Source organism: Leptosomus discolor, chromosome 25 (genome assembly GCF_034619465.1).
Source record: "Leptosomus discolor isolate bLepDis1 chromosome 25, bLepDis1.hap2, whole genome shotgun sequence".
NCBI classification, from domain to species: domain Eukaryota; kingdom Metazoa; phylum Chordata; class Aves; order Leptosomiformes; family Leptosomidae; genus Leptosomus; species Leptosomus discolor.
The window spans coordinates 7,337,877-7,471,431 of NC_141415.1; the positions used below are offsets into that span (position 1 = coordinate 7,337,877).

Here is a 133,555-nt window from a genome sequence, read left to right on the forward strand (position 1 = left end):
CGCCTCTGGCCTGCAGGAGAGGGGTGGCAAAAGGGACCAGAGCTGGGTGTCTCTGTCCTCAGCTTCCCTGAAAGCTCCCTCAGCAGGGGAATGTCACCAACGCCTGGCAGGAGGTGGGAGAGACCCCAGTGCCGGGCGCGGGGAGGGGGTTGTCCCTCCTGGAGGCTTCTGGCCGGGGCAGGGGAGACCCACGCAGGCCTGGGTGCTGCCTCGCTGAGCAGGAGGGCGGCTGCCGCAGGGGTGCAGCGGGGTCTCGGGGGTGTTTAAACACAGGCGGAGGCTGGTACGGGGGTTGAGGCTGGAGCCGGTCCTGCGGAGCTTTAAAGCCCAGCCCTTCTCTGTCCAGGCTCCTGAGAGCAGCGGACCTCCAGGCAGCGTGTGGGTGCGGAGCTCGTGGCTTTTCACCGGGATTTTCTTTCACAGTTGTAACCAAACTCTCTGGGTGGGGGCCTGGGCACCGGTTTTTCTCCTAAAACACCGGCACTGCCCGTTCGCCCTCGTGGCACAGCGACCCGTTGCGGAGACGCTGCCTGCTGGGGCAGGGCCGCTTCTGCAGGGGGCCAGAGGAGGAAGACCCAGAAATGTCAGAGCTTCAGCGCTGGCCTGGCCTCCTTTCTGCCCAGAGGGTGGGTCGGCTTGTCACCAACCACTCCGATATTGGGGTGAGTCTGGGAGAACAGCTTGGTGCAGGGGTTTGGTTTGAAAGCGTGCCCTTCGGCAGGGGCTCCCCTCCAATTCGTGTGCTGGTTTTTGCTTGGCCGAGAGTCCCACCTGGGCGTTTTGCTGTCCCTGCCTTGTGACTCAGCCCCGCGTTGGCAGACGCTGCGGTAGCTGACGGCGTCAACTCAGGGTGGCAGGCTGGAGCTGGAGACTCGTCCTGCTCCCGCGTAAGGTGCCGTAAGCTCCGCGCCGGGGAGCGTCTGGTGCCGTTTCGCAGATAACCGGGCGCGCTGTCGGGTTTGAGTGACGGTCGCAGGAGCTGCGGGTTCCTTCGGCGCTCGTTGCTCTTTGCTGGCGGCGTCTCGGCCGCAGCCTGGCGGAGACCAAAGACTGAGCCGCGTTCGCCGTGCGGAGCCTTCGGCGCAGCTCGTCAGCGCCAGCCTCTGAATGCGTGAGCGGGCCCCGGCGCTGCTGGGGGGGCTTTAAGAGGCTCTCGAAGGTGACTGGAGCCCTCTGCTCCCCACCCTGCTCAGCGCAGCCTGAGGCCACCAATATTTCCCTTGCTCCCCTTCACCTCGAGCAGCTCCCAGCTCCGTCGGCTCCGGCGTGCAGGCTTGGTTTGTCCTAAACGCGCAGACGGTGCCGGAGCCCACGGTGGAGGGGACGGCGCGTTGTTGGCAGGGGATAAAACGGTGTTTTTATCTGAACGCTGACACCGCCGGGCTCGGGGCTCGGGAGCCGCTTTCCATCCCTCGGTGTATTGTTCTCGGCGAGGCGTGGGCCGCGCAGCACGTTCTCCCCAGCTGTGGGTCACCGTGGAAGCAGCCGGGAAGTCCCTGTGTCTCCCGCCGCTTCCTCCCGCTGGAACAATCCGAGATGGACGTCGGAGAGAGCGGCGGTTCAGAGCGGTTCCTGCCCGGTCCCCTTGTGTGCCACTTCTCCCTCCCCGGCTTCCTTTCCCTTCTCGCCTGGCACAGGGGACGGGGAGAGGCAGGGAAGTCCGCGGGCCCTCCTGGGATGGGCTTTTCCTGCTCCCCCCTTTGCTGCAGCCTAATGTCAGGACACGATTCCTCGCTCATGATTAAAGGTTTCCTCTGCCAAGCGCACCGAGCTGAGCGTGGCGGGAAGCCGCTAAAGGACAGCCTGGCTCTGGGGTCCCACCACCGCTCGGGCCGAGGGCTGTGGAATTCGGCCCCGAGGCACTAGAAACTTTTGTGTTCAGGGTTTTGTTAAAAACGCATTGTCAGTGACCGTGGGTTGTTAATAATTCACAGTGAACGTCTGAGTCCCGCGGGGCTGGAGTGTGTCTGTCTGTCTGCACGCAGAGATGCACCGGCTCTTTGAGACGCTCCAAATCGAGATGGCAGCTCGCTCTCTGAAAGCATGCTGATACGATTTTAAAAGCTCGAATGACCTTAAATCCTGCGACGGCTGTCTTTCAGGATAAATAATTTATGTCGCATCTTCAGCGCCGCCGAAGCCCTCGCTCCGAAGGAGCGGGCAGAAATGTCAGGCTTCGGAGGACAGGCTCTGAATTCGGAAGGGCTGCGCTCAGGGTAACGAGGCACCGAGGGCTTGGATGGGAAGAGGTGGAAGATAAAGGCGCCCTGCGAAGGCGGGGGCGGGAGGGGAGGGTGTTTGAGAGGTCCGGCCTTGGAAGTCGTCCCCAAACCGGTGCAGCCGCATTCTGCAGCCGACATCAGAGGGCTGGAAATTCCTCTTGATCTGCAGTTCAAAGCCGCTGCCTCCCTGAGGATGAAGCGCTTCATCTCGGGTTTGCAAATGCGGCCTCGCCGCAGCGGCGGGAGCGGAGCTGTGAAATACAAATCCGCCGCAGCGCCCAAATCCCCCTGAAAAGCGAGGAAACGCGCTGACGGCGTCTGAAGGTCACTGCTGCCCGGCCTGCTAAAAAAGCAACCCCCACCCCGAGGGATGAGCAGAATCCAGGGCTGCTCGATGTTGAAGGCATTTCATTTCCCTTCACGGCAAACGGGGGCTTGAAAAAGGCCTGGAAAACGTGGCGTGCAGTCCCGGCCGGGCCAGATCGGCCTCGTTCAGCTGTTTTACGGGAGAGGGGGGCTGCTGAATGTCACGTTCTTGGGTTTTAATAGCGTTCTGCACCCAGGGGTGGCGGGGGAGTGCTGATTCGGCTGCCCTGCAGTCGGTGTTGCCGTGGGGTGAGGGACGCTGCGGTGATGGTGGGGTCCGGTGCGGCTGCTGAGCAGCAGCTTTCTGCAGGGTCACCTCGATTTCGGTGAACTCTCTCTCCTCCAAAGTGACAGCTTTTCACACGTCGTCTTTCCTCCCAGTTTTCTCACAGCTTTCTTGGGCTTTGTGGGGTTTTTTTTTATTTTAAAAAGGAAAGCTAACGTGCCAACCTGCCCCTCCTGGCTTCGCTGAAGACAGGCTCTCCTCTGCGCTTTGATCTCGCGGGTGTCTCTCTCGCCGCCCCGATTCAGGTCTTTCAAACCACTTTCCCTGCGAGCGCAGGGAGCTGCCGCCGCGGCATATGGAGCTCTCAAAGGCTCAGATCTGGCTTGGGGAAAGGATCCCTGGTAACGAAGAACAAAGGGGGAGAAATGCGGAGAAGTCGGCTGTCGGAGCGGCATTGTTTCAAAGGGCATGGTTTCCGTAAGGCGTACGCCAGACATGAAGGGGTGGTGAGCAGTGCTGGGAGAACCCTCCTTTGGGGTTTTTTTTTCTCTCTTTTTTTTTTTTTTTTTTTTTTTCCTCCTGGAGGATTTAGCTTGTGTCTCCCTAATCTTTCTCAGCTGTGTCTGTCTTCATGAACATTAAAGATCTAGGCTTTATTTGAAAGACAGACAGACACAGATCACTCCAGCATTCCCACCCAGAGGTCTTGGCTTTTCTCGTGCTCTGAAATAATCAGCAGCCGCCATGTGCTGAGTTCGGTGCCTCTTGATTTTGGTTTTTCAATGTGACCTTTGCTGTTAATCCACAACCTGAACGGGGCCATGTGCTGAAACGAAATGACCTGTTTCTGGGGAATTCAGCTCCAGTTTATCCTCGAGCTGCTTTAGCTTAGACTCTTCTCTCCCCTCCTCTCGCTCTTCTAGGTCAGAGCCTTTATCTGAATGCAGGTTTCGGTGCAGCACTAGTTTTAAGGGCATGTTAGATATGGGGAGATAATGACTCATGGTTTTCTTTGTAGAAATACCCCTCTCCTCCCTGGCTGTGCTTACAGGAGGTAATGGCACTGCAGGATCGTCCCTAGCCGTCCTGCCTGGTGCAGGGCTTACGTGGGGGGCGGCAGGGCGAACGGGGGGACCCGAGCGGCGTGCTCCCCTTGCAGACGTGGCACTGACTTGTTTTGACAGCCGACAAACCCCCGTCCGTCCGCCTGCGTCCGGCGAGGCTGTGCCTCTCCCTGTCGTGGGAGTAGCTGAAGGGGCTCCTGTGACCCCAAGATGCAGAGCTGGGTGGGAAGCGTCACCCCGTGAGTAACGAGCTGGAGCGGGAGCGTAACGGGGAGGCGATACGGGCGTTCCTGTTCCCGTGGCTCGGGAGCAGAGGTGACGGCCTGCAGCACTGGCACCGCTCCGGCCTGTGACACACGAGACCGAGTCAGGAGTCTCATTACCTGGCGTGTTTCTCGGCTGTAGCTCTGCTAATTACCTCCAGCTCCTGGTGTTCAAACAAGGCCGGGGCTTTCCTGCCCGTCCCCTCCTGCCGGTTCTGCCGCGCCGCCGTCCCCCCGCCGTCACGCTCTGCCCTGGCAGCGGCTTGCGCCGTCCCGGCCCCGCGATCCCGCTGCGGGGTGGGAAGGAGCGCAGGGGAAAGGGCTCTTGTTGCAACACGTCCCGGCAGCGCCGGCAGGTCCCGGACGAGCACGTTAGGAGCTGTCTCTGATCTCGCTTCGGTGGGAAAGGTACAGGCTGAATGGGTTTGCCGGGCTTTGTTCCCAGTCTGCGGAGCGTCCCGGCCTGGTGGGGCTGAAGGAGGAATCGCCAGACGTTGGCTCTCCAGCTCGGTCTGGGGCACAGTAGCACCGCACGTGTCAGGAGAGGGTGCGTTTCCGAGAGGCAGGAGTGAGGTGGCTGCCCTGGAGAGGTGGACGAGGACCCGCTGAGTCACAGGAGGTTTGAGCTCGCGCCGTTCCCGGCTCCACAGAGGTGTGGTCGGTGCCGCCGGAGAACGTGAGATCTCAAGTGACTTAGAAAACGCCAGAAGTTAGAGGGAGGAACGTCTTCCTAACGAGGGTGTCTGTAGTTGAGGAGTTTCTCACTTGGTAGAAGAGCTGCTTTTAATTAAAAGGCAGTTTATTTATTTATTTTCCTGAACCACAGAGAGCTCGTGGTTTGCTCGAGGGCAGGCGAGCCCCTGGCATCGCAGCGATGCTGCTGGTCCATTTTTCCTGTTCTCACACCTCTGCTGTGACGGGGGGTGGGAGTGTCTGACACGTGAGGATGGACCTGGTCTTATTCTGGCCTCTGGGTACCGCAGCATCAACAGATTGTAGTTTATCTAGTAGCAGGTGAGTCTCAGAAGGGATCTGGATTTTAATACCCAATACAAACCATTTCAAAGGTTGTGGGCACCTGGGTTTCGGTGCCTGGGTCGTAAAGAAACTTTCGCTGTTGTGCTGGCAGTGTCTGTGACCTCTCTGGTGGCGTGCCCTGGAGGTCAGGGATCGGAAGCTTCAGGTGTGAAACTGTCCTGTCCTTACCTCATGTTGGTATTGTGGTCCCCTTCAGTGGTTAAGGAACAGGTTTTCCTGGGGGAAAGACATCTGCAGCCCGGAGAGGGGCATTTATCCCCTGCCTCTCGGTCTGCCCCGAGCACCCGAAACTCCCGGGGTGGCGAGCGAGGCCTCCAGTCATCACATTCCTATTCCCTGAGCCGGTCCTGCCGGGACGGCCCTACCTGAGCGCTGCTGTCAGAGGCACGAGCGTGCCAGGGGCCCGTCCTGTGATGTCCCGGTGATTCAGGCTCCTCTTCCTGTCCCCGGCTTCCTCCGTGCCCAGTCTCCAGTGCCAACCAGAGCTGCTGGGCCGTGCGGGCTGGGAGCCGTTCCGGGTAAGCCCTAGCGCGGGGCAGGTTCGTTTGGGGCTTGTGATGAGATGGATTGAAATAGAATCGGATCGATGTTGGGGAAGCTCGTTTCACTGCCTGCTTGGATGGCTTCGGGGGGGGCTTTGGGGTTGTGGAGATGGAGTGGGGCGCAGGCAGCCTTCGGAGCGTCGGGAGGTTGTCAACGTAGCATCCGAGTAGCTGGGAAAATCTGCCTCATCTGTCAGGGCTGCGTGGGGACAGGAGCGTCTCTCCTTGTGCGAGCCACAGGACGGCACCGCCTCGCCTCGTCCGCCTTCTGCTCGGCGATCCGTCTGGCAGATTGTTCGGCGGTCGTGGCTGGAGGGGCCGTGCGCCAGGGCTGGCCGCGGTGCTTCTGACGGACTCGGGCTCGGGGCTCCTGTCGCACTTCCACGTGAGCGGCCTCCGGCTGCGGATAAAGGCGCGGGATTGATGGCGCAGGATGAGCTCGGCCGGGTTTTCTCCGCCGAGCGAGGCGGTCGCGTGGAGAACGTCCTGGGTTTCAGCTGCAGGCTCTGCGCTGGGGTGGGGGCCCTGGCGATTTGGGGTAGGGGGTCGTGTCGGCTCCCACCTCTGGTACCTGCTGCCCGGGGTTTTTTGGGAGAACCTGGCGGCCCTTCCGAGCCAGCCGGGAGAGGGCAGCCCCATGCGAGGAGCTCCAGGCACAGGGCACTAGCACGCTAGCCCGGGGCTGTGTTTCCCTGTGGCCGGCTCGCCAGCTTTCCCCTCCGGTCCCTGACCGCTTCCTCCCTGCCCGCAGGCATGAGTGACCAGGCTTGTCCCCAGCACTGAGCAGCCAGAGCCGCCGGGAGCCGGGCCAGGATGCCGATCCCTCCTCCCCCGCCGCCGCCGCCTGGCCCCCCACCGCCTCCCACCTTCAGTCAGGTAGGGTCTTCTCGCTGCCCGGTGGCCTGGCTGGTTGTAGGGTGGGGAGGTGGCCTGCCTTCACGTGGTGCTGCTGCTTGCCAGGGGCCCCTGTGTTGTCTCTGGACCTCCTCAAGTCCAGCCTGTGAGAGCTTCTGGTGACCCATGGGCTGTGCCTCAGTTTCCCTTGAAGCAGAGTCTGTACACGTGGCTTTTCTCTGCGTTAGTGTCTTCTGCTCCACCGTGGCTCGGGATGCGGGGGGGAGAGCAGGGGCTCTTGCACACGGCTGTAGCTGAGCTGCGCCTTGGGTCTAGGTAGGACGGGGTCTCAACCTCGCCCTGTAGAAGAGCAGCGTAACCTCCTGGGGCAGCCCTGTCTGGAAGAGCGCCCCTGGAGAAGGCTCATCTGTTGGCAGGGGTCGGGGGTGCCTCTGGGCTCAGCGGGGGACGAGTGGGAAGGTGGAGTTGGGCTGTGCCTGCTCTGCAGATCGGGGTGTCCTTGTGCACACGGGAGCTCCCGCTGAGCTGCTTCTTGTCTCCAGGCGAACACGGAGCTGCCGAAACTGAGCCGAGAGGAGCAGCGGGGCCGCGGGGCCCTCCTGCAGGACATCTGTAAAGGGACCAAGCTAAAGAAAGTGACCCAAATCAACGACCGGAGCGCGCCAATCCTCGAGAGTGAGTTACCCCCCTGGCCTGTCCCCGAGAGGCTCTCAGCCCTGTGCTGGGTGCTGCTGTGCCCTTCAGGGTGGCTTCTGGGCTCTCACCCATCTGGTTTCCAGTGGCTCCTCATTGGAGGAGCTGGTAATACCAGGCTTAACCTCTCTGCCTCCTTTCAGAGCCCAAGGGCAGTGGCAGCAGCGGCAGCTACGGCTCCAGCTCCGCTGCGATCCAGCCGAAGGGCGGCCTCTTCCAAGGCGGCGTGCCCAAGCTCAGACCCGTGGGAGGGAAGGACAGCTCAGGTAATGGCCGTCTGGCTGCGGTTGGCATGGGGGTTCCCCGGGGAGGTTCCCCGAGCAGGAGGCGGGTGGAGGACCTTGCCGCGTTTTCCTGGGGGGTTTCAGCTGGTGGGAGGCAGGAACCCCAAATCAACACCCCCCGTGTGGCCGCAGGCAAGCTGCCTTCTCCCCGTGCCACGGCGTCCCGCAACGCAAACCCCCTCGGAGGGCCCGGGAGTCGCGTGCGTTGCTGAACGTTTCTGCTATTTTCTGTGGCAACCTGCCTGCCAGCCAGCCAGGGAGCAAATAGCAGCGGTGAGAGAGGAGCCGTGTGGGGCTGAGCGCGGTGCCAGCTCCCTGCCTGTGCCAGACAGCCTTCCCTGCGGTCTGGCCCTCCTCGGCCGAGCGGGCAGGCTGCCCCGCGCTCCGCGCAGGCTCGGGGGGACGGAGCGCACGTCGCTCTCGCTGGCTCCCGTGCGGTGCCCGGCCGGTCACTCTGCCTTCCCTCCCCGCAGACCCCTCCGGTAAGCAAACCCTGCAAGTCCCCGGTGCCAGAGCAGCCGCCCCCAGGCCCCCGGTGCCGGCCACCAACAGCCGACCTCAAGATGATGCTGACAACAGCCGGGCCTCTCCGCCGGAGCTGCCGCGCACGCAGAGGCCCTCCCTGCCGGACCTCTCCCGCCCCAACGCCGCCGGCAGCACCGGCATGAAGCACAGCTCGTCCGCCCCGCCGCCTCCCCCGCCGGGACGCCGCTCCGCCGCGCCGCCCGCCCCACCTCCGGCACACAGCGCCAAGGGGGCTTCCTACAACCGGGAGAAGCCCCTGCCGCCCACCCCGGGACAGCGACTGCCCGTGAGCAGGGACGGACCCCCCGCCCCACCGCCCATCAAGCCCCCTCCCTCCCCAGTCAGTATACGAACGGGATCGGGGGCTCAGGGCCAGTCTCTCGCCCCCCCGCCGCCCCCTTATCGGCAACCCCCCGGTGTCCCCAACGGCCCTTCCAGCCCCATCAACGAGTCCGCCCCGGAGCTGCCGCAGAGACACAACTCCTTGCACAGGAAGACGCCGGGTCCCTTGCGGGGTCTGGCGCCGCCGCCGCCCGCTTCAGCCTCCCCGTCTCTCCAGAGCAGTCGCCCCCCTCCGCCGGCCAGAGAACCCCCCAGCCGGGGAGCAGGTAGGAACCGTTGGCTTTTGCTGCGCCCCTGGCTCCTTCCTCCCCGGGAGCAGCCGCGGTGGCTCCGGCTGCCTGCCCGTGGGGTGCTCGGGGGCTGACGGGAGGTGCCGGGGGAAGAGTCAGCACTGGGGCGCAGCGAGGCTCCTGCGTGTGGCAGCCAGCGTAGGGCTTGAGCCAGGGGCAGCAGCTGGACTGTCACCTTCCATACATGTCCCTGGTCCTGTCCTCTGTTTATCCAGCTCCTTTCAGGCCTGAGGTTGGCGGTGGGTTGTGGCTGGGCACCTCCTGCCCGTGGGGTTGGTGTGTCCTGGTGGGGTGGGAGGTGAGAACGTGGTGGAGCCGGAGCTGTGTACGCTGCGGCCGCTCCCTGTAGCTTCCTAAATGTCACTGGGGCCGTGACAAAAAGCTGTGGCAGAGCGAGGAGAAGCCTTTTCCTCGGCGGTGCAGCCAGACACCCTCGCTCAGCCCTGGGGAACTGTCCTGCCCCTTCTCCGGGCTGGTTTTGGCACTGGGTGGTTCAGAGCGCAGCTGGAGGTGAAGCCTCGGTCACCGCTGGCGCAGGGGTTTTGGTGTCGGGCACCCCTCGAAGGGGTGGCTCGTTGAAAACCGCTTGTCATTCCGCCCCCCCCCCCCCGTGCCCATGTGGCTGGGTGCAAGCGTGTCCTCGCTGCCGGGAGCGGTGATGGCTTCGCCCTGGTGCCCCCCCTTCCCCGCGCTCCTGGGCTCCGCGTCCAGACCGCAGCTCCCGCCTGGTCCCCTGCCAAGCCGCTCTGTCCTTCGGCCGTGCCAGAATCCCTCCTTCGAGTTTACGGCTGGGGATCTGCTCCGTTAGTCTGTGTGTAATTAGCCTAATGAAGAGCACGAACTGCCACTGTGCATCCGTGGGAGGCCGGGCAGGAGCGAGAGGTGGGTCGGAGGGGCCGTGGGTCCTGTCAGCCCCCCCGGTGGCAGCGCGGCCGTGGCTTCCCCGTCCCGGCAGGCAGCATCTTGCCTCCACGTGGAGCCGCTGCCCTCAACCCCTCGTGCGTTCGTAGCTGCTCCTCGGATCCCCTCTTGCGCGGAGGGTGACCCGGGTCTGGCCGTGGGCTGGGAGCGTGGCAGGGGCTGGAGCAGCCCCGCTGCGGGTGGGTGGGGAGCTGTGGGGGAGCGGGCTGGCCGGTCCCCTCCGCTGCAGCCGGCGGGAGGGATGCAGATGGGAGCAGGACAGCTCTGGGCGCGCGTAGGAGCATCCCTGGCGCGATCTGGCCCGGCAGCTGGCCTGGAAAGCTACCTCGGGGGGGGGGTGGGATGTCCTTGGCCCTGCTGCCGGAGGGAGGGTTTGCCCTGGGGATGCCGCCTTGGCAGGCTGCGGTGGGCTGCGGCGGTGCTGACCCAGCTCTCCTTGCAGCCCCGCCGCCCCCTCCGCCGATGCTGCGAAACGGGGGGCGTGATGCCCCCCCGCCCCCACCCCCTTACAGACTGCACGGTTCCGCCGAGCCCCCGAGCCGGGGGAAGCCGCCGCCGCCACCCACGAGGACGCCGGCCGGGCCGCCGCCGCCGCCTCCGCCGGTGCGGAACGGGCACCGGGACTCCATCTCCACCGTCAGAGCGTTCCTGGGTGAGTGGGGCCCCGGGCGTGGAGCTCCTCTGATGGGGGGGGCTGGAGCCGGGGGGAGCCCCGAGCCGGGGAGAGCCCCGGTGTGGAGCCGAGCCCTTCAGCTTTGGCTGTGCTCGTCCAGAGCCCCCCTCCCTGACCGCGCCGTTTTCCCCCCTTCTCTGCAGATGACTTTGAATCCAAATATTCCTTTCATCCTGTCGAAGACTTCCCAGCCCCAGAAGAATATAAATACTTCCAGAGAATCTACCCCAGCAAAACAAACAGAGGTAAGGCAGGAGGAGGCGTCCCCTGTGGCCTGGCTCCCGTCCTGCGTTCCCGAGGCTGGCAGGAGGTGACACCAGCGGGTTTGTCCCCGCTCAGGGTGGGTCCTGTAGCGCCCGTCGTGAGCCCGCCCCGAGCCCCAGGTTCTTGAGCCACGTCCTTCTCCTTGCAGCAGCGTAGCCCCGGGGTCTCCACACGCTCCCTGGGGGTGCTGAGCTGCTGCGCTCAGCGGGGAGCCCCCCCAAAGATTTGGGCTGTGCGGATGTCCCCGTCCCCCCCCTTTTTCCCTGCTGAGCCTGGGCGGAGAAATGCCGCAGGGCCTGTTCCCGCCTGCGCTGAGGGCCTTCGGCGCTGGAGCGGTTAAAACAGGACCCCGGTGGCTGGAGCTGGTCTTAGGCCGGGGCTGGGGGTGGTCAAGAGGCCCTGCTGGTCCCAAACCGAGCCGGGCTGCGGGGCCCTGAGCGGCGGCGCTCGGGCCCCGGCGCTGCGGGCGCGGCGCAAAGTGCCCTTGCTGCGCCGCTGCTGCTGCTGCTGCGCGTCAGCCCTGCGGCTCCCGGAGGAGACTCCGGGGAGAACGGGATGCTCGTTTATTTTTAGAGCGATGAATGTTTCATGTGGATATGAAAAGCCCTGAGCTCTCGGTGCGCGCTGCAGCGGCTGGTTCGAGTCGCAAATCCCAGGCTGCAGCTCTCTGCGGGGGGAGTACGAGGCGGAGGGGGGGGGTGGGCAGCTGGTGCAGGGTGTGGAGGAGGGAAAGCCGGCGTGCCAGAGTGCCAGAGCCCGCTCTGCCGAGCACCGGGGCGGCGAGCCGCCCCTCCGAACCGGTGCTGGTGGCCGGGGGGAGCAGCCGGCGCGGTGCGTGCCAGCAGCCCGTGTCTCCCGGCGGGTTCTGGTTTCAACACGGGCTTTCTTGTTCTTGCAGCTACGCGTGGGGCCCCCCCTCTGCCCCCCATCCCCAGGTGAAAGCGGGCTGCGCAGGAGGATTGTTCCTGAGCAGAGAGAGACGGACCTCCTTCTCCTTCCCCTTCCTCACACAGACCCTCCCCACCTCCCTGCCCCCCAGGACCCTGCATGAGCAACTCCCAGCGTCTTTGGTTTTCCCAGCTGCGCCAGGACGAGCGGACGCCCCCAGCCCAGCGCTCTCTGCCAGCCCACCCTCACCTATGCACCTCCCCCCGGGACTCGGTGACCTCGCTGGCAAGCCCAGATGAGGCTTCTCCTCCTGCTCGCTCGTCGCAGATCCCCCCCGGTTGGGCCGAGACCCCCGTGTCCACGAGGACTCGGGGCAGAGGCCGAGCCGCGGGTGGCTGTTGGGACCAGAGGTGGCTCAGTGCCCGGTTCCTCGGGGCTCGGAGCGGAGCTGGGGCAGGTCAGGAGACGGACACGCCGCGGGATCCCTGGCTGCGCCGGCGGCGGGCGAGGGGGAGCCGGGCCAGGCCGGCAGAGCCGCGTTACCCCATTGCTTTTTTTGCACAGGAGCCAGTGGAGGAGCCGGGGGGGGGGGGGGGGGAGCGGGACCAGCCAGGGGACCCCGGCAGCGCTGGGGGCTGGGGGGGGGGATGACACATCCCCAGTGCCACCCAGCAGCGCTCCCCAGAACCGATGGCTTTTCCCCCCGCTGGGTTTGGACGGAGCGAGGAGGTGCCCGGCGGTGGCAGCCTGGCTTTTAACGCTAAATTACCAAACTCGAGCATTTTAACGGGAAGACGCTGATTGTCCCTGGAGGAAGCCGGGGGTGGGGGGTGCCGTTACCGGGAGTGGGGGGGGGCGGGTGTCGTTCGTTCTGTTTCTGTGGCAGGGGGAGGGGAGGGACCTGGGGCCACGGTCCCCATGCCGGGGGGGGCTCCGGCTGACGTTTTGCCTTACACTACCCTGTCCGACTGTTGGTACCGGGCTGGTTTCGCTGTATTTACTCGCAGTACCGGGGTGGGCTGGGCATTAACTGTAGTTACTGATGTGTTTTGTAAAAAGCTTGTACCATAGGAGGAAGGCGGGCTCACTGCGGGTGACTAAACCCTCCCCTCTAACCGTTCTGGGGTTTGTTTTGGGGGTTTTGGTTTGGTTTATGTTTTTGGTTTTGTTTTTGTTTTCTACAACGGTGGAAACTTTCCCTGTTCGGGCTGCAGCGAGGCAGCGCGGGGGGTGAGGGGCGCTTGGGGTGGGTTTCTCTGGAGGATGAGCCCCCCACCCACCCCAGCGCTGCTGTTTGGGTTAAATAAAGGTTATTAAAAAAAAAAAAAAGGTTCTCCCCGAGCGCTGGTTGCCCCTCCCGGGCGAGCGAGGGGCTGTTTTAAGAGGGAAAAGAGTAAAAACTGAGGAGCTTGAAATTGCATTTAAATAAAAGTAATAAAGATCCGAGACTCTTCAAGGGTGCTGGCTGGGGGGGGGTGGCTGGGGCGGGGGGACCCTCTGCGCCTCCCTGGGGACCCTTCGCCTCTTGGGGTCTGGGGGGTGATGGCCCCAGGGGCTGGGGGCCGCGAGGCTGGTACTGGGAGCACTGGGAGGCGGCAGGATGGCAGGATGGGGGTTGCTGGGAGCAGGGCTGGCGCCACTGGGGAGGCGGGGTTGGGGGGGATGGGGGGCACTGGGAGCACGGGACAGGCAGGACTGGGCGGGGGGATGGGAACACTGTGGAAGCAGCACGAGGGTGATGGGAGCACTGGGGGGGATGGGAGCGCTGGGGAAGCAGCAGGGGCTCGCTCGGGACCGCCCGGCCTGACTACAGCTCCCAGCGTGCCTCGCGCACCACGCCTCCCGGCAGGCCCCGCGCGCCGCCGCCGATTGGCTGCTCGGCAGCGGCCCCCTCCTTCGACCGCCGCGCTTGGCGCGGGACCTTGCGATTGGCCGCACTGTCGGGCGACGCAGCCAATGAGGAAGCGGGGGAGGGGCCGGCTGGGCCTGGTGGCGGGAAGTGCGGAGCTGGGACTGAGTTGGCGCGAGAAGGTCGGTGGCGGCAGCGGCGGGTCCGGGGCGGGATGGGGGGACATGGGGGGGGGGGGGGAGCAGGGGGCTCGGGGGGTGGCAGGAGCGAAGACGTGGAATGGGGCTGGGGGGGCAGAGCAGGGCGATATGGCGGGGGCGGGAGGCAGGAGTGGCCGGGAGCCGCAGGGCTGGGGGTGTCCCCCCTCCTGACCGCTGTCCCCGCTCCTGACCGCTGTCCCCGCTCCTGACCGCTGTCCCCGCTCCTGACCGCTGTCCCCTCTCCGCTCGCAGACCCCCCCCGCACTCCATGGCCAGCAGCAGCAGCCCGCAGCGCCAGCCCACCATCGGCTTCCCCCGCAGGAGGAGCGCCCGCCGCCTCGCCACCCCCCCGGCCAAAAGCGGCCCCGACCCCACCGCCCTGCGCCTCTCGCCCTACCCCAAGGCCTCGGGCTCCGCGGAGACCGGCACACACTCAGTCTGGAACAAAGTGCTGCCCCTCAGCCCCTGCAAGCGCCTGGGTGAGCCCCCGCTGCTGCCCCCTCCTTGGGACCCCCCGGGAAAGGTGTGGGGGGAGCATCCCTTTCCCAAAAGCTGGTGTGGGGCTGGGGTAGGTCCATCCCATCCCTTGGGCAGCTGCATTTGTGGCTTCCCCTGGTTTTGGGAGGAAAAGATGCTCTTGTGGGGCCGGGGGGGGGAGCTGAAGCGTGAAGCCTTCCCCCGGGGAGAGCAACGCCGTGTTACCGGTGGCCTCTTGCCCGCACATGGGCTCACTGTGAGAGCACCAGGATCAGGCCCATGTGCTCGGCTGCTCCGCTGACCCATCTTCCTCTGCAGGTGACGACAACCTCTGCAATGTCCCCCGCTCCCTGTCCTGCTCCCCGGCCAAGCGCAGCAAGGAGAACCAGGGGCGCTGCTTGTTCTTTGGGGATCCCCCGGCCTCCCCCAAGAAGCCCAGCAGCCCGCGACCATCCCTGCAGCGCAGGGGGCAGGAGACCCCCCAGAGCTCGGGGCTCGGCAGGCAGCCTGCCCGCACCCAACTCTTCAGGCAGGAAGGTGAGCACGGTCGGGGTGGGGGACGGGGTGCTGGTGGCACCACAGCCCCCCCTGAGCTCTCTCCCTCCCCGGTACAGGCACCTCCTACCAGCAGGCGAAGCGGGTGCTGCATGCGGCCGTGCCTGACCGCCTCCACGCCAGGGAGAGGGAGACGGGCGTCATCCGGCAGTTCCTGCGGGAGCACGTCTGCGGGTGCCAGCCCGGCAGCCTCTACATCTCCGGAGCCCCCGGGACAGGGAAAACAGCCTGTCTGAGCCGCGTCCTCCTCGACTGCAAGGTGCGCCGCGGCCGGGGGGGGTCCTGTTCTGGGGGTGCTGGTGGAGCAGATTACCAGGGGAAGGTGGCGGGACTGGCAGGAGGAGCAAGAGCCGAAGGTGGCGGAGGGGGACAGTGGGTGGCCAGGGGTGTAACGCTCTTGTCCCCAGCAGGACGAACTCGCCAAGAGCAAAACCATCGTCCTGAACTGCATGTCGCTGAGCAGCCCGCAGGGCGTCTTCCCCGCCGTGGCGCAGCAGCTGGGCCTGCCCGTGGCCGCCGGCCGGGAGGGCCTGCGGAGGCTGGAGAAGCATCTGACGGCCCAGGGGCCCATGGTGTGAGTTCCCTGCCCCCGGGGGGGGGGTGGTGTGGGGTTCCCCCTCGGCACCCCGAGTGTGGCCAGCAGACTCCCTGCCCGTGGTGCTGTGAATGGGCTGCGGGGGCAGGGGGCAGAGCCGGGGCTGACCTGGGCTTCCCCCCTCCCCGCCACAGCTTGCTGGTGCTGGACGAGCTGGACCAGCTGGAGAGCAAGGGGCAGGACGTGCTCTACACCCTCTTCGAGTGGCCTCGGCTGCCCGGCTCCAGGCTCGTCCTCGTGGGTGAGTGCTTGGCACCCTATTTTGTCCCCCCTTTCTGCCCACCCGGTTCCTCCTCGGGGCACAGCCCTCCTCCTCTCTCCTCTCTGTGCCCGTAGGGTTGGCCAACGCGCTGGACCTGACGGACCGCAGCCTGGCCAGGCTCGGTGCCCGCCCGGCTGGTGGCCCCCGGCTGCTGCACTTCCCGCCCTACACCAAAGAGCAGCTCAGCACCATCCTGCAGGAGCGGCTGGGGCAGGTGGGGACGTGGCGCGGGGGACACGCGGTGGGGGGGACACGCGCGGAAGGGCAGCTCTGACGGCGCACGGTGCCTCGGCAGGTGCCTGGTGACCCTGTCCTGGATGCTGCCGCGCTCCAGTTCTGCGCCCGCAAGGTCTCTGCGGTCTCTGGTGATGCTCGCAAGGCCCTGGATGTCTGCAGGTCGGTGCCTACCTCAAAACCCGGCGGTGCCAGGGCCAGTGTGGCCCCCGCGAGCCCCGCACGGCTCCCCTGCACTGGGGGTGCCCACGGCAGGGGTGCCTGCGCTGCCATGGCCGCTCTGCCCGGCGCTCAGGGCTGTCTCTCCCCAGGCGTGCCGTGGAGGTGGTGGAGCTGGAGGTGCGGAGCCAAACCCTGCTCAAGCCTCTGCCCAGCGGTGAGTAGCTGCTGCCAGCCGCCACACCGGAGCCAAAACCCTGCTGGGGGACACACGGGTACCCCTGGGCTGCCTCGATGGGGGGGCCCGAGGTCCCTTTCTGGGGCATTTGGTCTGTGTTGCCACCCAACCCCCTTTCTTGCCCCTCCGAGGTCCCTTGCAGCCCTGTCTGTCCCACAGGTGACTCCCCGGTGTCCCCCGTCCCCAAGCGCGTGGGGCTCCTGCACATCTCCCGTGTGATCTCGGAGGTGTTTGGGGACCGGCTGGTGGCGAGCGGCCGGGGGGCCCAGGACACCTTCCCCCTGCAGCAGAAGGTGCTGCTCTGCTCACTGCTGCTGCTCACCCGGCATCTGCGCGCCCGGGAGGTGATGCTGGGGAAGGTGAGTGGCGGTGGGACCCTGCTGGGGCTGGATTTGGGGAGCGGGTGGGTGTCCCTGGGATCAGCCTTGGGTGCAGTGATGCGGCGTAACACCTCCTCCCGCCTTCCCTAGCTCCACGACGCCTACAGCCAGGTCTGCCGACGGCAGCAGCTGCCCGCCGTCGACCAGGCTGAGTGTCTGTCCCTTGTCACCCTCCTGGAGTCCCGCGGCGTCCTCGAGCTGAAGAGGGCCAAGGAGGCCCGGCTGGCCAAGGTACCGCGGGGGTCCTGCGGCGGGGCGGGGGTCCAGCAGCGGGGCAGGGGTCTGGCGGCAGGGCAGGGGTCCAGCAGCACGGTGCTGAGCAACTCTCATCTCTCTTCCCCCAGGTCTCCCTGAAGATGGAGGAGGCGGCGGTGGAGCACGCGCTGCAGGACGTGGCGCTGGTGGGCAGCATCCTGGCGCAGGGGCTGCACTAACCCCCCGGCAGCCCCCTCCCCACGGCCCCTGGGTGCGGGCTGGGCCCATGCTGCCCCGGCCGGGATTTTGGTGTGTGCATGGTTTGGCCAGGCCGTGGCCGGAGCAGCAAAATGGTTCCTGGAGGCCTCGGCCATTGTTTGTTGAGTCCTGCCCTGGGGCCCACGGTCTGGGGCGGTTTTATTAATTTTATAATTATTGTTATTGTTATTGTGGGGCTGGAGCCAAGGGGCCAGGCTGGCACCTGCCCCAGCCCCTTTGCAGCAGTGGCCATGAACGGGTGCCCCTGGCCCCCCTCCCACCCCAGCACGTGTGATCCTGGCCCCGGCGTCGCTCCCTGCTATGAGCCCGGGGACACGTTTGCTCCCAGCCCATCCTTGGCCCCCCCCAAGCTCCCAGCTGAAGGAAGGATGGTCCCGGTACGAGCCCCACTCTAGGTGCCGGCAGCAGCAGAGGGGGTCCCCGGAGCCAGAGGTTGGGGGGACAGCGGGGACCCCTCTATCTCCTGGCATTAATAAAGTCGTTCTGGTTCAGTGCTGGCTTCTGCTTCTGTCACCCCCCCCACGTTCCCTCCCTGCCCCAGGGCTGTGGGGGCCCAGCCCTGTCCCCCTCCAGCCCCTCTCCTCCCGGGCTGCAGACCCCCTGGTTCTCCCTGAGCTCCTGGCCCCAGCTCCTCCGCTTGTGTTAAATAATAGACGCTTTGACCTAATTTTGCAGCTTCCCCGGCTGGGGGGGGTGAGGGGGCCCCAGGCGCGCAGGGAAGTGGGGAGGGGCCGGGGCTTTGTTGGTGCCCTGTGTCTGGCCACGGCACCCCCCCTCCAGCCATCCCACCCCGTCCCCCAGGACCCTCGGCAGCTCCCAGACAGGGATGGGGTGCAGGGTGTTGGGGCACGGTGGGGTGCCTGGGTTCCTGGTGTGCCAAAGCAGAGCCTGGTGAGGCCGCTGGATGCCACCATTGAACTGGGTGTCCTGGTGCAGCCCCCCCCCCCCCCCTTCCATCCCTCATTTTGGCACGCTGTGGCACTGTCCTTCCCTGCTGGGCCAGGTGACACCTTGGGGACAGGGCAGGCAGGGGCCACTGGGTCTTTTCCCAGCAGCCATTTGACGTGGGCAGCGGTGGGGAAACTGAGGCAGGGGCAGCACGTCAGGGCTGGGGGCAGCCGGTGGCCCCAGCCGGGCCCCGAGCGCGGCTCAGCCGATTGCCGCCGCGGGGCTATTTATAGCCAGAGCTGCCATGTGTCGGACGTGTGCGGCGGCACGGGGCGGGGGGGCAGCGGGTTCAGGTCAGGCTGCGCCTGCTGGGCTCCATGTCCCTGTCCCCTCACTGTGCCGGGGGGCTGAGGGAGACCCCGTCCCTGCCCCTTCTCCACACCATGGGGCTGAGCGGGGACCGTGGCACTGCCAGCCGTCACCAGGCCGTGGGGCTGAGCGGGTACCGGATCCCTACAACCGTGGGCAGAGCCGGGCCGGGCTGCCAGGGAGCCCCCAGCTCCCCATGGGCGTCAGCGGTCGCATCCTGCCCAAACGCTCAGCCCCGTGGCCGTGACACAGCCCTACGGCGCAGAGCCTCGGCACGCGGTGACGGCGGCTGGAAGGAAGCGGCTGGCAGCGTCTGTGCGACCGCAGTGACGCCAGCGGTGATGCGGGCGAGCACCGCGGTGACCCCGCTCCCCACATCCCCCCGGCTCTGTCCCTGGCCCCTGCAGTGCCCACCCTGGTGCTGGGCGAGGTGGCGGCTGCACAAGCAGGCATGAGCAGGGTATGGGGGGGGCGCCCCCACACCTGGGTCAGACTGGCCATACTGGGCATCCCACAGTGAGGCTGGAGGGTCTCCAGCCCTGGCACTGTCCCCAGTGTGGCCCAGTTGTGCGGGTGGGGACAGGAACAGCGGGGCAGCGCGGCGGCTGTGGCCCCACAGTGTAGGAACACGATTCCCCTCGCTGTGCCAGCCCGCCGGGGTGCCCGCGGCCGCGCCGGCCCCAGCTCCGTTCTCTGCCGCAGTGGATGAAAAATCGATGGCGCAGACGGATCCAGCCGCGCGGGTGCCGGAGCTCCCGCTGGAGCCGTTCATCACCGCTCGGCAAGGGGCCGGCAGCGCTGCGGCGGGAGCACCGGCAGCTTGGGGACATCTCCGCTGGCCACAGGACACCCAGGCCCCACACCACCGCCGGGGCAGCAGCAGTACGGGGAGGCCGAGGGTCCGGTGGGACTCCATCCCCTGACTCTTGTCACACGTGGGCCCACGTCCCCTGGCTCCCGCGCACACGTGCGGTGCCCACGGGGCTGGGCAGGGGCCGGCTGTGCCGCGGGCGGCCCTCAGGCTGCGTGTCCGGCTGCGCACCCGCCTGCGTGTGCGCGGCGGGGGCCCGGTGTCCCCTCGGCGGTGTCCCCGGTGCCCCGGCCGTCTCCCTGTCCTCCCTTGCACTCTCCTTACATAAGCAGCCACGTGGCGGGCACGGCCCCCTCCCGCCGCGCCGTCACCGCCGGCACCCAGATTCCATCTGACAGCCCCTTTCCGCTCGGCTGCGCTCCTGCCGGGCACCGGGGCCCGGGGTGCGGGGCAGGACCCCACACAACCCCGCCGAGGGGACACCGGGCCCCACGCCGGCTGAGGGCTGGAGGGGCCTCGGCGGGATGGGGACACCGGGGACGCAGCCCTGCCCCGATGGCACCTTCCACCCGCGCCCCGGCACCCCGCCGTCCTGCCCGCGCCCTGCCGGACCTCGGCACCCCGACGCCGCGGGACCAGGCTGGGGCCAGGCAGGGTCCTGGGCCCCATGGCCAGGCGGGATCCAGCGGGTGATGGGTTTGGCCCCGTGGTGGGGTGGTGTGGGGTCCTTGGTGCCCAGCGGCCACCCCGGTGGGCCACGGAGGGGGTAGGGGGGGCCTGGCCGCCGCACACATCTGGGAGTGATTTGGCACATTCCTCTGGGCTGAGCACATGCCGGCTGCTGGGCCTCGCCGCGGCCGGCAGCCCCGGCGTGCTGGGGAGGGGGCCGGTGGCCTCACTGGGCTGTGGGTGCCCAGGCCTCGCTGCCCACGCCTGGCCCGGGGTGTCCCGCCTCGCTCTTCTGAACCCGCAGGGGGAAACTGAGGCACAGAAGCACTGCTCAGAGCAGCCCGCTGGGCACCCAGCCCTCCTGACATGGCACCCTGAGCAGCGCAGCGTGGACAAGGGTCCACCGGGACCCCCACGGGGGGGGGGGGGGGGGGGGGGCATGTGTTGTGGCTGCCCAGACTCCTCACACATGTGCCTTCCCAGGGCAGCTCCCACTCCGCTGCCCCGCCCCCCAAAGCGGGACGAGCTCCTTGAGTGTGTCCCTCCCACCCCCCCTCCACTGGACCTGCCCCAGTTTTCCCCGGGGGAAAAAGAGGGGGTGGGAGGAGGGGGGGAGAAGCAAGGAAGTTGCTGTTGCGCGGCCCCTTTAAGAGCCCCCCCCCCCCCCCCCCCCCCTCCGCGCACGGCGCGCGGCGCGCGCACCCACTTTCTCCCCTTCCGCCTTCTGGAGACTTCAAAGAGTTACAATGTAGCGCCGGCCCCGCCCTCGCCCCGCCCCTCCCGCCAATGGGGCACCGCCTCCGGCGGCGCCCCATTGGCGGGAGGGGCGGGGCGAGGGCGGGGCCGGCGGGAGGGGCGGGGCGTCCTCCCTCTCTCCCCCCCTCCGCCCTCCGCCACCGCCGCCGCCGCCGCCGCCCCGCCCGGCCCAGCCCCGGGTAAAGTTTCCCCGCGAGCACATGACTCGCAATGGCCGCGGCCGCCGCTCGTTAAGCCCCCCCCTCCCTGCCCCCGTTACCCCCTCTGCCCCCCCCCCCCCCCAACCCTCCCTTAGGCCGGGTCGCCCCGTGCCTCTGCCGCCATGCAACCACCCCCGGGAGCTTCCCGGTTTTAAGGAGCTCGGTGTGAAATCTCCGTGATCAGGTAACGAGTGGGCCCCGGCGGTGGGGAGGGAGGCTCTTGTCGCGGTACCGGGTATAGAGCGGGGGGGGGTGGTGGTGGGATCCGTTCAGCGTCGTGCCGGTGGCTATGGGGGAGGGGGGGGGGGTTGTTTGCCGCGTTCGCGGGGGTGCTGGGACCGGGAGAGGGTGGTGGGTACCGTCCCGCCGTACACCCGCGATCCCCCCCCACGATGGATTGGGGTGGCGGGATGTCCCCGCCCCGGGAGGGGCTGCTGGGTGGGGATCTTGGTCCGGGAGGGGCGTCTTGGGGGTCCCAGGGCGGTGGGTCGTCGTCGTGTGTCCCCCCCCCACCCCGGGAGGCGGCGCTGGGGATCCCCCTCTGATAAGGGAGGGATCCTGGGGATCCCCCTCGCTCCGTCTCGGCGGTGGGATCCTGGCGGGGGGGTGAGGGACCCGCCTGGCAGAGGCTGCCGTGAGCCCCGGAGGAGCAGCGTTGCCCCCCGGCCCAGTTCTGGATTGTGGCTTTGCCCCCCCCCACCCGCCTCGAGCTTGACGGTGCTGGGCCCCCTCCCCCGGTTACCGCCACGGGGGTCCCCCCTCCCGGGACCGGCTGGCTGGGCGCTCCTGAGCGGCACCGCTGCCCCCCGCCCCCCGCTGGGTGCTCGGGGCACCCCCGACGCGGGGGGCTGCGGTCCCCCACCGCCCTGGGGGGACCCGGGACACCGCCACAGAGCGCGGTGCTGAGGGGGGACCCTCCCGGGGTCGCCGGACCCCCCCCCCCCCTCCGGTACGAGCAGCCACGTACCCCCCCTTGCCCCCCCCCCCCACCGGCGGGGGCGTGTGGGAGCCGAGGCCGCTTCCCCTTTTCGGGGTGCGGGGGGGGAGCCGGGGCGCAGACGTCGGGGCCCGGCGGGTGAGCGGGGCCGGGAGCGCGGGGGGCGGCGGGGGCCGGGGCTGGGGTCTGGGGGGCGGGAGCGGCGTCTGCGCCGTTTCCTGGCCGGCGGGCGGAGGAAGCCATCGCTCTCCCCGGCTGACAGGGCGCTGGCGCGGCGGCGGGGCCGGGGGGGGGGGGGGGGGGGGGGGGCGGGCGGGCGGGGGGCGCCGGCCGCCGCCTCCCCCGCCTCAGCAGATGCCCGGGGGCGGCGGAGTCCCCGCGGGTACCTGGCAGCGGGGGGGAGGCGGGGGGCTGCCCCGCCGGGTGCTCCCCGGGCCGAGGCACCGTGGGTGGGGGGAGCGCGGCCCCCCCCCCCCCCCCCCCCCCCCGGGGACGGGCAGCAGCGCCCCAGGCCGGGGGAGGGGTGGTGGGGTGCGATGGGGCAGAGCCTCGCTGCCTGCTGGAGCCGGGGTGTCCCCAAATTTCTGCCGCTGACCTTTGACCTCGTTGGGTGGTGGGGGCCGTCCCGATGCCCTGGGGGCACTGGGGGGGACACGGGTGTTTCCCCCGCCGTGGGGGTGGCCGTCCCTGCTCAGGGGTGCCGGGCAGACGCCGGCCAGCGGCTCTGGGTGCGACGTCCTAACCGCCGGCCTCAGTGCCGGGATTAGCGGGTGACGGCTCGGTGGCTTATCGGCCCTGCGGATGCCGCTCCCAGGCCATATGTCACCCGTGGGCCCCGCGCCTTGCCCTTGGGGGTGACCTTGCTGCGGTGCAGGGACACGCGTGGCCCCGCGGGTGCTCGCACCAGAGATGCCGGTGGGTGCTTGGTTCCTTCATCCACCGCTCACGCCACCGCTCCCCCCCCCAGGTGACAGAGCTGCCACCAGCAGGCACCGGGACAGCGGGCAGGAGGGCAGGGCCCCGTGCCCCATCACCCGGTGCCCGTGGACACCCCATCCCAGCTGAGATGCTCGGCTTCGCCCGGCTGTCCTTGCGCACCCGCCGTGTCCCCGGCGCTCGGTCCCTGTGCCGGGAGTGGTGTGGCGTCTGCCGAGCCTGGGGAGGGCCCGTGGTGCCGCCTGCCCTGCGGCGCTGGGATTCACCAGCTCCGCGGCTCCGGCTCTATTTATAACCAGGAGGCTCTGGCGTGTCAACGTGCCACACTTGGCTGCGCCAGCTGCGGGCAGAGCGTGCCCTGGGCCACCCACTCCGGCGAGGGCCTGTGCTGATCCCGGTGCTGCCACTGAGAGGGAGGCTGAGCTCTGGGGTCCCCCGGCCCTCTTTGGGGTGCTGCTGCAGCACTGCAGGGGAGGCCCTCAGCTGGTGGAGCTGTGGCACCCTCGCAGCGCATGCTTGGAGTCCCACAGGCACCCCATGCTGTGGGACACCCCTGTGCTGCAGGGCCCCTGTGGTGGCAGTGCCAGCCTCGGGGCTTGGGGGGGTGGGGGGGGGAGGGCTGCGGTGCCGGCAGGCGCGTTTGAGGGGGGGCGGGGGGGCTGCGATCATATCTGCCGTGACACATGTGCTGATTACGGAAAATGGGTTAATCTCCCTGCGGCTGGAGGCGGCTTAGCGGGGGGTGGCTCGTGGCAGGGCCCGGCGAGGGGCCTCGTGCGCCAGCCCTGGCCTCCGCTGTCCCCTGGCTGAGCCACGGCTGCCAGGCTGTGCCAGGGGACATGGCAGTGGCACACGTCCGCGTGCCCTCCCCGCCGCCGGCCTGGTCGCAGCACCGTGGGTCGCGGTGCCCGCGTCTCAGCGTGGTTTGGCCGTTCCTCAGGTACGCCAAGTCCCAGCCCTCATCCTGGCCCCCCGCGAGCCTTGCCCAGGCTGGGGGCACGGTGCCACCAAATCCCAGTGTCCGAAGGGGTGTCGCACGGCCGCCTGCCCGCTGTGTCCACCCACGCCAGCCCCGGGCGTCGTGTCCCGAGCGGCCCCGTGCCGCGGGCCGGCGGCGCAGCCAGCTGCACTTGTCTGCCGGCTGTCGCCGAGCCAGCGAGGGCTGTCTGGGGCTGCGCTGTTCCCGGCACGCCGTTCCCAGGGCGCCGGCTGCTCGCCGCATCCAGGGCTAAAAACAACCAGGGGCTGCTGCGAGCGGCTGCCGCGGTGCAATCCCGCCGCTTCCCGGGAGGGAACTGGGATGGGGCACCCCTGGCAGCGGGCAGGGCTGGGGGACTTGCGGTTCACTGGGCTTTGTCTTGAGGGTTGGGGCTGCACCGCAGGGTGGGGGCCGTGCTGGGTCTGGGGGTGCCCCCTCTGTGGAGCAGGCAGTGCTGGCGTGTGGGTGGGTGTCCCCGGGGTGCTGCAGGGCTGTCCCCCAGCGTGAGGGGCTGGTGGGTAGGGCTGGCCTGGGCACTGCTGGGCTTTTGGGGCTGAGCCGGGCTGGCCCGCTCCATCCAGGATCTGGCCAGCCGGTACCGCTGGGGCAGCCAGGCCGGGGCAGTGCTGGCGCTGGTGGCAGCGTGGCACAGTCGTGCCCATCCCGGAGGCCGTGGCGGGGGCCGGGGCACCTGTTCCCGCAGAAGAATGGCGCGTCTGGCGGCGGGTGCGGGAGGTGTAACCGGAGCGGCGCGTTCCCGGAGTAACCGGAGCCGGCCCGGCCGCGACAGGTGGAATTTCAGTTGGTGGCTCCCACCCGGCAGCGGGATATGGGGGTGCCGGGGCGACGACCCAACGCCGTGGGGCTGGCGGCTGCTCCCTGGGGTGCCCGTGTGCCCCCACGGGGTGGGGAGACCAGCACAGATACCGTTCCCACCAGCAAGGACACCGTCCCCACTGGCCAGCGCAGTGTCCCTGGCCCCGTGTCCATACTGGGGGAAATGGCGGTGGCCGGGCGTGGGTCGCTGCTGGCCCGCAGGGTGGGGGGGGGCACTGGGGCTGCCCAGGGACCTGCGGTGGGGCTGGGTGTGCCGCTGGCCCTTGGGAGCAGCGTGCGGGTCCCGGAGTCCACACGGGCCCCGGCACCCCCAGGTGCCCATGAAGGGGGGCTGCGGGCAGCCCCGGCTCCAGTGTGTGCTGCCTGCGCCGAGCGTGTGCCGCCGGCTCCGGCCCTGCCGCCGGGCTGGGGCATGATTCACGCCTGCCCGGGGACGTGAGAAACGTGACGGTGACTCACGGTCGAGATGCTTCGGGGATACGGGGAGGGGGGTCTCGCTCGGCGGCCCTGCCAAGGGGGCGCCTCACACCCCCTGCTTGGCGCTGGTCGGCCCCGGGGGGAGCCGGGGGGGGGGGTGTTGGTGGTGGCAGGGGACACACACACACACACAGCCGGTCCTTGGCCTCGCGTGTGAGGCCGCCCCGGGCCGGGCGCTGACAACAGCGAGGAAACCGCAGGCTGCGACCGCAGAGCGGCTCCGCGGGTGCTTCCTGCCGTGCCCGGGAGGCTGCCAGCGGAGCGGGGCCACCCTGCTCCCCCCCGAGCTGGGGGGCACGGCACCCTGTCCCACTGCGCCGCCGGGGCAACCTGGCACTCCGAGATCACAGCAAATGAACCACCACGAGTCCACTGAGTGGACCGTGACACCCCGTGACCTGTCCCGGTGAGGATGGGGGACGCGGGCAGCAGCCACCCCTGCCAGATTTGGGGAGCAGAGCGGGCTGGCAGCGGGCTGGGGCAGTGGGCTCTGGGGTGGCAGCGGAGGCAAGGGACTGGGGTGACAGGGTATGGGGTGGCAGGGGAGCAGGGTGACGGGGTATGGGGTGGCGGGGGACTGTGGCAGCGAGGTCGAGGCTGAACTGAAACCTGGCTGCCCGGGAATCGAGAGCGGCAAAGGGGAAGCTGCGGCCGGGAGCGCGGTGCCCGCAGGCATGACAGGAAGGGCTCGGTCACTGCCCGCCCGCCCCGCCAGGCACCCCAGAGCCACCCTGGCCCTGCTTGCCCCCACGATGCTGGCGGGGGGGACAGGGCGGTGGCCCTGCTCACCGGCGTGTCACATCCGGGCGCTGGCGCTGCCGTCGCCGTGTGCCCCAGCAGGAAGCGCGTCTGGGTTTGGTGGTATGACATGGGCACCGGGGCTGGGGGTGCTGCCTGCACCGGGGGTTTGGGGAGCCCGTGGGGTTGTGTGTGATGGTGGGCAGGGCTGGGGACGGCTGGCGGGTGTCCCGGTGCTGCCGTCCCAGTGCCATCCCTGTCACTCTGCAGTTAGTGTTGGCCGTGCCAAGCGCAGGGGAGCAGGATGTGGCCCTGCCCGGGTGTGGGCAGTGAATCCAGCCTGGGGTCACAGCTGGGGTCTGCGTTTTTGGAAGGGGTCTCTTGGGAGGGGCTTGTGCCAGCACTGCCTGGCCTATCTGGGTGCGTGGGGTGAGTTTCACGTCCCAGTTTGGGGTCATGGGTGGCTTGGGCAGCCATGGTCCCCCCAGTCACACTGCTGGCGGCCCTGGGAATGGCTCCGGTCTGCGCATCCGTGTGTCTGTCCACTCCCGGGGGCCACCCCCGGCCTGGGCGGGAGGTTCCTCGTGGCTGGGATTTGGCCCGGGCCCCGTGGCCGTGTTTTCCGCGGGGCTGGAACGAGGCACTGGATTCCAGGAAGCTCCGGGCCTCGTCCAGCTCCTGCCGGGGACTGGAGGAAAAGGCGCCGGGGAGGGCGAGTGCGGGCCCCCGCCGAGGGGCTGCATGGCCCCTGGCCCCACACTGCTGGCCTGGGGTGCTCTGGGAGCAGGGCCTGTCCAAGATGCCCACGACCCCTGTTTTGAATGCCCAGGACCCCCCAGTTGGGGAGCAGCCATGTGCCAGGATCTGAGCCGGCACAGGGGCCCGTGGGGGCTCCTCTGGGCTGCAGCTCCTTCTGCCCACAGGGACCCACGGGAACGGGGCTGGCCAGGCTCCCCCGATCCTCCTGGCCACTGCTGGTGCCGTGGGGGTGCTGGGAAGGGGCCGGGGGGGGCTAGCAGCCACCTGCCAGCTTTGGGGTGCACAATGGCCAGGCCGGCGGTGCTGGCCTCACTCGGTCCCGGGCCGACGGCGTGCGGGGAGGGGGGAGCAGGAGTGGGTTGAGTAATTGGGCCCCAGCACGGCTGGCGTGGTGCCCGGCAAGCACTTGGCACCGGCAAACATAAACAGTTCTTCCCGCGCCTCCCTCCCTCCCCTCTGCTCCCCCCTGGCCAGCACAGCTCAGGGGCCACGGCCTGGCTGGGGGGCCAAGGGCAGCCCCCCCCCCTGTGGGGGGCCAGAGTCCCTATGGTGCCATGTGGGGACCCCATGCGAGGGCCATCAGTTCCCTGGGGCTGAGCCGTGGCCCCTGTGCCCGGGCGGATGCTGACCCGGCGTCCGGCCCCGTGCCCCGGCAGCGCCCGTGGGAATCCCGCCCGCGCTGCAGCGCCCGGCGGGGCACCCTGTGCCAGGGGGGACGTGACCCCACTCCAGCCACTGCTGGGTGCCCGCCCTGGGGGCAGCTGGACCATTAATCCCCCCCCCCGCCCCGTGGGTGCTCCGGTGGGTCCCAGGGGGTGGGGGGCATTGCTGGGGCTGCAGGTGCTGGTGTGAGCTGGGAGGATGGGGGTCTTGCCTGCAGTGGGTGCACCCAGATGGGTGCTGGGGTGGGGGGGGGGGGGGCGGGCAGGGCCATGCCCAGCCCGGCCTCTCCCCAGCGCCTCGCCGGGCGGCCCAGCCTTGTTCCTCTGGATCCTTTTCCGCCTCCGCGGGGCCGGGAGCCAGCACTCTCGGCAAATAAACAGCCCCCGCCGGGCCCCGAGCCAGCGCTTAAATAAACAGCCAGCCCGGGATTGTGAAAGCCCCGTGCCCCCCTTCCCACCGCCGCCCCCCAGCCTGGCCTGGGCCGTGGGGTCTGTGCCCCGCTGGGCTGGTGCGGGAGCTGCCGGCGTGGCCCGGCACATGGCACAGCCCCGGCACATGGCACAGGGCGGGGGCTGCTCCCCGACGGGCAGAGCCCAGCCCTGCGGCGGGCGGCCGGGCTGAGCCCCTGGGTGCTGGTCCTGGCGGGGGGTGAGCCCCCTCCTGCCCCCGGGCCGGGTGGCTGAGCCCCCTCGCGCTCGGTGCAGGCGTGGGGGGAGCGGAGCCGGCGGGGGCGCGCGGCTGTGACAGCAGAGCCAGGCTGGAGCAGAGCCGCTGTCCTCAGGGGACCCCGGTGTGCCCGGCCCCGTCCCCCCCCCTCCTTGCGCCTGCCTCGCAGGCCCCTGGGCTGGGGTAAGGGGTGCTGCCCCCTTGGGACCCCCCCCCTCCCTCCCCCCCCCCTGCAGCCTTGCTCCCAGGACAGGCCTGGGGGAGCAGGTTTGGGGCTGTCGTGTGGACCCTGGCCCAAGGGGGTGCCCCGTGGGGCCACCGTGTCCCCATGCCATCCCCCGTCCCCTGCCCCCTCGCCTGCTAAGCTGGGATTAGCGACCTGCGCCTGCCGGGCCCCGCCGGTCCCGGTGTCGTTAATCTGGGGGATTGTCGTTAATCTCGTGGGGAGCGCTGGGCCCGGCCGGCTGCGCCCTCCTGGGGCCGGGAGGGGATGCAGCCCCTGGAGGGGGTCTGGGGAAACTGAGGCACGGCTGGTGGGTACCCCATTGGGGTGGGGGCCAGGCATCCCAGCCCTTCCGCTAACCCCCTCCTCTGTTCCTCCCCCCCGCAGCATCGCAGGAGCCAGCGCCGCCAGCGAGGACAGCCACCGGGCAGCGTGTCGCCTGCGGGCCCCATGCTCTGCCCGGCCCCCGCGCCCCACGCCTGAGAGCCCCCCCCTCCCCCCCACGCCGGAGACCCCCGCCATGGCCAGCAACAGCAGCTCTTGCCCCACGCCCGGAGGGGGGCACCTCAATGGGTACCCTGTGCCCCCCTACGCCTTCTTCTTCCCCCACATGCTGGGGGGGCTCTCGCCGCCCAGCACGCTGGCCGGTATCCAGCACCAGCTGCCCGTCAGCGGATACAGCACCCCGTCGCCTGCCAGTGAGTTACCGCGGCCTCGCGGGGGGGCGGGGGGAACCCCAGCACCAGCGGGGGGCTGTGCAGGGACCCCTCTGTGCCGGGGTCTGTCTCCAGTGTGGGACGCAGGTGCTGACCCCAGGCTGCTGCTCGGGCACTGGTCCGTTACATGCCCTGGGGTGGTAGCACTGGTGGGGGGGGGGGTTGTCGCTGCTCTCAGCCGCTGCATCACCCACGTGTGGGGACATCTGGTCGGGAGACACCAGCTCCGTGCCCAGTGGGACGTGAGCGCTGGGCGCTTCTCCCCGTGTGTCCCCGTTAGTGCCGCCGCTGGGGAAACTGAGGCACGGAGAGGGCAGTGGCACCCGGCGGGATGTGTGTGTCAGTTAATTGCTGCTGTGTGGCCGCCTTCGTTAATGGCTGTGTTTATACCCTGGCTGTTAACGGCCCAGCTGGCCCTGGTTAGAGGGGCCCGTTGGCTGTCACCGTCCCCGGCACCCACCGTGGCCTGGCTGGGAGCTGGGGAGGCCGGTGCCGCGCTGCGTCCCCGTGGTGGCTCTTTGTTCACCGGCGGCGTGGGGGAGGCGATGAAGGCAATCATCGCGTCTGCTCCTGATTCAATTTCCCCCTGACAGGGTCGTCCATCACGGCCCTGGTAATCACCGCCCCGCCGCGCCGGCAGCTGGGAGCCGTGGGAGGTGGGCTCCTGGCCGGGGTCCTCCCCGAGCTGTGACTCCAGCCCTGGGCACACGATGTGCCTCAGTTTCCCCTGCACCCTCGCTGGGTGCCGTGGGGGCGGCTGTTGGACCCCCTGCCCGTCCCCGGCACCGCTGCGGTTGGTGCCCTTGGCCCGTTCCCGCACCGCGCTGGCATGGGTGCCCCGCGGCGCCCGCCGTCGGGGAGGCCCCCGTGGGTCGGGATGTGGTGGGGGCCCCCCCCCCCCCCCCGCCCGTCCCTGGCCCCGGGGAACGGTGCAGGCCCGGGCAGGGCCGGCCCCGGGCGCTGTCCCCCGCCGGAGCCGCCCCGACGGCGGTGGGACCCAGTGGGACCAGTTCAGCGACTGGGTGGCAGCGGGTGGGGCCCCTCCCCCGCTCTGGCTCTGGGGCCATTCCCGCCGCACGGCATTGTGGGAACGGGCTGGGGGGGGGGGCCCTGTGTCATGTCCGTGTGTCCGTTCCCCTTCTCTGACACTGGGGACGGGGGCCGCGGGCAGGGCTGGAGGGTGCCCTGGGGTTGATGGTAGATGGTTGGACTGTGCCTCAGTTTCCCCTTGTCCTTCCCCGCCAGGGTACCCGGGGGGCGCAGGGGGTGGGGGCACTGTGCCTGCCTGCCCCCCCCTGCATAGCACCCGTACAGCCTGGTGGGTGCCCTGTCTGTGTAGGTCCTGCAGAGTTTGGTGGGTGCCCGGGCGGGTACCCCTGCTCTCTCTCCTGGCAGTGGGGCTGGCAGGGAACTGCCACGAGGCTCAGGACTGGGGGGGGACACACGACGACTCAGGGCTGGGGGGGGGGGCCTTGGAGGGGCCCTGTGCAGCCCCCCCCTCCTCACGCACGTCCGGCCCCACCGCTGGCCCGCCCGCCCTCGCCAGATGTGCTGCAGCTGTGCAGCCCGGGGGCTGATCTGCCTGGGCCCTCCTGGGGGGGCAGATACCCCCTCCCCCCGGGGTTTGGCTGGGCGCCCCGCCGGGGCCGGGGGTGTCGGGACAGGGATCCGGTGGCGTTGGAGCTTCAGGGGAGCTTCTGGTGCCTGATCCGGCTCTCCGGGGTGCTGCGTGCTTTGCCCCCCGGCGTGGGGAAATGGGACTGGCCGTATCCTGTGCGTGGTGCTGGGAGCCGCCTCGCTTGCCGTGGGTGCTGGGGGGGCCGTTGCACCCCTTGGCCCGAAGCGGGTGTCCCTGGGAGTCACTGTCGCGGTGGGTCCAGCCCTGCCCTGCCAGAGCCCTTTGTGCCATGAGTCGAGAGCGCCTGGCAAAAGGGAAGAGAGCGGAGGTGCAGGGCACAGCCCCGGGGACCCCCGGCACGGCCCCCCCCCGGTGCAAGAGCTGCCCCTTCCTCTGTGGGGTGGGGACCAGAGCCCCCTGCCCCATGCTGGGCCCTGATATGGGGCACCCCAGGCACCCCAGGGCAGGCGGGGGTTGGTGGCAGGGGGCACCCGGGGCCGGAGCAGGGCCTCTCCACGCTCAGAGCTGCGTGTGGGCACGTGTGCGCTCGCAGGGTGGGTGTGCGTGTGTGTGTGCCCGTGTGTGCCCGCTGCAGGGGTGGAGGGAGTGTGCACGTCCGTGCATGCGTGGAGCTGGCTTCATGCGTGTGTGTGTGTGTGTGTGCGTGTGTGTGTGCATGTGTGTGTGTGTACCCATGGCGCTGTGCGCGTGCGCTGCCGGCTGTGCCTGCGCGTGTGCGTGCACGCCCGTGTGCGCGCAGCTGGGGCTGCGTGGGGGGGTGTGCATGCGTGGAGGAGCAAGCGTGCGCAGGGCTGAGCGACTGTGCGGGCTGGGGGGGGGGTGTGGGTGGGTGGGTGTGTGCTCAGTGCCCAGCCCACCGTGCGTGTGCCTGTGCCCGTGTGTGCACGCCGCACACGCCGCTGGGTCGCCCGCATCCCCGTGCCGGGTGTGTGTGCGTGTGGCGGTGCCAGGGCTGTGCCTGTGCCCTCCTTTCCCATCCCCAGGGGCTCCGCGGTGGCATCCTGCTGTGGGGCCTGGCTGTCCTTGGGGGTCCCCTCCCCTCACCCAGCGCTGGCTTTTGGAGGGGTGGGGGTGTCTCAGGGGGCCATGAGGGATTCCCGCCCGTCACCCCCGCCAGAGGCTCCCTGGGCTGCCGCCCCCACCGGGGACCCTCCCTCCGCCCTGGTTCCCAGGCTGCGAGAAATGGGACCCCGGTGCGGCCCCCTCCTCCTGCAGCCGGCCCCCCCCCCCCACCTCGGCCCCGCTCTCGGCTGCCGGGACGGGGGGCCCCATGGCCGGGTCCGGCCTGTCACCCTACCCGCTGGCTCTGGTTTCCTCCGCGCCACAGCCTCTCCCCCGCAGCGCCCCGTAATTAATTAATTTTTAAAAATTAATGAGCAAAACGTGCTCCCTGCAGGCCGGGGGCCGGGGGAGCGGGTGGCGGGGCTGGGGGGCCCCGCTCGGGGCAGGGGCCGGGGAGCTCTCGTGGGGTGCGATGCTGGGGACCCCCCCCCCATGCCCACCCGGGGAAGATTGATGAGGCCGGGCCGGGCGCTGGGCCCCCGCGCCTGGGAAAGCCCATTACGGCGGAGGTTTTCTATCACTGTCACGGGGGGCCGGGGGGAGCCGCCTGCGCCGGCCGGGAATTCGCCTGGCTCAAAAGCCGCTGAAGGGGATAAATGGGGTCTTTTGAAGTGGGCGGGCGGGAGGGGGGCTGCGGGGCCCCGAGGTGCCGGCGTGGGCATGGGGGGAAGGGGCCGGGGCCCAGCACCCCGTACCCCGGGCTGGGCTTGGGTGGGTTTGCGTGCATGTGGTGGGGTCCCTGCCCACGTGCCGTTGTCTGCTGGAGCCGTGACCCTGCGTTCCCTCAGCTGCCCGCTCTGGGGACAGCAGTGTCCCCCGTGGGGTCCCCACGGGCTCTTTGGCCACGTCTCCATCATGCTCTTGGGGGCATCTTGGTGTTCCCTGAAGCGCTGGCTGCCCCCTCCATGAGTGGGGCCAGGAGTAATCGGGGCTGGGGGGTGCTGCTGAGGGGTGGGGGCCCCATTCCGGTGTCTCCGGGCTGGTGGGACGTGGCGGTGGGACAGGGTGCCTGGCGGGGCATCCCCGTCCCCCTCGCGCCCCGGGGCTGCGTGCAGGGTGCTCCCCTCGCCCAGTTCCTCTTGGCTTCTGCACGAAGGCTTCGGGGTTTTGTTTGGTTTTTTGTTTTTTTAAAAAATCTCTGTTTCTTCCTGTTGCCGCCGGCGTGGGACGGGAAGCGCTGCCCGGCGGGGCGGCCTGCGTGTATGGCCCGGCCGTGCCCTGGCCGAGCCGTGCGGTGCCACCGGCCCGCGTCCCCTCCGTCCCCTCCGTCCCCTCCGCCGCAGCCCCATTCTTCCCGGCGCTGGTGAATGAGTCAAAGCAGACATTTGTCATGTTCGCTGCAGGAAGTTGGAGGAGCGCTGGGCTTTTGTTCAGAAACCTGCTGGCTAAGCAAAGCCTTTGACTTTCTATTATTATTTAAACAGGCGCTGCTGATCTGCTCGCACAGACACACACGCACACACACACACATGCACACACAGACACACGCACACGCCTCCCGGCCTTTTTCTTACTCTTTTTGTTGTTGTTGTGTTTTTCTCCCCTTTTCCCCCCACTCTCTTTGAGGGGCGGATTGGAGATAAAAGCGGGGTGGCCCTGGCTGCTCACTTTGGGGCCGAGGCTGGGGGCTGCTGGCGTGTGCGGGGCCGGGGTGCGGGGGTGTGCGGAGAGTGGTCGGGCCGGCGGAAGGGTGCCCTCGGCATCGGGGTGCGTGTGTGTGCGTAGTGCCGTGCGTGTGTGTGTGTGCGCACATGGCTGTGTGTGGTGCCATGTGTGTGTAGTGCCATCTGTGTGTAGTGCCATGTGTGTGTAGTGCTGTACATGTGTGTGCACATGGCTGTGTGTAGTGCCATGTGTGTGTAGTGCTGTACATGTGTGTGCACATGGCTGTGTGTAGTGCCGTACATGTGTGTGCACATGGCTGTGTGTAGTGCCATGTGTGTGTAGTGCTGTACATGTGTGTGCACATGGCTGTGTGTAGTGCCGTACATGTGTGTGCACATGGCTGTGTGTAGTGTCATGTGTATGTGTGCATAGCGCCGTACGTGTGTGTGTAGTGCTCTGTATGTGTGTATAGTGCTGTACATGTGTGTGCACACGGCCGTGTGTAGTGCCATGCATGTGCGTGCCCTGCCATGCGTGTGGGCATACTGCCATGTGTGCACACACGCATGCACACGCACACCTGCTCATGCACGCTCTCTGCTTGCTGCATGGGGCCGTGCAGGGCTGGCGTGTGCGGCAGCACCCGCCTCTGCCCACCGCTGGCCGGCGGTGCACACGCGTGTGTGCTCCTCCTGCCCCTCGCAGGACCCGGGCTGGGGTTCGTGTGGGCCCCGCAGCACCTTCGTCTCTCCCTCTGAGGGCACCCCTGCGGGGGGCAGAGCGGACCCCCGGGGCGTGGCAGGAGCCGTGTCCCCACCGCAGAGGGGACACACCAGGGCAGGGCCCCGTGGGGTGGCAGTGCCCCGTGGGGTGGCAGTGCCCCGTGGGGTGGCAGTGCCCCATGGGGTGGCTGTGCCGGTGGTGCCGTGCTGTGGGGAGCTGGGGTTGGGGAGGCAAGACCCCGCAGCGGGGAGGTTACCGGTGGGTCGGGAAGTGGCAGCACCAGGGCCCGTCCTGCCAGCCTGGCTGGTGGCTGCCGTCCTTGGCGTGGGTCCGTCCCCGCTTGGGTGTGGGCAGCCGGGCCGCACTGCGTGGGGTGATGCTGGTCTGTGCGGGCAGTGCTGTCACCACAGGAGGGGCCTCAGGTTTGGGCTGTCACCTCCCGTGGGGGCCTGTGTGCAAGGGCAGGGCAGTGGGGAGGGCTAGCGTGTGGTGCTCTGCTCTACACGGGCCACACGCAAGCACACACGTGTGCAGTGGGGGTGTGCACATGCACGCACGCACAGATACAGTGGGGACATACACACACACACACGTGTTCATGTGCTCAGCTGCTCCTGTGCTTGGTGGGGACACGGTGTCCCACACATGTACGTGTGTGCCGAAGGAATGTACACGCGTGTATGTGCACACGGGCTGCCCCATGTGCACACGCACACGCACCCCTCCATGCAGTGGGGATGCAAACAAGCACATACCCCGTCACGCAGCGGGAACACGCATGAACACACGCACACACACACACACACACCCCGCCCCGTCCGGTGGCACCCGCACCCCCGGGGGGGCGGCCGGGGGTCAGGCCGAGGTGAGCCCTTCCCCGCCGGGTTCACCCGCAGTTCACCCGCATCCCATTAGGCAAATGAGCCCCGGCCCCCGGGCAGCCCCCGGCCCCGGGCAGTCCCCGGCCCGCTCCCGCCTGGCGCTGGCCCCGCGGGGCCGTGGCCGGTGCCGGTGCCGGCCGTCCCGGGGAGGGGAGGAAGCGGCGGCGGCGGCGGTGGGGGAGGACGGACGGGGACGGCCCCGCGGCGCGGAGCGGGTTAAGGCTGTGGGGAGGCGGCTGGTGTCGGGAGGGACCGGGGCTGCCGGAGCCGCAGAGCCGGCGGGGCTGCGCCCTTCCTCCCCTCCCCCTTCTCTTCCTCCTCCTCCTCCTCCTCCTCCCGCCGCCGCCTGCCCAGGCGCGGAGCGGAGCGGCGGGGCCCCGCTCCCCGGCTGAGCCGCGGCGGGGCCATGGCAGCGCGGCGCGGGGCTCCCCGGGGCCCCGGTTGTCGCGGGGGGGGGGCACTGACCGCCCGGGGCCTCCCCCCCCCCCCGCCTCCCGCCCGCCGCCGGACCGGGGGAGCCGCCCCCGCGGGGCCCCGGGCCATGTACGAGGGCGCGGCGGTGGCGGCGGGGCTGCCCCCCGGCCCCTTCCTCCGGATGGATTTCTACGGGCCGGGCCGGGGCTGCCTGCTGCCGGAGCGCGGCCCCCCCGCGCCCCGCGGGGCCCCCCGCCGCCCCCCCCGCCCTGGAGCAGCTCCGGCCGCTGTAGGTACCTGCGCCCCGGGGGGCGGCCGGGCCCCTCACCGCCGCCTCGGGTCGGTGCTTGGAGCCCGCCCGGGTGGGAAGAGCGGCCTCAAAACCGGGCTCTGATCCGGGCGGGGGCGGGGGGGGGGGGGGGGGGAAGAGCTGCGGGAATGGGTGCGGAGTGCTGGGATGGGTGCAGAGCGATGGGTGCTGGGCGCGGGGATGGGTGCGGTGGTGGGTGCGGGGGGCGGGGATGGGCGCAGAGCCGTGGGTGCTGGGGGCTTGGCTGTGGGCGCGGAGCGGGGGGGGGGGGGGGGCGGTGCAGGGTGCTGGGTGCTGATCCCAGCGGGGGGGCCGGGCTCAGCCCCCGGCCCAGCGCCCTCCCCGCCGGGCCGAGCTCTGCGCAGATGCCGCCGGCCCGGCCATAAACAACCCTTGTCCTATTTCGGCGAGAGCTGGGACGGCCGGGCTGGGGCTGGGGCCGGGGCTGGGGCCGGGGCTGAGCCCGGCGGGGCACCCCCCGCACCCCCCCGCCCCCTGCCAGCAGGGTCCGCGGCCGCGCCAGCTCCGCCGGGAATTTCGCTCCCTCCTGATAAGGGCTCCGACAAAATCCAATTAACTACCGAGCCGCTGCGCCGGCGGCTGCTGCTGCTGCAGGGGCGGAGGGGGGGGGCGCCAGCGTGGGCCACCCCCTCAACCCCCCCCCGCCACGGCCCCGCTGGGAATCGCTGTCCCCCCCTGCGCCGGGGTCTCCCGGGTGCTGATGTGGGGCATCCACCCCCCACCCCCCGTGTCCCTGCAGGGGGGTCACAGCCCTGTGTCCCCCACGGGTCCCGCACTGTCCCTTGGGGACAGGCAGCCCCCCGGGAGGTGGGGGGCGGGGGGGGCACAGAGGGCGGGTGGGCACCTCTGTGTCAGGGTGGGCAGCAGGCAGTGGGCGCAGGCAGGGGTACAGGCAGCGCAGCCCGAGCTGCCGGCTGGCCTGGGGGCTGCCACCCCACGGGCGACACGGGGCCCAGCTGTGCTTTGTGCCAGCGGTGCGGGGCTGAGGGTGGTGTGGGAGGCAAGCAGGGGCTGGGGGGGGTCCCACGCCCCTCCAAGCGGGCAGCCGGCCTGCCTGGCCTGGGGCCCAGGGGCCACGGGCAGCGATAACGGCCCTGGGGAAAGTCCTACCGGGCTCTGTTAGACTTTCACCCCAACAGGAGCTGCGGGGCCTTTCTGGGGGGGCACAACGGGGCCGGGGGTGCTGCCTTGTCCCCGGGGGGGGGCTGGCGAGCCCCCTCTCGCTGCCACCGTTTCGCCCCTCCCGTGGGGATTGCCTGGTGCGGTGCCCATGGCCGGCGCAGCACGGGGGAGGGGGTGCGTGGCCATGGACCCCCCGTGGTCTCGCCCCCCCCCCCCCCCCCCATTGTCTTGGGGCTGCTCGACCTTTCCGCTGGCATCCAGCGCGGTGCGAGGGGCCTTTGTCTGCGGCTGGGGATGGCGAGGGGCTGCCGTGGGGGCTCCCCCCGCCTCTGCGAGTGGGTGCTGCCTTCAGAGCCCCGGAGCAGGCAGGGTGCAGGCAGGGCCTGGCAGGGGCCATGTGTCCTTGGCTCTAGGGCCAACCCCTTAGCACAGGGCCCCCCCCAGATCCCGCTGGGGCCATGCCATCCTGAGTGGGGTGACTGGGGGCCATTGTCCCCCATACCCCCAGTCCTGCAGGAGAGGGGCCTCCTGGCCAGAGCCCCTTTCCCGTGGGCTGCAGCTCTGGGTGGACACGTGGCCGTGGTGCCGTGCAGGGCCCTTGCCCAGGCCGGGGCACCTCCGTGCTCTGGTCATGGTGACCGTGACCCGGCGGACGTGTGGGCGGCGGGTGCTGGCGGGACTCCCTGGCAGGGTGCCCTGCTCCCTACGTCACACCGAGGTGCCGTGTCTCCCCGGCCCAGGGGTGCCAGCCCACGGCTCGGCTCGGCTCGGCGGTGCTGGTGGGGGAGATGGCGTGCCTCAGTTTCCCCAGAGTTGTCTGTGGCTTTGCCTGGTGGGGTGGGCCCCGAGGTGCTGGCTGCTGGCCCGGCGCTGGCACTGCCCTGCCCGGCGGGACGCCGTCTCGCTGGTGCAGGGGGAAGAGCCACTCCTCGGGGCGTGGGGATCCTGCCATGCCGCAGCTGGGGAAACTGAGGCACGAGGCGGTTCCCGAGAGCGGCAGCTGGGCTTGTGGGAGCCCACCGAGGCGGTGGGCGTCCCATGCCAATGTGGGTCCACGTGCTGCAGGGGGGGGGTTCTGGATTGCTGTGAGGGTCTCGGGGGGTACGTGGGGTTGGGTTGTGCACAAGCACCGCCCCATTGGGCACGGGGTGGCCCCCGCTGTCGCCTCACGTTAGCCACGCTCCGTCACCTCGGGCTGGCCGGTGGTGCGCAGCCAGCGCGGTGCTGCGGCATGGGGGGTGGCGGTGGCGGCGCGGCAGATGGGTGAGTTGGGGTGGTGGGGACCCCAGGCCCTGGTGCTGGTGGGGGGGCAGGACCCCCGAGTCCCCTGGGCGGGATGCCCCATGGGGACCAGGTGGGGTGGTGGTGCCTGGCGGGCTGAGCACCGTGCCCGGCGGTGTGTGGGCAGGACCGGGCACCCCACAGCTCAGGGGTCCTGGGACCCTCCTCCGCCCCCCCCCCCCCCCCCCCCTTGCTCCCGCAGAGGCACAGGAATTTGGGGCACATGGGATCCTCGTCCGCAGGAGAGCCCTGGGTGGGCACCCACCTTCCTGCCGGGTGCAGGCGTGGGGCTGTCCCGCCTGGCACGGCACCGCATGGCACTGCACTGGGCCCTGCGGCGAGCACCGGGGCAGCCCCGCTGCGGCCCCCACCCGGGCTTTGCTCCCCGTCCCCGGAGGCCTGGGTGCCATCCCCGGCGATGGCCTGGCAGCGATGGCCCCGTTGTTGGCGGGGGGTGGCGGCAGCTGGGACTCCTGGGTGTCGTCGTCCCCCCCCCAGGCCCTGGCGTGCGGTATGGCCCCACGGGTGTTTTCCCACGCCAGGGCGGGGGTGCCGGGTGTCGGGGTGCCCCGGGGTCCCTTGGCGCGGGCAGGAAGCGGCCGGCGGGGCCGCGGGCGGGGGCGGCGTGTTCGCCCGGGGATGCTGGCGGAGCCGCAGCATCTGGTCCGCAGCTGGGCTCCGCTTCCTCCGGCCGGGGGGGGCAGGAGGGCTGGGCCCCTCCTGTTCCAGGAGGAGATGGGGCTGGGGGAGGGAGCCCCGACACAGGGGGTCCCCCGGTGTCCCCAGCTGGCCCTTGCTGCACCCAGCGCCGCGGCCAGCAAGGGAGGTTTGCACCCATCCTGCCGGCTCAGCACCTTTGGGTGCTCCTCTGTGCCGTCCCGCGGGGGGGGGGGGGGGGGGGGGCGAGGGGTACCCAGGCCTGGTGCCACCACCAGCTTGGCCGGGCAGGCGGCTGTGCCCGTGGCCCCGGTCCCTTCGCCGGTGGCACAGCGGTCCCGTCGCCGGTGGCTGCGGTGGCAGGGGATTCCCGCAGCGCTGGCACAGCCGTGCCTGCCTGGGGACGCCGGTGTGCGCCGGCGCAGGGGGGGGGGGGGGGGGGGGGGGGAGCCGGGTCCCCTCCCCGCTCTGCGCCCAGCGCATCAAAATCCTGTCAAATCTGCATTTTGTGAGTGCAGCTCTCCACGAGGAAGTTCTTAAATTATATAAAAGAGGCGATAAATTATAGACGACGTTCGCTCAGTCACTTTAATGGCTCCGCTCCCTCGAGTGGCAGCGGTGATTTATTCAGTGCCGCCCGGGAAGCTCTGCCCGGCTCCCTCGCCTCCGCGCCCCGCACGCTCGGATCGGCCCCCGCACGCTCGGGTCGCCCCCCGCACGCTCGGGTCGCCCCCCCCCGCACGCTCGCCTCCGCACACCTCCATGCCGCCACGCTCACCCGTCCCCGCTGTGCTGGGGGACAAGCGCCATGGGTGGCTTTGTCCCCGTTGCCGTGTCCCCCCCGACCCCGTCTGCACCCCTGACCTGTGGCCAGTGGCACAGCCAGGCTGGGGACACCCCCCCCCCCCCCCCCATCCATCACACAAACCCCCCCCCCCCCCCAAGCCCCCCAACCCCCAGCTCCGGGGTGGGTGCCCCTGGCCCGGAACTCTCCCTGTGGCACCCCGGCGCCGGGGCGGTGGCAGGGCCCTTTTCGGGGGCCCTTTTTGGGGTGCAGGACGGGTGGGGCGGAGGGGGGGGCCGGTCTCCCCCGCCGGGCCCGGCCTTTAATATCCTGTTTGACTGGTTCGCTTGGCTCAGCTGCAGAAAAACATTCGCAAACATCCCGGAGGAGCCGGGGAGCACTTAACCCCTGCCTGGCTGCGCCCCGCGCCGGGGGCTGCTGCCCCGGCTGCACTGCGATCCCCCCCCCCGGCTGGGGCTGTGCTGAGGTGGAAGCTGGTGCTTGTCTTGGGGGGGCTCAGGCACTTGCCGGGCGGTCCTGGGGGGCAGGGGGGGACGGGAGCAGGCGTGTCCCATGGAATTTTGGGGTGCAGGAGCAGGGCAGGCACGTCCCATGGGATTTTGGGGTGCAGGAGCAAGACAGGCACATCTCATGAGGTTTTGGGGTGCGGGGGGCACTGGGTGCCTCCCCTGGGCTGGCAGCACTGTTGTAGCACGTGGTGGTCGGGGACTGCCCGTCGTGGGGACGAGGGCAGCGCCGCCTTCGGGGATGTCCCCCACCGGGGGCCTGCGGGGCACCGGCTGGGTGCCGCGGTGCTTGTCCCCTCCCAGGGAGGGATTCGTCCCTTCGGCTCTGGGGCGGTGGGCACAGCCAGTGGCCACCCCCCCCCCCCCCAGGCCGTTCACACGTGTGTGCCTGCACGTGTGAGCAACTGTGTGGCACCGGCCCCCCCGTGCCAGGACTGCACCACGCCGGCCTTGCAGACGCCATCAGCGCCGCCCGCGCGGGGGGCTCCTGGGATCCCGGCTTTTTTTCTTTTCTTCTTTTCTTTTTTTCTCTCTCTCTTTTTTTTTTTCTTTTTTTTTTTTTTTTTTTTTGTCTGCCTGAATTCCACATCGTCTCGGTGGCCTGGAAATGTCAAGTTGCATCTTCCCAGCTCGCGTCCTCTCCCCGCCAGCCCCGTGCGACCCGGCTCTGTGGCCGGGGTGGGCAGCGCAGGGGGAGCCTGGCGGGACCACCGGACCCAGGGATCAGCCCTGGCACTGTTGGGGGGTGGGGTGGTGGGGACAGAGCAGTGGAGGGGGGGGAGTGGTCCCCTTGGGGCCAGTCTGCCTGTGTGTGTGTGTGTGGGGGGGGGGGTGTCTCTGTGTCCTGAGCGCTGCCACCTTCCCCGCAGCCGTCGAGACGCAGAGCACCAGCTCGGAGGAGATCGTGCCCAGCCCGCCCTCGCCCCCGCCCCTGCCCCGCATCTACAAGCCCTGCTTCGTCTGCCAGGACAAGTCCTCGGGGTACCACTACGGGGTGAGCGCCTGCGAGGGCTGCAAGGTGAGCGCTGCCAGCGCCCCGCGCCGGGGCCGCCGTCCCCACGGGTCCTCGGGGTCCCTGAGCCAGGCGCTGACTGGGCTGTGTGGGGTCCCCAGGGCTTCTTCCGCCGCAGCATCCAGAAGAACATGGTGTACACGTGCCACCGGGACAAGAACTGCATCATCAACAAGGTGACGCGCAACCGGTGCCAGTACTGCCGCCTCCAGAAGTGCTTCGAAGTCGGCATGTCCAAGGAGTGTGAGTGCGGATGGGGATGGGATGGGGACACCCAGCCTGGGTGCAGCCGGCGCGGGGGGGGGGGGGGGGGGGGCGTGTCTGTTCATGGTGGGCCATCCCAGTAGCCCCCACAAGGCCCTGGGGGTGGGAGAGTGGGGGGGAATGGGGGGAGCCCTGGGTTTGTGTCACAGCCTGGCCGTTGCCCGGGCAACACGTGATTGATGATGTCAGAGATAAATGATGCTGAGGAGGCCTCCTGGTGTCTCCGTGCCAGTTGTCATGGTGCCCGGCTGTACCCCCCCCCCCCGCCAGCGCGGTGCGGCATCGCCGGGGTGGGTGACTGGGGTGGGGGCGCAGCTGCCTCCCCGAGTCCTGCCCCATCTGCCTGCCCCTGGGGGGGCCTGGGACCCCCAGGAGGGGGTGTTCAGCATCCCAGGGGCTGCAGCTCACCCTGCACTGAAGCAGGGGGGTGGTCCTGGAACACTCCCACCACCACCCCGGCCCACAGAGGCTGATCCCTTTGGGGTGCAGGGCAGAGCTGTGCCCGGCTGCTCCCCCCTCGCCGCCGCTGCCCCCTCGAGAGCCTCCCCCACACGCCCCCACGATGAGCGCGGTGGCTCAGCTGCCATTTTCTCTCCCTGGTGTTTTTCTCCGCTGTATCGGCTTCGCAGAGCAGAGCTGAGCACTGTCCCCGTGGCCAGGGGTGCGGTGTCCCCTCCCCATGGGTGCGGTGTCACCCCTGTTTCCCTCCTAATGACTTGGGAGCTTATTTAAAGGAAAGCTGTGCGGGGCTGGTGGCTCCGCTGGCCATTTCTCACCATGGCTGATCCCATCGCTGGCAGCAGGGGGGGTCCTCATCCTGCCCTGGGCCGGGGGGGGGGGGCACAGAGCACAGTGGGGCTGAACCCCCACCCTGGGCAGGGGCTGGGTGACGCTGACCCTGCCGTCCCCGCAGCCGTCCGCAACGACCGGAACAAGAAGAAGAAGGACGTGCCCAAGCCGGAGTGCTCGGAGAGCTACATCATCACGCCCGAGGTGGAGGAGCTCATCGAGAAGGTGCGCAAAGCCCACCAGGAGACCTTCCCCGCCCTCTGCCAGCTCGGCAAATACACTACGGTGAGTGTCGGGGGGTCCTGGGGGGCAGGGGGCTGGGGAGCACGGCAGCTCCCCCCCCGCCCCGTCCCCTCACCACCACCCCTCCCGCCGCAGAACAACAGCTCGGAGCAGCGGGTCTCCCTGGACATCGACCTGTGGGACAAGTTCAGCGAGCTGTCCACCAAGTGCATCATCAAGACGGTGGAGTTTGCCAAGCAGCTCCCTGGCTTCACCACGCTCACCATCGCCGACCAGATCACCCTCCTCAAAGCCGCCTGCCTCGACATCCTGGTGAGAGAGAGCAAGAGCGGGGACTGGGATGGGGACAGGGCTGGGGAGGGGACACCAAGCTGAGCCCCACCGCCGCCGTCGCTCTCGTCCCCGCCAGATCCTGCGGATCTGCACGCGCTACACGCCGGAGCAGGACACCATGACCTTCTCGGACGGGCTGACGCTGAACCGCACGCAGATGCACAACGCCGGCTTCGGGCCCCTCACCGACCTGGTCTTCGCCTTCGCCAACCAGCTGCTGCCGCTGGAGATGGACGATGCCGAGACGGGGCTGCTCAGTGCCATCTGCCTCATCTGCGGAGGTGGGTGCTGGGGCAGGGCGGGGGTGTGCAGGGGTGGGTACCCCTGCCCAGTGCCCCCAGTGCCTGCCCGGCTGTCCTCTCCAAATGGCTGGCCAAGAAGACACCCCCCCCCCCCAAAACGCTGCCCTTTGCTGCAGCACAGACACCTCAGCGCCCCCCTTTCTGGGCCCAGTACAGGGAGCTGGGCTGTATCCCTGCTCATGGGGGGGCAAGGGGGGGTGACAGGCTGTGTGCTGTCCCCCCGTAACCGCTGTGCGTGTGTCCCCCAGACCGCCAGGACCTGGAGCAGCCTGACAAAGTGGACAAGCTGCAGGAGCCGCTGCTGGAGGCGCTGAAGATCTACGTGAGGAAGAGGAGGCCCAACAAGCCCCACATGTTCCCCAAGATGCTCATGAAGATCACGGATCTCCGCAGCATCAGCGCCAAGGGTGAGCGCTGGGGAGGGGGCTCCTGCGGCTCCGTGTCCCGGGGGGAGCATCCCTTGGGCTCGGTATTGGGGGGGTTGGGGTGTGGGGGGATGCAGGAGGTTCCAGGTCGCTCTTCCTTCCCCAGGGCCCAGCGTCCTCCGAAGGGGACAGGGGAGGGGCTGCCCATAGCACCGTGTCCTCCAGGGGCGCTGGGGACGTGGCTGCGCCCCTTGTCCTGGGCACCCAGGGAGGAGCAGAGCTGGGGGTGCCCGTTTGGGGGGTGCCCGTTTGGGGGTGCTGGTTTGGGGGTGCCGGTTTGGGGATGCCGGCAGTGCCGTGCCCCGCTGACCCCAACCCTTCCTGCAGGCGCCGAGCGGGTGATCACGCTGAAGATGGAGATCCCGGGATCGATGCCGCCCCTCATCCAGGAGATGCTGGAGAACTCGGAGGGCATGGACACGCTGGGGGGGCAGCCGGGCGGCCCCCCGGGGAGCTGCAGCCCCAGCCTTTCGCCCAGCTCCAACCGCAGCAGCCCGGCCACCCACTCGCCGTGACCTGCGCCCGGCGCGCACCAGGACAGAGCCCGGCACGCCGGCACACGGCGGGGGGGGACCCTGCGCCTCGGCCCTGGCTGCAGCCCCCCCCCGGGGGTGGACTCCTCAGCAGCCCCCCCGCCGGCGCAGCCCCGGGACCCCCCTTCCCGCCGGAGCGGACCCTGCAGGGAGCCCCGCAGCCCCCCCAGCCCCGGGCGAAGCGCGTTGGTTGAGTCACATTTCAGGGGCGCGGGGACCCTCGGCCACGTCCCCGGGGACGCCCCCCGGCCCCACCAGCACCAGCACACACGGGATTGCGACCACCGAGCCACCCCACCCCCACCCCCCCCCCGCCCCGTCCTGGCCGTCCGGCGGGGAGGACCCGGCCAGACCCCGCACGCCGAGGAAGCAGAGTCATTTAAAAGAGAAAAGAAAGCAAAGTATATATATATAAATATCTATAAATATCTATAAATACGTTTTAAAACCTTTGTAAAAGTTTGGAGGGGTTTTTAGGCCTGTGCAGGTGGAGGGGGGCACAGCGGGCGCTGCCGGGGGGGGGTGGGGTGGGGGGTGGGGCACACGATTTATTATTATTAAATTTTTTTTTTTGTTGTTGTTGAGATTTTAGTGGTTTTAGAGTCGGGGGGGCGCCGGGCGGGCCCTGCCCTGGCCCCCCAGGCGGGGTGGGGGCTGTGGGGGCACATGGCGGTGCCAGCCCCAGCCTCGCGGGGAGGGGGGCCCGGCCCTGCCGGCACGGGGAGAACGGGGGGTTGGGGGGGGGGGATGGGATGGGTTGGGGGGGGGGCTGGCTCCAGAATAAAGTTTATTTATTCTAGTGCCTGGCTCGTTCTTGCTGCGGGGCACTGGGGTGGGGAGGGAGGGACGGACACACAGACACACAGGCACACACGCGATGTGTGGTCAGGGCTGTGGCACCCCCAAGTCCTGGGGGGGTTCTTTGCTGCAGGGGGAGCGCCCCAGGTGCGCCCCCACCACCCTCTGCCCTCCCTGGCTCTGGCCACCCCCAAAGGCTGGGCTGGGGCAGAACCCTTAGGGGTTGCATTCCTCCCTCCGCCGCACCCCCAAAGCTCTGCCTGTCCCAGCCCCAGCGCTGCAGTCGCGTGTGTCCCCATTTCCCCCCCCCCCCAGGGGCCAGCCCTGGCCTGCAGAGCCCTGATGCATTCGTGACATCCCTAGCACAGGGTTTGGGGGCAGTCCTGGTCCCTACCGCATGCCGGGCTGGGGGGCAGTGAGGGGTCAGGGGCGTCCCTTCCACTGCACAGGGATGGGACCTGTTTGTTTTCCTTTTGTCCATATTTTTTTTCCAGCAGCTGCCGGGTGAGGCCCATCCGCCGCCCACAACAGGAACCGGGGGCACCAGGGCACGGCACGGCACGGCACGGCACCGTCCTGCTGCCCCGACGCGGCGAGGGCTGGGGCAAGCCAAGCCGCAGCCACCCGCTGGGCACCAGCCGGGCTGAGAACGGCCACAGCTCGTGCCAGCAGTGGCAGCCCAGGGCTGGCTACACCGTCAGGTCCCCCCGTGGCGGCGAAGCGTTGGGGTGACACGGCTCCTCCGCGGCCCCCGCTGGCTGCCCGGGGGCCGGTGCCCGCTCCTGCGGCCGGTGGCAGCACCCAGCCCGGGGTGGGGGACCCTTGCGCAGGAGGTGGGCGAGCTCGGCCAGGCTGAGCAGCGCCGAGACCAGCCCCACCACGAAGTAGAAGTGGATGAAGACGGTTTTCTCGGTGGGGCGGGAGACGAAGCAGTCGACGCGGTGCGGGCAGGGCCGCCGGCGGCAGACGAAGAGCGGCTGCACCCTGAAGCCGTAGAGCAGCGCCTGCCCCAGCAGAAAGCCCAGCTCGGCCGCGATGCGGGCCACCACGCTGCCCACGTAGAAGGGCTGGAGGCGGCGAGCGCGCTGGCCGGGGGCCCCCCCGTGCCCTGGCTTGGCTGCCTGGTGCACGGCGAAGATGACGAAGAGGGCGGCGGGGGCTGAGAGCACGACGATGTGGAAGACGAGGAAGCGGTAGTGGGAGATGGGGAAGGCGGCGTCGTAGCACACGGGTTTGCAGCCTGGCTGCTGCGTGTTGCAGACGAATTCCTCCTGCTCGTCCTCGAAGACATCGCTGCCCACGGTGGCCAGGACGAGGATGCGGAAGAGGAGCATCACCACCAGCCAGAACCGCCCCACCATGGGCGAGTGCTCCTGCACCGCGTCCAGCAGCGAGCTCAGGAAGCCCCACTCGCCCATGGCCACGCCGTGGGAGCAGGGTCAGTGCTGAGGGACACACACCGTGCCCGTGAGGATGGACCCCAGTGGGCAGCACGGCTCTCCCCCTCCCCGCCCCCCCCCCCGGTCCCCATCCTCCATGCTGATCCCAAAAGCATCGCACCATCCCCGCTCACAGGAGGGCATCCAGCCCAGCTCTCACCCCTGTCACGAGTGTCTCCAGGCATCTGCACTCCCCCAGGACTCGCTCCCCCGGACATGGGTCCAAGGACATCAGCTGGGGCAGGACTAGCAGGTTCCCCACCCCTTGTACCCCCTAGATCCTCCCCCCAAAAGCCCCAGCCCGGCAGGGTTGGCCCCAGTACCTGCAGAGGCTGCGGTCCACGATGCGCCAGCACGGCTGGCACCGGCTGTCCAGGGCTGTCCGGGACTGCCCGGTCCCTTGTCCGGCTGGGATGGGATGACGGTCCCACAGCCACGCCTGGAGTCCTTTTAAAGAGACAGAGCAGCCGCAGGGGCACCCGGAGGGAAGGGAAGGGCTCAGCTCTGCTTGGGGGGGCTCAAGGGCAAACTCTGCCCCTGCCCCGGGGCCAGCAACTGCCCAGGGTGCAGGGTGGTGCAGGGGGCAGTGGCCCCCCCAATGCAGAAATGCCCCCCATGCCTTGGCCTCCCCAGACCCCCGTGGCCTCAGGGTATCAGGCCACAGCCCTCAGCCCCCAAATGGCCCCCCCAGCGCTGGCGTCGCCGCGCAGGCCCCGGCGGAGCCCGGCTGCATCGGCCACATTCAACCGTGCGGCGACAGCTCCGGCTCCGCGGCCTTTTCCAGGGCCCAGCCGTTCCCTGCGGGGCTGGGGTGCTGCGCCCGGGGGGTGCTCGGGGCTGGCACCAGCCCTCCCTGCTCCGTGACACTGTGCCCGGGCTGTCGGGGCCATGGAGGGTCCCATGGACCATCCCTGGCTGCCCCTGGCTCTGGCATGTGCTGGCAGATGGAGCCGTGCCGGCCGGCGGGAGGCCACGCTGGTGGGCAGCTGCTTTTCGACTGCGGGAACTCCTGGGTGGCACGGCCAGGGCTCCTGCCAGCCCCTGCCTGGCCAGGGCAAGAGCCCATGGCCTTTGCCTGTGCCTCGGATTCCCTTTCTGGGAGAGCACTGGCTGATGTGGGTGACCCTTGCACCCTCCTCGGCTCTCGGGGGCCGTGTGGTGCCCACGGTGGGGTGGTGCCCGCTGCCCCGCAGCTCAGCTCCCCCTCCAGCAGCGCCCAGTGTCCCCAAGGTCCCCAACAGGGAGATTTTCTGATGGAGAAAACCCTGGTACAGACACTGGGGTGGGCTCCGCGCGCGTGTCTGTGTGTTCACGCACCCACAGCTCTATCTGCACATTTGGGGTGGTGCCGGGGTTACGGGAGCAGCCGCCCAGCCAGCCCGGAGCAGCCCGTGCGGTGCGGCCGTGGCCTCGCCATTTGCTGTGCGAGTCGTGACAACTGATTCTCCGGGCGCGCTTGCAGCAAGGAGAGCCGTAAATAGCACGGCCTCTCGGCGGGGACGCGCCGGAGACGCTCTCCAGAGCCTGGCAGTGGAAAATCTGACAGGGCTTTCCACACTTGACTGGGTTCCAGCAAAGCACCTCGGTGGCACCGATAGTGCCCGCACCCAACTGCCGCGCCGCGGCTGGCGGGGGACGGGGGGGCCCCCAGGGTTTGCCAGTCAGTCCTGCAGCCACGTAGCACCCCGTGTGCGGTGAATCACCAGGTCGGGGGGTGGGGGGAGGCAGGTGTCGCAGCCGGGTCCTGCTCATCCCCCAGTGCCAGCCCAGGGGCCCCCGCCGGCTCCCCGTGCCTGCTGGCACAACGGCAGCCCTGCACCAACGCTGCGTGTTTCAGCCGTGTGCGTGACGCTCTGGGGGCCCCGGGGTGCTGAGCACCCAGATGGGGGGACGTGGGACATCACAGCTCATCCCCCGGGGCTCCATTAGTAACCCTGATCCCTCCCCGCTGCAGGGACCCCCCCACGCTCACCCCCCAATTCTGCTGGAGGCAGCACTGGCCGCACATCCAGCCCCTGCAGCCCCCCAGGGGTGCGACTCCAGCCCCGAGAGGCGGCTGAGCACAAACCCACCCCTCGAGAGCAAAAACTCCCCAGCCCAGGAGCACCGAGCGCCTCGGAAACTTCAGGCACTGCTCCCCTGCGGCCGCAGAAGCAGAAGCTGGGGCAGCCACCGGTGCCGCAGGGGCCTTCACAGGAATTTGGAAACCTCGGGCCGCAGGTGACCGTCTGCACCAGCCCAGAGCTCCTGCCAAGCCCCCTGCTCCACCACCGCCTCGCCCTGGCAGAGGGCTCGGCCCAAGCTCCGCAACGGTCATTTCCATAACAATGCCCAAATTGGCTAAATCAGCGCTGGAAACAACCTCCGAACTAACGAGCGTGGTGGGACAACGGAGATGACCCATTTAGGCCAATCTTGGCAGCAGAGGGTGGGAGCCGATGGCCTCTTGCTCCCGAGAGTCGGAGCTTCAAGTACCGGCCCTGAACAAAGACAACCCCTGGCTCCGGGGAGGCGGCGCACGGGAAAACCGAGAGAACAGGCAGCTGAGGACAACCCCTCCTTTTTGAAGAAAGCTTGAGTAAAAACACTTTTATTACATAAATATTAGAAAGGACAGAAACTTGGGACAACAAGAAAAACACAGAAAATGTTGACACAGACAGAGCAAGCAACGGCACTACAGAAAGGGCTCAGCGAAGAGCCAACCACGGCTGGGTAAATACCCCAGGGCAGCACTTCTGAGGGGAGGGGGAAGGCAACACTTCCTCCTTCTGCTGGGGAAGCCGAGCGCTGGCAGGTCTGAGCACCCGGCGGCACTGGGGTGACAAACTGGCCTCGCCTCGCAGGGGAACCACGCTCTCCAGCGCCGAGGGGAAGCGCTTTGTCCCCAGGAGCGAAGAGGCAGGAGGAGGCCGAGGCGGCCGCTCCGCACAAGGGCCTTCTCCAGCGCCGAGGACGGCAGCGGCGGAGCTCGGGACGGCGGGACCTGCCGCTGCCGAGGCGTGCGCCGGAGCAGCCGAGCGGCTCTCCCGCAGATCAAAGAGCCTCGGGTGGCAAACGTCCGTCCTGCCTCTGTCCTCCTCTCCCAGAGCGCGGCCGGCGCCGCAGCCACCCGTCGAGCTCCGCAGCAGCGCCGGGCCTCGGCAGCGCCGAGCGCCTCTTCCCTGAGGACGACCTGTGGGCCGGAGCGGCTGCCCGCAGGGTTTCTGGGCAGCCAGACAGGAGGAACCTGCCAGCGCCAAGCGCGGCCTGGAGACAAGTCTGCACAACCCCCCAGGACTGACTGCGGATTTAAAACAACAAAGGCTAAAACTCAACATGGCAGAGGTTGAGCAACAGGGGCCCGCACCCACCGACCGGGCTGCAGGAGGGAAAGGAAAACACCAGCCAGGAGCCCCAAATGCCTCCACCTCCCACCGTGTCTCTGGGGCTGTGGAGTTAAAACACTTCTACAGTTCATTACTTTTTAAGACCTGTAAAGAGGAAGGTATCTACATGAGAGGGTATCTTAAGAGATTCAAAACGTTCTAAAATCTACTTTAACCTTAAAATGGCCAAAAGATGCCAGCTAGCCCCGGGGTAAGAGAGAAGTGCATCAGCACTAGCTGGGCACACGGCTCCTGTGTTCAGCAGTAAAGGGGGGAGGCCTTCCTGTTTAAACAAATCAAAGTTATTTAAAACCAAGAAAAACAAAGCTGTGTTCACTTGTAACAAACATTTCTGGACTAGCTTAAATCCAGCAAAAAGAATTCCCAGTCCGAGATGTTGTTCTTTGGCGAGAGCTCGCCGAGAGCTCTGCTGCAGGGTGGCTTGTAGAGCGGTTTGGATCCGCAGTTTAAAATCTTCCTAAAATTTCAAAACATATCGTCCTCATCGGACTCCTCCACGTACTGGACGGGCTTTCGGAGACGTCCCGGCCTGGCGCGGGGCAGGGCTGCCACGGGGCTGTCCGCACGAGCGGTGGACTCCACGGTGAAGCTGTCGTCGTCTTCCAGCTTGCATTTCTGGGGGGGAAGCACAGTCAGGGCGTGAATCTGCCATCAAGGGGGAACGCTCCACCGGCATGGGACGCGCCGCGGTGTCACGGGCGAGGAGGAGGTCTGGGACCAAACCAGCCATCTGGGATAAGCACGGGCGCCCGCCCTCCCCCCTCCTCACCCACCCGCCCCACCCCCTGCAGGAGGCGCCACCTCCACCCCCCTTGTTCTGCCCCGGCGGCCGCCCCCCGCCCTGCGCTGCCCCTCGGCTCCCACGGGTGGCAGAGCACGAACCTTTGCCGCGACCGATTTGGAAGGCTTCAAGCCGAAATCCGAATCCGAATCCGAATCCAAAGGGCTCGGCTGCCTTTTGGTGACCTTCTGCCCCTTGGCCAGGCCGGGCTTCTTGCCACCCGCTGCTCCAGCCTCCGCCGCCAGGGACCCCTCCTTCGCCGCCGCCTTGCTGGGTTTGGGCGCAGCCTTTGTCTTGGTGAGGATGTCCACGATGGACGGCTGGTTGTCTGAAAGAGAACCCCGCCGTTCTACCCTCGCGCTGCTCCCCTCGCCTCCCTCGCCTCCCTCGAGCCCCTTCCAACACAAACACGGCGCGGCGCTGCGAGGTCAGCGCACGGGTCGCCTCGTTTGGAAGCGCGGTTTGCTAGAAAGATTGCTTTTTGCAACGAGGTTGTTTCCCCGCTTAGTTCCACCACGTTTAGAGGATCAAATTAAAACGCACCCAAAGCAATTTACGGGCTCTTTCAGATCGAGAAGACCTGAACTCTTGAGGCTGCGTAACCAATCTCAGACCGTCCCAACTTCTGCCCAGGGAAGGAATGAATTTACCGCCCGTACCCAGCGGTTGCTTCCTTACCTATATTTTGACATTTTTTTTACAGCACCTTGAAGCACGTCTCCGAGTTAAGCCGAAATGAGCAGGCCATTTCTGAACGAGAACAGGCTTTCTCACTTCAGAAGGGGAAGAAACAGCCATTTTGCTGTGAAGTAACGTACTATTGTGCTGCTGGGATCCAAACCAGCTACTGATGGAATATGCAAAACAGCTTTCACCGTTTGACAAAGACTCTGGGCAGTTAAGTTCAAAAAAAACCTGCGTCAAACGCCGTAGATTTATGAGGTCGAGCTAGCACTAAATAGATCGAGCTACCCCAAAGAAGCTTTTCTTCCTCCTGGGAAGCAAGCTACCAAGCTGCTTTCTTCCCCAAAAGACACGAAGCAGAACATTGACTGCAAGACACAAATTCCACTCAAATTATTTCTGCCAAGTATTACATAGCACTGTAGGAAGCATTCACTTTTCCTGTTCCCAAACGAAAATTCGCTCCCTTCAAGCATGTCTGAGATGAACTAGAACACGGGATGTTTGCCAACGGACTTCTTTAAAAATGACAACAACCAGGCAACCTTTGCCACAAACCTCCGGTCTTTCCTGAAATGAAAACTGAAGTTATTCAGGCCTCCCAACGCCTGGCGAAATCAGGCTCGTTTCCCACAGGAATAACAGTTGTGATCTCAAAATGATCTCGCCAAACTTCGCCTTACCCTTGGTGGCACTGGCCTTCTTAGCTGCGGCAGGTTTTTTAGGCACGGCCTTACCGCAAGGCACAGAGACAGCAGGAGCGGCAGGAGCTTGACTCACAGGGTTGTCAGCGACGTCTCGGGCTTGGACTGAACGAAGGGAGCAGAAAGTCAGTCTGAAACAGTCAGATTATCTACTCTGGCTAAAAACATCAGAGCAGAATAATGTTGATCCACTTTATAAAAAGAACAACTATTAAAACTGGATGAATCACAAATCCCAGTTAGCAGCAGACCTGGTGCACCAAAACCAGCTCGTGCCCCAGCACCAAAGCGTCTGTGCGGGACCTGGGGACTCGGTGAGCGCCGAGCAGCGCCCAGAGCGCCCCGTGCACTCTGCGGGGGCTGGGAAAACCAGCCAGGTTTAGAAGCTCCGGTACTCACCTGGGACAGCACTTTGCACCGGCTTTTGCTTGGAAGCTTTGGCTGCTTTCTCGGCGGTTTCCCTACAACACAAAGCCCCCAGGGTTTTTTTTTCAGCCGATGGTGGCTAAACGGGTGCTGAAGAGAAAGAGCTGCTGGTTGCTGGGGGGCACCGCGGATTCCCGGGACTGTGCGGAGCAATACTCACTTTGGGGCAGCTCTGGCCTTGGGAGAAGCTTTTCCTTTCGGGTCCGTATCCGATTCAGTGCGGCCTTCGCCACTGCCCTGGAACTCCTCATCTGAGCTGGAGAAATTGGTATCCGAGTCCGAGCTGATCACGGTCTTGACTTTGGCTGACGGAACGACACAGATGGATTATTTTACACATTTGGCAACACGCAGCTCAGTTTCTTTTTCGATGTTTTAGCTGCAGTCACTAAAAAAACCCCAAAGATCTGAATAAAAACAAGCAGATCTCGAGACTGCCAGAGCAGACTCCAAATCACCAGAGTGCTCTCCGCTCACTCACCAACAACGCATTTGATTTGCCAGGACAGTTGTGTAATTAAAACCGATAACCGTGTTTCTCTAGTTGCCCATTTCTGCTTTTCCTTGAAAAGCGCTGTGACAATCTGCTCCCCCGGCAGAAACGTTCCCTCGTCACACACAGCCAAACAAGAATTCCCTCCGACCGAGGTCTCGGACGCTGGAGCCCTCTGCAGAGCCCGTTCGAGTCTCCCTCGGCGGCTGGGCACCGCTCACCTGCTGCTCGGCGCACCACCCGCTCTCTTTGAGGAGGCGCTTCGAAATCAAACTCTGAATCAGACTCTGAGTCAGACCAAGGGTTTCGCTTCTTCATTTTCTTTAACGGCTTAAATGGGAGAGTGGCCTGTCTCTTGGCACCTGAAAAATATCGGGAGGCGGGATGAGCCAGCAAACTTCCGTGTGTTCCTCAGGCTCAGCTGTTCAAGCTCAGCTTAGAAATACATCACTAAATTCAGAGGATTCTGGCTGAAACATCGAAGAGAAATAGTAAACTATCCCGCTTGACTGTTCTCCAGGATCACTTTCTCTCTCACCTCGTTTTTCCAAAAATACTGATCCTGGATGTTACTCATCACCTTCAGGAAGAGGTCAGATAACCAAATTTACAACCCTTCCCCTCACTTTCCATTGATGGAATAACACATAAAAGCATTTACCAGGCTCGGTGTTAAGCTTCTGCACTAATCTCTGCTTAAGGCCTGAAGGCTCTTTGTCTCCTGATGTGTTTTCTTCTGGATTCTCATCAAATTCAGTTTTTTCGCTCTGAAGACACAAGCAGATATCAAACGGCGAGTCAGCTCACACCGTTAGAAGAGGCACGCAGAGGGATGTAGAAAGGAGATGCAGGAAACTTAAGAGATATAAGAAACCCGAGTTTGTGTGTAAAATTAATTACAGGCCAGTAAATCTGTCCCCAGATCAGGTGACTTAAAATGCAAAATCCAACGTTAACCAAAACAGGAACTTTGTCCCCACTCCTGAGGGCGCGTTGGTGCCGCCTTTGCGTGCCGCCAGCGCGGCTCTAGGGCGTGTGGAGGATGCAGAACTGAACAGGGTGGGTTAAAAACAACAGCGCGAGTTATTTGGAAAAACGGTTAGATGGAACCACCTGTAGGAAAGGAGCCACAGGTCTGGCCTGCAGGTCCAAACAGAGGAGGGGCTATTTTCATTTGCTGTGTTGCGAATGGCTGAGCGGCATCCTTTCAACTAGCCCTACAACGAGAGTTAAATCTTCCCCTATAACGACAGTTAAATCTTCTTTATCTCCTTGATATTGAGAACACCACTGGCTGAAGGCATTACTGGAAATGCCACGGCTGTTCTAGAGCAGTGAATTTACCAGCTATACTTCCCGCCTGCTGGAGGATTTATAAAATCCCCGGGACACCTAGAACAATCTCACCTGCCTTCTCATTTCTAAGCTACCCACCCGCCTCTGACATGGTGAGACAGGCTTTTGCCAAAAGATTTCCCTCTAAGCCACCTCCTGATCCGTTGCCAATCTGTTCTCCTTCAGACTGAGGAAGGTCCGAAGAGTCTGTGCCTCTCCCCGGACAGCGGCTTCGCTGGGACAAGGTCAGCTAACAAGAGCTTGCGCTTCTTCAGGACTGCATTGAAGAGGATGGAAAGGCAGAGCAAGCATTCAGAATGTTCCTTTTCACCTTTATTTTCTTTCTGGTCCTCTTCTCTGCCTCTGCCTTCATCTCTGCAGTTATCTGAGGAACAACCCTCGTGCCATGAGGCGACGGCATTACTTCTGGCAGTTGCGCCTTCTTCACCTTCGTTTTCCCTCCTTTCACCTTCAAAGGTTTTCCAACACAGCCTGCCATCTCGTCCTGAAGTTGCTTGGCTTCCACTGCCTGCAGAGGCAAGCAGAAAATAACGCAACCGTGAGAATACAAAAGAAACAACCTACCGCTGGAAACCCCTCCCGTCACAGCCCTTGCAGGAAAGCACTCCATACTGGCTGACCCGTTTCCCACCATCGGTCTAAACGCAGCTTCCCACTGCTACAGGTTTAATCCGTGTTTGCAAGGAATGATCAAAGCCAGAGCCATGGGTCGGGTACTTGGGGGGCAGGAGGAGACAGAGGCAGTGACCAGGCGTGATGGTGCACAGCCATCTGCCCACGATTTGGGGTCTGTTTGGTAACGTCCAGCTCCTCCCTCGCCTTTTCAAGAGCCCCAAAAGCCCTTTGAGCTACATCTCCTCAGACTATATCCTACTACTGGTTTGCTCTCAAGCCCCCTTAAAACTCCCCCTCACTACTCAAACTGGTAATCGACCACCTTCCAACGGCCACCTTGGTGTTCGGACTCCCTGGCCCAGAGCAGCGCCGCTCCCATCCAAGGTAGGGAGGTGAGGAAAGCTTCCCTCCTCCTCAGTGAGCGCAAGACATAGGAGGTACCGGGTTTAGTTTCTTCGTTATGACAAAAAAGGCAATAAAGAGCTGGCGGGTAAGACTACAAGGGAGTCAGTCATCTGCACTGAACACTGACGTACATCAAGTTCTTCAACAAAGACAGCGAGGTCTTCCTTCCACAGATCAGAGGCACTCTTGCACTTCAGGTTTTCCAGCTCCTTTTCCTAAAGGGAATCACAATCGATAATCATCAGTCACATATTTTAACCCACCAGCAAAAAAAATATATTATATAACACTGCTTTTATAAGAAAAGGAAGGAACATACTTTGTTGTCTCTCTGCTTACAGAGCTCATCCTTCTTCTCTTTAGTCAGATACCAAAGGGGCATGTTCAGCAGATAGTTGAAGTCTGGGCCGGTAGCTGCAGCCGATTCTTTGTCACTCTCCTCCTCCTCCTCCTCTTCTTCCTGAGCGTGGATTTAAAACAAACGTTGTCCACAAACACGTTGACATACGAGGGTAGGGCTATTGATCAAACCCGGACTGCAGCACAGGCACTCCTTGTGCTTATGGTGTCCTTAGACTCTTCTAGAACAATTCAGAAATGGATGAAGTTGATGCTTCTTAAAGCCCCAGCTGCTATTGTGCAGAGGAATCCATCTGCAAAACCAACTCTCCCAGTCCCTTTTCCTCTACTTTATTTGGCCTCTCTCTCTTGATAGTCCAGATTCTCTCCTCAGGCTGCTTAAAACTATCGTCTTCCCAAACCAAACGCAGCTTGGGCTTCTTCGTGCGAACTAGGGAGCTTCAGAGCTAGGGGCCACTTCGGATCCCTTCGGAGAGGATGACTGAGCATTACCTTGTTCTGCGATTCCTTCCAAGCCTTCACGGGATCAGATTCATACCCCCTCTGGACAAGAACTTGAATCAACTCTTTCTTGGGTTTGTTTTCTGTAAACAGAGACGTCAGGATTGTCAGTTAGTCACCACTACCAACCGCCACTAGGAAAGACAGATGAGCTTTACATTTTGGATCCCAGGCTGCAGCAGCTCAGCACCCCCTTGGGCTCTAAGTCGCCTTTCCTCACCAGGGGTGGGACGTGGGGAAGAGCCTGAGGTAACGCCTCAAGATCTCCCACTTAGCAGGTGATCTGTCGGGTCAGCATCGCTCCTGTACCTGTCAGGAGCACCTGCCAGAGGACTGCAACTACTCTCCTTCATTTCCATATATGCATCTCCCCTGCCCTAAGCAGGTACTGAACTTGGGGAAAAAAGGTACGATGGTATCAAAAGGTTTCAGGATAACTGGCAGGCAGGTGGAGGAAACCCCCCCCCAATAGCACTGAAAGGCTTTGGTATGGCCTGCACCCCACCAGACATCACCTGGGAAATTTAAGCTGTGATTGCCCCAACCAACGGAAACGCTTCAGCTGGAATTTGTTGCTTTTTAAGATGCCAGAAGCAATCAACCATGAGACACAAATACAACTGAAACCAGCCCTGTCAGCCTCCGAACTGCTTATGACAAAAACCCAAGAAAATGCCTTTCAAGGGAATTATTTCTCTTCCCGGGTCGAGTCAAACAGACACCGGCTGTTGGGATTATCGGGCTGCCTTCAGACAAACCGCAAAGCATCTTATGACACTTTGTCCAGCTGCATCCTCCACGAGCGCAGGCCAAATACAGGCTGCCTTTCAGAGCGAGGTGGAAAAGTTGATTGAAAAATTTGAGTGCTGGGAACAAAGGTCTGTTTCTTTTTCTAGCTCATGATTCTCAGATGCTGCCAACTTGAGTATCTCCTGCATCCACTGAGAACACGATTTGGAATATTTTTGCAGAGATTCACAGAGATAACGTTTAACAGAGAGACCCGGGTTCTTATGAAGTATGCGTTTGAACAGAAAACACTGCCCCTTTCTAACCCCACCACTGCTTAACTCTTACTCCTACTGAGTCAGAAAGAGGTAGGAGTTATTGCTAAACTATGAAAAAATAATTCTACTCTCAAAATAGTGTCAAACACCCAGCAGGAAGCTGTACGAGTATCCCATTTTAATTAATACGTGCATAGCGCTCTACAAACCACGGGTACTCTGTGAAGCATTTTCCTCTTGTGCGTTACTGGAACAGAAAGATAAGCTCTGGTGGAGTTTGTTAAGAGCCAGTCCGGGGCTGAGGGCGTGCTGACAGACCTCCAGGGAGCACCTAGTCCCTCACCCCTGTTTTGTAAACCGAGACCAACGCGTACCGATCACAATTTTGCCGTCTATCTTCTCCAGGATGAACCGAGCCTGGTTGCTCAGCTTTGCAGACTCGGCACCGAGCATCCCAATCAGCCATTCTTTTCTCAAATTGTAATATCGGAGCCTGAGCTCAAAGAACTCTTTAAGAATATCCTGGGGAGAGTCGTACTTCTTGAGAAAGCCGACATGGTCAAAAAGAACCTAGAGGAAAGGACAGAGGCATTATCATCATTACACTGGTTTCCAAAACCACTGAAAATTACCCGTAACGCAGGTGCGACAGCGCAGTTGAATTATTAGCCAACAAACTGCGAAACCTTAGTGTTGCTTTAGAAATTACGTCAGTTGGCAAGCACGGCAGCAGAGACAATTTCAGCATTTCAAAGTTCTTGAAAGCGCCCAGCAGGGTTAAGGTTACTGGAACCTTAAAGCTTTCTGTAGGATAAACATCTGGCATCGAGCTTCGCACACTGTCAGAAGCCAGGCAGTGCTGTTGTCACAACAAAGGTCTCTAAACTGTACGATTTCAGATCACTTTGGCTCCTTCAGGCAAAGCCAGACACCCGTGGCCCGTTCCCACGCCAGTCTCTTGACCTTTTGAAATGCATTTAGAAAGCCGACTCAAACTCAGCAGAAACCCCGAAGTGACCAGGTTACTGCAGCAGAGGATTGCTGTCACACGCAGCGACTGCAGCTGTCTGCACCGTTTCAGTTAAACCAAGAACTTTCTTTGGCAAAATCTGCTACGTACCATGGAGTTGCACGTTAAATTTGTCTGGAGTTTGAAGACCTTATGCAGCCCCGCTGCTTTAGCTTCCGCTAGTTTTTCTTCGGTCATCTTCACTATAAACTTCACTGTCGTGTCTGTGTGATACTCCTTATAGTCTGTGATCAGTGGGGGTGTCTTCTCGGTCCCATTTAACATCGGCTCCAGAACTTGCTCTTTATAAGTCTGAGAACAGAATCAAAGTCAGAGCCGTGTTTTCCAGGGAGATGGAAAGCTCCGAAACCCACTAATCACTTTTTGCTTTACGGGGCAAACCACACATTCCCAGGGCACCCCCGCTCGTTATTACCTGTGTCCATGTTCTGACAGGCAGCTCGGTGATCTCAATGGTTGTAGAATCAAGGATAGACACCTCCCCACTTATCACGTACTGGTTAGGCCCCAGCTCATCTATCGTGCCTTTGAAATTCTTGTAACTAGGGAGCTAAGCAGAAGAGAATACTGGATTCAGCTTTGGGCGGCTGCTGCTGTTTCTAAGCACTCGCACGAAATGCTCCAATAGGCGCTGAATAAACCAAGGAGCGAGACTTTGGTTTTGAACCACATTATTTACCATCGGCAGTGGCTCTTCTCCGTCCATCAGACGACGGATATTATTCACAACTTCCCTGGTATCGAAGTTGGGGATCTTGCAGGACCAGCCAGTACCAATCCCTTCCGCCCCGTTAATCAGCACCATTGGAATGATGGGCATATACCACTCGGGCTCCACACGCTGATTGTCATCATACAGGAACTTCAGGACGTTGTCATCCATCGGTGGGAACAGCAACCGCGCTAGGGGGCTAGGGTGGAAAAGAGAATTGAAGCCCAAATTCTTGTTACGTATCTGAATCTAGGATCCAAATCTCACTTCAACTGCTGCTACTCTGAGCATGCAGGTAGTCCAAAGTTTCAAAGGGAAAAAGTAAATTAATTTTTCATTTTAAGTGCTGTCAAACTGAGTCCTGTAACGTGCTAAGAATATTTAAGAGAGTAAGAAATCTTTAATGCTGACCTGAGCATCGTGAAGATGTATCGAGGGCTGGCAGAGTCTTTCCCACCATGCAGCCTTGTGCCAAACTGACCAATAGGCTGCAGCAAGTTGAGGTTGTTGCTGCCCACAAAGTTCTGAGCTAAGTTAATAATCGTCATCATCAGCGATGCCTGCAATAAAGGAAGGTTCAAAGCTAAAAAGGCAGAACTCTTCACTGAATGGACAGAGTTAAAGGCGAAATTCACACCAAGAACAGAAGCGATGCCAACTCAACTAACGAAGCACCAGAGGAAACTCTCACTGAAAGCGCATCCCAAGACCCTCAAGTCTGGATGACTGGGTATACACTGCAGTGACCCACCATATGATGCTGCCTACCTGTTCCTGAAACCTCCAATGAAAGATTCTATCAGTCTCCCAAGAGAAGCCTGTTTTAGTGCTTCACTCCCCCTTACCAAGGCAGACAGGCTATTAACACCTGCCTAAATCTGTCCCAAACAAAGCAGGTTTTACCATGTTCTAGGAAATAAAGTCCCATAAAGTCGAGGTAGGACAGGCAGTCGGACCGTTAAATTAACACTGAAGTAGTAATAGTGGTTAAAGAGCCACTTTGCTTTGGCTTTTATACTCAAACTTCTAATCCTGCTTTAGACATCTTAACCGCCAAGTCAACAGAAGGGCTTTTTTGCCTTTCATTTAAAAAGCATTTTGCACAACCAGGCCAGGCTCTTACTTCACCATGATGGTACGAGGACATCTCAGCTACAGAACCAGCCAGCTGAGCAACCTTCACCTCCCGCTTATCGTTTCGTTTGAAACACGTGAACAGAACTTTTCTTTGACCTGGCTTCAGACCTGTATAAAAGAGAAAAGGCCTTGTGGTTAGAAGGCACAGGGTGTTTCACTTCACTTCTGCTCTCTGGGGACCAAGAACTACTCAGACACTTCAAGATTCTGCACCAGGAGAGTAAGGTACTTACAGTGACGCACTACAAAATGGACAAAACATTTAATGCAAAGATTAAAAAACCTGGACAGCAGAAAATCGACTTCAGAACACTGACCCTGAAAACTCAGCAGGTTCCCTGATGCTGATGATAATGACACACAAACACCCATTTATTAACTTCTGGGGAACGCACTGTGTGGAGTCACTGCCTTGAAATAACTCACCATCAACCAGTGACGGGATTGATCTTTCATTATCCGAGTTCGAGAACAGCACTAACTCCTTGTTGATGAAGTCGTTGTACGTCAGGTAGTTCGTGTTCTTCCCATACAGGTATTCCTGAGGAAAACGGGTGCAAGATTGCCTTAATTTTAACAAGGTCTAATCTGTTTCTTAGCCCATACTTGGCAAGGTTCACTGAAGCGGAAGCTCCTTGTGAGACTAGCTAAGCACAGCTCAAGCGCTGGCATTCTTAGCGTGGCAAACGAAACACTGCTTCGCAGGCTGCAGGCCCGTTTTTTGAGAAACCAAGTGTTCGCAGAGCCTGCTGGAGTTATCCTCCCCTATTGATACAGGAACTTGAAAGATGAGAGCGTAAAATGAAATTAACCACTGGACAATTGCCAGGGGGGCTACACTGATAAGATGAGAGCAGAAGCTGCTCTGCAAAATCCTGAAACACTTTAACTTCCCGTAATCCGGTGGCTGACTCAGACGGAGCTGTGTGCGGCTCTAGCACCAAGCTGAGAACAGCCCCAGGGAGGGAGAGGAAACCAGTTTCCTTCGTACACGTAAACCTTTTACCTCTGGCAGACCGTGCAGCTTCCGTTGTCTTCTGTCCTCCATGAAATTCGTCAGCCACTCCTTTCGCTCTTCTACCTTCTTCTTGCTAAAGGCCTGCATGTTACAAAACGAAAGGTAACTCAGTTCTAGGACGTGCTGTGGTGTGCCCCATTGGATCACTTGAGGAAAAAGAAAAGCAGAGAGGAAGAGTTTCCCCAGGAGAATAAACAGGCTGAGTTAATAGCCCAAGGATGCAATAAAAGGTTCTTGTAGCTAAATACATTAAGAGCATGATTTCCACCAGTCTTTAGGAGACAGAGCGGTTAGGTTTAAACGTATGGATTTTTAACGTAGTAACAGAAAACTAAAGCAGACTTGGGGGGAAATTAATACTTGGGGGAAACACTTGGTTTTTTTGGCATTGCCTAAAGGCTCAGAATACTTAAGAGTCAATGGCTACTGAAGGCAAAGAAGTTCATGGAAGCGAGGACTGTTTGAAGTCACTGGTGAACCATTTTGCAAGGAGAAAATCTGGGGGAGAAAGGGAAGGTCTGACTTGGGAGAAAATTGCAGCAGAACATGCAGAAAAATGTTAAAGGAATATTTACTATTGTGTCTGAAAATGTCAATTGGTTTGTAGTGATTAGTTTGTTCTGAGCTATATTTAAAAGCCATCATTAAAAGGGTACTCTTGGCCTGAGGTCTGTGGACAGATTTGCTTCTGCTGGTTCGACTAAAGCCGTAGCCTTGGTAACAAAGAGATTGTCTCAAGCCCAAAGGCCTCTAAGAGCATGTTAAGAGAAAATACGCAGCACTCAAAGCAGCAGAATACCAAAGGTAGTAAGTTGGCAATTAAATCAAGTGTGAGTTACCAGGGTGATCGCAGCATCGTCTTCAGGCCCAGAGTATTTGAAGCCGATGCGATGTTTAGCCATATCTGCAAAGTATTCCTTAGCCTCCTTCGACGTGCTGGTACCCAAACCTGCAGAGACAGGACTAGTTAACCCTAGTAACCTCTTGCTTCAATTGAGCTGCAGTTCAGAGAAATATTTTGCTAAGCCTACTAGCTGTGATGCACCCTGTGAGTGTACAGCGGGAAAAACTCACCAAATGCTTACATTACTTTAAAATGAGAGGTGAGGTATCACAAAAACCACAAGAATTACTGACAAGCGAGCAGTTGCGTGTTGTAACTTTTGGATTTTGTCTGTAACTCCTGTAGATATCGGAAATGATTAACTGCAAATTGGAAAGGATTCCTCATCACCCAGCCATTGTTCTGCAGTTGGCAGCTTTCTTATTGGTATGAACCAATTCTGGAGTAAGTCCTCAGCTTACAGCGCTCACAGCGCGCGAGGATGTGCTATGGAAAATGGCACATAAAGCTGAGCACAATTGCCTAAGAGGGCTGAGAGAATGGTTACCTGCAATGTTGTAGTTCCATTTTGAGGTTTTACTGAGATTTTATCCAGTTAGAGGTTACTGTTTCCTTACTTTTGTGTTTTATGTTGCACGTACTTGTAATCAGAACGTCTTAGGAGGGAAGAGGCTTGGAGGACACCCAGTCCAAACCCTTTCCAAAAAAGCAGGGCTAACTGAATTTAATCATGAATGCTCTTACTTGGATCATTTGATTTCACCATATTCAGTTTTCTACAAACCTTTGTAGTACTTGATTTTCCATGAATTGTAGTTCTGTGTACTGTTTTTCCATTCTTCAAACTCAGGAATGCTGTAGAATGCAATTTCTTCTTTGTTTTTAGAGGCCTACAATGAACAAATATTTTAACTGTGACATGAGAGGCAGACTTGGATGGATCCTTACTCACTCGCCTGACCACCCGCTCAACCCTCACCTTTATGATAGGAGTAATAAATTCCTCCAAAAAGTTGTGTCTTAGAAGAGATGGCCAGTTGTGATGGATGAAGTTGATCAGCAAACCTTTGATATGCGATCCATCTTGGTCCTGATTTAAAAAGAAAAAGGACACGCTTTATCAAGGACGGGATGGACTTGACAATCGTTAGCTCAATAGCAAAGGATCACATAATTCCAGCTAACTGACCCGATTTGTCTAACCACTGAAAACTAAGGGAAACAGAAAAGGCACATTCTTGGTGAAAAAAGGTACCGAGGACCGGCCAAGGACCTTGAATCAGCAGACTGGAAAGACAGTATTTAGTTATTTGGTGACGCCACTCCCCCCTCTACTTTATCTGTTTTGTTTTGTGGTTGAAAAGACATTATGACCCACTAAAATACAGAACGATAAAGAGAAACAAATTCAGAGAACTGGGTACAACAGCAGCAGTGGGAGAAAGGTAGCATTTTCTTCTTTCCTCTGTATTCAAGTGCTGTTTTTTCCTCCTCTCCCACTTTTCAATTTTAGTGAACCTGACCTGATCTGTCATAATCATAATCTTTCCATAGCGAAGACTCTTTAAAGATTCTTGATCTTCATAGTTCTTTTTATACTGCAAACCCACAATCTTGATGATGTTGTTGATTTCAGCGTTCTCCATAATCTGCAAAAGAGAATAAAAACTTGTCTTTCAGACTTCAAAAGCAGCTCAAAAAAGTCTAAAATTATCCGTAAGTACGCTGTTGACTGAGCTTCGTCTTGTCAGTGTTTTTTCATTTAGAAACTTATCATTTCTAAACTGATGTCTAATGCTTAAATTATTCTAGACCATTCCGAACATTCTCTAGGCCACCACACAAACGCTGTCCCTTCAGGCCAAACACCAAACAGGACTTAATCAATATTCCCACTTAATGAGCAAGGTGGGCTGAAGAGGAGACCAGACTCCGGCAGTGAGGAGCCTGCTCCGGTGAGTCAGTGGCCCAGAGCTCGGCTGGGCTGGCTCAGTTAAAGCACCTGCTTGCACAGGGCACACGCGCCTTTAACACGGAGACTGACACGAGTGTCCGACTGACCTGCTTGTGAGAAGCTTCTCTGACGTTGAGGATTTTCCCACGAAGGGGAAATACTCCGTATTTGTCTCTACCAACCACTCCTAGACCAGAGACAGCCAGTGTTTTGGCTGAGTCTCCCTCGGTCAGGATAAGTGTACAATCTAAAGAATTCTTGCTGCCTAAAAAAATAAATAAATAAATCGAGTCAATTTTCTAATAGAGAAGTGAAATCAGAGCCTGCACACTCACAAACGGAGTAAGTGTAAATATATTCTAACCCCTACACGTGTTGTTGCACTGCACATGGTAAATGGGGAGAAACTGTAATTACAGGTTCTCACATTTTTCCTTGGGAGACAATTCTTTCCTTCGTCCAAGGAACAAGTTTGAACTGTTTTTGAATGAACTGGTTACCAAGGATGTAAAACACTCACCAGCATCATTGGCATCATCCAGCTTCGGAACACCCTTAATCTTGGTGTGTTTCACAGCTGAACATTTCTTATTCAGCTGGCTCTGAGCTTTAAATTTTACCCAGTTCAGGATACTTTCAACAATGCCACAGGCAACTGCCTGCAATACAGAAAATAACCCCGAACAATTGTGAGAAAAAAGCCTTAACGATGGCAGAATTTTAAGTTACATACTTTTTCTTTAGTTCATGGCATTACTTCAACAGTACGTATTTGCCACACTAAACATCAGATGCAGTTTCACAGACGCCTTGGTCATCTGTGTGTATCCATCAATACTTACACCCTTAATAAATTTTTCACTCAGCTTGCAGGTTGAGCCAAAGCTCTTTGCCTGCAGAGTCATGTTCTCCTTCGTCTGAGAGTCAAAGGTTGGGTTTTCGATCAAGGCGTTCACGAAAATCCACATGTGGTTCTTCACCTGTAGTTAAGCACAACAAGCACCAGGGGTTGCAGAGGCTCAGCTCAGTCACGGCTGGGCCTTCCGGCATTCGCCCGTCAGAATCCCAGTGAGGAGAAGCTCAGTTATCCCTGCACAGCTTGGGTTTTCCCTAGACGTCTCGAAAGATTCTGGGACAGGTAATGAACATCCATGGACAAGGTCATATGATTTGGGACGTCGGGGAATCGGTAAATATATAGGTATTATCTAACAGGTACCGAGTTCTGGTGCATCTACACTGACTCGTAGTGTTCTGATTACAAAGCACATCAGCCAAACAAAGAGAAGACCGTTAGTGGGCTTAAACAGGACAATATCAGACTTCTATAATTAGCAATTTTATATCTCTTGCCTGTACAACGGAAATACGTACTATTAATTAACGTAGTAACGCGTTAAGCTGTAGTTACAACTCCCAGTAACGCTAGAGTTGTGCTTCCCACTGTGGGAATTCTGACACTGTACCTGAAAAGGCTTCACTCCAACTCCGTTTTTGTTCTTCTTTTTCACAACATCAATGAGTTTAGTCACGAGCTGGTCAGCTACATAGTCAACGTGCCTGCCACCCTGCGGGAAAACGGGACCAAAGACCTGCTGGTGAGTCCAATGCCAGAAGAGGTACGCACCTCTGTGCAAAACCTTAAGCACAGGCTTTGCATCATTGACCAACTACGTGTTTTTCACTAACATACATACATTTGAAAATGGCTGAGCATATCAGGGATGAGGAGCACGGCATTGGCTTGACTCAACCAGCTAAAGAAGAGTTACCTTTGTAGTGGCAATGCTGTTGACAAAGCTGACTTGCTGGAAGCCTTTCTCACTCAAAGTCAAACACACTTCCCACCGAGAATTTACTTCCTCGTGGATAACCTTCAGCGCGTTACCAGTTTCATCAACTTTGTCCTTCAGGTAGAGGTCCACGTAACTGCGGAATCCCTTCACCTGCACACAGATGAAAGCAGACAGCTCGTTTAGAACGGCTCCCGCAAATACTTAATTCATATTCCTCTGAAAAGTGGGCAGGGAAGTCACTGACGCAAACTTTTGATGTGTAACGACACAAATTGCTTCAACAAGATCTCACTGTTGAAAGGGCACGAGAAATACAGACACTCCTGTTTCTGTTAAACGCTCACTTACAGGCAACCTCTGTCCGTTCAGGAAAACTTTGACATCCTTCGTGGATCCGGCAATATCGTACGCTCTTCGAGACATTAGTGCTACAATGTCTTTGTCAAGAATCGTCATTTTGAATTTTGACAGATCAGGTTGGAAGGTGACACACGTGTAATCGTCTCCATCGAAATATTTCAGCTTCATTTCACCAGCCTTTCCCATGTTGTTGGTCCAGGTCTGAGAAAAGGAGGTTTTGTGAGTTGCAAGTCTAACACACACCAGCAACTAGCTTAGCCTTTAAAAGCAGTAAGCTGATTTACGAGTTTTAAATACTTTCAAATGAAAAAACCTCGCTGGTTAGAAACTAGGTTCTGATTATGTCTGCTCATTTCACTAATCATTTGAATTCTATTTGTTGTACAGCAACCGTGGGGCAAATCTATTCTAATCATGGTGGACTAAACACAAATTACACCTCGATTTTTGTAATAAAAACTGAGGGTCTTGTTTGAAAATCTCAGGTATAACCTTACTGAAATGAGAAGCGTTCGTACCTGCTTGAATAACTTTTTGTATTCGCGACATCCCGTTTCCACAGTAAATTTCGTGCTAAATATGTTGCACAGTTTGGCCCCGTAACCATTTCGCCCACCTGGAATTAGAAGGAAAGCAGGCTGTGTTATTGCCTTTGTTCAAAACCATCTCAAAGAATTCCGGACTCACAGGAGTTCAGCCACTTCAGCACAGGCCAAGCACAACGGTCAATAAAGCAACAACATCCTACAAACGCCGTACGTGACCACAAACCCACACGTAATCAGGATTAGGGTTCAAGGAGAACTTCTCCTGTTCTCCATGGCTGCACCGTTATGACAACAAAACAGAGCGTGGAGCCTTCTCTCTGCAGACCCAGAATGCCGTTTTCACGCTGCACCAAGGACCCCCTTCCCGCCCTTTTATTTCAGTTCACACATCTAAGCCGATCAGGCTGCTCACAAATACTAGTGCACGTCTGAGAGCCTTCCCTACCTGTGACTTTCTTCTCATTGTCATCGTAGTTGCTGGATGTTAGTAGCTGTCCGAAGATGAGAGCAGGCACATAGACCTTCTCCACTTTGTGTTCAACAACTGGGATCCCTTTCCCATTGTTCCAGACACTGATTGTGTTGTTCTCTCTAGGGGGAAAAAAAAAAAGGTGTGTTTTTAAGGCTGCAGGTGACTGAGCTATGAAACAAGTATTATCCAGAAGCTCCAGGGAAAGGCCACCACTATATCCAGAGCAAATCTCTGTTCAGCAAGTACAGAAACAGCCAGCAGAGGGAGGACAAGTCAACGGAAAAATTCTCAGCTCTGTAGAAACTATTTTATCACAGGAAAATCATCTATCTATGCTCAATGACAGAATAAAGAAGTTGAGAGGAAGGAAAGAAGGAAATGGCCACAACGAAAACCAACAGCAGTGCAGCAGCCAGTTCACAAGTCAGCGAAGGAAAAGGCTCTCACAACGGGTGAACTACATGTGGGTCTGACAGACTTGAGTTGGGAAGGCAACGAACAAAAATGAAATAAAACTTACACATCGATTGTAACTTTAATGCATGACATGCTTTTATCCCTCTGCTTGTTGTCTGCAGCATTGACTGGAATGGAAAGATTATTATTATATTAGGTTCTCAATCAAGAGCAAACTATTAACTGTATAAAATCTCTTCAGCAGAATGAATGCAAAAATTCAACGCAACGTTGCTAATAATCACCTTTGCATGCAAATATTTTGCAAGTTACAGAGCGGAGCACTACAGACAAAAAGAAGAATTTTGGGCTGAATGAAATTCTTTTTGTAATAGGGTGTGCCATCGTCCCACGAATGGCTTATGGAAGCAGCGCTAATGGAAGGACTTTAGTGCCCAGTATTTCCAAGCATGATCAACGAACTCTGCCAGCACCATTCCTCAAATCGTGCAATAGACATTACTTGGTCAACACCATAACCAGATGAAAGTTCTCACATTTAGTTCCCGTTTTTTAATAGTTCGGTACCCCTTAATAACTCCTCAATCATTAACTCAACAGACAGGTCACCTTACCTAGAATCTCATCGAAGATTTTGTATAAGCCAGGCACAAAGGTCACGTCTCTGCAGTTAAGGCCCACGCCCTCATCAAAAACCCACATTTGCTGCAAAGAAGGCAAGAAACACCTAAGTCCCCCGGCACACCTCCTCTCCCGCGCCATCAGCTTGTAAAGCAGAGGTTTGGTGCTTAAACAGACGTTAATGACTTCTCGCCTGCACCGAGGAGCTCAGGCTTAGCCCCGCGGCCCTCCCCTGCCCCGGGCCCCCCCCCCCCCGCACCTGGGTGACCAGCTCCACGGAGCCGATGTAGGTGTCGGGCCGGAGCAGGATGTGCTCCAGCTGCGTCTTCTTCTGGTAGATGTGCTCCACCGAGAGCTGCTTCTTGGTGCCATCGCCCTTGGGCACCCGGAGGTTCTCGTCCGCGGGCTGCTCGGGGGAGAGAGAGCGGCAGTGAGGGGCAGCGGGATCCGGGGGGGATCGGGGGGGCCCGAAGGGGATCGAGTCCGGGGAGGGCGAGGGGGTTGGAGTGGGACCGGGCGGCGGGGGACCCCGACACGGTACCAGGGGAGAGGTGGAGGACCCCGGGGGGCCCCGAGGAGAACGTGGGTGGGGGAAATCTCAGAGGAACGGGAGATTTGAGAAGACCGGGGGGACGAGGCCGCGAGAGGGGCCCGAGGAGACCCTGAGGGGGCCTGGCGGGAGCCCCGGGGCGCCGAGGGGACGGGGCGGCGGGGGAACCCGGAACCGTGCGGGGACAGGGGGCCGCGGGGCGGGGCGGGAAAAAGTAGCGGGGGCACCGCACGCACTCGAAGGGGCGACGGGGAGTCCTGGAGCTCCATGGCGGCTGCGGGCGCTGCTGAGCGGCGGCAATGGCGGCCCCCAACTACCCGGAGCCTTTCAAACCTCCGCTCGGCCCGCCGAAACCCTCCGCCAATCCCCGCCCGCCGGTCCTCAGCGCGCAGCCAATCGCAGGGGCGGACGGGCACACGGGCGCGCCCCTGCCCTCTCCCTCTCGCCAGTCAGAAGGCGCTCGCGCGTTCAAACCAGCCACTCAGAAGGGAAAGTTGCGGGACGGGCAGCGAAATCAGCCAGTAGAAGGGCGAGGGCGCTGTGCGGCGGGGCCGAAGGCCTGCACGTTCACTAGTGGTGGCGCTGTGATGATGTACTGGGGCGCGCTGGGCAGGCCCTGGGGACACACTGGGGTACACTGGGCAGCTGCTGGGGACACGCAGGGACCCACTGGGCTGGGCGTCATGTCACACTGGGGCACACAGGGCAGGCCCTGGGGCCACACTAGGTGGGTCTGGGGGCTTACTGGGGCCCACTGGGGACACTGGGCACAGCACGGCCTCTTCAACAGGCAGCAGGCCCTGGAGCCCCGTGTACCTCCCCCAGAGCCCCCGACCGGGGGGCTGCCGCCGCGCACAGGCAGGGACTCCAACCTCCCTGCTGCTGCCCTCGCAATGGAACCCTGTAACTTCGCTGTCCCTGGGGTGTCCCCTGCCCCCTGCCACCCACCCCCAATTTGTGCTGAGCCCAACGGGGCTGAAGCCCACGTGTGACTCCAGACCCTCTCCCCATTCCTCAGGCTGGCTACAGCATGCCCCCCCGTGCCCCTTGCTGGAGCAGGCAATGTCTGGCGTAGCACATTCCCCCCCCCCCCCCCCCGATAATAGAGCGCTGGGTGTCATCCAAAACACCAACTTTTTGTGTCTTTATTTCTGAGGCAGTGACAGGATTCGCTTTGTTGGAGGTGCAGGGAGGCAGCTGGGGGCAGCCTGGCATCACCCTGCTGCCCCGCAGCACGGGGCTCTGCGGGGACAGCGCAGCCGGAGATGAGCATGGCGCAACCCGGCTGAGGGGTCGCCGTCCTCTCAGTGCTCTTCCACGCCGCAGTTCTCCTCCTGTGCTGCCCACGGGGCTCCTGGAGCTGCTTTCCCAGCCCTGCAGGATGGTGGGGGCTGCCTGGGGCACGTGGCTGGTGATCATTAGTGCCACAGTGCCGGGATCACCACATGTGCCGGTAGGGAAAGGCCACCTCCACGCAGAGCACCACCAACGCCTCGGAACAGTTGTGCCGCTGCCCGGCCAGCAGCCTGCCCTCACCCAGGGGGGTGGCCAGGCCCTCCCCAGGGCCGGAGCTGCGCCAGCCCTGGCAATCCCTCCTGCGGGCTTGGCCACCCCGCGGTGTGGATCCGTGCCAGGCCAGCCGTCGGGGCCTGCAGATGGGGACGGGGGTGAGAGGGGCTGGGGGACGCCCTCCGGGGCACCCCCGGCTCTTTGCACCAGCTCCTGCATCCGTGCAAGTGCCAGGGGTGGGGGGGGACCCACTGCAGCCCCCTCCCAGCCTGGTTCCCGGCGTTTGTTTGGGGACACCCTGCCGGCACCCGCCCCGCAGCCGTGCTCACCAGAGGGGGTCTGTCAGGACGTTGCGCCCGTTGAAGGAGTAGATGGGACCCCGCGGGGCGGCACCGGCCTGGCCCTCGAAGAGGGAGCTCCAGGACTTGGCCAGCAGCTGGCCCTGCGGGGGCAAGCGGCAGCGCTGAGCCGGGGACCGGGGTGCCAGGCTGATGCCCTTGTTCCAACCACGTGTGAGCAATAACTTGCTCTCGGTTCCTCCCAGCTCCCCAAAACACAAGTGCCGAGCGCGGCATGGACTGGGCCAGTATCCCCACACCAAGGTTCACCACGGGCTGCGGGGCTTTGCCGCCGGCAGCCCCCACGGGGGACAGGGGTACCTGCCTTCAGGTTGACGATGGGGAGGGTCCTGTCCGTCCTCTTGACAATGGAGACCAGATGCTGGGTGGGGGCTGACAGGAATGCCCGGAAAGTGCCGTAGAGCTGAGCCTCCTGGGACTGCCGGTAGCACTGTAGGTCAGCGCCCCGGATCCCGCTCATGTCGCCGGCGAGGGGCACGTTCAGGGCGACCAGGCGGAGCTGGGGAGGGCAGGCAGGGAGTCTCGGGCATGGCCAGGCATCGAGGTCTCTGCTCCCCCCCTTCCCAGGCGGGTGTGAGCCCCCAGCAGTGCTTACTGGGCATGGAGGGGTCCCCTGGGCACCTCTCCCCCCTCTCCCATGGCTGGATCACTCGTCTCCCACCCCCGGGGCTGGGCAGTGCTTACTGACGGGATCCGTGGGGCGACGGTGGTTGGCAGGATCTGGGGCAGCCCTTGTCCCTCTTCCTTCTGGACCTGGAACCACACAGCTCAGGTCAGCCCAGGGACACCCATCCCTGTGCCATGGGTGCCACGGGCGCAGCACCCTCCTCAGACCAACACGACCCCTGGCTCTGTGTGTGCCGGGCTGGTGCTGCTCTGCCAACAGCCCGTCTCCACGGCACGGCCCTCCCGGTGTGGCTGGACCCACAGCAGGGCTCACCAGCGAGTCCGTGGGGGCCAGCGCAGGCGGCCCCGTGCCAGGACCTCTTGTCTGCACCCGCTTCGCCTCCTGGATGGACAAGAGAGGACGGTCCCACAGGGGTCTGTCCCCCTCCGGCAGGCAAAGGAGGGCTTTGTCCCCTTGCTGGGACACGCGCGGACTCGGCGGCTGCCCGCACCCCTCACCTGGTACCGTGGGGTGGAGGCGGAGGGGTCGTCACCGGCGAAGAGCGACTCTGAATCCTCCAGCTGCTCAATGCAACGAGCAGAGGGACGGGTTAGGGGGGAACCGGCTCCTTCCCGGCCATCTGCTGCCCCAGCACCAAATCCAGCCTGGTGCCGGCTGCCAGGGCTGGAGCCCGGACCCCCCCTCCCTGCAAGAGCCCCCGAGGGGTGTCCTTGGTGCACGGTACCAGGAGGCGGCTCCAGCCGGTGGGGGTCCGGAGGAAGGCGCTGCTCCCTTCCCGCACGTAGACCAGGCTCCCCTCAGGCACCGCGCTGCCCGCCTTCAGCATCAGCTCCTTGGACCTGAACACCCACGTCTGGCGCTGGGGAGGACGGAGAGGTCACGGCCCGGCTGGGGTGCGCGGGGCAGCCGGACAGCTCGGGGGGACTCGCCCGTGGCCGCAGTCAGGACGTACCCGGGGATCAGCACGGGAGTCCGGTGGCTCCGTCCAAGGGATGTCAGCATCTGGAGAGCCCGGAGAGGGTGGGGGGTCACAGGGCGCCCCAGCGCGGGAGCTGGGTGCTCCCATGGGAGCCGGCCCCGCAGGGACACGGCGGCAGCGGGAGGCGGGTGGGAGAGCCGGCTGCGGTGCCGGGGACCCGTGCGGGGTGGCACAGCCCCGGCGCCCGGGAAGGGATGCGAGACTTTGCGAAAAGTGTTTCTGAGGAGGCTGGAGCCCCTGAAACACCCGAGAAACGCCCTTACCTGCTGCCCAGCCTGCGTCGGCATCTGCCTGCGAAGGCAAGCGGGGGCCATTACCGCTGCCGGACCCAGGGATGCCGTTCCTGGCGCATGGGGAGGGGACAGGGTCCCTCTCGGGGACAGCGAGGCCGCGGCTTACCGGCTGCTTGCAGGGCGGCTGGACACGGGTCGGGTAAACCCTCTGGAAGCAAAGACGGGCGGGTTTGTGGGGAGCCCCTCGTGCCGTGCACGCTCACATGCGTGTGTGCTCTGGCACAGGCGTGTGCACGGCCCGCGCTGGGCCTTACATTGAGGTAGAGGAGCCCTGGTGCTCCAGGGGGGCCGGGGGGCCCGGGGGGGCCGGGGTTCCCAGGGGGACCTCGAAGACCCTGCGGTAGAGCAGTGCGGAGATGGGACTGGGCGACTTTGGGGCTGCCTTGCAGGGGGGCAGCTATGAGACACCCCATTGTTGTCACCCATCCCTTCCGCTCCGCTCCCTCTCAGGGCTGAATCTCCCCGGGACCAGGGCAGCGGTGGACGGGAGCCCAGCGCTGTGTCTCACATGGGGGATGATGGCTCCATAAATCTCTGGCTCCTCTTTGCCGCCCTGCAGAGAAAGAGGGAGAAGATTGAGGCTGATCTTCATCCTCCCCCTCTCCATCCTTCATCCCAGCCAGGGCCACGAGCCCAGTGGAGGTGTCGGTGGGGTGAGCTGGGGTGTGGGGCACACAGAGACCACTGGGCTCTGGCAGCAGGGTCCCCACAGCCAGACTGGGGTCCCCGGGCACCCCTCGCTGTGATGTGGCCCTGTGAGCCCTGAGGACTCACCGTTTGGTACCCGCTGATGGGAACCCAGGAGCCGGACTGGCTGCTGGTGCTGGGGAGGTGGCCTGGTTTGCACCCGTGTTCCCCGTAGCAGCACCCCTGGGTGAGCGCAGAGAGAGGCACGATTAGAGCCTGTGCTGGGTGGTGGGCACGGGCGTGTGTGTGGCTGTGCACGGGTGTGCACTGTGTGCTTGCATGGGTGTGCCCGTGTGCGCGCGCTCCGCGTGTGCGTGGGTGTGCGCCCGTGTGCGCTTGCAGGTGCCGCAGGGGATGGTGTGGCTCACCACCCCCGCCCCGTGCCCCAGCCCATCTGGGGACTCCCCCAGTGCCACTGGGGCGAGGCGGAGGCTGGTGCTGCCCTGGCGTGGAGAGGGCAGCGGGGGAGCAGAGGCAGCACACGGGGCTCAGGGGTTCACACTCAGGGTGTGGGGATGGGACCACCCCAGCCAGTTTCCCCCGCGACCCTGCCCTCGGCTACAAACCCTCTCTCCGGGGTCACCCTTTTCTCCCTGGAAGGAAAGCAGAGAAGTCCCGTCAGTGCCCCGGCTCTGGGGGTCCCCGGGCACTCCCGGCCCCCCGGCACAGCGCTGTGCCTCGCTCCGCGGGGTAGCACCCGCCATGGAGCCGTTTGGTCTTGGCGCTGGCACCGGGGAGCGGCCACGGCCGACACCGTCCCCGTGCCCTTGCTGCCGCCGCTGGCAGTGCCCACTCCCCCGGCTCACCTTGGGGCCCGGCGGCCCGGCCGATCCGCGGTGCCCTGCGTGGCGCGAGTCACACTGGAAGGAGAGGACGTGCTGAGGGGAGCACGGGGGCTGCCCCCCACCCCCAAGCACCTGCAGCCCCAGGACCCCCTACTCACCCTGTAGTCCCCCGGTGGCCCTGGTGGTCCCATGGGACCAGGCATGCCTGGGGATCCCGTCTCTCCGGTCCGGCCAGGGCTCCCCGGCATGCCCGGCAGTCCGTGCTCACCCTTCTCACCCTGCCAGCACGCGGTGCGTGGGGTGGTGAGCGTGGGGGCTCAGCACCCCGTGTCCCCCTGCGCCCTGCGTGGCAGGGCTGGGGCAGCGCTGGAGCCCTCTGATGGACTTGGCTCTGCACCCCAGGGCCATGGACGTGCTGGGCTGGGACCCCCTCACCTTTAGTCCAGGGAATCCCGGCTCCCCTCGGAGCCCTGGTTTGCCAGGGAATGATGCAGGTCCTGCAGGACCGGGGGGTCCTTCGTGCCCAGGCACCCCAGGGGTACCCTGTGGCCCTGGGAGCCCTGGTGCCCCCGGGGGTCCGTCTGGCCCAGCTGAGCCTGGAGACCCCGGAGGTCCTTCAGCCCCAGGGAAACCGGGTGGTCCCACCCCCCCGGGTGGGCCAGGGGGTCCTGGCTTCCCCTCCCGCCCAGGGACCCCTGGGGGGCCTTCGTGGCCTGGGTAGCCAGGGGGGCCGGGCAGCCCAGGGGGGCCTGGGGGGCCTGGGTTTCCCGCAGGGGTGGACGCTCCCAGCTGGGTTGGAGGGAGAGAGGAAAGAAAGAGCAGAGTTGGTGAATGGTCGCGTCCCACCCCCTGGTCCCCCTCCCCTGGGCTGCCCGCTCCCATGGCCACGTGCCCCAGCCCTCCCCGTCCCTGCTGGTCCAGCTGGGCACGGACACTGCAGCCAGCACCAGCATCACCCACCGCCCCCCCAGCATCGCCCTCCCGTGCCCCCCACCCCGGTGCTCACCTCTTTCTCCGATCCCTCAGGGAGGGAAGCAGGCCCGGGTGGGCTCCTGGCTCCCCAGGCACCTGGTGGTCCTGGGGGCCCCGGTGGTCCTGGAGGACCCGGGGGGCCCCGGGGACCCTGGTGACCTGGCTGCCCTGGGCTGCCGGACTTCCCTCTCTCCCCAGAGAATCCGGGCTGGCCTCTCTCTCCTGGGGACCCTCGGTCTCCTTTCTCTCCCTGTCGGGGAAAGACAGAGCCTGGCTCCTGGCACGTTCCTCTGCCAGTGCCCACCATGGGGTGCTGCCCCCCTGCCAGGGGACACCCGAGTCATCCCCTGACCCAGACCCTGAAGCAAGAGTCCAAATCCTGAGCAGAAAAGTTTTTGCATGGCCAAAAGGGCTGTGCGTTTTCTTCCAGCGGGTCCCTTTGGGTCCCTGCACCCCCGTGCCCCTCCCCAGGGAGGACCACCGCACCTTTAGGCCGGGAGGGCCGGGAGGGCCGGGACGCACGGGGCAGACGCAGCTGGAGCCGTTGTGCATCTGGAGAGGGAGAAAGCGGTGAGCGACGGGACGGGAGCCCCGGCTGCAGGGTCTGGCACGGGTGCCCTGCACCCACCTCTCACCTGGAGGGCAGGGTCCATCTCTGCGGCCGGGGGCACCTGCTGGGGCAGACCCTTCGCTGTCGTCTGTGTGAAGGAGAGGAAGGTCTGAGTGTGAGACCCCAGAGCACCGTCCCCATCCCCTGCAGCACCATCCCCATCCCACCCTGCTGGTCCACGTCCCCCAGAACCCCTCGCCTGGGTGTTCATCTCTGCAGCCAACCCTCACAGCCCCCCCTTGGGGACCAGGACCCCTCCACCACCTTGATCTGCAGAAACTCTTCTTCCTCCGCGCTCCCCTCAAGGATCTCTGGGGCAGCCGTGGGTCGGTGCTGCTAGGATGGACAGGGAGAACTCAGTGCAGGGCTCGGGGGGATCCTGGGGATCAGGTGGGACCCTTCTGCAGCCGTGGCCGCCCACAGCCTGAGGTGGGGGCTGAGCCCCAGCGCTGCCGTGGGGCTGTGCCATGCGGGGGGACGTTGGGAGCTGCTGCGGCTCCTTTCCAAGGGGGCAGAGGTGGCTGAGCCATGGCTTGGGGCTGGAGCAGGGCACACTGCCCTGCCTGGGCTGCTGCGGCCGTGTGGGCAGGGCACAGATAAGGGGAAGGACATGGCAAGGGGCTCAGCAGTGGCTGGGGAGTTTGGGGAGGGCTGGGGGAGCAGGGAGGGGATGTTGCCCGGGGAAAGGCACCTGGCCTCGTGTGCGCAGCGAGGCATGGCCCGGGCCCTTCACCGCCCCTCTGGCGAGGGGCTCCCGGCGTCTGGGGGCCATCGCCAGCGGCGGTTTGCTCAGCAGCACCTTCCGTGTGGGCTCCACGCCGCCGGTGGCTCCGTCTGCAGGAGCAAAGGGGCGATGGGGTGAGAGGTGACAGGGCTGGAGGGGGACCGGAGTGGCACAGCACTCCCGGTTCCCAGCACTTGCCACAGCCACAGCGGTGCCACCAGCAGCCCTGGACCCCGGCACCCCACATCTCACCTTCCAGCCTTATGCTGGAGGTGCCCCCTCCTTGCTGGGACGCAGGAGCTGGGGGTGCCAGGGAAGCCGTACCCCCGTCCCACCATGCCTACCTTCCTCCCTGTGCAGGGCGGGTGCCATGGGGGCCGTGGGGCTGGTGCCTGGATCCGGTGTGGTGTTCTCCAAGCCCAGGGGGTAAAACCACTGGGCCGTGGCAGGGGGCAGGTGCCCGGTCAGCACCGAGAGGATGCAGAGGGCGCGGAGGAGGCGCTGGGGGCTGCCGGAGCCCATGCCGCTGTCTCGGGGCCAGGCTGCCCAGGATGGGGGAGCTTGGTTCATCCCGCTCGCCCGCGCTGTCTGCTCCCGTGGCCCCGGCACGGCTCCCGCTGTTATCACGGCGGCCCCCGCGCTGCCCGACACGCCCCTTGCCCGCCCCAGCACCCGCGCCCCACGGGCCGCATCCAGCGGGGGCTGAGCACCCATGTGGCTGACCAGGGGTGAGGAAGGCAGCTGGGAACCGTGGGGAAGGGAGCCAGCGACAGGAGGAGCTGCTGGAACTAAGGCGAGGGAGGGCCAGGGAGGAGATGCTGCCTGGAAATGGGGAGTAAAACCAGTGAGGAGGGGAGTGGAGGAAGGCGCTGGCTGAGAGCAAGGGGCATCGACCGCAGCAAGAGCAGCCGGGTGCTCCGGAGGGTCTGCCCGGCCACCAGTGCCTGGCGCCGGAGGGGACAGAGACCGGCTCATGGGTCAGCCGGGCTGAGCCCTGGGGATGGGGCTGTGAGAGCCCGGGAGGCATCGGGGTCCTGCAGTGGGTGCAATACCTGTGCCCTGTCACCGTGTCCCACAGCGGGTGCGAACAGCCCTGCATCTCCCTTGGTTCCCTTGGGGTTACCCTTGTCTGGGGGTCTCCTGCCCTCTCTGTCCCCCAGCCCCGCTTCTGCCCCAGCCCTGCGCTGACCTGCAGCCCCTCCCTGGGGCTGGGGTTGCTCCAGACCCTGCTTGGAGGAGCTTCAGGGAAGCAGCCTGAGCCCCCACACGGCCTTGGGAACCCCAAAGAGCCACCAAGGTTGGGAAGGACATACTGGGAGCCCACAGAACCCCGGGGCTGCCCCGTCACAGGTGGGGGAGCTGGGCTGCACTGAGCACCGTGCACTGAGCATCGAGCAGTGTGCACTGAGCACCCTCCTTGGCTGCAGGGCTGTGACTGGGGTGGGGGGCAGCACGGCTGTGGGGTGCACCAGCCCAGCCCCTCCATCTTACAGGGTGGTGCTGGGATGGGGACCTAGAGGAGGGGAACAGCCCCTGGGGCTGCACAGCGAGAGCGTCCTCGTCCCTGGGGCCCCGCTGCCTCTGCCCGCAGACACAACAGTCTCCCCAGCAGGCGCTCGGCGCTGCCAAGGCCTGATAAGGTGCCGCGGCTGGAGCGGGGCTGGGCACCTGTTTGGGTTTGGGCCCCGCTTGGACACTGTGTCAAGGCTGGCGCCTCTGCCCCGAGTCATGGCCGCCGTGCAGCAATGCCAGGCAGGGCAGGGGCTCCGGTGCAGCACCCGGTGCCAATGCCTTGCAGGGAGCCTGCGCTGGCTGGGAGGGGAGAAGGGGGGCTGGGGAGCGCTGGGGGGACAGACCCTGCCTGCCCACCTCTAAATCCCACCTGCCTGCCCGTGTCCTGCCTGCACACTTGGTGCTGCCCAGCTCACCTGCACAGGAAAGAGATGGTCGCGGGACCCCCCCACGGCCGGTGCCACCAGTGCTGGCACCCGAGCCTCAAAATGCCCGTTTGCACACTAGCTGCACTCACCCATGAGATGAGATTGGGGTTCTCAGCCCAGGGCCTGCATTACAGGCTGGCTCTGCTTCTCCTGTCCCACCCACTACACTGAGCCTCGCACCAGGGCTCTGCAATGGGGCCCCGTGTCTGAGCCTTTAAAGCAGCTCCCGCTGCTCAGCCAGGTCCTCGGCAGGGCCAGCGCAGCCCCTGCGGCGTGCAGTTGTTCCCTGCAAGCTGTGCTCACCCCACAGCGCCGCAGGGGGCTGGGCTGGCTCCCCATGTCCCACAGGGTGAGGGTCACCTTCCTGATGGGCTGCACCACCTCCCCGTTGGTGCTGGCGCTGGGGATGGAGGGGTCACCTCGTCAGTCTTTGTGCAGCACAGGGTGGCGGCTTTTTGCTGGCTTTGACCAGGGCCAGCGAGGTGACACAGCCAGCACCCGGCTGCTGCTGTGCCGGCGTGTCCCTGGGTGTGTGGGACAAAGCTCCCTGCAGTGCCCAGCCGCTCCTTGTCCCATGTCATGAGTTCAGCAAGGCTCTGCTTTACCCCTGGCCACAGCACATCCTATCCCCGGGACAGGGAGAGAGAGAGGGGGGCTCTCTGCCTCCTCACCACCCCCCACAGGGAGCCGGGTGCGTGCGGGACACCCCGCACAAGGCCTGCCCGGGCACCGCAGTGTCTCACGCAGGGCAGGGGCAGTGCTTGTGCCAGAGCTCACCCCACCCCGGGCCGTGTCCAGGACCCCCTTGCCTCATCCAGGTGGGTCCCCCCGGCTGCCCCGAGCCTGGCTCTGCCTAAGATGCCCCTGGGCGCAGCTCACGGATCACCGTGCCCCCGGGTGCTGCCCGGGGACCCGTCTCCCCGGGGCTCAGGGGCTGGTCCCTGCTGTCGCCCTGGCCCCCGCCTTCCCGTGGTGCTGCCCGGCCGCCCCTGCCCGGGCGCTGCGGGGACTGGCGGGGCCGGACCCGCCGGGAGGGATGAGATGCTCGGGCTCCCCGCCCGCCCGCCTCCCGGTTTTCCTAAATTGCCACTAGGTGCCGGCAGCTTTCAACTTATCATGGGCTGTGCGGGGCCGGGGGGGGGCGCGGGGGGCCGGCGGGTGCGGGGCCGGGGCGGGGGGGGGCGCGCGGGGAGCCGGCGGTGCCGCCCCGGGTCGTCCCTGGCGGCCCGCGATGCTCCGTTACCGGCAGCGCTTTTGCTCCCCCCCCGAGACCCCCACGGCCGAAGCCCGGAGCCCACCCCGGGCTGCCCCACGCTGGGGGGTCTTGGCCACAGCCCCTGCGATGCAGCCCCGTACGGTGTGTGGTACAACCCGCCCAGTTCATCCCAGTTGGTCTCAGGACCGGGCAGGCGGCGGCGGGCAGGGTGTCGGGGCTGCTGCCGGGGCCGGCACGGGGAGGGCGGGGGGAACACACGCAGGGCCGGGGGTCTCCGGGCTGGCTCTCCGGACCTGCCCCGCCGGTGGCCCCGGTGCTGAAGGCGCCCTCCCCGGTGCTGAAGTAGCCGCCGCCGTCGCGGCCGCCGCCGCCGCCCCCGCCGTCGGGGAGCGTCTCTCCCCGGTGGCTTCCCGGTGGCGGCGGGGGCGGCCCCGCCGGTGGCCCCGGTGGCGGCGGCGGGAGGTGTGGCCAGGGGCCGCATAAAGCCGCCGCCGCCGCCGCCCCGCGCCCGCCGCCAGCCGAGCGCCGCCAGCAGCGGAGCCCGGAGCGCGGGCGCGGAGCGGCGCGGAGCGGGGCCGCCATGCGCGGGGCCGCCGGGCGCTCTCCGCCGCCGCCGCCGCCGCCGCCGCTGCTGCTGCTGCTGGTGCTGCTGGCGGCGGCGGCGGGGCCGGGCGGCGGCGAGGAGGCGATCCAGTGCCCGCCGTGCTCGGAGGAACGGCTGGCGCGGTGCAAGGCGCCGCAGGGCTGCGCGGAGCTGGTGCGGGAACCGGGTTGCGGCTGCTGCGCGACCTGCGCCCTCGGCCGCGGCACCGCCTGCGGCGTCTACACCGCCCGCTGCGGCGCCGGGCTGCGGTGCTACCCGCCCCGGGGGGTGCCGCGGCCCCTGCACACCCTCATGCACGGCCAGGGCGTCTGCACGGACCTGGCCGACGTCGAGGCCATCCAGGAGAGCCTCCAGCCCCCAGGTAAGGTCGGCCCCGGAGCGGCAGAGGGGCGAGGGGGGTGTGGGTGCGTGGGGGGCTGTCGCCCCTCCTCGACAGGTTGGTGGCAACAGCCCAACCGAGCAGCCCCCCCCCCCCCCCCCCGAGACCTGCCGTCTGGGCGAGAGTTGAGGGGACGCACGGGTGGGAGGGCTCCGTGGGGACCCTGCGGCGGGACGGGACGGGACGGGACGGGACGGGACAGGACGGGACGGGACGGGACGGGACGGGACGGGGCCGGGCAGGCACGGAGCGTGTCCCCGGGAGGGAGCAGCGCTGCGCCGCCTGAGCCCCCTCGCGTTTGTGCCATCTGTATCCCCCGCGGGCACGGCAGGGCCACGGCCGGTGGCACCGCGTGTGCTGGAGCGGGGTGTTTCGCAGGGGCTCGTCGCCCGCTGTGCCCCTGGCTGCAGAGCGCCCCTGGACGGCGGGGCAGCTTGGGGTCCCGCAGGCACCTGTGGCCCCTGGGGACGGGTCCCAGATGCTGGGGAAGCCCCCAGTTGCATGGTGACCCCCCTGTGCTGCCCCTTCCCTGGGATGCTGCCGGCAGCTCTGCCTGCACCACCAGAGGAATCGGGCAAGAGGCCTTGGGGCACCTGCTGCGACTGGGCTCTGCGCTGGGGCTCCGAGCTGTGTCCTCCCCGCAGCCGGCTGGGGCAGAGGGGTGCAGGCAGGGCCAGGCCGGAGAAGCCTGTCTCTGCCCAGGACCCTCTTGCAGGTGTTGATCGTGGACCCCTGCCACCCGTCTGGTGCTTGGGCAGGGTCTGGGGGCCAGGAGCGGAGCCGGCTGAGGGAGCCCAGCCCCAGAGCTGGGCAGGTCACACTGCAGCTTTGACAGCGGGAATGGAGCCGCTCCTGGGGGGCTGAGTGTGGGGACCCGGCCCACAAGGCTGGCCCGTCGGTGGGTCTGGATGCTGCACTCCCCCTTCCCCGTCCTGTGGGCTGTGACCAGGACCACATCCCCTGGAGCTGCGGAGCAGCATCCCTTCCGTGGGACGGTCCATGAGCTGGCCTGTCCCTGTGTCCCCACATGGGGTCACCCGGAGGGGCAGAAGGGGCTGCAGCAGTGTCCATCCCTGTCCATCTTGAGGGACAGTTCCCAGCTCCATTCCCTCCTGGCATGGTGGGTCCGTGGCAGCTCTGCTGATGTCCCCGTGGCGAGGAGGGCCCTTTGCAGATGGGCCCCTCCGGCCGCCCCTCTCCGTGGGCAGGAGTTTGGCTGCGTGTGCTCAACATGGGGATCCGCTGCGGAGACCCCCTGCCCTGCCTGTCTGTCCTCATCCCACATCCTGCAGGAGCTGTCTGGGTTCCCTGGCTCGGGACTGCGTCGGGCTGCCAAGGCCTGTTGGTTTTGGCCGTGCCCCGTGTAACGCAGCATTTTTTCCCAGAGCCTTTAGGAAACAGACTTGCAATTTTTTTTTCCCTTCCTTCCTGTGGTGTTTTGGCCTTGCTGGGGATGGGTGGGTGGCCGTGGGAGCCAGGCTTGCCCACCGGGCACCGCGCCTGCCTGCAGCGTCGCAGCTGGCAGGGCAGGGGAGCGGGTAGCAGCAGCATTGAGCCCCTTCACCGGGACAGCCCAGCAGGACGCAGGCAGAAGACCCTGCAGCCCCTTGCTTGGCGCAGCCCCGGTGGGAAGGTCCCGGTGGGATGTCCAAACCATGGGTCCCTGTCCCGCTCCGGCAGCCTGGAGCCAGTGGGAGGGTGGGGCTGGGGGCTGCAGGCTCCATCGCTCCCACCGCAGCCCTGCCTGGCACAGCGAGGGCACCCTGGCACAGCCGGTGCGTCCGAGGGGTCCCCTCTCGGTAAGCAGGGGGGAATTAAATGCCTATTTAGGGGCAGGGGCTCGGAGCAGGTGCCCCCCGGGTGCACCCGGTGCTGAGGGGGTGCTGGGCGAGCGGCGGCTGCGGCGGGTGGGCGGCCGGGAAGCGGTTAACGTGCAGCTCGTACAGTGAACACTTTGTCTGGGGGCTCGGCCCGGGGGGCTCCGCATTCCAGGGAAGAGGCTGGGATCCGAGGGGGGCTGGGCTGCGGCTGGGCTTGCCGAGGGGCTGGGCGATGGCTCCCTGCTCCATGGCCAGGAAAGAGCCTCTCTGCTCGCCGGGCACCCGCGGGGACTGGGACGGGACGTTGGAGGAAGCGAGGGAGCGGGTGGTCACTCTCCTGACCCGAGACCCTCTCCCCTGGCTGCGGGTCTGGGCACCTTGTGCAGGACCCTGGTCCCTGCCTCCTGCTCCCCGTCCTGCCAGCTCCGGGCTGGCTCCTGGGCCATCCCGCTGCTCGCCCGGGAGGTTCCAGCTGTGTTTTTTTGGCACAGCCTGGCGAGGCGATGGCTGAACTCGTGCGTGGCAGCCGGGAAGAGGTGAGGACGTTTTCCCCAGCACACATGACGAGTGATTTAATGCTGGGTAAATAATTGTGTCTGGGAAAAACTGAGCCCATGGGAGCTGCGTTCATCCTGCGTGGTTGCTGTAAGCAGTGGCTGGGACGGATCCCGTTCCCTTCCCGTGTGCAGTGAGCAGGAGGGGCGGCCGTGGCTGAGCCCCTGCTGGACGGCACATGGGCAGCGAGGACAGGCTGGGTTCAGCCCCCAGCGGTGCCCACCCCACGTGCATCTGTCACTGCCCCTTTTCATCCGGCCAGGGGTCCAGGTGATGCTGTTGCCTTGTGCCCTCTGTCCCCTGGGATGGGTCTGGCCTTTGTCCATGCTCGGGTTTCTCCAGGCTGGGTGCTGCTCCCGGTGAGGCTGTGGTCCCTACGGGGCATCATCTGCACCTGCATCCCTCCCTCCCTCTCCTGCATCCCAACCTCTCCCCATTGGGCTCATGTTGGGCACCGAGCTGGGAGGTGCGGGTGTGCTCGGCCGTGTTTGAGTACGGCAAGGCTCATCAGCGTGTCCCCGCGGGATGGGGACGGGCCAGGCTTGCCGGCCGGTGTCCCTGGCCAAGGGGCAGTGGGTGCCTGGTGCCTGCACCCCAGCCACCCCCGTGCCCCAGCTCCCTGTGCTCTGCCAGGGCCAGTGCTCGGTGGGACAAGCAGAGACATCCCCGCGCTGGTGCCTGCCAAGTCGAGAGCCCTGGCAGCCAAGAGGTCCGGCGCTGCGCCGTGGCCCTGCCAGGACCACCCGCAGGCGACACCAGGGGTGCCAGGCGGGGACGCGGAGCGTGCTGGGACGCACTGCGGCTCATGTGCCGTGTCGGCCGCAGACACGTGGATGTGTCCCCTTTGGCCTGTGGGGCACGTGGGGTCCTTTGCGCCTGGGCTGGGGGAGCAGGAGGGAGCGGGGCCGAAGCTGTGGGGACCCGTGACACTTGTCCCTCTCCCACGGACACACACACGGCCCCGGGGCTTCGCTCGCTGCCCTGGGCTCTCCTCCCATGGGAGCCGCGTGGTGGAGCCCGGAGCCCTTCATTGCTCCTTCGGGCTCCGTGCGGTGAATCACAAGTTCAGCACGTGACCAACCTCATTTGCAGCTCCCGTTAATTGAAGGCGACGCTGAATGACTCGTTTGTGTCTCCTGTCCGTAGGGCGAGCAGAAGGCCGGGCAGAAACCCTCCTCCTGCCGGGACAGCACGGCCGGCGAGGGCAGCACCCACTCCCGTCCCCTTGGCACCCACCGCCATCCCAAGCTGAGCAGAGGGGCTTCCCCCAGCCCTTGGCCAAGCAGGCAACCCCCCCTCTGCTCTGCCTGCCCTCCCCTGCCGCTCAGAGACCTCCCTCAGCCGGCACAGCCCCAACTGCGACCGGCAGCACCAGGGGGGTGGTGGCCGGTGCATGGGCTGCCCTGCGCGGCCAAGGCTGCCAGATGGGGGAAGAGGTGCAGGAAGGCTCGGGGACACCCTGCAGGCATCAGCGCTGCCTGGACGGCATCTGGATGTTGCTTCCCAAGGGGTCGGGGCAGAGCGGGCTACACCGGGAGCTGTGCGGGGGGCTCACGGGTCGGGGGCCTCCGGGATCCGCAGAAGTTGTTTTTTCCCTGCCTTTGTGCACGAGTGCGAAGAGTTTCCTCGTCCGGCTGGTGCAGGAGGAGCCGAGGGAGGCGAGAGGCGCCTCAAGCTGCCACATGTCACTTAGTGGGTGGGAAAATCACCCCAAGGGCTGCAGCGATCCCTGTCGCGGGGAGGGATCCTGGAGCTGGCGTGTGAGTGGAGGGACCGCGGGTCCCACAGCTCTGTTCCCGGAGCCGAGTGCCGTCAAGAGCCTCCTCGCTGCCTGGAGGCACCGATGTTTCATGGGACCTTATGAAAATGTTCCTGGCATCTGGTTTTATTTAAGCTGAGGGATTTGACTCTGAAGGTGGCTGGCAGGGGGAGGAGGGGTGTTTGTCCGTGCAGGGTGGGTGAGGGCTTCCCCTGGGCAGAGCGGGCAGCGGCCAGTGCCTCCCAGTCCTGCCTTTCCGTGGCACGGGAGCAGCGCACGGAGGTGCTGGGACTGCGGCGTGGTGGTCCCCACCAGTGCCAGGTCTCCTGCCCGGCTCTTCCTTGTGTGTCTCCCTGGGGAGGTGCAGAGGGGAGGGAAGGAGCATCCCTGCCCGAGCACCCCGAGCCCCCGCATGGCGCCGCGGCCCCGTGGTTGGTGCTGCCGGGACTGGTGCGCGCCGGGGCTGGCATTGCTCTGTGCGGGTTCCTGGAGGCTTTGGGTTTGTGTTTCAAATTTCAAGGGCATGAGCCATTTCCTGGAAAAAAACTGACAGATTAAACAAAAAAGCAAATAACACGAACGAAGGAGAAGGCTTTGATCGGGGCTTCACTGTGAACTTTAACCGGGCTGCTGGGAGCCGGTCCAGGAGCCCTTCGCTGCCGGGGAGCTGCTGTGTGAGGTGCTGATGGGAGACCAGGGCCGGGATCCCGTGGGGATGTGGCGGGCAGGAGGCTGCGGCTCCGACCCTGCTGCCTGCCTGCTGCCTGCCTGCGGGAAGGGCTGGTGCCGGGCATCACCCCAGCAGCCTCCCTCCCTGGTGCTGTGCGCCCTTGGGTGCTCCCACCCATGTTGCACGGCCCGGTTTGGGAAGGTTTTTCCCGTTGCAGCGGCAATCTTGGTCGGTATAAGCCCAGCCCTGGGATAGACTCGGGCAGGGAGCCCTGCCCGCTTTCCTCCTGCAGCCCAGGCTGGTTGGGAGTCAAAACGCTGCTCAGGCTGTGCCTGCTGCGGCCCCAAGCACGGGCAGGACCCCGGCTCTCCCCCTCCGCAGAGCATTAACAGGCCCCAAACTGGAGGGACCGGCAGCTTTTCAAAAACCAAAGTCTCTCCGGGAGCTCGGGTCTCATGACGCTCCGTCCAGCTGCCAACATCTGGGATCGCAGTTTGGCTGCGCTCCTGGCGCAGGCGGGGATGCCAAGCGCCGCCTTTCGGGATTGGCCCCGCGGGAGATTAACTTTCTGATTCCAGGAATTTCTTCTTTCATGTCTTCGCGGGGGCTGTGCCCCGTGGCAGAGCACGGATCCGCTCCTGGCTGCGGCGCCTGGTGCCGCCCCAGGCCTGGTGGGTGCTCAGCACCGCCCCGATGCAGCCCCAGTACCCCCATTCCTGCTGCAGCTCCTCAGAGGCAGCTTTTTGGGAGCACCAGGGTCTTTCTGGGGCTCCGTGGCTGTGCATCCCGGGGTCACCTTCCAGCCCTGTGGGTCTGGGGCTGTGGGCGAGCACCTGGAGCCTGGTGGGGTGACTGCCTGGCTCTCTCGCAGTGTGTGTTTGCAGCCCTGCAGAAACAGACGTGTGGCCACGAGCACGGGAATCGTGGCTAATCGGCTGTAAAAGCTCCCAGGAGCCTTTCCCAGTGCTGCAGAGAGAGCTCAGCCCAGCGTGGTGGCAGGGGCAAGAGGGGACCCAGGGCTGGGGGTGACACCTGTGGGGACCGAGGAGGGCGGTGTGGGGTCTGGCAGCACCGGCTGCGCGTTGTGCTGGGGGGTGCAAGTTGCTCCGCGGGGGCTGGGGCACTGCGGGGGGCATCGCCATCCCCGGGCACCGAGCCCCCTCCGGTCTGTGTCCTTACAGAGAAGGAGGAGATCGACCACCCCAACAACAGCTTCAGCCCCTGCAGCCTCCACGACCGCAAGTGCCTGCAGAAGCAGCAGGCGAAGCGGGTCAACAACGGCAACAAGATGCGCAACAGCGGGAGCCCGTACCACCGCGAGGAGACCCGGCCCATCGTGAGCACCGCGTGGCACCGCGGCGGGCGGGCGGCACTGGGGCGGCGCTGGGCTGGGGAGGGCAGTGATGGGTGCTGAGCGCCCCTGGGCTGTGCTCCAGGGTCAGGGTCCCGGGGTGCTGGGGTAGGGGCACATACCAGCCCCGCTGCTGGCTCAGCCCCCCGCTTCCCGCAGGCACAGGGCTCGTGCCAGAGCGAGCTGCACCGGGCGCTGGAGCGGCTGGCGGCCTCGCAGACCCGCACGCACGAGGACCTGTACGTCATCCCCATCCCCAACTGCGACCGCAACGGCAACTTCCACCCCAAGCAGGTAGGACGGGCTCTCGGCCGTCACGGGGGGGCTGGGGGCGGCCGCTCCCCTGGGGACATTTTGCAGAGCCACGGCGAGGTGGGAGGGGGACACGGATGGATGGGCCAGTGCCACGGCTGCTGGCTGTGGTGGGAGTCACCCTTCGGGTGCTGTGGGGGCCTTTGTGAAAGCCCCGGCGTGGGATGGGGGTGGCAAAGCCCCCGCAAGAGCTCCTGGTTGCCCTGGCCAGGCAGCTCACGGGGATGGGGCTGCGGGGGCCAGGCTGGGCGCCCCTCACCGAAGCCGTCCCCTCAGTGTCACCCGGCGCTGGACGGGCAGCGAGGCAAGTGCTGGTGCGTGGACCGCAAGACGGGGGTGAAGCTGCCGGGCTTCCTGGAGCTGAAGGGGGACTTGGACTGTCACCAGCTGGCAGACAGCATGTGAGCGCCACCGCGGCGGCCCCACGCCGTGCCGTGGCCAGGACACCCACCGGGGCTGCGTAGGAGAGGAAGAGAGGGGACTTGACCGCCGAGCAGCTCCCCGGTGCCGAGGGACCCTGGCACGCGCCCCGGATTGCCGCCGTGCTCTGCGCCACGGGCTGCCCACGGCACGGGGCACGGCACCCCCGCCTGTGCCATGACCACTAGCTGCCCCTGCCGAGGGGTCCCCGGCGTGCACCAGCGGCACCTCCATCCCGCACGGACGCTTGCTTGGACCGATGCTGCCCTGGGGCTGGCGTCAGGCTGCCCGGGTGGAGAGCACCCCCCGCGCCGATGCCCCTCCGTGCTGCTCCCACGGCCGCCGCCGCCTGCCCACCCCGTGGTGCCCCCGGCTCTCGCCCCGGCCCTCCTGTGCTGCAGCGTGTTCGGGGGACCCGGAGCCCGGCGGTTGCGGCAGAGGCTCGGCTGCTGCCCTGGCTCACCCTGGCTCCGCGGGCGGCCGCGGACACGCCGGTGCCTCGTGGGGTGCCGTGGCAGCACCCACGCCTGCAGTGCGCTGCCGTCCACACCAGACCTCTGCGTGCGGCAGCAGGAGAAGTGCCTCATCCTGCCCTCCCCGGCGGCGGGAGGCTGCCCAGGCGAGGAGCTGGGGGGGCCTGGAGAGACCCCCTGCCCCACACCACCGCCTGCCTGGGGCCCTCCCTGCCTCTGTCTTGCCCGAAGCGTGTGCGTGCAGCGGGCACCGCAGCCGCACAGAGCAATAAGAGACCTTCCCCCTCCCCACTGCAGCCCCCAGCCCCACGGCCCAGCCCTGTCCTGCTCCCTGTGCCGGGACAAAGCTGGCGGCCGCAGTTTTCCTCCCGTCCGTCCTGTCTCCCCCTGCCCCGAACCCAGCCACTGTCCCCGGGGCGAGGGGGGTCGGGCTCCCCCAGGCGTGCAGGGGTGCGTCCCCGCAGGCGCTGGGTCCAAGTGGAGGGTCGGGGGGTGCCCAGGAAACGCCTCCCAGCAGCGAGGGCTTCTCTTGTTTCTTTTTTCTCTTCCCCAAAGATTTTTAATATTTAAAAAATGCCGTTGGTGGGATCTTAAAACTGACCGCATGGCCCCGGAGGCTGAAATCCTCCGTCTCCGCGGAACGGGGCACCACCAGCGATCGTTTCTGTCTTCTCTTCTTCCAACTTGGCCAGCATGACAAAACCGGGACGAATTTCTGGAATGTCTTGGTGACAGGATCTGCAGATTTCGCCAGCACAAAGTTCTCAGCTGAGAAATTGTCACTATTTTTGTAGCTATTTTTTTCTTCTTTTTTTTTTTTTTTTGGTAAGCTGGGCTGGAAATTTTTCGCCTAAATGTGAGAAACGGCCGTGCCAAAGTCTGCCAAAGATGGAGCAGATTTTGCCAGTCTCCCCGACTCTGCCCAGACCCACCCCCTGGCTCCATGGCCACAGTGGGAAGTTTTGGTTTTCCGTGTGGATTTGCCCTGTCCACGCCGGTGAGCGCCCAGGCCCCCGATGGGAACGAAATGTTTCAGTTTTAGTGAAACACCCTTCTGCCCCGCTGGTCCCCAGCAGCTCCCCGGCACGGCATGGCACGGCAGCTCCCTGGCACCCGTGGGGACATCCCCACGTGTCTTGGTGGCGGCGGCGGGGACGGGGATTGGCAAGTGCTGCCGTCCCTCTGGCCAGGGCTGGCCGGACGGTGAGGACAGAGGGAGCCAGGACGGGGCCTGGCACCGGCCTCAGCGTTGCGGCTCATCGGCACGGCTTCGCCTGGCTTATCGTCCGGGTGCCAGCGTCCCCGTGCCACGTCCCGTGCCCCAGGTGCACGTGTCCCAGGTGCACGTGTCCCAGCACCTTCCACCACGTGTCCCGTGGGGCTGCGCTGCTGCTCCTGCCCCGCCGCACACCGCCGTCCCCGGCAGGGTCCGGCAGAGCTGTCGAGCTGCTGGCTGCATCCCTGCTCGCTGCCTCGCCAGGCTCCTGCCGAAACCCCCCGCCTGCCCTGGCGCCCTGCCGGATCCCCTCCTGCCCTGGCGCCCGCCCGGCGGCTGCCTGTGGTCCTGCTCGGAGGCTGCCCACAACTTCTAAAGGGAGTCGGTTTGCCAGGATGGCAGTTGGCCAGGACAAGGGTCCCTGTCCCTTCTGGAGCCCCCGGCCCCCTGGTGCCACCACGCCAAGGATGCGTTTCCCAGGGCGTGGGGAGGTGCTGCTGGGGACCACGGCCGGTGACGGTGCTGATCCCACGTGGCCGCGCTGGCAGCACCGTGGCGGGGTGCAGGATGCAGTGGCCGCCCCGGCTGGCTGGGCTTGGCCGCCCGGACCCTCCCCACACGCAGCCAGGGCAGCGCCGGCAGATCCAGCAGAGCCTCTCCTGGGGTTGGGGTGGGCGGTGAGCGGCCGGCCAGGGGCTGGGGATGCCGGCGCTCGCCAGGGCGGGTTCTGTGTCCAGCTCAGAGGGCTCCAGCGTTTTATATCGTCTCTCCTGTAGTTTAAGGCTGTATTTACACACGATCATATACCAGCGTAAGTCTCCCCAACCCCAGCGGCGTTTTTCCACGCCAGTGTGATTTCTGTCAGTTCCTCCTGGGCCAAGCCCGTCCCTTCGGACTCCCGTGTAGCACCAACCCTCTTTTACAGTAAACTTGAACCTTTGTATCGTCAAAAACAACAAAAAAAAGGTAATTACTGTATTTAATTTTCCCTGTTGCTTAATGTGTTTCTATCATTGGGTGCGTTTTGTCTTTGCAAAGAAGAGGAGGGGGGAAAGCAGAGCAGAGGGGTCCATGGGGATCCCAGCCTGGTGAGCCGGCTGGTGCTCCAGGTTTGGGGGTGCACCCGCCAAAGCCTGCCTGGGGACTGTTTGCTGTAGCTATGGGGGCTGGTGGCCGAGCGGCTGTGGGTGGCTCCAGCTCCGAGCTGCCTGCGAAGATACTCGATGGCGTCTCTCTGCCTGCTGCCGGGGAGAGCAGCGTGGCCCCACGGCGGCTGGTGGGGCGAGCGGGGAGGGATCCTTGGCGGCAGCGAGGGACATCGCCCACCAGCACCTGCAGGTCCCTGCTCCCCGGGAGCCCCGCTGCTCCCCTCCCCGCGCTCCCCCGGGTGCAGCTGGGTGCAGGCTGGGCCCTGGGCTGCTCCTCACACCCACCGGGCAGGGACCCCCTTTGGCCACCTCCCGCCCCGGGCCAGGGGCCACGGGCACGGCCGGCTGCGGAGCGGGAGAAGGGAGGCCGGGGCAGGGGGAGCTGGGGAGGGCGGGGGGCTGGATCGCAGCGGCTTGGAAGTGGAAAAAATGCCTGAGCTGAGAGTGTCTGGTTTGTAGATCCCGGGACTGGGCTGCGGGAGAGGGGCCAGCGCCTGCCTGCGCTCGGCAGCATCTGCAGCCCACGGGGCTGGGGGCCAGCGCTGGGCGTCCCACCAGTGCGGGGACAGACTCAGCCGCGCCGGCCCTGCCGGGGCACCTGGTCCCCCCCCAGCCTGGGGAACACTGCGCTGGGTTTGGGGTTCAGCAGCCCCGAAAACCCAGGCACCCAAAAAGCCTCATCGAGAGCTACACCATGCAGGGATGGGGAGGGCAGCGAGTGATTTTGTGCCTCCTCGTGGGAACCAGCTCAGCCTCTGCTCGGTGCCACCACGAGGGAAGCGATGAGCGGCACCGCTGGCCCCGCGCGGCGGCACAGAGCAGCAGTGGGGCTGGGATGAGGCACTGGATGGGCTTCAAAGTTCAGGGCAGGACAGGGACAGGCACCAGCTCGTACCAGGGTGATGTGCTCATGGCCAGGGAGCACCACCGGCCTCGCAGAGCTGTGGCCCGCGGCACGTGTGCCTGTGCATGCCGGTGCTGGTGGGCATCGAGCATCACCGGCTCCGCTCAGGGCTTCAGGAGGGTGTCAGGGGACGCAGCTGGGAGATGCCCGGGTGTGGCAATGCCAGCGGCCACACGCCTCCCGGCTGCCCGGTGCTCCTGGCCGCAGCTCGGCTTTCTCACGGTGTTGGCTCACCGGGGCGGCTGGGGGGTGGCGTTGCCGGCGGTCGCGTCGCAGGCTGGGTCCCTGGCGTCGCAGCTCCCCGGGGCCGGAGGTGTCGTCTGGGGCTGGTGCCAGCCTGATGCTCCGGTTACTGGAGCTGTGCGGCCGGCGGTGCTCGGGGTTGTGCAAACACCCCGGCGGAGCTGGGCCTGACGGCGGCCGCCTGCAGCCAATGTAGACAAGCGCTGTAATTTGCTGGCGCAGCAGATCGGCAGCCGGACCAGGGAAGACGCCAGCTCTCCTGGAGCCCGGCCCAGCGCCCTGTTCCTGCGCCGAAAGCTGCCCCGGGCTCTCCTTGGGGGTCCCCCCCTGGCTGCCCCCAGCCTTGGCGGCTGTGGGGGCACCGGGCCGGCCTCGGGAACCGATTTGGCTGGAGAAACCCACGGGTGAGTGTGTGCATTTGGCAGAGTCGCTGCCGGGCTGCCGGGAACGTGGGGGCTGATGCCATGGGGCCCGGGGGTCACTTGCCCCTTCCTGTGACGCTTGCAGACTGGGGGCACACGGCTCCACGTGCCGCTGCTCCTCCCTGTCAGCCGAGGGAGGGCTGTGGCCCTTTCCCTCTTCTGGAGGTCACGGGGAAGCCGGTGACAGGAGGAAACCGAACCCTCCCACACCCTCCACGTGTTCGGAAAGCGCGGCTGGCTGGGAGCCCCGTGGCAGGACCCCGTTGTGTCGGGATGGGGGAGGCGGGTGGTGATGCTGACCCCCGGCAGTGTCCGGTGGCTGTTCTGGGCCCCGGGTGAGCTGGTCTGCATCTCGCTGGGGAGCAAAGCTCCACCTGCAGCGGCCAGCAGCTCCCCGTCCCCTGGGCAGGGTGAGGAGGTTTCCCTGCAGGACCCCCCTGTGCTGCTGCCCGCCCTGCTGTCACCACGAAGTTGTGTCGGCGCTTTTTGTGTCACCCACACATGTGGGCGGGCACCGGTGCGATCCATGTCCCCGTCACCAGGGACAGCCTGGCCCCACGCCGCAGCACTGGTGGCTTTTGGGGTCTGGCTGTGACTGGGGACATGGGGCATCACCCGCCGGAGGCAGAGGCTGCTGGGAACAAACCTGCAAGCTGGGCCAGGAGAGGGGCTGGGTTTGTTACAGAATGGCTGGAACCGGACCCAGGAACCAAAACCAAGAGCTGTGCTTCCAGGAAGCCCGGGACAAACTTTGGAAGCCACGAGGAGCTCAGGGAATTATTTATTTTCTCCTGAATCCAGGTGGTTTTGGCTGAACTGTCCCCACGGTGTCCGGGCCCGTGCTCCAGCCATTGCTGCGCTGGAAAAGGGTTTTCGATGGACTAAAAATTTCACGTGTGGAAGACGGTGCTTGGCGATGGGCCCGCTCCCCCTCCCAGAGCGGTGCCAGAGCGGGGAAAAGCAGCCACCGCCCCGTGCCCCGGGAGATGAACCCCCCGGTCCTGGCTGGGGTTCTGCAAGAGGGAGCAGCGAGCAGGGGCCTGGGCTCGGGAGCGGCAGCGCCATCGCCCCCCAAAGCACCGTCTGGAGCCAAAGCCTCGGAACGTTCGTGTTCCCCCGGTGCTCGTCGCTGCTGGCCCAGCGGCATCGCGGCCAACACCCGGACCAAGGCAGCCGGGGTTGGGGGGCTGCAGGTCCCGCGGGGCCCAGGGCCGGGCCCAGCGCTAATTAGTGCTGGCTAATGAAAACGGCTCTGCGCCCGCTCTGAGTTATGGCTCCCAGCAGATGGGCAGGGTACAGGCAGGGCACAGGCAGGGTGCAGGCAGGGCACAGGCAGGGCACAGGCAGGGTACAGGCAGGGTGCAGGCAGGGTGCAGGTAGGGCGCAGGCAGGGTGCAGGCAGGGCACAGGCAGGGAGCAGGCAGGGCACAGGCAGGGTACAGGCAGGGCACAGGCAGGGTGCAGGTAGGGCACAGGCAGGGTGCAGGCAGGGTGCAGGTAGGGCACAGGCAGGGTGCAGGTAGGGCACAGGCAAGGCACAGGCAGGACACAGGCAGGGTACAGGCAGGGCACAGGCAAGGCACAGGCAGGACACAGGCAGGACACAGGCAGGGTACAGGCAGGGCACAGGCAGGGTACAGGCAGGGCACAGGCAGGGCACAGGCAGGACACAGGCAGGGCACAGGCAGGGTGCAGGCAGGGCACCGGCAGGACACAGGCAGGGCACAGGCAGGGCACAGGCAGGACACAGGCAGGGCGCAGGCAGGGCACAGGCAGGGCGCAGGCAGGGCGCAGGCAGGGCACAGGCAGGGCACAGGCAGGGTGCAGGCAGGGCACAGGCAGGGAGCAGGCAGGGCACAGGCAGGGCACAGGCAGGGCACAGGCAGGGTGCAGGTAGGGCACAGGCAGGGCACAGGCAGGGTGCAGGCAGGGCACAGGCAGGGCTGGACGGTGTTGTGCGGGGGCCCCTTGCCGGCTGCAGCCCGCACTGCAGCGGGTCGCATCCTGCACATCCCAGGGGGGCTGGGGGTCCCTGCGGGGCCGGGACGCAGAAGCCCGGGGTGCTGGGGCCGAGGCGTGTCCCCCCAGAGCTGCCCGTTCCCCCGGGGTCTTCGCGGCACGATGGGGACGGCGGCGCGCAGAGCCCACGGGGTCACCGGCTCGCCCAGTTCGGTCCCAGGCCGGGTGCTGGGTTTCGGCTGAGCCGAGCTCAGGGCAGCCAGGCTGGGGGGGACAAAGCCGCTCCTCCTCCTGGAGCCGGCTGCTCCCCCCACGGTAACGCCAATGTCTGGTTTTACCGTTGCCGAAGAGCTGCTGCGGCCGGACGCCGTTCCCCTGCCTGGCTGGGGAGAGCAGAGGGACCCGTTTCGGCTGCTGACACCTCTGCGGCGTTTGTGGTGAGGTAAATGCTCCACCGCTTTATTGGAAACACACCTAAGCAGGGTTTGGTAGCACGGGGCCCGAGATTAAAACAGCGTCGAGGCAGCAGGTCAGCGAGGGCTGAGGGAGACGACTGTCCGGTGGCCTCAGAGCCGCTCTGCTCCTCTCCGAGATTCCAGCAAGAGCCGAATCTTCAGCTGGTGTAAATCACGGCAGCACCGGCTTCCATGAGGCCGCGCCAATTTACGTCATCTGAGGATCTGGCCCAAATTCATGCAAGTCATTTCCAAAAACCCGACGTTTTACTGTCATGAAAATGTCAACATTTATTTCTCAGCTTGCCGCGATGCCTGGAGGTTGAGCTTAGCCCGTAACCCCGCTTTGCAAAACAGGGCAGGAGAAGTTACCAGCACCAGGCAGAAATACGCTGCTCTGACATTTCTGCCTTTCGATGCGTCTCGTTCTTTGAGGGAAGCAGGATTTTTCAGCAGGGCCTAGTGACTTTATACACTTTGATTTGCAAATCCGCCTCCTGGTGCTGGTCTATCGTCAGGGAGGTGAGTCCCCCCCTGCCTGCACCAGACCTCCCCTCCTGCAGCACTGGGGGGGGGGGGTTAGGGATGAATCTCCAAAGGTGGGAACCCAGCGCCACCAAACGTGCCTCAGCTCGGACCCGCGGAGCGCAGGAGTCCCCTGGGGCCGGTAGAAACCCCAGCCAGGGTATTCCAGCCCTCCGGAGCAGAGGCAACGGCGCAGGGCAGGGGAGGGAGGCGGCGGTTCCGCAGGGCGAGCACAGCTCCTGTCCCACAGCTCCGCTCCCGCGATGCCCCGCGGAGGGTCTCGGAGGAACATCTCACCCCACCAGAGCACAAAATCTTTAACTGAGGCTCCTGCCGTGACGGTACGTAACAAAAAAATATAAATACGAGCTGTTGCCAAAATGCAGGAAGAGGTGAGCGGCAGACGCTGGGCAGCGTGGGGGCAGCTGCCAGCCCTGAGCTGTCCCGGGGCGTCTGTCCCCTACGGGCCCGGCAGCAGCTTGCAGAGAAGGTCGATGACAAGCGACGCTGGCTGCACAGTGTCGTACTCTGCAAACAGGTGACAGAGGTTCTCCAGATCTGTCTGGCTTTTGGCCACGAACCCAAAGATCCTTTGAAAAAAGGAGAGAGACTTACTCAGCTTGCATCCAGGAATCCAAAGGAATATGCTTAAACTAGCCCCAGCCACAAAGCAGAATCCCATTTCCAGCAATTCCACCTTGGCCCGCTCCCCAATCACGTTTACTTGGAAGCAAAACAGCCGGGAGAAGTGTTTCTGGCCAGGCTTCCCCAGCTGTGAAAAGTTTCTTGAACGCAAGGTAAAGCCAGATACGAGCTCGCTTCCTGAGCCCAGAGCGAGCCAGTCACTGGGAAGGCTGACGGATTTGGATGGGGTCTGTCTGCATGAGGGGATGTGGAGAACCGGGCTGAGCCAAGCCTCTCATCAAAACCTACAGAGCAAAACTCCCCACAAAGCTTCACCTGTCTGTCCCACGCCTCATCCTGCCACCACGTTGACTTTTACCACATCCCCTCTTCATTTTTAAGCTTCGATTCCTTGCTGCTCTGCAAAGCTTTGCAATGCTGGAGAGGGGAGGCTGGGCCAAAGCAGCATCTGCCCCCCCCGCCCCCGTTTCCAACAGCACCAGCTTCGGCTGCGGGAGGTCCCCACGCGGGTCTCACCTCGAGGACTTGCAGTACTTCTGCCACCTGAGGGAAGAACAGGACAGGGTTTGCTCAGGGACTGAGATTTAACTCATTCCATCAGCTGCAAAGTCAAGGTTCCTATTTAGCTAAACCCCGGCGCGTTAAGCCCGAGGCAGGGGCTGCAGAGCCGCGGGTTGGGGTTTGGCATTTGGGATTTTAAGCGGTGCAGAGACGGGAGCAGCGGAGCCGTGCTGGGAACTGCGGGGCAGCGAGCACCGCGCGGGGGCTCCGACCGGCACGGACATCCGCAGAGCGGCCCATAACTCACTTTCTGTTCTCAGGATCCATCCCGCAAAACCTGATGGCAGCCAAGGGGTAGTGTCGCCTGAAAAACACCCTGTCGGGGGGAGGAGAGCGTGGCGTTAGAGCAGGAAAGTGCGCGGGCAGAGCTGGTGGGAGAAACGGGCATTTGTGCATTCAAGCCCTGCTCGAACTGTTGTGGCTGCTGGGAATGGGGGGATGTCGGGGACAGGGGGTGCGGGGGACAGGGGGTGCGGGGGACGGGGGGTGCGGGGGACAGGGGGTGCGGGGTCCCGCTCCCCAGGGCTGGCTGCGGAGCTGGCAAAGCGCAGGCAGCTCCTGGCTTCAGCTGGCTCCTGCCTCCCACTCTGGAGATGGTGCCACCACCTTCACGCCAGGCAGCGTCACACCCCGCGCTGTGACAGGAGGGGTCAAGCGCCTCCCGGTTTGCCCCGGCCGGACCCTCCCCAGCGGCTCTTACTTCCTCTGGAGGTCGGTGAGCGTGACGCCCTGCTCCGTCACTCTGAAGTGCACCAGGGTGGGTGTGGGCAGCACCTCCAGCTCGAAGGTGGAGGAGATGGCTTTCTGGATGGCCGGGGCTCCTGTCAGCGTCTCCACGTTCACCGAGCTGAGGTACAAGACGTTGCAGACTGCAAGGGCAGGACAGAGCCCGGCTCAGCACGGGGCCCGCAGCACGGCGGCGTCTCGCTGTGCTGAGCACGGGCAGCACCGAGCACAGCGGGGCCGGGGCCGGGGCCGGGGCCCAGGCACCGTCCTGCAGAACCGGACACTTGTACGTGAGTCAGATTTGTTTTGATGAAAATTAAAAGATCTGGTGACTCAGAAATTCCTCACGAATTTATTTTCGTTTGCTTTAATTCTCTGCACTAATTGTTTTAAAAGTCAATGTATTTAATTTCCGGTTTCTAAATGTCACATTTGGATTTTTTTTTCTGTTTGTTACATATTTCCTTTAATGAAAAGCAGAAATACCCCAAGCCAACTAACGGCTGAAGGCCAACCTAAAACATGACATTTCAGGCTGATTGAGCTGTTTCAAGGGCTGTTCTGGGTCAAACTAAACTTTTCAGCTTGCCAACTTATTTTTTCAGCATTTCCAGCAAAACAAAGCGGTTCCCGTCTCCCCTGACTGTGCCGTGACCCGTCCGTACGGTCTCCTGCCCGTGGTGCTCTGCCCTCACCTGGAGCCCCCCCACTGCCGCCCCCAGGTCCCTCAGCAATTTAGGCAGCCCCCAGCTGCCCCCTAGAAACTCCAGATGTTCGATGCCTGTCAGTTCAAAACCGACTGAAACCGACCAGGAGAGAGGCTTAAAAATCTGGTGCTATTTAGAACTGTGGGGATTGTCTTTTATCAGCCTCGGGACCTCAAGAACTGTCCTTTCAAGCTTTACTTCACCGTTGTGAGGAGCGAAAGTCTCCTTTCTTTAAAAACACCAGGTTCCCTTGCAGGCCCATGATCTGGGGATGGGAAGAACACCTGCAGGTATCTCCAGCCCGGCGGTAAAGCCAAGAGGGAGCCATCGCACCGGCACCCACGGGTGCGCTGGGGCGACCTGCTGCTTTGCACAGCTCCAAAGGCAGCGCTGGCTTTTCAGCTTCTGCTGCGGATGGCTCAGAACGTAGGAAAATAGTGCCCGGTGTTTGGTAGGTAAGGACTAAAGCCCAAAGCACGGGTGCATGCCTAGAGCTCTAGCTACTGCCAGCTCGACTGTCCTCTGGCGAGAGCAGCTGCTCCTTTCCTCACCAGCAGTTCTCCTCTGCAGGGACAGTGGGGACTCTGGGGCGCCGTCAGGGCTGTCTTCTCCCTCAGCAAGATCTGCACAAACGACAAGCAGGAGCGCTGATGCCACAGGTCGGGCCGCTCGGGGTCACCCCGTTGCATCGGGTGGGGATTCCTTATCTCGCAAGAGGCCCCAGGGCCCAGGACGGCTGAAATGGCAAGGCTTTAGAGCAGTCATTGGTTTAGTTGTCCTCCATCTCCCTCTCCTGGCTCTGGTCATCTCTGATCTCCCCACTCCACTCCTCACCCACCCTCAGTGGTCCCCCGCCCCCCACCGCTTTGCTGACCGCCCCCCAGCCCCAGCGAGGCACCACGGTCTCGTGCTCGAGTCTGGTCTTGCCGGTCCCTGCTCCCCGCCACGGCCAGGGCAATCAGCCCCATCGCGGGGGTGCCCGGGTGGTTCAGCCCCCTCCCCACCGCCAGACCTTGCCCACCCGCCCAGACCGGCAGGAGGGGCCGCCCGGAGCATCTCTCCTGCCCCCGACACCTACCTCGGGTGGGGATGCTCAGCTTGCAGGGCAGCGCCAGCGGGGTGATGGCGTGCTGGTACACGAAGGCAGAGAGGCTCCCTGCAACACAGAGCCGTGAGTCGGGGGGTCGTGGTGCCCGAAACCCCCCACCCACGTGCCTCTGGCCCCATAACAGTGGCCCAAGGAGCTCAGAAGGAGGGAAGGGGAGGCTGAGCTGGACTCTTTGGGGCCTCACAGGGTTTTCCAACGCCCACCCCGTGTTCCTGTTTTGGAGCCTGCTACCGCAGTCTCACTGGCAGAGAAGGGTGGGCAGGAGCCAGGGGCTGGAGGGCCCCCACGCCAACACGCTGCAGGGCTGCGGAGCCGCCCCAGCCCTGGCCGGCGCTTCGAGGGGCTTTTGGAAAGAGCTCCTGGGGCTGCCAGGGCCGCTGCGGGCAACGGCCCCGTCCTTACCGAAATACAGCTCCTCGCTGGCTCCTTTCAAGCGCACCCCTTTGGCAGACGACTCGATGAGGAAGTGCCGGACGAGGTCACTGCTCTCATCGCCTGCAAGCGGGGCTGAAGAACAGCATCAGCACCGGCATCAGCACCGTTGTTTCGCCCCAGCCCTCCCCTGAGCACCCCGGGGCATCCACGGGAGTTTCTGCTCTGCGTGGTGAGCGCGGTGCCAGCCCCCGTGCGGGGTGGGATGGGCAGACACGGACCCCGCTGCCGGCGTCTCTCGCACAGCCAGAGTCCTGCAGCTTCTCAGCTTGCTCTAGCTTGACCGGTTTCAGTTAAATCCTTGAAGCCCACCCCACCTTTCCGAGCGAGTCCCGGTACCTGTCTGGCTGCCGGAGGGAGAGGCGGGAACCTTCATCGCCAGTCCAAAAGACCCCCGGTAGGACGTGCTGTCCCGCACAACGAACGTGCCTGGCTCCTTGTCCTGCAGCAGCTGGATTGCTGTCAAGGCACAGGCGGAGGCTCAGCCAAGCAAAACAGGTGGAACCTCCCCGCTTTGCATTTCGCGTCCGGCCGATGCTCTCGCGGGGAGTTGTTCCCTGGCAGCAGCGGGAAACACTCGGGAGCGTTGGCTGAGGACACGCACGTCCCTCGTGCGGGTACCGACTGCGGTGCCCCCGCGGAGTGAGGGGCCCTGGCTCGGTCCCGTGGGTCCCTGTGCTCCCCAGGACAGAGTCAGCCCCTGCCCAGGCCATGCTGAGTAGCAGCAAGTCAGGGGCTGGAGGAGCTTTGGTGGGCTTGAGGCGGGGACTGAGTGGCTGTGGCATGGCCTGTGTTTCTGACCCTTCCCCCTAGACTGTAGGGGGTCTCTCCATGCCCATCAGCCCCCAGTATATGTTGAATTGCCCCCCCCCGAGTCCCCAGAGGACCTCAGGACGGGCAAGGGCAGGACTGAGGGGCTGTGCAGCAACAGGCAGCAGTCCTGCAGAGGGCGAGTCTGAGGTGGGGCTATCCCAGCGGAGACACCTGCTGCCTCACCTTGGTCCCTGGTGATGCTCGGCTTGAACCAGTACTTGGAGGTGTCCATCACAAACTTCATGGTCGGCTGCCCAGCCCTGAGGGGACCTGCAAGAGACCTTACGGTGTCAAGGCCAGTGGAGGACCTGAAAGACCTTCACAGCAGACATCACGGAGCAGGACCCTAGGAGCCCTAGCAAAGACAGTTCTCTTTCAGGCTGGCCAGGGTTGAAGGGTTTTTTCAGTCCTTTTGAACAGAGCTTCTCCCTACTCCTCAGAATAATTAATCCTCCACGTAATTATCTCTCTTGGCAGGCTGCGATGGAGCATGGAGAGGCAACACGTGGAATCCCCCAGCAGCGCCAGTCTGCCCAACCCTGCACAAGTCCACTGGACCACGGGGATTTACACCAGCTGAGGATCTGACCCACAAAGCCCTCCTGCTATTCCCGTAACAATCCCAATTAAAACCCTCTGCCCCGAGAGCTGCCTCTGCTAATCCCCTCCAGAGAACAATAGCCCTATTGTTTACCCTTGAATGAGGGACCTTATAAACTCTGGTATCTTTAGATGTGCTCCAGAGCAAACTGGAACCCAAACCCCTCCTCCCCACCCATTCTAGGCCCACAGACAAGTATGAAATGACAGAATTATGGTTCTCATTCTCAGGTACTATAAATGAGTCTATCTGCATCTCCTTGAGGGGACCAGAGCGTTTCTGCTTGCTGGGTGTGTGCCCCAGGACCCCAGGGGGCAAACCACCACGGCTGATGCAGGGTCACCAGCAAAGAGCTGGAGAGCACCGCAGAGCCCTGCAGCCCTGTGGAGATGCTGCGAGGATCTCCACCGCCAGCAAGGACCTCCTCTCCTTCATGTCTACAACCCATAGACGAACCAGACTAGAAAAGGGTGTTTGCTCCCCCTTTCCTGGGAGCTGTTGGGGTCCTCAGCTCCTTCCCCCCACCCCCGGCCTGCCCCACGGCAGGGAGGTGACTCACTGTCCGAGGCGCAGGACAGAGCTGGTGCCGACAGCGCGTTGTTCAGGCCACCGAGCCTCGAGGCCGGGCTGCAGCTGGGAGCGGGGGTCTGCTTGACAGAGGCTGGGGGGGCTTTGTCCAGCCTGGAAGATGCATCTCCTGGTTCCAGGCACCCGTTCACCAGCAGCACTGGGATGTCGGCTGCGGAGTTGAGGATGGAGGGGGGGCAGCTGCTGGCCTGTCCCTTCTGGGATGGCGAGGGGTTGACTTTGGTGGAGCAGGCTGCCCTGGGCTGGTGGGGACTCAGGCCAAAAGCTTCTCCAGAGTGAGATCTGATGCTCGGGGAAGGGGGGCAGGGGCTGCCCAGGGAGCTGGCAGGGGACGGGCAGTCAGCGGAGCAGCAAGCGGCGGGGTGAGCATCCGAGTCGTCGTTGTGAAGCGAGTGGGTGCTGCTGCAAGAGGGAGACAGAGAGCAGAAGGAGATCAGCGGGGTGGTTTAGCTGGGATGCTACGCACAGCCCACCCCAGGGACTGCCCCAGCCCCGTGGCACATCAACTCCCAGCCTGAGGAAGGAGGTCTTGGACAGCGGGACTTGGGGTAACCCCCCTGTGCCCCTTCCATCCCCATCACCAGCCCGAGACTGGGACACAAGGTGGCATTTACCTTCCAAGGACGTAACTGGTGTCCGAGCCGGGGCTAGTGGAGAGCAGGGAGACCCAGCTGCTCCTCTGCTGGGCCCTCACCACCTGCACGGGCTTCAGCAAATTGTCGAAGCCCGGGGAGGTGCCGAGAGCCCCGGGGCCGTAGGAGATGCTGTCCGCCTGCCCCGCCGCGCGCTGCTGGGGGACAGCGATGCACTCGGAGGCTTTGCTGCAGGTCGGGGAGGCAGCGCAGCTCGGGGTGCCCGAGCCGGGGCTTGCGGGGCCGGGCGGGCTCGAGAAAACCACGCTGCCACTGGTGCTGTAGTTGCCTCTGAGGGCCCCTTTTTGGGGCGGGAAGCCGTTGCCCTGGGGGGACATGGAGAACGGCGTGCCCGACGGGCTGGGGGAGCCCTGCAGCCGCTCGGGACACGCGGCGCTGCCTGGCGTCATCTCTATGTATTTAAAGTCTGCGGGAAGAAAGAGGAGGTCGTTACCGGTGCAGTGTCGGCGTCAGCTCGTTAGCTAAGCTCGCTGGGGCACACGGGTCTCTGCTCTTCCTGCTGGTAATTCTGGCTCCAGTTTGCAGGCCCTGCAGGGCTGCTGGGCCCAGGGGAGGATCCCCAGGCTCTTCAAGGAGATCCCCATGGCCCAACACCGGCCTCTGTTAAGACCCTATGAGGGCTGATTTCTCCACAGCCGCAGAGACCCACCCTGGCGCTGGCGGGCTCCCAGGGCAGAGGGGTTACCCGCGGGCACGGCTGCCTGCGCAGACCCCCCTCGCCAGCGTTGCGCAGCCGGTGCTTGCCGAGACCTGCAGCGAGCGGCGGGTGTTGCCTCCAGCAGCCGCTCCGTTCGTACCTGACTCAAGAGAAAAACATCTGGCTGCTCCCCCCGGGGGTGACGTCCGGCTCGGAGGGTGCCCGCGGCAGCAGGCGCGTGGCCCTGCGCACCCTCCGAGCTGGCTGGGCGGAGGAGCGCGGGGGACGTCACCGGGTCCCCAGGCACGGCCGGACCCCCGCGCCATCCGCACGGCGGCTCTGGAGCAGGGGGCAGAGGGAAGCCGTGCGGGACGAGGGCAGTGACGAGGCTCTCGGTGTCCACTGCGGGACCGGCAAGCGCCCAGCCCAGGGCAGGGGCCGGCTGCTCTCCCTTCCCTTCTCCCGTTCTGTATAAATCTCTTCAGAGAAACAATTCCCAAGGCAGTTTCCGTGCCTATGCCCTGCTGTGGGTTTCTTCCTGCTCTTCTGTTCATGCTCGGGGCAGGCAAAGCATCTCTGAGCCCCTTTCCGTGCCATTATTTACATGGTAACACATCGGACAGAGCACCACTCGCTCCGAGACCTTCAGTGAAACCTCACAGCCAGGACAAGGGGGTGCCTGGCTCCCCAGGCGCCTGATGCCCGTCAGTCACTGGGTTCCCTGAACGAGGCCATAATTTCTGGCTGAGCTAGAAAGTGCCTTTTAGCACTCAGACTTGATTTAAGGGCTTGCCGTGATGGCGAATTCATCACCTCCCCAGGGAAGCTGTTCCAGTGGTTAATCAACTCCACGGCTAGAAGCGTGTGCCTCCTTTCTAGTCTGAACGTGCCCAGCTTTGTTTTCAGCTCCTGGTTCTTGCCCTGCCATGGAGTTCAGGAAAGTTCCCCTTTTTAAAGGTGTTTCTTGGAGAGAAAAAAACCCTTTTTGCTGCAGCAATGACAAACGGCTCTCAAAGGCCCTGAGCTCCCTGGCAGTTGGCGTTCTGTGCCTTGTTCCTGCCCTGGGACCTGCCGGTGAGGGTGGCTGGCCGGGGCGGAGCAGCAGGCTCCAGGCTGCCAAGCGCTGCAGACCCTGTTTACTGCAAGGAACAGCCAGACCTCTGGGGCATAAAGCTTGATGAGCAGGAAAAGCACAAGTCTGCACAAAAGTTACTCTCTGAGCCCCTTCTCTCTGCCGATCCCAGCGCGGGATTGGATCGGCACGGCCAGCGCAGAGCCGCCGAGGAGGCGCCGGGTAAGCCAGAAGGGCCGGTCCCCAGCGGGGACGCAGCTGGACCACGCACGGGGAAGGAGCCAGAACCGCAGCCTTCCCCCTCCACACCCTTACTGCCCCTGGCAGCCAGCAGCAGCTCCTCCGAAGCCCGTGCTCGGAAAGGCTCTGGAGCCACGTGGTTCTGGTATCACTCTGCAAACCCTTACAGTAAGCGCTTGGCCGGATGCTTTTTGTCAATGTCTCCCTCAGAAAGGGGAAAGAAATGGGGATTTTGGTTGCCCTTTAAAGAAATAACTGAAAAGCATCTGAGCACTGGGCTAACGAGGCCTTTTGCCTCCTACTTCTCTGCCTTTGCTCCTGCTGATCAGGTGTGGTTAAACCTCAAATATTTGCTCAAGACCTTGGCAAGTTTTTCAGCATCAAGGAGTGGCAAAAGTGCCACAAACCCGGAGGCTGGCTGTCACGCTAGCTGAGAGGCTCTCCCCTTCTCCAGGAACAAGTACCAGAGGGAGTCAGTGACTCTCATGACTGTGTCTCCTATTGCTACAGCATCTGCTATGTTAAAAGCTCTCCTCGAGGTTTCTGCTAGACAAGAACAAGCCCCTCTCGCAGACTCTGGGCTCCGCCACTCTCCTGCCAGCCCTCGCATCAAGTGACCATGCAGGGACCCTACACTGTAGGGGGGTGGAAATTATTCCGAAAGTGCAGTGGGGCACGGCACAGGCCTCCCCTGCGCGGCCGAGGGGAGGAAAGGGAGGCAGGAGCCCAGCGGGAGCGTCTCCCCGGCCGGCGTGAGGTGGGAACACACAGGTTGCCCGGCTGGAGCAGGAGGAGGTGGGCGAAGAGGGACGCTGCGCGGCAGCAGGAAGTAAAAAAGAGGAGCCGTCAAAAGAAAATGAAAGCTGAAGTGAGGCTTTTCCCACTGAATTCAGGGCCAGGCTTCCAGATGTTCAGCTCTGGAGCCAGCTTTTCAAAACCGCTAGCACGCTACCTGCTGAGCTGCTGGGGACTCCCGCCCTCGGGAGATGCCTGAGGGAGCCGCATCCGAGCGCCTCCAAACCCAGCCTGAGCAGCCAAGAGCTGAACTTGCCCTTCGTACTTATCTGCCAGGCCACCCCGGCCACCCCAGGGGGAGCGGGGATGCCGCCTGCCCCAGCGTCGCCCAAGCCCCGCGGGTGCTCGCACCGCCCCGGCCCCTGCGCTCCCCGACTCCGGCTGAGCTGCTTCCCCGCTCGAGCACCGGGACCCTCACGCCCACCAGGGCTGCGGTTCCGTGCACTTGCAGACACGCACCTCGTCCTCCTCCAACCTCAGATGTCTGCTGAGGGCTCGGGGAGAACAGGATTTTTTTCATGCCTTTAACATCCTCTGCTTTGACCTTCCTCTGGAAAGAGGCCCAGGGACAGATTTTCAAGGTATTTCCGTGTCTGAAGACAGGGATAGGCAATGAGCCTTTTCAGAAGCCGTCAGACCGTATCTTTAGGCACCTGAACACATCACAGCTCTGTCCTCCAGCGCGCCAGAACGCTTGCAGCAGTGTGCAACACACCGTCTGCTGGTGCTACCCTGCGCACTGCGTGTCGAGCAGCTCAGACACTGCAGAAGAGCCACAGGCAAGAGGGCTTGGACCAGAGGCAGCACACGCAGCAGAGCTTCGGCTTGCAGGGATGACAGAGGAGTGTTGCAAAAGGGTTCACGTGAGGCACCCAGGCAGGAGAGCAGAAAGAGGGGGTTGGTATGTGCTGCTGATGTTGTGCCTTGGGCATGCCAGCTATGCTGCTGGAGGAGTGCACAAGCCCTGGAAAAAGAATTTCCCTGGCAAAATGATTGGGAACATTTAAACAGGATGGTTGTGTAACGATCAGTACCTTAGCCCAGGGCTTTGGAAACCTGGCTTCAAATCCTTGTGCTTCCACAGGTCAAGTATGACCCTGGGAAAGGCTCCACTGCCCTTTGGTAGGACTGGGGCTCTGCTGCGAGGGTAAGCACGGTCCAGGCATCGCATCCAGAGGTCAGTGCCTGTCCCTGGTCACTGATGGTAATGACTCGGATTAGGAGTGTTCTGAGAGCTACAAGCCCCATTTCTAATGTTTTCTCCAAAGACAGGGAAACAAACATCGGGCTGAATTAAAGGCTGTTCTCCCTGTTTTCCTTTGGCTCCTGTTGAGCTGGCTGGACACAAGAAGTGATTAGACTGGGGCCACCTAAGCACTCGAGTTAGGCAGAGAGCCTGGATACACAATCTGTTCTCCTGCTCCTTTGCATGAAGCCCTGATGTCCGCAGACATATCCCACACTGATCCCACTGGGGGGGGGGGATGTCAGCGATGCCCATTTCCAGCTCTCCACAGGAGCCCAGGACCCCGTCCTGCCTGCAGCAGATCGGGCTGGGGCTGGAGTGGGGCCAACCTCTCTGCCCTGGACTTTCACTCTGCCTGTTGCAAACGGTTTTCTCTGGGTCTGAGCTGCGCTGGCTCCACCGCACGACCAGCGCCTTTTGCCTCACCTATTGCCTCTGGGTCTTGTTTCTTGGCGGCAGCAGCGTCGCCCCGAGAAGCAGCCTGGACCCCGTCCTTCACCGGCTTGCACATGAGCGGCTGAAACGTCGGGTCGATTTCGAGGATCAGCTGGTTGAGACTCTCTATTGATATGTCCAAGGTAGGAGACACCAGGTGAGCCTCAGGATCCGCGCCGCTGTCCTCCTCCTCCTTTGGGTGACACGGGGCAGCGGGTGTCTCCGAAGAGGTGTCCTGCTGCCCCTTCCCCTGCGCGTGAGCAGCCACACGCTCAAACACGGGGTGGGCTCCGTAGAGCCCTCCGCTGGGAAGCCGGCGTGCGCTGGTGTGCACCATCGCGGACGGGTCAGCCCAGCCCTCCGTCGAGTAGTAGGCGTACTGCCTCGGCAGCGCCGAGCAGCCCGGGTACCCCGCCGGGTGCAAGCTCTTGCTTTCCTCCTGTGAGGAAACGCACACGGTCTGTCCAACACGCAACACGTGGTTGTGTATGACCTGTGACATGGTTTGGCTTCCTGGTTTGGTGGCTTAGAGTCCAAGGGAAACCTCCTCCTCCTCCTTCTCGCCTCCTTTTCTCCACCAGGGACCTCAGACCCCTTCTTCAATCCAGCGGGAAGAAGAATCTGAGGAATGCAGAGAGAGGAGTGGTTACACAGGCATGCCCCGGGCAGGAGCAGACTTCAGCGGAAAAGTCTATAAAAACCGGGATTTGGAGTGCAAAGCTGGAATTCAGCTCATAAGAAAACAAGTCCTCCTGTATTGCTTTTCCGCCCCCCTCCAGCCCCTGCTCCCAGTGCCACAGTGCATCTGGGCAAGGGCGAGGAGGATTAATTTGCAACAGCTTTTCAGGATTCAAAGGCCTAAAACCTAAATTCTGCTTTATTTGCACAGCGCTTAATTTCTTGGTTAAGAACGAAATGAAGTATCGCTCTAACGACTATCGCCCGGGACCCTGACCCTCACAACTACCCGGCGAAGCGACGGTAGAGAGCGAGCCCGGAGCCAGGCGGGGCAGACTTGCAGGGGTCCAAAGAGATGGAGCTGCCTGCCAGGGCGATGTTCTGCGAGCGGGTGCACATTCAATCTGAGGGTTTATTTTGCTGGTACGATGTGAAGCCCATGGAAGCCCATGTACGTGGCAGCGTTCTCAGACAAGGTGCTGCTCTAGGAATCCAACTGCTGTCACACTTTGAATATTCTCTCGCTTCATTTTATAGAATCATAGAAAGAAAGTGGGTTTTAATTCGCCATTAACCCCCCCAGGGCAGAAGGCAGGCTTCCCTTGGGGGGCTCTGGGCAGAAGGTCTCAGGACACTGTTTGGAGGAGGGGAAGTCGTCCAGCTGCGGCAGGTCCCCCCCGGCTGCTGCGCTCCCTCGTGCTCGTCTGCGCGGCGGGAGCTGCCGTTCAGCAAAACTCGCTGCCACCGAACGCGCTGGGGAACCTCGCTCGTGTGTCTGGGATGAGGAAAACAAGCCTGTCCCTTCCATTCCCTCTGCGGCAGCCAAAACCCCGCGTCTGGGTGCTCGGGGACGTGAACGCCAAACGCGTTCCCCGTGCCTGTGCTGCGCTGGCTGCACGGGAACGTGCCCGTCCTCGGTGGGCAGCACCGGCGGGGACCATGCGATGCCCAGAGAGTCGGAGCCAAAGGCTCGCTGACCCGAGTCAATCCTACAGCTCGGGGCTCCCCGCTCCGTACCCTGCGTGCCTCTGGCGTGTAACGCATACAACCAGCGGGGTCCTTATCAAAACACTTGTCCTTTCCTGCATCAGTCTTGAATCACTGACTTATTTACTCACCTATCTCGGCTTGATTAACTATGGAGTCACAGGATTAAGAAAGAAACACGCTGCTCGCGGGCAGCCAGTCCACTGCCCCCAGTGGGGGAGGGCAGGAGCGCGGGGTACGTCATGTCTGGCAAGCGGTGACTAATTGCTCTGCTGGGTCTTGAGAGCTGTTTCGGAGGTGGCTCAAACCAGGCCGGCTTTGCCCTCGTTGAATTATATAACCCTGAAGAAGCCTCTCCTCTTGCCGGAGAGACACCCAGAATAGCACAGGCTCATGGATTAGTGAATTAGAAGCAAAACATTGCTGCTGCCTGCTGCTGCTCACAGCGTACGGCACTCGGCTATGGATCATGAGTCACGCCAGCTAATGCTCTCAAAAGAGCTGGGAGAGGTTTTTAAGGACTGCAGGAGTGAATAAATACTTCAAACCCATTTAGCTTCCTGCCAGCCTGGACCCCACTGTGTCTCCTGAGCCTCTGACAGATTTTATTTACAGGACTGGCAGGCTGGTCCGTAAGAAACGCTCAGGAGCAAGGACGTGCCCTGCAGCAAGACCTGGGCCGCAGAAAGGGCAGCACCTCTGGGAGGCAGATGTTGTGCCTTTAGTTGCCAATTGTTCAGGCACGTGGCGCTCTGCGTTGTGACCGAGTGACAACACCAGAGACGGGGAAGACCCGCCGCCCCAGCCGCCCCGCCAGGCACGCGGGGCTGTGCCCGAGTCTGGCCTGGCCCCGGCGGGAGACGGACAGAGTGCGGAGCAGGTTATCCCTTCGGAGGGCCGGCTGGGGAGGGATCTGTCAGAAAATGGGTGGGAAGAGCTGGACCTCGGGGCAGCTGCTCCCCAGGCTCGGGGGGCAGGCGGGTGAGAGGCCCAGGCTGCACGCGGTGAGGTCCCTCCTGCGACCACAGCAGTGACAGCCCAGTGGCCGCACGGCCCGTGGTGCCTTCCCAGCACCTGTACCTTGCTCTTCCTCGGCGTTTCCCGACCCAAACCCCAAGGTGCAGAGGATCAGAGGTGGGCTGGGACCCGAGTTCCCTTCTCCAACTGGCCAGCGGGGCTGGCCGTGCCTGGGCGCTGGCCGCGGAGCTCGTGTCACCGCCGATCCGGTCACAGCGCGGCTCTGCCGCGGGGTCAGTGGGATCGCAGGCGAGCGGGCTGCCCACCTCTGCTTCCCTGCCTCGGAGCACGTATGTGCCATGGCACCGCAGGCACTGCCGTGAGAAGTGCAGCACGGTACAAGGTGTGGAGGGAGCGTTTGTTAAATATAAAAAGAAGAGTCATTCCAGGTCAAAAACACGAGCTAGATGGAGTGAAAATTGGATTCTCCCCTGGGGAGAAGAACTGCCTGGCTCCAGTCAGCGTCCACAAGACAAGGCTGGTTTTAATTTTAAGTAGGTACAGAAATAACGTGCAGTATGCATGAACCAGGACTGTCAGGGGGTTCCAGGAGCATGCACGCAACAGCTTCCCTCCTCTCTTGTACTCCTGCCCTGAGTTTTTGATCTTTCTCGTGCCTGACGCTGCCAGAATTAGCCTCCAAACCTCATTTCTCCTCCCTTGCCTTCTCTGGATTAAGCTGAGAGGTCTCACAGGCTCCTCACAAGAATTTCGAGCCTCAGCTGCAGGCTCTTCTCGGAGGAACAAGGGAGGAGAAGGAGGTTACTCACAAGGTGGCCCTTAGCCACCAGCGTGGTGCAGCCTTGAGAAAGGCGAAGGCTGCCCACAGGCATCAGGGCTTTCCAAGAGCAGTGCCCTCGCGCGCAGCCCCGGCGAAGGCTGGGCAGGGTCCAGCCGTGCCCCCCCGGGCAGGGAAGAGGGGTCGGGCTGGAGCGCAAGGACTGCGGGCGCGGGCAGGGAGCCCGTATCGCACAGCGAAGCCCAGGGCGCATCCGTGCCGTGCCAGGAGGTGCGATGCCCTTCGCTCCGGCGGCAGCAGCAGCGCAGCCCTGGCAGAGGTGACCCAGGCGCGGCAGACGGGCCTCACAGGGCTCGGCTGGCGAGCTTACCGAGGCTGGGAGGACTTACTGGCTGTGCAGAAACACTGGGGGAGGGAGCACTGCTGTTTAAGCTAAGGCAGGGCTAGCACAAGAAGGAATGGAAATAAGCTGGCCCCAAACACGTCCAGGCTGGAGATTACAGAGTTTCGGGAAACAGACTGTGGAACAGGATTCCCCCAAGGTGAAGGGGACAAGTCACAGATTTTGGCTGCCGACGGACACGCTTATAAAGGCTCTCGGTGAGGCAGCCGCCTGTTGCACTGAGAGACCCGGCTCGGTGAAGCGGGAGTTCAGCCCAGTGACCCCAGTCCTCCCCTCCACCTCCAGCCCAGCTTGGCAGGCAGCCCCCTGACCTGAGGGGACTTGAGGTGTTGGGACTGGGACTGGAGCTGCAGCCCCTACGTGGGGCTGCAGAGAGCCGAGGCAGGAGGTAGGGTGCTGGGTTTGGAGGGCTGAGGGTGCCTCCTGGGCGGCGGCGGGAGAAGCAGGGTGCCCTTGGGACAGGGCTGGGCCAGGCACACCCCGGCGGTTAGATAACAGCCTGCACGCCCTGCCCAGGGCCGCCAGGCACAGCTCAGCCCGGCCAGGCTGCCAGGGCCACGTGGACCGAGCCCCGCGGACCCCACATGGAGCAAAGTCCCTCCATGCAGGGCCCCGTCCCGGCTCCGTCCACTGGAGCGCAGCTCCCGTGCCCAGCCCCTGCCCGGTGCAGCCCCCCCCAGGCTGCAGCAGATCGAGAAGGTACCGGCAACGCCGAAAGCGCTGCCAAAGGGCTGCCTCTCGGCTTCGCCTGGCAGCTGCCCACGCAGAGCCCTGGCTGTCCCGGCGCGGTTATTTGGAGCTCAGACACACGAGCCGGGACTCAGGCTTGTTCCCCGTCTGCGCAGAGACCCCAAAAACAGCAAAGCCACCTGCCAAGCCCGGGTTGGTTTTCCCTGCAACGCGAGCCCTGGGAGCCTCCCGATGACAAGTCTGTGACACAGCCCCTCGCCCGGGAGAGCAGAAGGAACTGCTGGGACCCCCAGGACTTACAGAGCTCCTTACACCCCGCTGAATCACTGCGAGGGCCGCGGGGCGCCTTGCCTAGATCAGCAGGGTGTGCTGAGGAGGTTAAGGAAGAACGTCCCCGTGGTTACGCTGTGTTTTGCCTTCAGGGCTGAGCGGCAGCAGTGTCGCATAGCAAATATTAATATCCCTCCAGCTACGGGGCGGTCCGGCACCTGGAGCATGAGGCAGCTGGTGCCTGGGGAGGGGGAGCCCTGCCAGCACCCGGGGGGAGAAGGGCAACTGTCAGACAACGGCGCCTCCCTCCTTGCTCAAACAAGAATAATGGGGAAGTTCAGCAGCAGAAAGCAGCCTTTATGAACTCCCAGACAGCACTGCTAAGCCTTGGTATTTGACCAGCCCCAGGAGCCTCGGGACGAGGCAGCATCCGTGGGACCATTGCCGAAGGAGAAGCACTCCTGACGCAACCCGGCAGCGCCCGGCGGCCGCAGCCACCCTCCTGCAGCGACCCCCCTGCGAACGGCCCCGACACAGCGCTGGGTTGGCAACATTTCCCACTTCTGAAAGGGTCTCCAGGGCTTTGGGTGAGGAGGGTTACAAGTAATGTCGAAATTGCTACTCAGAGAACTCCCCTTCCCACTGCCATGCTCTGTTTTCCTCTCCCAGGACGGCTCTTTCCCCTTTGGCAAGAGCTTCTCTGGGTACGAGACAAGCAGCAGAGCCTGGTTCCCCCTCCCCAAACAAGGTCCCAGCGCAGCCGGGAGGGTTTTCCCGCCAGCTCTTTGCAGGGTGAGCAGTGGGCACGGGAAGCTCAGGGAGGGGGCGGCAAGGAGAGCATCTTTAGAAAAGGGTGTCTGTCCAAAAATAGACTAAATTAGCTAATCCTAGGAATGCTTGAGACCGAGTTACAGGAATGTGAGACTTTCCAGACACACTAACAAGCTCCTCGGAGCACCAGCCTGGGTTTTTCCCTTCTGAGACCGCAGTCACCTCTCACCAATGTCCACTTGTAGGACTGCAGTAAACAGTGCCGTTACAAAGGCAGCTGCAGCACAAGAGGCGCCGTTCCCCTGCATTTCGGAGGTGCCAGGGGAAGGGAGAGGATGGGAGCTGCTGCAAGAGGGCCCCGCAGACTCCCAGCATTTCAGAAGGACGCTGTATGTCTGCACTCCCCCGTGCACGTCCCCTTGAGGGTTCAGCCCTGCATCCCAGGGCTTGAAACCTTGTGAAGCAGCAGACCCTGGCTCCATGCTCTTCTCTCGGGTCCAAGGGACAAGCAGCACAAGGTGGGACCAGATTCTCTTCCTCCCCTCCTCAGACCTCCCTCTGCCTGCCAATGTATCTGCCTACACAGGCTGCGCGTCTGCAGTGCTCCTCGACGGACCCCTGGTTGCACAGCTCCCACGCACTCATCCTGACGCTCTGCTCTCTCCTACGCGAGGACGGATCCTCAGGACCTTGGTTTTGGTTTTGCACCATCTCTTGATGCTGACCCGAGCGACGACGCTTTGACCTTGGTGGCTGTCAGTGCCTTAAGAAAGCGCGGTGGTAGCAGACAACCTTGCTGATGTTCCTCCCCAGCCCTGCACAAACCACTGCCTCCAGCTAGTCACACTCCTTGCTACCACGTGGCATTTTTATTGCCTTGACCTCTCAGCGCTTCACCACACCGCAGCCTCCCACTGGGAAGCAGGGTGCACACACAGACACACCATCACAGCCGCTTTCCTACAGGCTGAACTCACTTCAGGCGGAGGGAACGAAGCATCTCACACCGCTTGTACAGATGCACAGTCAACAAACATCACCGAGAATCTTAACCAGGCTTCAAACTCTGGGTGAATAAGAAAGGTAATTGCTAATAAAATAAACCCCACAGATGACTGAGAAAAGCCCAAAACCTCAGCCCCTTTCTCACAGAACACCCAGCAGCCTTCCCTGCCCAGGACACCACCACTCGCGCTCTGCCAGCCAGCAGCGCTGCTCAGGCAGGAACAACCATGTCTTGGCTTATTCGAGATCTCTGCGGGAGATTTCTCCCCGGGCACGAGAAAAATCCCCAGCGAAATGCAAAGCAGCAGCAGCAGAAAGAGAAGTGATGGAAGGGAGGAACGGACACAAACGGCAAACAAGGAGGGCTGGAGGGACAGAAGGGCTTGAAAGAGACACGGGAGAGGCAGAGAGGGCCCTTGAAACCAGCACCAGCAGGTACCTGCGCTGCAGCCGCTCGCCCCCTCTCCTGCGCGCGGCTCTTGCTGCAACACCTTCAACAGCACCTTGAGCTCGCAAAATCAGCGCAAGGGTGAGTCTGTGCAAGGACCCAGTCCTCCGGGAGCCTCGGATTTAACGGGAGCCCAGTCCCTCCCACCTGGGCTGAGCTTTGCTCGCCGCCCCTCGGCGCGCAGGGCGCAGCCCTGCTCAGGCCAGGTGTGATGCAAGAGGGAAGACCCAGACGCCGGGATACAACCCGGAGCGGTGCTGAGCTGGCGAGAGACCAGGCTGCCTCCGAAGCGTGCTGGCACAGGACGGCTGGAGGCAGGGAGCTGCTCCTGTAACCCGCTCAGGAGGACGACTTTCGGCTGGCGCAGAGCAAGGTGCTGGGAGCAGCGGAGGAGCTGGTGCTACGGCTGCCAAGGGCCAGGGCTGCGCTCTGCCAGCCCCTGTGGGTCAGCAGGAGCCCACAGCCAGCACTCAGCCACGGCAAGGGCCCCCTCGCAGCGCGTGGGGGGAGGACAGACAGGGACCGTGCTCCAGCCTCGCCCTCCGAACACCGGCTGGGGGCTGTGACAATAAATGAAGGGGACACAAAAAGTTCACGACTGTCTCCTCTGCAGATGGAGCGTCGGAATCGTGGCTCCTCTCCGCTCCTCTCCAGGAGCGTCTGGTGCTCCCTGGTGCAGAGGGCACCAAGAGAGCTGCTGCTGGGAGGAGCGGTGTAGGAGGCGACAGCCCGGCCCTTTGGCACTGCCTCGGTGGCAAAGGTGCTGCGTGACTGGGCGAGATCGGTCAAATCCAGCGCAAAGGGGAAGGATGATCTCCCATCACGCCTGGCCGAAGGGCGGCTGTAGGCTTCCCAGGCTGCTCTGGCCTGATCTAAAAAAAGGCCCAGGTCTGCCCCTCCCCTCAGCACAATTGTCTGACTGGTGTATTACAGGGAGCAGGTCAAAAAATACATTTAAACGCAACTGTGTCTTGAATTTGTGTTTGCACAGTGTCCAGCCCGGAGCAGCCAGGCCTGACTGCTGCATTTAGCGCTCCCGCACTGGGAACGGATCATAATAAATAACCCCCAAACATTTTTGGATTGCTGTACCTTCTGGCTCAAGGTTTTCTCTCAGTTTCATTGGGCACAGAGCCACGTGGCAACCTTTAAAATCATAGATCTGAAATACCCTTTTTCAAGGGAACTGCCTATTCTGCTGCCCATAAATGCTCTCGGCTTACCGCAACATTGCCACACCGCTAAGGGACGCTTTGAAATGTCCGATTTTATCAGGAAATGCACCATATAAACTCCCTTCCTTTAAATTCCTTGATCTCACTTTACAATCTTTCCAACGATTTATTCATTATCAGCGGTGTTTTTTTCCTTTCCTTGAATCCCTGGGTAAACAGCCCCTTTCCTTCTGTAACGGCCGGGAGATTGCAGTGGGGAGTGATCTCCCGGCAGCTTTCCTTTCTCCGGGCTGGTAAAATTCACCATCGATGAGGTACTTGACAGGCAGCATTTGCAAGCTGGAGGACGCTATCACTGCACACACGTCACCCGTGTGAGGCTCCAGCTGGAGGAGCAGAGGGGGAGCAACGTCGGGGACCCACGACCTGCGCTCAGTCCCTCGAGTTGAGCATCTCATCCCTGGCGGGACGCTTGGGCAAGGGAAAGTGCCAGGGCTGCGGGGGGAGAGGAGGGGGTTCGGCAGCAGAACAAGGTGCCGCTACCCTCCGGTCCCGCCGTTTGCAGCCTGCGCCCAGAGCACACCCAGGCTTTGACGAGGTTCTTCTGCGGGGCTCGCAGCCCTGGTTTGCAGGATAAACAGTGCTGTTCAGGGCTAAGCACCTCCTTCGGAGAGACAGCACGCGGGCGTGCGCCTCCAAGAGCAGCCCCGCGCCGGACCACCCCGTCCCGCTGCCCCAGCTCCAGCCAGCAGCTGGCTCCTGCCTCGTTTGAGGGACGGGGCTGCTCCGCTCCAGCCCCGCCGCGGCGCTGGGCTGGCGTCCACAAGAGACGGCGCTTCCGCCGCGCCGACACCTTTCGCCAACGCGAACGCGCTCGGCCGAAGGCAAAGCTCTTCGCTGGGTTTTAACATCGCGCCTGCTCGCCGCAGGCTGGAGGAGGCGCCTCTGTCCCGGAGGGACGCGATGCTTTGTCAGCGGGTACTGGGCCGTTTCTGCCCTTGGCCCTTGTAAAGCCCAACTGAAATCCCGCGCTGCTTTTTTAACGTTGCTTTTTTAACGTTGCTTTCAACCTGCAGCGCGGCCGTTCACGTCTCAGTGCTTTCCCGTTTGCACGGTGCGAGGCACGCAGAGATGTCCTGGAGGGGCCAGTTGCTACAGAAAAAGGCTTGTTTGTTGCAGCGCCATCGAACTCCTCCCCGAACGCTGAAGAAAACACGAGTGCAGAGATAGTGCAAGACCCCTCAGAAAAAAACCCACCATTTTCCTTTGGCTTTGCCTTTGCTGGTTTTGCAGCGAAGCCAAGATGTTCAGTGGCTCTTTTGCCAAGCCATTACATCTTCTTTGCGCTCTCCGTGTGCGTGGAAGAGTAACAGGAAAACATTCATGAGTGGACAGAGGGCTTGTCAACACAGCGGGGTGTTTTGCCCTGCCCCGATGGATCACTGACCACCCCCTGCGCTGCGCAGGTGTAAAACCCTGCGTGCATTAGGGCTCTGTTGTCCCCGTTACATCCCGGTGAAGCTGAACTTGCTGAGGATGTTTTGTATTTGAGCAGCGATGCCTGCGAGAACCACACGGCAGTCGGCTGTGCGGGTGTACCTTCACTGAAGTGAAAAATCCCACCACGAACAAGCCTCTGCGTCGTCCTGGATTTTCCCACCCTGGAGGCCCCAAACATTATTAGCAAACACCGCGCCTCGGTGCTCCAGCAAACAACAGATCCCCAGACTCTGTAAATAGTTACACAGGCGTGCAGGTGGGTAAGGCCATGGCAATGCAACTCCTCCGAGGTGGAATGGGACAGGCCGTTGTTAGCAGCCAGTAAACGCCACGTTTTTGTCCCCAGGAGAGCAGGGGGAATGAGGAGGACTGGGAGACTGGGGGGGGATTGTACTCTGGTCCCAGCTGGTAGCTGGAGATGGCCGAGGAAAAGCAAAGCGGCCGTAGGACTGGCTGGCGGGAGCCCCTTCCTCCCAGGCCCTCTGCAGCCCGCCTGCAGGCGGCTGCTGGCTCGGGGCAGCATCACCGGCACAGCGGGGCAGTGCCAGCCACAGCGAGATGGGCAGGGGCTGTTTGCAGAAAAGCTCGACCTTCCCAACAGAAACAGGCTGCAAAAATAAAGAAGGAAAATTTATTTCAAGGACAAGAGGCGCAGATAGCCCCACAGTCAGGATCGTGTAGGTTTTGTAAATGCATGGTTACTTTTTTCTGGGATTTGAGCAAAATAAACACACAGATATCAACGAGCTGACCCAACATAAAAGAGCGTTTTCAGTGGAACAAATATTGGTTATGAATAACACTTGGGAGTGCTTCCCCGGAATGCACCTGGGCAAATGAGGAGAAAAGGTTAAAAGGAATCTCTATTTGTCACCACTGCTTGGAACTGCAGATTTGTTTCTTGCGTAACTGGAGGGAAGCCAGAGAGTGTCTCTGAGGGCTGCGGGCCGGGGCAGGGGGCGAAGGGGGGAGGCCTTGGGCTGAAGTGTTCAGGCCATGCAGGAGGGCTGGAACAAGGGACCGGTCTCCAGGTCCTTCTTCACCCTGGGAACAGCCCTCGGCAGCACCAGTGGCAGAATCCTTTGCTGGCAGCTCCTCTGCCTCTTCTTTTCTTAACTAAAACGGACCTGTCCGCGCGGAGCAGCTTTCTCTGAGCACGGCCCTACCAGGATGTGCTCATAAAAGACAAAGTATTGATCTGACAGCTAAAAAAGAACAAATAAAATCCGTGAGCTGGCCCAAGTGGCTGCTCCGCCCCAATTGTTCTTGGGGAATGCTCTGCTGTGTCCTGCGCTACGAACCGAGACCACCTCCCTCTCACCGCCGGCTCCAGAAGACCCTGCAGAAGCCTGACACAGGAGAGGTGAAGTGGCACCATGCCCAGCACACGAGAGGTGACATTGGAAGTCAACTGAGCAGTGAATCTGGGCAGGGAGCAGGCCACTGCTATCTTCCTCCCTCCTCCTCCTCCCCCTTCCTCACTCCTTGGGGCCTTCAAAAACGGAGAAAACACGGTAAGCGCTGGAACACCTTCCTGAAAAAGCCACAGAGGGCTACGACCTCCCTAGGACTGATGGCACGACTGATACAGACAGAGCAAGTCCAGGCAGCTCCCAGGGAAACCTGTGAGGGACGCCTGACCTTGACGGGACCTTGACCAGCCTGCCCAGCGGCACGGGGCGGGGGAGAGGACCACGAGTACCCACCGAGGTCTGGAACTGGGTCCTGCTGCCACCTCCAAACACCCCCAGCGACACCCCGAGCTGAGCCAGCCCCTCACTCAGGCCAGTCTGAGTCCGAAGCGCTCCACACCACTCGTGACGGTGCGAGGTGCCGAGCGGAGGGGACCGATGCTGGGCAGACGCCGGGGCAGGAGGGAGCCCTTCACACCTCCGCTCAACCCTGTTGCTGCAGGGCTTGTTTTCACAGCCACGTGGGTGCTGCAGAGACCTCACCGCTTCCGAAGCCTCCCTCCGCCAGGTGAGTCACCTTCTTCTTGGAACAACAAAACACCGTTTACTCAGAACAGTGACGAGGCCCTTTCATTCCCCCGAGGGAATGTTAATCAGCCTCCTCTTACTGAAAAAGGCCCTTTTGTTTCCTAGACCTTACAGCTAAGATTTTCACAGACTCAAGCCTCCGTGGGAGCCACACCGTGCCCAGGAGCATGGGTGAGAGTCAGCGGCAGCCACGAGCTGGGCGAGGGAAAGGACGGGCTCCCTCCGTCCCGCACGTGCTGTGCCCCGAGCCCAGAGGTGTCTGCGCAGGAGGGAACCGAAGAGCAGCCGCTACGGCCCCGAGCGCGCCAGAGGCGCAGGCGGGGCGGCAGCAGAGCTCCAGCATCTGCCTGCACATGCTGGGTGGTGCGAGGGCTTCGGCAGCGAGCGAGGGGAAAACCACTGACGTCAACGGAGGAGGATGAGGTCCTGCTGCTGCCCTGCGTGGGCAAGGCTGAGGTGGCGGCACCGGGTGGTTCCTACAGGCCGCCCTCAAGGAACTGCCTTGCTGTGGGGGTGGAGCACGGACAAAACCCCTTTTTTGGCCAGTGCCGTGTGACACTGGTAGTTCATTGTGCGCCAACAAGCCACGGACAAGCCCAAAAGAAGACTGGCATCTAAAGGCTCCCTGCCCCCAAGGGCACCGAGGATGTTGTACAGATGTTGCTCAGCACATAACGGAGTCTCCCGAGCCACTGCCACCCAGGAGGCACATCTTTGATTTGTCTGGGGGCGTTTCTCAGAGGTTGGGGACATGAAAGCCAGCAAAAGAGCACGGAACAGCTCCCTGCAGCACGCACCCGCAGCTTGCATTTTGCTCTCAAAACTGCAGAGTTACAGACTGCTGTCTGCATTTAGGCTAAACTATAGCAGTGATTCTGTGACCCAACAACCTGTCCCCAGCTGAGAAGGGGATTCAGGAAAAGGAGAGGAGATCCAAAAGTTGAAGCAAGGACAGATTTAATGAAATAGCACAACAAAAAAAGTACACAAAGGCATACTCAGCCTGGAATGTCTGGCCCTCGGGGGCAGGAGGAACCCCAGCAGGAACCTCAGCCAGAACCCCAGCAGGAGCTCCCCTTCCCCAGCAAAGCTTCCCCCTTTATAGTAACCACGATGTTACGGGGTGGGCTCCCCCTGTAGCTCACTCAGGTCAGCTGCCCCGGCTGGCTCGGAACGGCTAACGGCCGGCACGGCGCGGCTGGGCTGTGACTCTGTCCCAGCCGAACCAGGACAACCGGATTCTTCTTTTCTCAACACCAAGCCCTTTTCCTGAGGCAGCTTTTACCTGATCATTTCCAGTAAAGAAACCTCGCACGGGGAATAAACACCTGCTTATTGCTGCGGGGTGTGAGGGCAGCCGTGGGCAGTGCACGTCGGGCCACGTGGTAGCACCCGTCCGTCAGCAGCCGAGACGTTGGGGTCCAAAACTTGCCTCAGAAAGATGCTTCTAGGACGCGCCCAGATACAGCCGTGAACAATCCCGCATTGATGTACGACACGGAATGAATCATGGAGCCACCTGGTGCTCCACCAGAGACGGATTTCAGCCTATGCCAAGCAACACCATCATCTCGCAGCGAGTCATCACAGACTCGTGTTGGCTCTGGAGGCCATCTCTGTCAGCAGAGTCCTAGGGGAGCCTCAGGGCGCTCTGCAAGCTGGGCTTCTCGGGTACCAGAGGATCCTCCCAGTGCCTGAGCCAGACACCCCACATTAGCTCAACAAGGACAGCCTGGCGCAAAGGCATGACCGTGGGCTAACAGGAGACCTTCCAGTCCAGATGTGGAACCACAACATCGTGTTCAGAGGAGCAGCGATGCTCCCTCCTCTCTCGCTGCTACAGCCGTGTCTGTGGGAGTCTGTTTCTCTACCCACTGGTCCCCACGAGCTGCCGCAGGCTTTGCTCCCGGCCAGCTGGAGCCAGAACATGGGTGGACACCTCCAAGGAGCACGTTAGCAACGGCTCGGTAGGCACTTCAGTCCTTCTGTATGTGATCAGCGACACGGGGCTGTGGGGATGCTGCCTGAAAAAAAGCCACACTTGGAGCCATTCCAGTACCTATCAGTGCTAAATCCCAGGGATTTTCAGAGGAGACTGTCCTGGTCACTCCCAGGCTGAGCTGCCTGGCAGCAGGACTCACCCTGCCCCAGTAAGCCAGAAGCAGTTTCATCATTAAAAACATAAGCTGGTTCAAACTCTCCGCTGGCTGCTGGCTAGCCCAGCGGGAGCTGCAGTGCTGGGTGAAGCCTGCAGAGCTGCTCAGCAGGCAGGGGCTCTCCTGGAGGAGAAATCCTGCCCGGAGCTGTTTGTGTATGCCCAAAGATACAGAGGCTTCTCCTCTGCAAAGCAAGAGCCTAAGGAGTTTGTTTCCCCTTCCGTGCAAAATCCACAACGATCTAAAAGAAACTTTTCAGTTTGAAAGTGAGTCACTTTGGGAGGGACCCCACAGGGCTCCTCTCACCCGTGCACCCCGACTACTTGCTGAAGCTCCTTGGAATTTAGGCACCGGCCTGGATCATGGTCTTCTCAAGGACCAGCAGAAGCTGGTACCTGCCGTGGCGTGTGGGGCGCACCGCTCTGCCCCCCGCCAGACCTGCGGATAACCCGCCAGCGAGCCGCAGAGCTGGGCAGCGGAGAGGCTGCTGGCACAAGCCACTGGAGAAACCAGAGCGTGGCCAGCCATGAGGGATCCCCCGCCCTCGTGCAGGACGAAATCCTGCGGCCAGTTTGGTTGGGCTCAGAGTCAGCAGCTCCGGGCGCAAGGTTTCAGGAAAGACCATCAGTGGGGCTGTTCACCCGGGAACTGCTGCAGGGAAACCCCTAAGCCCAGGCGGCAGCCGGGCCTGCGGCACGGGCGGGCCGGGCAGAAAGCTGCGGAAGGTGCGCAGAGCTGCTGGAGGCGTCACACGTGTCCATGTGCGGGCCTGTTTGTGCTCCAGTGACCTCTCAGCAGAAGCCCTTCTGCGCACAGACAGCACCGCAAGAGGAGAGGCACGAACCTCTGAGCTATAGCTGTTGACAGGTTTTCCACTAATCACGGAAAAGTTTTCTTCTCCAGGGTAAGAGATTTGCCTGAGGTTTCATGGTGGGTGGGAGAAGAAAACAAAATGAAACCCAGCTCTTCCCACTCTGCCTGACCAGTGGCCTACCCTTCCCACCTCAGACCGGCATTTTAAACTAATACCACCCGTTTTCCCTTTTCCAGGAATGAGACTCCTGCAACCTCAGGGCACGGAACCATGAAACGGCTTTTGTCTTGGAGTTGGCGTCTCTGTTATCAAGGTGAAGCCAACGAGAACAATTGCTTTCCACGCTTGCTTTTCCTCTCCCATAATCAGCATTGTTTGCTCACGCTGCAATGCCCCAAGCCAGCAACTGATAGGGATTGGCAATTCAGGTGAATTGCACCCATATTTGTCCAACGGAAAAACCTGTAAATCCTACTGCAACGAGGATTCCGGGCAGAGGCAGCAACGTTAATCACAGCTCTTACTGCTGGGAGCAGGGGTGAGCAGGAGTGAAAGAAGGGACGGCACAGGAAGGGGAAAGGTAGAGCCAAAGTGTGTGGAGGGCCTCCGGATGGGCGCAGCAGCGAAGGGCTGGAGAAGAATAGGCTGATTATTGTGGGTTTGCTGGGATCAAGTGGGCAAGGATGGTGAGCTAGGTGAGAACCATTCGGTGCTGGAGGGCTGCCAGGGGCTGTGAGTGGGACAGGGCAGTGCTGAGGGCGTGCAGCTACCTCTGCAGCCGGGCACCGACCGGCACATGCGCTTTTCCATCCTACAGCGGCTAAAATCCGCTGAAATCTGTCGCAGCCTTTGAGGGACTGAGGATCAAGCACTCTCTCAGCAGCTGTTCCCAGCTCTCCCCCGGCAGAAGAGTCGGGATGTGCTCTCAGGATCTGGTTTCCACAGCACAAAGCGCTCAAGCGCTACCTGGAGAGTGGCATCTTCCCTCGGATCCCGCGGAGCCTGGGCATGCATCGCTGCAGCGGGACTTCACAAGGTGTCCCTTCGCCTTTGTTTGCAGCCCAAGGAGGCAGCCTGGGCTGCTGGGGTGGGCTTCTGTGTGGCTCACATTCCAGGGGACTCGGAGACAATGAAGCCATGGTCTGCCTGACTGGAAGCATTGCAAAGGGCTGACTCACAGCTGCTGACACTTGTCATGCCGAAAGCATTTTGATATTTATGGAAGGCTGCTCAGATCCGCAGTGCAGGGTACAGCAGGGCCAAATGCTCTGCGTGCTTTCCCCGTGCCTCAGTCCCGGCCTGCAGTGCCCTTGTCTGACGGCTGCCGGGGCTGTGGGGCTACTGGACTGGAAAGGCACCTGCCCCCTGCTCTGCCCGGGGTCCCCCCACGGGCTCCAGGCTGGGCTGTTTTGCAGTGAAAGAGGCGTCCCTTTGTCCTGGCCAAAGCCCTCGATACCCACTCCTGTCCCCCACTGCAATACTTTCTGTTCAGGCTTTGCCCTTGGATCAGGGATGCAAAGGGCTCTCTGACTGGGATGGCCAAGCCACGGTAGGAATAACCTGCTAGCCCAGGGCTCGCAGCGAAGCACGAGCACCCCTGAAACCCCCTCTGTGGGTCAAGCAAGCGCCTGTCAGACACCACTCGATGCGAAAAGTCTTGCTTTTGATGTGGGGAAAGCACCATCGCTCCTTCTCTCTCAAGTCCTTGCCTCTGCTACTGTCCCAGTCTGCAGGGAAAGGAAGGAGAAGCCCCTGCGGTTCCCTCCTGCACGGAGGCATGGCTGTCTGCGACGGGGCAGGCTGGGTGAGGCTGCTCCGAGGGCGCCCGGCTCATCCCCACGCCGGAGCTGTGCTGCCAGCGGGCTCCAGCCTCCGGGACTGCCACGACACCACCTTTCACCAGCGCTAAATGACTTCAAGGCTAAAGGAAGCTGCTAATGGACTCTAATGGAGCTGTGGGGATTCTCCTGGGAGGCTGACAAGCTGTCCGGAGGAGAGAAAAAGCAGCGAACAGATCACTGGCATTTCCACGGCTGCTCTGGCTGTCACTCTCAGACATCCCTTGGGGTCACGGCTTCAACAGATTATAACAGAGGAAGATGCGCAACTCTAGGCATGACCACCAAGGCAGGCAGGACGGGAAATGGGGCTGCTGGTGCCACCATTTCGGAGGACTTTGAGTATCTCACGTTCTGCCGCACTAGTATCCCGGTTCCACCAGACAACACCGGCACCTTCCTCTGCTCTTTGGCGAGACGCCATGCTGGAGATGGACCCGGCAGCAAGGATGGGCCTGGCCCACGCGTCAGGCACGACACGCTGGCCTGGTTTGGTTTTATTTTGCCATCAGGAATTTTCAGCGCTTTTCTCACGACACTGACAAAAATGTGCCATGGGGAAAAAGAACAAACCAAAAGGAGATGCTCAGCATCTACAAGAACAAGGCAGCTCGCCTCTGGTTTTGTTTGCTCCCTGCATGTTTGCGCATTAGCACTCGCTCGCTTGCCGGCGTTCTCCCTCTCCCTCCTGCCCGCAGCCGCGGATAACCCGCGATGTCACAGCTCATCAGCCGCAGCACGAGGACAGGATCAGCTCCCAGACCTCGGCCAAGAAACGAGCGGCTCCAAACGACAGCGCCCTCCTAGTGCACTGCGGGGAGGTCACGGTCTATTTATTGATTCATTTTAGTACCAGAAGTGCTCCATTACTGCTTCCTTCTCCGCTAGTCCAAGTGCCACGGTTCTCTGCCAGCAAAACGGGCACGAGAACGAGCTCATGACATTGGCAACACACGCCCAGCTCCAGGCTCTGCTCACACTTCCAAGCATCACCTAGGGCTTCCTTCTCTCCCTCTGTAGCACACACTGAGAGCTTGCATCTCATCTCCAGAGGGCTTTGAGATCCTCAACAGGTACCAGAGTCAGGCAAAGCGTGGCTCTCCCACCTTGTTTCCTAGCTGGGCTTCCCCACTGCGTGGCTCCCAGTTTGCAGAAATGAAATCACGGCTCAGCGGCCCCTGACAGGACAGAGCGAGCCAGGATTTACGTGGTGCGAGTCTGCGTTTAAAAGAGAAGATGCCGACTGCTGCCAAGAACGCGTCAGTTCAGGATTTCTTGGGCATTATCTGACTCCCTGCTCCAACAGTGAGAGGGGAGGTTGTAACAGCGCCCGCTTGGGAGGCAGGAGGACATTCAAGCATCAAACCGAGCTTTTAGACCCTTTAAAAAAACAACAAAGGGCACCACGCTGTTCCACTTAAACCAGAATAACATGACATGCAGCTCGGACAAAGATTAAGAAACTTTTGGGGGAAATCATACACGGAAGAAGAGACCTAAAAGGCCAATTGGGGCTTGATCTCCCCGGCACAGTGCAGCTCCCTCGTCTTGCAGCCGGGCTCAGCTCCCCAGCAGACCTGTTCCGCAACAGCAGCTCGGTTTCATTTGCCCTTTGTGCTCATTTTAGGTCTAACCGCAGGTCCAGGGGTGCGAGAAATCCGGTGGTCTCCGGTTGCCCCCCAGTGGTGGCGGCTCACAGCAGCCCCAGCGCGGAGCACGGCCGTGGGCAACCGCGCTTCTACACCTGGAGAAGACCATAATTCCCCTCTGGTGTTTAACATGGAGCTAATGAACCTGCGGCTAATGGAGGTGCGGGTAACCCACCCCTGAGCACAGACGGTGACGCTCTCTCGCCCTGCTCGCCCGGTGTTTCCCCGTCCGGGAGCAGGCTGACGCTGCGAGCGACGGCAGCCGGCCCTGCTCCATCGCACCCGCTGCTGCAGGACCTGCCTGCGCCGCCGCACAAATTCCCCGGGAAGTGCCCGTCACCAGTTCCAACCGCGGGATGGGAATGGCCTGATCCTCAAAGCTTTTTCTTCCGTTTCTCTTTCAGATTCTTCCTAGGTTGGGCCAGGAGAGCAGTACGCAGCACTTCCAGGATGGCGACATTTCCCCCGTTAATGAGAGCTTCGCGCTCATGCTGCCGCCCTCCGAAGGCGCAGCGCCTGTGGCACCGTCCGGCAGCGGCAGCACAAATAACCCGCGGTTCTTCCAGCTGACGCTCCCCTCGGCGCTGACCAAGCCCAGCTCAGAGCTTCCCTTGAACCACTCCACTCCTGGTGTTTCTGACCAACTCTCTCCTGGGTTTTCTGAGAGGACAAGGACCTCCTAGATGAGCCCTCGCTTGGCAGCCCTGCTTACATCGATCCCTGTGACCTGACACACAGGTAACGACGTTACTACAAACCCAACGCTGTGTTATCCAGCCCACCTAGAGACAAGCCCAGAGCCCGGCTCTCATCACCCCGGTTGCGAAGGGGGTGCCCTGCATGACCTCTCCCCCAAGCGGGCCCTCCCCACCGTTGCCACAGACGCCACGTTCCCCTTGCCAACGCCATTTTCCTTCACGATGCTCCTTTTGGAGCGTTTCTGTAGCTCCCTCCCCCTGTGACCATGCTGTTTGCGGTCCTGTGCACCACCGCCCAACCCAGGCTGTGAGGGCAGCACCGTTTTTTAACAGTCTGTCACACACACGGGCCCATCCCAGGGCCCACCGGAGGCCCAGCATTGTCAGTGGGGAAGAGGAGCCACCAGGGACCAGCAGGAAGCCCTGAGGGGCCTCCATGACCCCCACAGGCCCTGCTGCCCCACCAGCTGCCCGCACAGCCATTGAGGCGCCACGGTGCTGCCCTGGCGGGGGCTGGCCGGGCCCTCCCCGCGGCGCTGGGGCAGCAGCCAGGCCAGACTCCCTGTCCCCCCACCCCTCACCCCCGCTCCCGCCATTTCCCCTCAGGGCCGCACGGACCCGCCCTTTAAAGCCCTCGCGGCCCGGCCGCCCCCCCCTCCCCCGGGCTGCTCCAAGCCGCGGGGGTGGCTGCGCCCCTCGCCCCGCTCCGATCGCGGATGCACGGCGCAGCGCTTCCCGCCAGCGCCCCCCACCCCCCCCTGCGCGGGGCGGGAGTGGTCAGGCCCGGTCACGTGGCCCGGCGGAGCTGAGGGAGGCGCGAGCGGCGCTGCGCGCGGCGGGCGCCGCGTCCCGCCAGGGGGCGCCGCGCGGCGACGGCAGGTGCGGCGGGGGCGAAGCGAGGGCGCCTGCGCGCGAGGCTCGGCGCGTGTTGGGGGGGGGGGGTGGGGGGTGTGGGGGGTGTGTGCACGCGATGCGCGCGTGATCGTGCGTGCCGGCGCGCGCAGGCGCCGGCGGGCGAGGTCGCACCCGCGCGCGTGCGTGGTCCGTCCCGCGCCGGTGTGTTAAACGTGGGAGCGCACAGGTGCGTGCGCTGCACGTGCCGGCGCGTGCGCTGCGCGTGTCTGGGGGCTCGTGCCCGCGTTATCCGTGCGTGTGCAGGGAGCGGGGGCGCAGGCCCGCGGGCGGGGAGGGGCGCGGGGGTGTCCTCGTCCCCGTCCCCGTCCCCGTCCCCGTCCCCGTCCCCGTCCCCGTCCCCGTCCCCGTCCCTCACTGCGGCCTTCGTGACCCGCTATGGCGCCGGGCACGGGGGGACCCTGGCGCTGCACACGGCTGGGCCACGGGCACCGCCCCCCCCCCCCCGGTGCTCCCCGAACCGCGCCCTCGGAGGCCGCTGGGTGCTGCCGTCCTGGGTGTGTGGGGGGCGGCCGTCCCCGGAGAGGCGCCTCTGCTCGCCCTCACGGCGCCTCACAGCTGCCCCCCCCCACCTGCTCATCCCTCGCCGCGGGGCTCTCGGCGCGGAGGGCGCTCCCGGCTCGCCTCGCTGTGGCAGGGCAGGGTGCGGGGCGGTTCTGGGGGTGAAACCCCTCGGCCGCTCCTCGCGGCAGGAGGGGGCTGGGCTGGCCAGGCCAGGCTTCCCTCCGCTCTGCCTGCTGCGCGGTGAAACGCGCTGTCCCTGCGGTGCCGGCAGTGCCGTGCGTCGCCGTCGGTTGAGCTTCGTGCGCTCGTGGCCTGAGCTGCCGCGGGGAGGAGGCAGCGGGAGGGCGATGCTGGTTGGGTGTTCACGGGATCGCGGCCCGCCGGGTGGTATCTGGCCCGGCGTCCCCGGCTGTGGGTTTGCAAGCCCTTCCCAGGAAAGCGGTGAGAAACCTTGCACGGCGGGGCTCAGCGGCCTCCTGACTGCCTGGCGGGTGTTTATTTTTGTCATTAAAAGGCAAGTGCGTGTTTCTCTTCTGTCCTGCTACTTCTACAGCTGCCTACTGGGGATTTAAAGTTGTTTTTATTATTTTATATTTCATTCGTGTCTGGAGGCTCTTTCATGCTTGGGTCTGTACAAACACATAGTCTTTCCTACTGAGTTTACAATCTAGGCAGACAATGGATGAGAGAAATTAAGTGTTAATGGCCCCGTTTTATAGCTTGGGAATTGAGACCTGCTGTTCCTCAGTGTTTGGTCTGGGACCATGTGGGGAATGCGTAGGCAAGCTGGGAAGGGAACCAGATCCCAAGCTCCTCTTTGTGCTGAGGCGTTCAGGCTGCTGTTCCTTCAGAGGCCGTGACGAAGAAGCGATCAGGACTCTGAAACGGGGAGGAACTGGTTCACAGAGCCACGCTGTGCCACGTTCTCTGCTCAGGAAAGTGAGCCCTAAGGGTGGAGGCAGAGCACGGAGTAGGAGAGCTTGGGAAAGCACCAAAGGGCCTGGAAAGCTGATGCCGGGTCAGGGTCGTTGACAGCAGCCCTGGTGCAGCTCGGCTTTGTGCTGCTGTGCAGAGCCTGTCAAACTGGAACCAATGCTTTTGTTTACTTTTGCAGGGAAAGCTGGTGGATGCGCGTTGTCCAGAGCACCACAGCAGCGGAGAGAGCTTCGCCCCGGAGGGGATACCCCAGAAAATGGGAGTGTGGCAGGTGAGAGACGGGGTGACCTTCTGCTCAAGTCCTTCAGCGTCACCGCGTCTGCCGCCGGCGTCAGGAATCGCGTCGGGGTTGCCTTTGCTGAACCGAGCGCTGTGCGAGCCGGGCGGGGTCTCTGCAGCTGGAAGAAGAGCAGAGACAAACCGGGTTGCGCCGCTCCCTGCTGCCCACCCGCTGGAGCCCCGTTGTCTGCACAGCTTACCTGGCAGCGCCTGTGCCAGGGTGCTGGGTGCTGGGTGCTCGACTGATGTCAGTGATAAAATCCGCAGTCCCTGACTCGTGCTCAAAATAAGAGCTTGGCTGCTCTTTGGGCCACCCTAGTGTAACCCTCAGAGGACAGCGCTGGTCTGTCCTACCGTAGCAGAGCCTGAGGCACAGGCAAGCTATCGTTCTATTGATCATCGTATCGCTAAGTTTTTTGGGGGTCTGCTTGAGCGTTTTTTCAGAAGATAGCAGGAATTCCTCGCCTCTTGCACATAGCCTAGCTTCTAGCAAAACATCTTTAAGGCCAAAAGGGATGTCTGGTTCTTTATCTGGTGAGCGCGTTCTGGTTTGCGGGGGAGAAGTGGGTTGGCAGCATCTCAGGGAACAAAATATTGAAGTGTTTTTGTAAGGGGGTGTGGGGAAACTTTCCTTGATAACAGATTTTATGTCACCGTATGTTTATTTCTTTAAGGTTTGGGTGGGTGGAGTGTGGGCTGCGGGCTGTATCCCTTTCAGGTAAAAGCCATCTGCCGAGGTGGAGCAATCTTTGTTGTTTTTGTTCATTTAACTTCTGCAGAAAGCCACAAAGAAAGGACTTCTTTTCTATGCAAACAGGGGAGAGAGGCATTACCTGAGCCAACCGACATGGAGCCAGGGAGGCTTCAGTTTGCAGTGAGCACGTTTGGAGGTGAAAGGAGGCGGCGACTTCTGCCGCCGCTTACGTTTCAGAGCCCAGCGACGCTCCCTCCTGATGGTTCGGTGGTGGAGCCCCTCTGCAGATGAGCAGGACGGCGTCTCGCTGGGCCTCTGCTGGCAGCGAGCGCTGGGGACCCGGTGGCTGGAGGGGCGTTGAAGTGCGCGTTGAAGCAGCAGTCGCCCCAGCGTCGGCCTCCGTTAAAAAAGCCCGTACAGAGTTAGGTGATGCCTCGTGTGTTGGAGGGGCATGGAAGTGCGGGCTTCATGTCAGAGCATCTGAGGGCTTTGGCCACCCCCTTAATGAAGCGGCTGAAATAAGCCCGTTTCTCCACTGCGTGAGAAATAGTCTGGGTTTGTAAGTTTTCATGTGTGCTTTTGCTGACAAATACAGGGATTGCTCCGGAGCGTAACGCCAGCCGTGTGGCAGTGCCGGGGGGTTTTAGGGCCATAGGAGCACGCCAGCAGTTAGCGCAGGTACCCTCTGCTCTGGAGATTTCTGTTCTAACTTGTGTCAGCTGTGGCTTCCCCGCGGTGCAGAATTTACACCTCTGCTAAGTTTGTTCTCACCTGCATAACGGTGAGTAAGGCTTTGAGTCATCGAGCGAGGCCCCGGCTGAAACGAAGGGGCTTTTTCTTGGTTTATCTACACCAGGGTGGAAGCTAAGGCCGGCCAGTGTTTGGCAGTGACCAGGGTGCAGCGCGGGGCTCCAGGGATTTGGCTTGTTGTGGGGTTTTGTAGAAGTCACGGTTATGCTCAAGCAGCCGGTTTTCACGGGGCTGCTGCCGAAGGGCAGGTTCCGGCGCTGCGCGTGGCAGCAGAAATGGAGCTCCCCACGGGTGAGATCGGGGAGTGATTAAAAAAATCAGAGTGAGGTCTCGTGGGGAAAAATGCGCATTTGTAAAGTTCACTGTAAAAACGCTGCTTCCTTCAGCTGCCTGCAAAAATGGCAGCTCCTCGCCCGGGAAGGGGCTGCCCTGGGCTCGCGGGCGGCTCACGCAGCTGAACTCTTCAGCAGCTGCAGCGCAGCTTCCTGCAGGGCTGTAAGTGGTAGGAGGTGACTGGAAAAGGCCATTTGTGGTTTTTAGAGTTGTCTGGGAAATTTGGGTATGAGGCTGGTGGAAGGGGATACGTGGAAGATGTCATTTTTATGGGAAGGTGTGAGAAATGTTATGAAATTTAGTGTTTGAAATGGATTATTGAAATCACATGGAAAAGGCATGGGCAGTCTGATTCAGAGGTAAAAGTAAAGTGAATCAAAGCCATTTTAAAATTCCTTCCAGTACATTTAAATTAAACCCAACTAAAATGACTCTACTTTTTAGCCTGGTTGCCTACAGAGGACTTTAATAGGATTCCACTGATGCTATTTGAACCCACGCCTTTATTTCAGGGGTAAGTTTTCTGGAGTTTTTCCCAGAGTCCCAGCTCGGTGGGCGCAGGGTGGTGTCTGCGGTGGAGCATTTCTCAGCCTGTCCCACACGGTGTCAGCATCTCTCAACGAGAGGGCCGGGGTTGGTCCTGTTTGCTTGCGGATTTAGCCGGGCAGTAACCAGGGACCAGAGGTTTGGCTGGGAGCCTTCTCCCAAGAAGAGCGTGATTTTTGTCATCCCCTGGGTGACTGGAGGCAGGAGCACAGGAGAGCAGCTCGGAGGGAAGGATGTGGAGGAGATCGTGTCCCTGCCTTCTCAAGAAATCACAGCTTTCCCTTGCGGCTCTCGGCCAGTTACTGGTGCTGTGGGATGACCACAGCCAAAGGGGGACTGTGACCGTGGGCTTGCTCTGGCTGCGCCGTGGGTCACTTAGAGCCTGGCTGGGCTGTTGTGTCTTTGCTGAGGTTATCACCGAGGGCCTGGGGAGGTTGCCAGTGCATTGTGAGAGTGCCTTCTGTTACCTGGCTGTGCACATAATCTGTATCTTTTGTCTTCAGATGGCTTTCCCTGGCAGGAAGGAGAAGGAGGTGTTTTTGTCGCTGTTACTAGTCACTGAAGCTTCATTTCATCGTGCGCTTCAGGTCATGTGCCATGACCAACAAACTTGGTGCACGTTTGCAGGAGGAAATGCCTTGTGAGGAAGGACTCTTTTTGAATAGCTGGTTGTAAAGGGAATTAATTTCCAAGCTGAGGATCACTGTTAGTGCTTGGCAAGGAGATACCTCCCTCCTTCCCAGAGCACCGTACAGGATCTGTAAGGCATGGCCAGGAGGTGTCTCGGACACATCCAAGCTCCCTTCTGCTTCTCCTGCCCCTCTCCCACCGCGTGTGTTCTGTGCGGCGGGAGGGAAGCTGTGGTGAGGCACGGCTGGGTTTTGACTGCTCCCAAGGGGCTGGCTCGCCCCTGATCCCGAGGGAGAAGGACTAACCCCCCCCCCAGGGAGCCATTGCCACTGCGGTGTCAGTCAGCGGGCTGTGGAGCAGGGAGCCGTCTGCTCGGGGTGAGCTGGTGCAGACCGGGTTGCGATGCCCTGCGTGGCCCCCGCTGTGGCTTAGGAGCAGGTCTCTGGGGTGGGCAAGTACCAGAAGCCCTAAGTCCCCAGAGAGGAGCCCTTCTGCTTGCTAGGGCCTCGTCTCCGTGCCCTCTTGGGCAGCAGCAGCAGCGGCCCTGATGCTGGGGCAGCTGTCACGAGCGCCAGGAGAGCCGTGCGGCGCGGCTGCGGTGCTGCGGGATGATGCTCCACCATCTCGGGCGCAGGGCGAGCCGGTGTGGTGGGTGCCCGTCCCACCGCTGCAGCCCACGTCATGCCCCGGACAGGATGCCCAGCTGAGGAGCCAGGCTCTGGCAGCGTTTCAGGTCTTGCTTGTGGTGGCGTGGAGACCTTCTCTGTTGTTTGTTATCCGCAGCGCGCTTCAAAGCAGCCTCCACGGCTCTGGCTGCACGCCTCTCGGCTGTTTGTGAGGTTGGGCAGGCAGCGCTGGCACGTGAGGGGTGGTTGGTTGTAGGTGGGTGTGGAGGCCTGCCAGAAGCTGCTGGCAATGGAGACGTTTTGATGAGTCTTGTGAGGATCTGGTTCCTTGCCAGGTCTGCTGCAATCCCACCCAAAGCCCAGTGGGAGCCACGTCTGTTGGGGTCCGGGTCCGTGATGTTCAGTGACTCTCACCCTCTTGCACGCAGCCGGGTCATGAAGTTTGAGCACAAGCGTTGTAGCTACCTGTGACCCTCTGGCGAGGCAGATGAGAACCGACTGCAAACGTGTTAACCTCTTCAAAGGAGTCTTGTGCAACTCCCTGTTGAAGAGCAGGGCTGAGCTGCAGGGTGGCAATTGCTGCTGGCTGGATTAGTCATCCAGAAAGAGACTTGTTTTTCCTTCCCCCCCTCCCCACCCTGGCACAGGGGTAGAGATTCTTTCTCACTGCTTGGTGTGGCCAAAACTTAGAAGAAGAAACATGTTATCTCCAAGGGAGTCAGTCAGCTCTCCCCTAAAAAACATGAGCTTCTGTTTGTGCAGCTCTGGCGGTGAGATTTTGCTCTGGTGGTGTTGAATTTTGCCGCGATAGCCCCCGGAGTCTGAGCCAGTTCTGCCGGGAGACGTATGCAAACGTGAACATGCGTGTGTGTTCACACCTCCAGCCGCGTGAACGTTCGGGTGTAGATGGGTGATTCCCTGATCGTAGGATGCAAAGCAGCGGGTTGTGCTGGCTGCCTGCACGAGTTACGCCAAGGAACCGCAGAGAGCGGAGGCCTCTGTACCCACCAGCCGCCCTCTGCGGCGGGGTAGCGCGCTCCTGCTGCACAGGGGAATATTGCCTTTTCTGCAGCCAAAATGGGTAAAGCAGAGTGCTGACATTTCTAGGGTACAAGGCGGCCCGTGGGATCAGGATCTGAGGAGGTCACCAGTGATATCTTGGTCAGACAAAGGTGTTTTGGGTGTCCAGCTCAGCACCTTCCTCTTCAGACAGTTGGGTGGGGAACAGTTTTTTTTTCAGCAGTGCGCTTGGGTGCGTGTGTGCAGCCGTTGGGGTTTTGCCTCCTCTCTTCGTGTTGTATAACATGAAAAATTTATACCAGCTCCCAAGGTCATGCGGAGGCTTTTCATGAAAGGTCCTGTTGCTTTCAGTGGGTTTCAGACCATGCTCCTAGTTAAAGAAGGAACTGGAATCAGTGAGAGAAGTTCTGATTTGGGTACAGGGCGGTGTGCGCAGACTGGATCCTGGAAGGCCTTTTGAGACTGTTCATTGCACTGGAAATTACTTGGTCTTTTCCTCTCCTGCAGGATGGTTCTAGACATTAGAATTGTCCTTCAGTCACAGAGATTTCCCAACAAAGCACATAATCACTCAAGAATTAGGGTTTTGAGCAACAGTGCTCATCAGCAAAGAAAGGAAAGTAAATATCTGCTTGCTATCTTATTTTAGACAATTGAATTAAAAAAACAAAGCAGCAGGAAGGGAAGTTAGAGTTTCGGTTCCTGCAAGCTGAAGATTTGCATGGGTTCAGCAATGACAAACACATGAGATCATGCCTAGAGTGGCTCTGCATCTGCCGTGCAGGCGGTAAAGGTGAACCGAACGTCTCCGTGCTTGTTAGGACCTGCGTTAGATTTGTGTAACGAGCTGTGGCAGTGACAGGGGTGTGCTTGGTGTCAAGGAGGTCTGACTCCCTGCTTGGGTACGGCTCTCCGCTCTGCGAAGAGCTGGGGTCTTACTGAAAGACGAAAGTGAAAAACAACTTTCAGCGCGGCTCGGAGGCAGGTTAGCCTGCTGCCCAGGGCCGGGCGTGTGCGTACTTGAAAACTTGCAGTTTCTGCAAAATCGGAACACGTGAGGTCGTCTTTTTGGTTTCAGCGAGAGGGCGGGAAGGCTCCCGTGCTTGGTGCTGGTACCAGAGCTGGGTACTCGGCTGCTGCTTTTGCAGAGCGACATTTTATCTCTGCTCTGGTGCCTGGGGAAGAAGTGCAGGATGGACTCGTGCCACTGAGGAGCAGGGTTAGGGATACGACCCATGTTTTCTAAGTCTTGTCTGAAGTTTTAAGCATTGGATCGGACTGGGCTTCCTTTCCCCTTCCAGTGCTGCCGCTGGGACCACGCAGGCATTGAAGCTGCCGTGTCCCTGTGTCCTGTGGGTGGAATCACACGGTGCCAGTCTGGGGTTTCACGCCAGCACAAAGGGGCGGTCAAGCAGGAGAAGACCTGGTAGAGAGCAAATATTGCTGGGCAGCCGTCTTTTTTCTCTAGTCAGCCGACTTCTGGTTTTCACCTTCCATCTTTCTCGTTCTTACCTTTTGTGCTGCGCGTTTGGCTGTTCATACCGATCACACCAGGACGGAACGGCCCGGTTTGGGAAGCGTGCCGAAGAACTCGGCAACCCCCCGTTAAGATCCCGTCCCTTTGTGTCTCTCTTTAGGGTCAGCCACCTCCGAAGCTGTAGTTACTCATGGCGTGACCTGGCCATCCTCCTCTTTTCCAGCCCCCCGACACACACTCTCGCCGTGCCGGGGCTGTAAGGAGGGTAAGGCGGTCCGGCAGTGGGTTGTGCCGCTGCCATCAAATGCAGCATGATGCTGCCTGTCTGGTTGGTTTTGGTGATATTCCAACTGCCTGTTCTTGTCCCGTCCTTTGTGCCGACAGCAGGCTCTGAGCTGGTCCTGCCTTCGAAGCCGTAAAAAGTCTCTGCTTTTCAGTCTGGTCAGGGCTTTTGATCTACTTGCTTTGAGGTCATGAAGCTGCTCGTGACGATACAAACCAGGGGCAACTGAGGTTTCAGCGGACTTAACTTTCGTCAGATCCATCTTACAGGGGCTCAGGTAGGAGGGGAGAGATCCCCTGGTGTGGAGAGAAGACCCACCACTGGCCCCTCTGGGGGAGGTGGCCCCAGGCAGGGCAGCTCTGCTGACAAGCTGGGGAGGAAGACAGTTGGCCGTGCAAGAAATTCTCCCCTGAGATCTGACGCCTCCACCCCCAGAACAGGAGTTTGAGTTATTTTTCCATATAAAAGGAGATGTGGGGAGAGGAAACCATAGCCCACTCTCAGCTATTCTGATTGTTGCAGCGTGCCACCACCCTTCCTCATCACCCACATGCATTATTTTTAGGGTTTGTTTGCCTCGCTTAACTCCAGCTCATTCTTTCTTAAGGGTGACAAGGACTTCCCTCCTGCAGCTACCCAGGTGGCACATCAGAAACCACAGCCGTGCCTGGAGAAGGTTCCCCTTCACTGTCACATTAATGGGT

The 133,555-nt window shown here is 63.0% G+C and overlaps 8 protein-coding genes across 13 annotated transcripts; 4 read left to right on the forward strand and 4 right to left on the reverse strand.

Annotated features, from left to right (window-relative positions):
- The first annotated feature begins 6,534 nt into the window (after window positions 1-6,534).
- On the forward strand, window positions 6,535-11,807 carry WIPF2 (WAS/WASL interacting protein family member 2). Of its 2 annotated transcripts, none has more exons than XM_086477797.1 (7): window positions 6,535-6,597; window positions 7,119-7,251; window positions 7,413-7,544; window positions 8,027-8,686; window positions 10,074-10,283; window positions 10,448-10,549; window positions 11,467-11,807. In XM_086477797.1, exons 1-7 carry the CDS (start codon window positions 6,535-6,537, stop codon window positions 11,505-11,507), a joined length of 1,341 nt encoding a protein of 446 aa, XP_086333923.1. In that variant the 3' UTR covers window positions 11,508-11,807. The 2 variants fall into 2 exon arrangements, with proteins under 2 accessions (XP_086333923.1, XP_086333922.1); XM_086477796.1 differs by having other exon boundaries at window positions 7,413-7,535.
- A 1,966-nt stretch (window positions 11,808-13,773) lies between these two features.
- Window positions 13,774-16,839, forward strand: CDC6 (cell division cycle 6). The gene is made up of 11 exons (XM_086477795.1): window positions 13,774-13,984; window positions 14,301-14,519; window positions 14,597-14,796; window positions 14,948-15,111; window positions 15,267-15,373; window positions 15,469-15,608; window positions 15,690-15,790; window positions 15,940-16,004; window positions 16,185-16,384; window positions 16,496-16,636; window positions 16,750-16,839. The coding sequence occupies exons 1-11, from the start codon at window positions 13,774-13,776 to the stop codon at window positions 16,837-16,839; spliced, it is 1,638 nt and encodes a 545-aa protein (XP_086333921.1).
- Window positions 16,840-28,307: 11,468 nt separating this feature from the next.
- RARA (retinoic acid receptor alpha) lies at window positions 28,308-43,412 on the forward strand. Of its 2 annotated transcripts, XM_086478101.1 has the most exons (8): window positions 28,308-28,485; window positions 40,399-40,547; window positions 40,643-40,784; window positions 41,719-41,879; window positions 41,973-42,149; window positions 42,247-42,451; window positions 42,721-42,879; window positions 43,225-43,412. In XM_086478101.1, exons 1-8 carry the CDS (start codon window positions 28,308-28,310, stop codon window positions 43,410-43,412), a joined length of 1,359 nt encoding a protein of 452 aa, XP_086334227.1. The 2 variants fall into 2 exon arrangements, with proteins under 2 accessions (XP_086334227.1, XP_086334229.1); XM_086478103.1 differs by lacking the exons at window positions 40,399-40,547; window positions 40,643-40,784.
- Window positions 43,413-44,917: 1,505 nt separating this feature from the next.
- GJD3 (gap junction protein delta 3) lies at window positions 44,918-45,646 on the reverse strand. The gene has a single exon (XM_086478104.1). It carries the CDS (start codon window positions 45,644-45,646, stop codon window positions 44,918-44,920), a length of 729 nt encoding a protein of 242 aa, XP_086334230.1.
- Window positions 45,647-49,521: 3,875 nt separating this feature from the next.
- Window positions 49,522-68,116, reverse strand: TOP2A (DNA topoisomerase II alpha). 2 transcript variants are annotated; one of them, XM_086477849.1, is made up of 35 exons: window positions 68,084-68,116; window positions 67,557-67,703; window positions 67,291-67,381; window positions 66,780-66,843; window positions 66,233-66,378; window positions 65,758-65,855; window positions 65,228-65,440; window positions 64,856-65,029; window positions 64,550-64,651; window positions 63,926-64,063; window positions 63,604-63,742; window positions 63,191-63,348; window positions 62,653-62,778; window positions 62,109-62,219; window positions 61,914-62,019; window positions 61,125-61,234; window positions 60,274-60,366; window positions 59,694-59,808; window positions 59,254-59,375; window positions 58,542-58,690; window positions 58,098-58,329; window positions 57,834-57,968; window positions 57,509-57,709; window positions 56,763-56,958; window positions 55,373-55,464; window positions 54,840-54,980; window positions 54,652-54,735; window positions 53,811-54,008; window positions 52,806-52,911; window positions 52,366-52,506; window positions 51,812-51,956; window positions 51,625-51,686; window positions 51,205-51,330; window positions 49,939-50,165; window positions 49,522-49,671 (listed from the first exon to the last, which is right to left on the reverse strand). In XM_086477849.1, exons 1-35 carry the CDS (start codon window positions 68,114-68,116, stop codon window positions 49,522-49,524), a joined length of 4,671 nt encoding a protein of 1,556 aa, XP_086333975.1. The 2 variants fall into 2 exon arrangements, with proteins under 2 accessions (XP_086333975.1, XP_086333976.1); XM_086477850.1 differs by having other exon boundaries at window positions 53,811-54,004; window positions 54,648-54,735.
- A 1,169-nt stretch (window positions 68,117-69,285) lies between these two features.
- LOC147413738 (uncharacterized) lies at window positions 69,286-75,915 on the reverse strand. The gene is made up of 23 exons (XM_086478016.1): window positions 75,738-75,915; window positions 75,361-75,503; window positions 74,934-75,002; window positions 74,695-74,757; window positions 74,546-74,611; window positions 74,082-74,309; window positions 73,523-73,876; window positions 73,246-73,365; window positions 73,109-73,162; window positions 72,869-72,895; window positions 72,390-72,485; window positions 72,124-72,168; window positions 71,870-71,950; window positions 71,722-71,763; window positions 71,586-71,613; window positions 71,296-71,345; window positions 71,068-71,202; window positions 70,841-70,903; window positions 70,656-70,724; window positions 70,400-70,468; window positions 70,020-70,214; window positions 69,686-69,798; window positions 69,286-69,496 (listed from the first exon to the last, which is right to left on the reverse strand). The coding sequence occupies exons 1-23, from the start codon at window positions 75,913-75,915 to the stop codon at window positions 69,286-69,288; spliced, it is 2,499 nt and encodes an 832-aa protein (XP_086334142.1).
- On the forward strand, window positions 73,286-86,404 carry IGFBP4 (insulin like growth factor binding protein 4). Of its 3 annotated transcripts, none has more exons than XM_086478038.1 (5): window positions 73,286-73,322; window positions 79,185-79,514; window positions 85,518-85,672; window positions 85,847-85,981; window positions 86,276-86,404. In XM_086478038.1, exons 1-5 carry the CDS (start codon window positions 73,289-73,291, stop codon window positions 86,402-86,404), a joined length of 783 nt encoding a protein of 260 aa, XP_086334164.1. In that variant the 5' UTR covers window positions 73,286-73,288. The 3 variants fall into 3 exon arrangements, with proteins under 3 accessions (XP_086334164.1, XP_086334162.1, XP_086334161.1); XM_086478036.1 differs by having other exon boundaries at window positions 73,319-73,356; window positions 79,183-79,514; XM_086478035.1 differs by lacking the exon at window positions 73,286-73,322 and having other exon boundaries at window positions 79,130-79,514.
- Window positions 86,405-94,224: 7,820 nt separating this feature from the next.
- Window positions 94,225-105,525, reverse strand: TNS4 (tensin 4). Its single transcript, XM_086478017.1, has 12 exons — window positions 105,015-105,525; window positions 100,560-101,004; window positions 99,917-100,347; window positions 98,940-99,026; window positions 98,283-98,402; window positions 97,914-98,006; window positions 97,482-97,559; window positions 96,955-97,026; window positions 95,671-95,839; window positions 95,218-95,286; window positions 94,926-94,952; window positions 94,225-94,354 (listed from the first exon to the last, which is right to left on the reverse strand). The coding sequence occupies exons 1-12, from the start codon at window positions 105,523-105,525 to the stop codon at window positions 94,225-94,227; spliced, it is 2,232 nt and encodes a 743-aa protein (XP_086334143.1).
- Between the last annotated feature and the right edge of the window lie 28,030 nt (window positions 105,526-133,555).

Bases quoted from the DNA above. Each gene is read 5' to 3' on its own strand.
- LOC147413738 (XM_086478016.1), bottom strand. From the start codon at position 75,915: ATGGGCTCCGGCAGCCCCCAGCGCCTCCTCCGCGCCCTCTGCATCCTC. The intron at 72,169-72,389 runs GTGAGTCCTCAG...CTTTCTCTGCAG, and splicing joins CCATCAGCGGGTACCAAACG to GGCGGCAAAGAGGAGCCAGA. The intron at 71,764-71,869 runs GTAAGGCCCAGC...CTTTGCTTCCAG, and splicing joins CAGGGCTCCTCTACCTCAAT to AGGGTTTACCCGACCCGTGT.
- WIPF2 (XM_086477797.1), top strand. From the start codon at position 6,535: ATGCCGATCCCTCCTCCCCCGCCGCCGCCGCCTGGCCCCCCACCGCCT. The intron at 6,598-7,118 runs GTAGGGTCTTCT...TCTTGTCTCCAG, and splicing joins CGCCTCCCACCTTCAGTCAG to GCGAACACGGAGCTGCCGAA. The intron at 7,545-8,026 runs GTCTGGCTGCGG...CCCTCCCCGCAG, and splicing joins GGACAGCTCAGGTAATGGCC to ACCCCTCCGGTAAGCAAACC.
- IGFBP4 (XM_086478035.1), top strand. From the start codon at position 79,130: ATGCGCGGGGCCGCCGGGCGCTCTCCGCCGCCGCCGCCGCCGCCGCCG. The intron at 79,515-85,517 runs GTAAGGTCGGCC...GTGTCCTTACAG, and splicing joins GGAGAGCCTCCAGCCCCCAG to AGAAGGAGGAGATCGACCAC. The intron at 85,673-85,846 runs GTGAGCACCGCG...CGCTTCCCGCAG, and splicing joins GCGAGGAGACCCGGCCCATC to GCACAGGGCTCGTGCCAGAG.
- GJD3 (XM_086478104.1), bottom strand. From the start codon at position 45,646: ATGGGCGAGTGGGGCTTCCTGAGCTCGCTGCTGGACGCGGTGCAGGAG.
- CDC6 (XM_086477795.1), top strand. From the start codon at position 13,774: ATGGCCAGCAGCAGCAGCCCGCAGCGCCAGCCCACCATCGGCTTCCCC. The intron at 14,520-14,596 runs GTGAGCACGGTC...TCCCCGGTACAG, and splicing joins CCAACTCTTCAGGCAGGAAG to GCACCTCCTACCAGCAGGCG. The intron at 16,637-16,749 runs GTACCGCGGGGG...CTCTTCCCCCAG, and splicing joins AGGAGGCCCGGCTGGCCAAG to GTCTCCCTGAAGATGGAGGA.
- RARA (XM_086478101.1), top strand. From the start codon at position 28,308: ATGGCCAGCAACAGCAGCTCTTGCCCCACGCCCGGAGGGGGGCACCTC. The intron at 40,785-41,718 runs GTGAGTGCGGAT...CCGTCCCCGCAG, and splicing joins AGTCGGCATGTCCAAGGAGT to CCGTCCGCAACGACCGGAAC. The intron at 42,880-43,224 runs GTGAGCGCTGGG...CCCTTCCTGCAG, and splicing joins CCGCAGCATCAGCGCCAAGG to GCGCCGAGCGGGTGATCACG.
- TOP2A (XM_086477849.1), bottom strand. From the start codon at position 68,116: ATGGAGCTCCAGGACTCCCCGTCGCCCCTTCGA. The intron at 63,743-63,925 runs GTAAGTATTGAT...TCTGTATTGCAG, and splicing joins GTGAAAAATTTATTAAGGGT to GCAGTTGCCTGTGGCATTGT. The intron at 59,809-60,273 runs GTAAAAGGTTTA...CGTTTTCCTCAG, and splicing joins AGCTGCACGGTCTGCCAGAG to GAATACCTGTATGGGAAGAA.
- TNS4 (XM_086478017.1), bottom strand. From the start codon at position 105,525: ATGTCACAGGTCATACACAACCACGTGTTGCGTGTTGGACAGACCGTG. The intron at 97,560-97,913 runs GTAAGGACGGGG...TCTGTGTTGCAG, and splicing joins CAGCGAGGAGCTGTATTTCG to GGAGCCTCTCTGCCTTCGTG. The intron at 94,355-94,925 runs GTGAGACCCGCG...CTTTTTTCAAAG, and splicing joins AAGTACTGCAAGTCCTCGAG to GATCTTTGGGTTCGTGGCCA.